The 144179-nt window shown below is 41.9% G+C and overlaps 3 protein-coding genes across 13 annotated transcripts in view; all 3 read right to left on the reverse strand.

Moving 5' to 3' along the window:
• Window positions 1–11973: 11973 nt before the first annotated feature.
• Window positions 11974–56241, reverse strand: itgb5 (integrin, beta 5). 2 transcript variants are annotated; one of them, XM_086144781.1, is made up of 16 exons: window positions 55753–56241; window positions 54796–54881; window positions 54394–54601; window positions 54058–54307; window positions 53080–53248; window positions 51856–52017; window positions 50786–50881; window positions 50601–50690; window positions 49276–49410; window positions 44606–44780; window positions 44073–44327; window positions 19979–20201; window positions 19164–19264; window positions 17181–17297; window positions 14691–14857; window positions 11974–14286 (listed from the first exon to the last, which is right to left on the reverse strand). In XM_086144781.1, the coding sequence occupies exons 1-16, from the start codon at window positions 55829–55831 to the stop codon at window positions 14191–14193; spliced, it is 2409 nt and encodes an 802-aa protein (XP_086000907.1). In that variant the 5' UTR covers window positions 55832–56241; the 3' UTR covers window positions 11974–14190. The 2 variants fall into 2 exon arrangements, with proteins under 2 accessions (XP_086000907.1, XP_086000906.1); XM_086144780.1 differs by having other exon boundaries at window positions 17181–17300.
• Window positions 56242–86778: 30537 nt separating this feature from the next.
• Window positions 86779–96151, reverse strand: etv5a (ETS variant transcription factor 5a). 3 transcript variants are annotated; one of them, XM_086144783.1, is made up of 13 exons: window positions 95988–96149; window positions 94538–94670; window positions 94253–94340; window positions 94113–94160; window positions 93582–93632; window positions 91731–91851; window positions 91351–91620; window positions 90929–91254; window positions 89309–89371; window positions 88904–88972; window positions 88514–88683; window positions 88318–88419; window positions 86779–88150 (listed from the first exon to the last, which is right to left on the reverse strand). In XM_086144783.1, the coding sequence occupies exons 1-13, from the start codon at window positions 96041–96043 to the stop codon at window positions 87920–87922; spliced, it is 1728 nt and encodes a 575-aa protein (XP_086000909.1). In that variant the 5' UTR covers window positions 96044–96149; the 3' UTR covers window positions 86779–87919. The 3 variants fall into 3 exon arrangements, with proteins under 3 accessions (XP_086000909.1, XP_086000908.1, XP_086000910.1); XM_086144782.1 differs by having other exon boundaries at window positions 87777–88150; window positions 88312–88419; window positions 95988–96150; XM_086144784.1 differs by lacking the exon at window positions 89309–89371 and having other exon boundaries at window positions 87777–88150; window positions 88312–88419; window positions 95988–96151.
• Window positions 96152–101495: 5344 nt separating this feature from the next.
• The window catches only part of dgkg (diacylglycerol kinase, gamma), a 112266-nt gene continuing 69582 nt past the window's right edge, over window positions 101496–144179 (reverse strand). For 5 of the 8 annotated variants that reach the window (XM_086144789.1, XM_086144787.1, XM_086144788.1 and 2 more), the window contains 5 exons: window positions 136192–136282; window positions 133264–133465; window positions 114114–114234; window positions 110733–110793; window positions 101496–108159 (listed from right to left, as the gene is read on the reverse strand). In XM_086144789.1, the coding sequence (XP_086000915.1) occupies window positions 108061–108159; window positions 110733–110793; window positions 114114–114234; window positions 133264–133465; window positions 136192–136282 (574 nt within the window). In that variant the 3' untranslated portion in view covers window positions 101496–108060. Of the gene's footprint in view, window positions 108160–110732; window positions 110794–111079; window positions 112737–114113; window positions 114235–116675; window positions 116760–133263; window positions 133466–136191; window positions 136283–144179 lie in introns of those variants that run through there. The other 3 variants (XR_015106009.1, XM_086144791.1, XM_086144792.1) reach the window with 3 other exon arrangements.

The raw sequence follows: 144179 nt of genomic DNA on the forward strand, positions 1-144179 counted from the left end.
GAATGTGATAAAGGTGAGTTTCTCCCTTCCAGAGCAAATCCTGATGATTTGTGAATGCACTGCTTAGTGCTTATGAGTGATGACACACAATGACCAAACTGTATAAGGCAGTGGGCTTCCTGTACCCTCAATTCTAGAACCATCTTTTACCGGACAGTTTCACTGAAAGCCACTTGAGTTTGATGAGCAACAGCTGTGGCCCCCATGTGGTCTCCTGCACTCCAAGAGTTAAGAATAAGTCAAAACTCTTTTCTTCCCAATTACAAATCTTTCAGTTTTGGCTCAAGTTCTGTCTTTCTTTGCAATATTATATTTCTTTTTATTATAGTTGCAGTAGCAGTCTGGTATGGTGTGGAGTTTTACAGAGTGGGGACAGTGAGCCTCAGTCTCCTGCTGAGATTGGGTGAAAATCGAAAGAAAGAAAGAAAGAAAGAAAGAAAGAAAGAAAGAAAGAAAGAAAGGAAGAAAGAATAGCACCTGGAGCCAAGTAAGCGCATAAAGAATATCCAACTTAAAACTAACTTCACCATATTACAGCATAAGCGTGGGGGGTTGAACGCAAGAATTTATTCAAAACTTAAAATCAGATTTAAAAAACAGGAAAAAAGATTGCACTTTGGATTCTATCACTCTGATTGTTGGTTGCATAACAGGCTCACAGGTTACTTCTATATCAGAAAAACAATTAATACGACAATTCAAATTAAGACCTTAATCACAGGCCAACAAAAGGTCAAACAAGCGATGTGCCCTGAAGTTCCTTGGCAGTGTGTACACATTGGCCTATAGTCTTCAAATGCTGATATCGACCATATTCACCTAAATTACTTTGTCAAAGCTTTTCCCTGCACCAGGCTGCTCTCAGGGATGGCCACAGTCAGAACAGCATGTTGGGCTCATGCTCAACTTGAATAAATTATTGAGGCATATTTTGTTTTTGACTGAATTCATTGCAGTAGTCAAAAGCACTGCTGGCCTTTCAGTCTACAACAAAATCCTGAATACAGGACAAGCTTGATTCACTGGACTTCCTGTCACTATATGCACTCTCCTTACTGTGGCACTAAGAAAACATTATCATATCTTACTTACCTTATCTGAACCTAAATTACCTCCGCAAGGATCTGCGTAAAAGACTAAACAACTGTGTTTCCTCTAGGGAAAACAAACTGTCATCCTCCTCTTTTTCTCTTGTTCCACCGGCCAAATATGCCAATTCCAATGATTTGACATGCATTGTGTGCATTTGAGAAATAGATTTTAAAATGCTCTTATTTCCTCATTTAGTTTCATCAAACTGGCCTGAAATAAATTCCAATACATTACCGAACCATTCCCAAGAGCAAGGTTTTTGAATGCTCCGCTACTGCTTATACATTGAGAGTTACAGCTGGCCAAGTACAAAATTTGAATACATGCCCCACCCTTGTAAAAAAGGTGAAACATCAGTTTGCAACATGGCTTGCTTTCTCAGAATCACAGATCAATGTTGGAGAGCAAACACAACAAACAGCTGCCAGGTATAATAGTCACAAATTGGTTCTAGGTCTGTCAGGAAATGAGTAAACATTCAGAATGTTGGTGTCTCCCTTTCAAACCCACACATGGAAAGTCCGGCTCAGAAGCGCAGAAGCATCATTTCCCACAAATGCAGGACAGAACTAAATCAGTAATACAGAGTGAGTCAGCTCATTATGAAACGTGTGAAAAATGCAATGTGAAGTGAAATGGATACAGAAAAATGTGAAATATAGGGGACATCACTAGGGCATTACATTTATATTTCTCTTCTATCTCTTCTTTCTAACTTACTTTGGGTTGTTAATGTTACCCAGTTCATGTTGACTGTGCCCAATAGAATGAAGAATAACTTCAACAAAATGTATTTCACACTAAATAAATGGTCATGAAAAAGTGTTGTAAGTAGGAAATGACAAACCTGATACCTTTGTTGCATTCAGGACATCTGCACATTACTAGGTATTTCCCCAAGAATAATAGTCAACGATTACAACACAGTGAAATGGCACCTTGGGCAAATGTTCCAACACTTCCAGGGCAATGGTAGGGTTTACTGTTCACACACTCCCATGGTGTGCTGTGTGTGTAACAGTTTCTGCACTCAGCCACACATGGACAGAGTAGGTGAGGAAGGACACATATCGAAAATAATAACGAATTTGTTACGAGATTTTCATGTTCTTATGATTTTGCCGATGTTGAATGAATATGTGTCAGACTGATGTAGGGGGTTGTGAGTGATTGCCTGCTCTCTGGTAATCTGTGGCACGCATGTGCTAATGTCTGCTGCCAGGTGAAGTCACCACTGCAGTCCAGAGATAAAATGACAATTGTTAAAGGAATTCTAACATCTACTCCTGTCAAGAATTCAGAAGTCATTTACATTGATTTCTCAATCTCCCTCCACTCACTGACTCCATGTCTTCCTTCATCCCCCACCCCCAAACTCTGGTCTCACCCTATTCCTCCTACTTGGCAGCTCCTCCAACATCCAATATACTCACTCCTTTTCAACTACTCTGATTTAACTCCAAAATGTCTACCCTTGGCTGTCCCTCTGATGGACTTGTGTGTAATCTAATATCCTGTCCATCCTTGCCACTTCTAAAGAAAATCTAAACATCTTCTCTGTTCCCTCTTCATCTCTGCCTCCTGTCTTTTGGTCAGAGCTGCATGTCACTTGCTTCTTCATCACCTTTGCACACTACTTATTACTCTAAACTTTAGATATAAATATTTGAAGTCCTGCACCTTCCTCAACTCCTCTCATTGCATCCTTTGGTCAAGTCAGATTTTATTTACAGTGTTACAGAGCTGCAGACACTCAGAAAATCTACATTTTTAACACTTATTGAAGATTCACCAAAAGCATTGCCTTGGGCAATACATGTTCAACTGTAGCTTGAGACTTTAAACACAAATGATAGTACATCCAAAACAGGGAATCCAATGAATCCCGGAAGTTGACACAGGAACCAAATCAGTCCTCTCATCAAGACCAGACAATACATGCCTGCTCTAAGAGGTTCTTTTAAAGGGAGGCAAACAGGTTAAATGAATGAGGGAAAGAGGACAAGTGTGGGCAATTAAACAAGGAGTCCTAATTGGCTCAAGACTGGGACTTTGGCTGTGACTGGTGAGTGGGTGTGGCGACAGTTACCTCATCACATTTTCCATGTAGAGCAGGTCTGAACCCCAGTCTTAAAATTATTTACAAAAACTGAAAATTCCCCCATGAGCAAGCACTTGGTCACAGTGGCAAGGGAAAACTGCCTCTTACTGAGCCAAAACCTATGACAGATCCTTCTGGCCTGCTTGTGGCCTGCTGCCTTGACCAGTTGGGGAAAAAAGAGAGAGAAGGGCAGAAATGTAGAAAAAGAGAAGGGCAGAGCTATACAGGTAGAGAGCGAGAGTGTGATAGAGACAGAGGGGAAAGGAGGGTTGGGAGGGACAGGCATAAATGATCTCTTACTACTAATAACAGTAGCACTGACATATGTAATAGCTGAAATGATCCAATAATAGCTTAGATATTCATAAAAGAAATAACAATGGAGGATGTCCGGCAAAACCATTGCAGTAGATCAATCCGCACCCCCTGGGAACTTGCGATTTGAGAGAGATTGGGGACTTGGGAAAAGACAAGAGGTAACTGTCGTGCACTGATGAAGGGACATGTTGTAAGTGCAGACAGGATAGGAAGAGATCCCATCCTGCCTGAACATAGACATGGTCACCACCCACCCTCCCTCCCACGGTCCACCGGAAGCTTCCACAGACAGCCCCCCTGACCCCTACTACATCCATGGGAACATGAACATACACACAACCACTACTCACCCTCCCACCGGCAGTCCCTTCCATCAGTATCCCCCCACATCACCACCTCCATCCCCCTGAACACTGACACAAAGACCCCCACCCTCTCTCCAACCTCGGACCCACCCTCTCCAACCAGCCAGGTGCAGAGGGTGCAAAGCCGGTGGGCTGGACAACATCAGCCTCAGGGTCCTCAAGGTGTGTGCTGGGCAGCTTGCTTGGGTCTTACAGCCCCTTTTCAACCTTTCCCAGAGGTTGCTGAAGGTGCCTTACCTCTAGAAGACCTCCTGCATTGTCTCCATACACAAGAAGGGACATCCAAGTACTCTCAAGGACTACAGGCCGGTGGCACTAACGTCTCGTCATGAAGTTGTTTGAGAGGCTTGTACTCCAGCATCTGAAAGACCGGTTATCTGCTTTCCTGGACCCTCTGCAGTTTGCGTACAGGCATCACAAAGGGGTGGAGGATGCAATCATCTTCCTCACTCATAGTCCCCTATCCCACCTTGAGGATCCATGAAGCACTGTGAGAGTCACCTTCTTTGAAGTCTCCAGTGCTTTCAACACAATCCAGCCCCACCCTCCTCTAGGACAAGCTGCTGAGTACGCAACTTCACCCTGACATCACTGCCTGGATCCTGGACTACCTCACAGGATAGCCGCAGCATATTAGGGTGTTTCTGAGGCTGTGGCATGCAGCACAGGAGTGCCCAAAGGTACTGTCCTGTCTCCATTCCTCTTCACCCTCTTCACCTCTGTGCCTCTGGTACAACTCCGGTTCTCCAATGACTCTTCCTTCATTGGATGCATCAACAATGACAATGAGGTGAAGTACAGAAGTCTGATCGTGAGTTGCGTTGAGTGGAGCAACCAGAACCACCTTCTACTCAACATCTCCATGTCAGGGTTCACACCTGATCCCCATTGTAATTGGCGCCAGCTGCAGCAGATGCCGCTAATTAAGATCCCTATAAAGGGCAGCGGCACGCTCCCCCTGGCGCCGGGGGATTGTGGTCCTCACAAACCACTGTGAAGCCCTGCCACGACCGGACCCCATTCCTGCCACTGTGAAGCCCTACCACGACCGGACCCCATTCCTGCCACTGTGGTCCTCACAAACCACTGTGAACCCCTGCCATGACTGGACCCCATTCCTGCCACTGTGGTCTTCACAAACCACTGTGAAGCCCTGCCACGACCGGACCCCATGCCTGCCACTGTGGTCCTCACAAACCACTGTGAAACCCTGCCACGACCGGACCCCATTCCTGCCACTGTGGTCCTCACAAACCACTGTGAAACCCTGCCACGACCGGACCCCATTCCTGCCACTGTGGTCTTCACAAACCACTGTGAAGCCTTGCCATGACCGGACCCCATTCCTTGCCACGACCGGACCCCAGGTGTGACCTCTGTTCCCTCCCTCGTCACAACCGGACCCTATCGGCCGGTGTGACCTCTGTTCCTGTCCCGTCTGCACCCCAGTCTGCAACCAGCCCAGCCTGCAACCCGTCCTGGTGAGACCCAGCCTCTGCAGTCCCGCCTGCAACCCGTCCCGGTGAGACCAGCCTCTGCAGTCCTGTCTGCAACCCGCCCTGCCCTGTCAACCCAATAAAAATGCTTTCAACCACCTATCTCTGCTCGGAAGTGTGGTTCCCTGCTCGAGTCCGCCCCAGCAATTCGTGACACTCCAAGATCAAGGAGGTCGTTGTGGACTTTCGTAAGAATTGGACGAGACAGGTACTGATCACCAGCCCCAAGAGGTGGAATTTTTTTGTACTCCTACAAGTACCTTGGGGCCCACAGTAACAATAAATTAGACTGCTCACAGAACACTGATGCACTATACAGGAAGGGTCAGAGCAGGATGTTCTTCCCAAGGAGACTGAGGTCGTTTAGCGGGCTCCTCAAGACCTTACCAGTCGATGGTAGCCAGCGCACTCTTTCGGTATAGTGTGCTGGTGGGGCAGTGCCAGGACTGGTGAAGTCAATAGGCTAAATAAGATCGCAAGGAAAGCCTGCTCAGTGGTGGGACTCAACCTGGACCATCTTCAATGGGTGGCAGTTGGGAGGGTAAAGGACAAACTGGGAGCTGGACAATCCTTCCCACCCCCTGCACAACAAGCTGTGACTGATATGCAGCTCCTTCAGCCAACGGTTCATCCCACCCCGGTGCAGAACCAGACGCTTCAGACACTGCTTTGTGCCATCAGACTGTACAACAGAAGTCTGGACGATTCACAACCCTGACCAGCCTGAGTGCGTCTGTGCTGCTTCCACAATTCCACAACCTCACTACCCTTCCCCATTCACTACCTCGCCGAGTCACTTAACTCTGCTGTCTCTCTTATCCTTGTTTGTCCCGCCCCGCACACACCCTACCTATTTTTGATTATTTTATTCATTACTATTTATTTTTGTCACTCTATTTATATTGTTTTTTTTAAGTTATGGTTGTGTATTTTTCACCCTCACTGTTCCTTGATGTCGCCCATTGTCATCCTGTATATTGTTGTTTGCTGTCTATTTGTTTTTTTTATTGTCTTGCTATCTTCTGTCTTTTGCCTTTTCTATTTATATTCATATTATTTCCTTTTTTTGACATAACTGTTATGCTGCTGTGACAAAGGAGTTTCCCCTATGGGGATTAATAAAATTTATCTTATCTTAATGCATCTGCTAAAATTATGCTCCATGGAGCTCGCTGTCTAACCACATCTGTGAGCCTTTCAATCACAAAAGCAAACAAGAAAGAGACTCCAGACATCCTCCACTCCAGAGAAGGTCACATTGATTTAGTAGAAACATACAATGTACCCCTCTATCAACATTCTCAAAGCAAACCTAGCATATTTTCATCCTTGTTGGTCTCAGCCCACTCGTATCCTGCCTATTTTTGTTCATTTATTTTATTCTTGTCACTGCTATTGTCACTGTGTTTATGTTGTTGTTCAGTTTTGGTTGTCTATTTTCACCCTTAATGTATTTTTTTTTTCATTCTGTTGTCCATACTTATCCTCGATGTTGTTGTTCTCTCTGCTGTCTATTTATTTGTGGATGTCTTTTGCTATTTTCTAATTGTCTTTCTATTTCTATTTATTGACACTATAACTATTACGTTGCTGTGACAAAACAATTTCCCCTATGGAGATCAATAAGGTTTATCTTATGTGTAGTGCTCCTCCTAGGCATGAAATCATACTGCTGCTCAGAAATTGTAGCCATTTTTTTTTCTACCGAGCTTCCTCTTCTCTTGCAGAGCTTCATTGCGTGGTTTGTCAGTTTTTGTACCCATGAACATCACCAAGGTTCTTGAAAATTGGCACTTGCCTGTTTTTCCTCCATTCCTCGGTATTATCTGGGATGGTGTCAAACATTCTGGCTACATACTCCCCCCCATTCTCTGGAGGAGACTTCCAAACCTCCACCAGTGTGTCATCTAAACTAAGACTCATCACATTCTTAATTCTCTTCAAAGCTGCTCTGACTTCAACCTCACTTATCTTTGGGACATCCTGATTTACTGGTCAAACTTCCTTATGTGAGAGCGCAAGGACCAGACATCCCCCTCCCTTTTTTTTATATTTAATTTATTTTATTTCCTGAGTTAGCAACTTGCTCCTTTCCTCTCACTCACTGTTCGTAAGTATGTAGTACCACATTCCACCACCGGATGGCGTGAAACCAACTGTGATTAGTTTGCCGAGACGCGGTCACAGCATTAGTTCAGTGCTGTGTCGGCGGCAAAGAGGTTGGACGCCAGTAATGTGGCTAATCTTATCGACAATAAATCTTGCCGACAATAAAACCCGCAAAACTTACACACTGAATCATCATCATTCACGTGTGCAACACTTACCCCATTTCTATTCCCATCTACTCACTGGCAATGCAGTTCGTGCCCTCCTCCAATGCTTCGAGCCATATTGCCTTTCCACCTGATTTCTTGAACACACAGTATACAGTACAGACTTTCCTATTTTCTTGCATGTCACGCTAGGGTTAGAGCACCTTGCATTGGTCTTCTCTTCAGCAGTGTGTAAATTGGTGTGCGTTTGAGCGGCTGGTCGACTGAAAGAGGTCTTGGTGATCGCAGTCCTCCGCCGTGCCTTCCCCGACCAACCTCCAGGGGGAATGCTACACTTAAAATGTTATTTCTGTGACGCTTTTGGGCGATAAACCGTATTAAGTGCAAAAAAATAAAATGCAACATGAGTTTGATTTTGGCAGCAGTTTCAGGCCTTCCATTTTTAGCTGTGGCTTTTATTAATGTCTATACAATTTAACATCTTAAATTGTTCACCCCTGAACATTGTAGCAAACCAGTTATAACGTCAAGGTGATTCTGCTAGCTTTACTCAGAGCTACATCATATAAACAATATTTAGTTAAAAAACCAAAATGTTATATAAAAGAAAATCTTCAAATCTTGAGATGTCAAACAATTGTGGTTAATAATATGTTGTAGCAGTCATATTGTCTAAATACTACATGATATTGTCTAAATGTGTGGCACATTTATGTGTTAAATTGTAAGCTCTCATCAGAATTTAGAAAACAAATTAATAGAAATGTGGAACAAAAGACAGCTGGAGTTTCCTTGTCTTAAAAAATTAGGTCACAGTTTTTAATTACATTTTATTGGTATTAAGTTCAAAAACATTCCTGTTGGTAGACTCAATCATTCATTTTCTCTGAAATCACTTCTGTGTTTATCCATGAACCACAGCAGCAGGTATCATTAGTTTAAGCCATGTGTCAACAGGATGATAGATCCAAGCTTTCAGTTCACTTTTCCTCTGGAACTGACAGGACAAGTTATTGTCACCATACTTGTAAGACAGATCCCCCTGAGGAAAATTATAAAGATACTTTATAGTCATTACAATAAATAATACTCAAAACTCAGCATGAGGTCAATTGCAATACACCCCAGTGTCACCTATATCCAGGATTGTGTCAAAGATTGTGTGTACCAGTCTCTCTCCCCTTTGACCTCCTCCTGTCTGGGATTGAAACCTCATTTTCCACCAAAACATAAAAAAAAAACTCATTCATACTCCAAAAGCCTTTGACCACACAAAAGATGGAAGTAACAATTGTTAATAATAGCAATTAAGAGATAGGGCCTTACTCAAATTATATATCCTAAAAAAAGAAAACTCACTCATTGTCATTGCATGTTCTCAACAAGCTCTAATTTGAAATATTTCCTGTGTGAGAATATGCCTAAACGTAGCCCCAAATTGTGCTGTGAAGATATTGCTAAATATCGTTTTTCTTTAATTTTTTGTAATAATAATCATTGTCAAGATGTCATTGCATTGAGTTTGACCACATTTAGATGAACATAACATGATTACATAATAATCATGAAAGATTGACACAGTCCTGTGACCCTGGGGAAAAAGCCTTTTTTGCCGTTCTAGAATTAAATGTAATTGCACATCCACTACAGTAGTAGACAGTGGCGCTCTCATTGTCAGAGTCTACGCAGGGCGTCTAAGCTCTATGGTGTCGTTTTTTTTTTTAAACCGAGCAGGCGATGTGAAGTGCAGTAAACAAACCCTCAAGAGACAACATGATTTTTTCTAACAGGGAGGAAAAGATAGGCGGAGAGAGACGAAGATAATGAGACAAAAGACAGTCACCCGAAAGCTAAGACGAGGAAATATGACGAAGCGTAAGTAGCGCTTGGCATCTCTGTGACTGCAGTGGGAGACGAGGAAAGACCGGTTTGCTTACTGTGTCTATTACGGACTAAAAGCAATGTTAATAAAGTTATTCTTTGTTGAAAGTTGAACTATATTTCTTTCTTTTTTTTCTTTAATGTTAATAATGATATAATTGTATGCAGAGATGTACTTTTAATAATTTTATAGACAAATTTATATTTATAGTCGCGGCAGAGAATGGGGCGCGCGAATTGTTTTCTTCTTGCTAGGGGGGTGTAACCGAAAATAATTGAGAAGCACTGGATTAACACAACAATAACCCATTTGGTCTCTCGACCGGGGATGATTTTAGATTCTTGCTAGACTTGCCAGTTTAAAAGCAACATTTACTTTAATGCATCTTAAAATAGATTGATGATCTGAAAGTGAAGTAAAGAAGGACTTGTCTTGTGAATAAGCCTTTCTCAGAGGGCTGTGATGCATGAGCTCAGCTGTTAGGCCTTGACCCACACAGACACATTCCCGGCAAAAAGTCATTATTAGTTTTTATTTCTGCTTTTTTGTTGCATAGAAAATAACAATCCCGATCTGCATTTTAATGCATTAATTCAAAAATGGCTATAGTCATATAGAGGACTCGCACTTCGAGTATTTAACATTTCTAAAATTGCATCTGATTGTACATCAACGGCTTTTGAACTGTAAGCAAAAATGCCCACTCAGCTCTTGACACATCAGGGTGCTGCCGCATATTCATCATTTTCACTTCCACCAACAATGCAAGTTCAATGAGAAAAAAGAAAAGAAGAAGAAAGAGAAAGGAATCAAAATTTCATTGGGAAAGAAAGCAAATGCCATGAAACTAAGAAAACCCACGACTGAAAATGTCATTGTGTCAGAAATGATTGTATGCTGTGGAAAAGCTTTTCTCAGAAGGGTGTGAAGAGTGACCTCAGCTGTCTGGCCTTCATATTCAGCACACACACACACACAATGAAAATAAGAAGGCAAGTGATCCATGCAGTTCATATTTGGTTAAAAACAAAAATGCTATATAAAATAAAATCTTAATCTTGTGTGAGCTTCAAATCTTGCGACTTCAAACAATTGTTGTTAATAATGCTTTATAACAGTAATATTGTCTAAACACTTCGTAATATTGTCTAAATGTGTGGATTATTTATGTGTGAAATTGTAAGCTCCCATCAGAATTTAGAAAATCAATTATTAGAAATGTGGAACAAAAGACACATGGAATTTCCCTGTCTTCAAAAATGAGGTCAGGGTTTTTAATCGCATTTTATTGGTATTAAGTTCAAAAACATTACTGTTGGTTGACTTCATCATTCATTGTCTCTGAAATCATTTCTGTGTTAATCCATGAATGACGGCAACAAGTATCATCAGCCAATCCATTAGTTAACTTGTGTGTCAACAGAATGATAGATCCAAGCTTTCAGTTCACTTTTCCTCTGGAACTGACAGGACAAAGTATTGTTACCATACTTGTAAGACAGATCACCCTGAGGAAAATTGTAAAGATAATTTATAGTCATTACAATGAAGTAATACTAAAAAATCAGAATTAGGTTAGTGAAAATATTTCCCAGTGTCACCTTTATCTATTCTTCTCATCCCTGGTTTTCAGTGTTCACACATCTTGAAATTAACATTTTTTGCAATGTGCACTTATTGCATTGTTATATTATGTGTCCCTCCTGAGACTTTTATATCTTTCAAATTTCTGTGGAAAGTAATAAAACTGTATCTTCATTTATGTGAATGCAAATGATATGATCTCTTTCTCTCTCTCTCTCTCTCTCTCTCTCTCTCTCTCTCTGTACATATATTCTCGAGCACACACACACACACACACACACACACACACACACACACACACACTTGAAATTATTGCCAAATTCAGACATGTCTGAATTTGAAAGTAGGTTGATGGTTACATAAATCTGCAAGGTCCCTGGTTGGATTCCTACAGGGGGGGCTTTTATGTGTGGCATCTCCATGTCCTCCCCCTTGTCTGCAGGTGCTCTACCCAGTCTAAAAATATATTGCGGATGTGCCTCTATATGTGTCCCTGTGATCGACTGGCAACCAGTCCTGAGTGAACCTGCCTCTTGCCTGATGATAGCTGGGAGAGGCCTTAGTCCCCCACCTCCCCCGAACCAGACTGCAAGAAAAGTGTGGATAATGAATGAAAGAATGATGGTTTGATATAATAATAGGGTTGTTTTGATGAAAGTTCATCAACATTGGAGAGGTCTAGCCTCTGAAGTGTATATTACAGCAGGCACACTAGAGCGGTCGTCCTAGGCGTGATCACATAGCTGTACCACTGTAAGCAGATGTTTCACGTTACTTTGAAGTCAGGATTTTTCTTGAATCTGCTTTAAAAATAGACATCAGATTGGGACAGAGGCCAAAACACGACATGCTCACTGGCTTTTCTGGCAGAAGCGCATTTTATTGTTTTTATTGCACGGGCAGTGTTGTTACACTGATGTTGTTGTGTAGTTGATGGTTGATGCATGGAAGGAGGCTATCCACAGGCCTGGCTGGAAATCTTTAATTTCACTTGCCATTGTCTGCACGCATATACACCCCCATATTATTTACAGAAGTTTTTCACTCAGCACACAATTTTTAGACACAACTTCAAGCCCCTAACCCTTTACAGACTCGGTAGATTGGAAACACCCAATATTTGCTCCCTGCTGTTTTTACTTCTCTGCTGAAGGAGAAATTTCCAGCAGAGACACTTTAAAATAGCACCCGGTCATAAGCTACTGCTAATTACTATATGAATTTAATAAAAAAAAACTGTGGTATCGTGTTAAGGCGGTTTCCACGACAGTGGATTTGGTGGGATCTGGTAAAGAATCCATTTCCGAGAGATTTAAGATGCATAGATTGGATATTCAGTTTTTGTTTAAATATTGACAGGAAAACACCAGATTTACATGAAGAAACTTTAGAGCCTGAAAAATCATTTAAATCTCAGTTCAGTTGCAAGAAGAGGATTCTTTCCTTGAGATCAACAGGAGTATCAGCTTACAGTTATTTGGAAGCAAATGAGGCACTGGATGTTCCCACCGGCATCGGCACTTTAGTCAACGACCGGGCGATTCATCTCTTTACAAAAGCTTTGCTGGAAGAGACTTTCTTTCCCCCATAATCATAATTAGGATGATTCACACCACAGTTGCATGTTTGTGTATTGTTCATCTTTTAAATAAGTTTTCATGACCAAGACGTTTTTTTTTTGACATCTGAAAGTTTACCAAAGGTCCTTTCACGGTTTCATTTGGCTTATGGAGGTGGGGTGGATACTTGCAGTCGAAGGAACCATGGCGGCAAAAATTAGCTAAAAAGCAAGAAGACAAGTTTTCGCCAAAACAAAAGGGGTGCCATTGTGCCGCAACTAGCAGAACACAGCAGTGAGTCTTAAGTTTCTTTTTTAACATGGAAATGATGGGAGGGATTTTATTTTCAGTCAGTCCAAATAGATAGGCCTCATTGCTATCAAACAGGGATGTAACTTTGCCATTTGGTAAAAATCATTTTTAGTCTCTGAAAAGGCCATAAACTGCAAATAAACAAGTTTAATAGAGCCCTAAAGGAGGTCTTTACACCTAGATATCAAATAAAGCACTTTATTATTGAATATCCAAATTGTTGCAGCCCAATATAGTCGCAATGGTGGCAGATATTCAAATGTTCAGTTAGACTTTTTAATAGTAAAGTACAGGTGACATTTTACCAAGGGTTCCCTCCACGTATCCAAATTGCAGCTATACTTAAAATTAAAAAAAAAATCAGTGGTTCTCGGGAAATCATAAAAGCAGAACTTTTCAACATTGTTGAAAATGCTGACGAAATGCCCAACGTTGCTCTGTTACACTGCCACCTGTAGACCTCGTGAGAGGGTAGAGTGGAGCATTTGAAGCATGCATGCACGCGCACACACGCACGCACGCGCACACAGGCACACACAAGCACAAGCACCCACACACACACACATACACACACACCTTAATCCTTACAAGACATGAATCTAAATATTCAATGTGCAAAATGAAGGTAAAGAGTCTATTGCTTAGTACATGTTAGTCTAAGGATGTCATCGTGGCCATGTGCTTTTTTTTTTTAATTATGTCGCTTTCAAACTAACTGAAGTTCACCGAATCTGATTTTATTCTGGGTCACACCCTGTTGTTGGATGCATAGTATATACAAAAAAAAATACAAAAATGGCACTGTGTGTATTTATAAAATAATACACCTGTAAGCCAATGCCTTGCTCTGTACAAAGAACGGTGGTTGTGTGTGGTTCAAAAATGTTTGCTTCGCTTGTTGGCCTGTGGATGCCCTGTTCTCTGTCTTGGGGAGGCGCAGCCTCACACTTGCTCCACCATTGATGGAACTGTGTGGACAAGGGAAGAGAAGTCATGTCTTTATACGCCTCCTCCCTTTCAAAGAATAAGAAGACCAGGAGGTCCTCCCTCCAACACAGTCTAGATCATTTCAGTGATGTTATGAGATGTGGGCCATCTGCTGCGGGTGGGTGGGTGGGGGGAGAGTTGAGTGTTCAGTCCACATTGGCCCTGTCCTCCAGGCATCCACTACTTAGACTGGTCTTGCAGCAGTACATGCTGGGGCATCAGTGGACCCCTCCGTTGTAGGACTTTCCGTACATGTTGAAATCTGTCTCGACGAAGTGTGTGGAGACAGGCTGCTTGTACAGAGGATTGGAGGCCTGTGACAAGAGGGAGGGGTGGGAGTGGGGTTAGGTTGTCTCGTGTTGATACAGTGTCCGCACGCGTCATCGATGATCACATACAGCCGTTATCTGATTAAAAAGGTCAAAGTCAGCCAAGGTCAAAGCTATATACGCTTTGGCCTGGGAGGCTCAGGACTGCCAGCCATCCCATGAACATCCTAGCAGATATAGCCCTGCAGCCCCATCACTCACACCATTACCTCCATTTACACGGTATTTGTGTGTGTGTGGAAGGGGGAGGGGGGGACCTTCAGACTTATTTCAGCAATGATTCTAATGTGTGATTTTCATGAAGAAGGTGGGTTTTCCTGTCAACAGTATTTCATACTATTATTGATGCTGCATCTATGTAATTCTGACCAAAAACATCCAATCCTTACCATCTCGTATCGTGCACGTGAGCGTGCTGTCTGGAACCGTGCAAACTCCCGTCGGTCATGGATAGTGATGACCAGCTTCCACACAGCAAGTAGTACCACCCCCACCAGCAAGATGCTGCCCACCACAGCCAGGAGCACCAACAGGACATCTGGCCCCCCGCCGCACTCTGACATATAAGGACAAATGAGGACACACCAGGGGACTCATGATCACCAACAAACAATATATTTGAAGAAAAAAAAAAACAAACAACAAAAAAATACCCCTTTGTTTCAGAAAAATTTGATTTGACCGCAAGTCTTGTTAAAAATCTCCAAAGATGCAGCTTCATTGCTTTATACTTAAAAACAGTTTTACACCCAAGTATCTGCAGTTTTCTCAAACACTGCTGGTCTGAGCTTTAAGTAAACATCAGATTTGCGTCCACTTTTTAATTTAAGGGTAGTCAATATTGAGGATACATGCCCTCACTTCTCCTTTCGGCTTTTCCCTTCAGGAGTTGCCACAACAAATCGACCTTATCTAACCCTATTCCCTGTATCCTCTTCTTTCACACAGACTACCTTAATATCCTCTCTCACTACATCCATAAATCTTCTCTTTGGTCTTCCTCAAGACCTCCTTCCTGCCAGCTCCAATTCCAGCATACGTCTACCAATATATTCACTATCCCTCCCCTGTAGATAACTGAACCATCTCAGCCTGGCTTCTCTGGCCTTCTGTCCAAAACATCTAATGTGCTATCCAGCTGATAGACTCATTCCTGATCCTATCCAACTCCCAAAGTGAACCTTAGCATCTTCATCTCCACGTCTTTTCGTCATTGGAACTGTTTCTAGGCCATACAGCCTCGCTGGTCTCACCTCTGTCTTGTACATCTTTCCTTTCATTCTGGCTGATAGTCTACTATTGCATAGCAACCCTGACATTTTTCTCCACCCATTCCAACCTTCTTGAACCCATCTCTTTACCTCTTTCTCACATTCTCCGCTGCTCTGGACTGTTGACCACAATTCCCCGAAGTCCTCAACTTCTTGATCTCCACTCCCTGTAGCCTCACATCATGCTCCATGGAGATTGCTGTCTAACTTCATCTGTCGGCCTGTCCCTCACCACTTCAAACAAGAAGGGGCTCAGAGCTGTTTCCTGATGGAGTCCCACCTCCACCTTGAACTTCTCTGTTACTCAAACAGCACAACACCATACATCCCACCTTCAATTTCCAGTTTCAGACTCATAAGTCTATCTGACATTCTTTTCACCTCCAGAACTTTCCTATCAAACTCCTTTTTCAAGATAACTCCTATTCCATTTCTCTTCCAGTCAGTACCATGATAGTACAACTTCTAGCCTTACTACCTTTGCACCTGGTCTCCTTGACACACATTTTATCCACTTTCCTTCTCTGCATCATGTCGACCAACTCTCTACCTTTTCCTGTCATAGCCCCAATATTCAAAGTCCCTACTCTCAATCCAGACTCTTGCCTTTCCTCTTCTCTCTCTGCATTCGAACACACGATCCTCCTCTCCTTCTTTGACCTACAGTAGCCCAGTTTCCATTGGTTCCCTGTAGGTCATCAGTACCAATGGTGGTCGTTGTTAACCCGGGCCTTGACCTATCCAGTATGATCTGGTTATTCGGTTTGATAGGTGTGGGACTGGCTCAAGGAGATACTGGTCCATGGCACGCTGATAGTTTAACTGCAATGAAGAAGACAAAAATAGCTACTCGTGGGCTAAACACTAGATAGCCACAGCTGCTGGGAGAAGGTAGTCAAATAACCCCACAGCAAATGCCACTTAGTCCAGAGCGACTTATATAGGTTTTTTTTCTCCATCATTATACCTTTTTTGGCTGGTGCGGCTTATACTCTGGCGCGACTTATAGTCCAAAAAGTATCGTTCTTCTTTTCTTACACTTTCAGCATCTTGAACTGGTTGCTGCAGCCGCAATGCCTTGACATATATGCTTGTGTGTACACACTAAAGGAAATTTGGGAAAAGTGAGTGTACTACTTGTAAGCATATGGGTAGTGGTTGCTGATTCAAAGGTTTCTTTGCAGCTCATAAAAGCAAATAAAAGGAAATAGTTTGTTCATTCATTACAACTTGGTATTTTGAGTCACATGTTTCAAATTATTTATAATTATTACAATTTGGGGGATTGTTTGTCTTTGCATGTATCTATCACACACTAGTGGAAGAGACCCTGTGAAATTCAAGAATAGACATCACAGAACGCCCCTAGAGGAGTCTCTGAAACAATAATAAAATGACATTCTCTTCAGCTTTAAAAGCTGATCCGAAATCATTCTTTAACTCCGAAGAGCAGAAACAGCATCCTGTTGAACAAATGTGGTGGTTGCTGACAGACCAGCCACAAATGTAAATAAAAGGGTGCTTGGTTTTAGCAGGTGCCCATCTTAAATCCCCTCTCAGTTAAAAAGGCGCACTCATGGAAAAGCAGCTGTTGCTATTTGCACTGACCTGGCTCTTTAAGGGCTGTGAGGATGGATTGTCCGCTGGCGTGCTCAGAATACGTGAACTTCATCACACAATCGTTGTCTGTCTTGTACACACAAAGCACAGCACCGGGATCCTCGGCTTCTGGACAAAAACAAACAATTTCAGTTGAGTTTGCCGTCTAGGGCTAACAATGTGAAATTAATTTCTTAAAAAGAGGAAATCTTAACGCATTTCATTACTGGACCCTAAGACAGCTGTGCTTTGAGCTGTATTTGGGAAGTAGTTTATACAGTATGTCATTACATCTTGTGTGGTTTTGAAAGAGCCCAAGATGAGGTAAGTTGCAACCGAGTTTGACCAGCCTGAGCGTATTTGCTGTTAAATCATAACTTGGCAATCTCACAGCTAAATAAATAAATAAAAATTGGAACAGTGAGGAAAACAAAGGCAGGCAATGCCCCTTATTACTGGGGGGTTGAGGTCCGACAGCCCGGCCCTCCCTGCAGTCGACCCTCCTTTTTCATGCACAAAAGATCAGGATTGTACATGTGGAGTCCATTAAAGCCAGTCAGATGGCTGAACTCGTGAGGAATGCTATGAATCACACAGATCTGGGCCCAAGTCAGGCTAGGCCAATATGAGATGATCCCAAAATAGGCTCTGCATGAAGCTGCCAGCCCATTCTTTCACCGCTGCGCAGCATCCCAGTGTGTCTGTAAATCAGTGTGCTTTCCCTGTTAGGCTTTTCAGGACATCAGGGCACAAAGACTATTTCTAATGAGAAAAGATGCGAGAAGCTTCAGCTCAACACCAAAGCAGGAGCTCTTAATTCTGAACTGACAGCACAACATGTATCTAAACTCTGAATTAAGATGTAAGAATGAGGACTTTCACATTGCTGGTAGACATTCATAACTGCCACAGCAGAACAATGGGGAGACAGAACAGAGAGAAAGGACATGACCCTGGGATAACAAATATGTATCTGCTTTGCTAAACACACCCTCTAGATTTGATGTGTTGAGCAGCATGGTTTAAAAGCTAGAACAAAAATAATTGATTATTAAAGATAGTGATTGTCTGATACTCAAGGTTGCATCGATAAAACTGCAGTAACCAAACAATGACAGATGACTGAAATGTGACAATTTCTCTCAAACTTTGGTGAAATCCAGGCACTTTAAAATCAAATGAAGAATACATTTAGTCTATTTGATTTCACCAAGAAATATTTAATGTCCCTAGACTCAATTTTTCTTATATTGAAAAATAATTTTCTTCTAAAATTTATGATGTAAAGTAAGAGTTTGGTTGACGAGTGAGGAACAGCCTTTCCTCCTGGTATTTGGTTTGGAGTGTTTGCGAAACTAATTAGTGATGTCTTCTATTTGTTGCTGAAATTCAAAGGGCAAGGTTCTTCCTCGGTTTTAGTCAGTTCACTGCAAAGTTTTATAAACAAAAATCAATAAGAAAATATCAAAAAAATGTTTAACTGATTTCATAAAAAAAGATGGCAAAAAATCAGGAGCTAATGGATAAAACGACAGAAAACCAGGATTTCTTTTTCAGTTTCCAAGTACGCCAGTCTCACTTTTCACTTAAAAAATCCCAAACTGAAATATGTACTGCTTTGAAATGTACTGCCTTTGAAATGTTTCCAGTGTCCTCTGATTAATATTTATATTTTATTAAAAAAAAAGAGTGAGTGAGAACGAACAGCTATTTTCTTTTTTAATTGATCTACCACTTTGAATCACATTGATAGTTAGTAAAGGAGTAAATAATCACTGAGAACTAGAATTACTCTCCTGGGTCGGATGTGCTAAAACTGTGTCTCATTGGTTTAAAACTTTTGATCATTTTAGCATGGTTTTACTTTAACAGCCAGGAATTGAATAATAACAGTGACAGAGGAGGAGGAAAAGGAGGTCAGGAGTCAAAATAAGTGACACTCAACATCAGCCAGTGACTGTCTGTGTATTTAAAGTACCCATATTTACTTACTGAGGGTCTCCACAGTGAGGATTTCATCCTTGCACAGACGCTGGCAGGTGCGGTTGTCTGCAAGCTGTCCTGAGTTGAAGAGCCGGCACTCTATACACTCCCTGTAGTAGAAGGGCAAGTTAAATGGAAAGAAAAAACATCACAATATAATTCTCAATTCTCAAATCTGATCTGGCACACTTGTGTTGGTTCATTTTTTTGTACATCTGCAACCATCTACAAACATATTTACACATGGAAAACCCTGGGTCCCACTTTGGAATTAATGTAAAATCATAAGCCAAGTTTTAAACTAAATAAACCTCTCTCTTGTCAGCTCTTCCTTCATTCTCATTGCTGCTTGCATGTTAAAATTAAGGGGCAGGGGAAAAGGGCAGCAAACACAGTTAAAAAGCCGAGATGACCCAAGCTCATGTCTGTTCAAGAGTGAAAGGTCATTCTATAGATAACTATCACCAAGCAAAAACCAGAGCCATGAGGCGATAAAAAGGCATGGCTGTTCGTCTGAGGCCCACACAGAAAGACCTCTGTCTAGCCCCGTAATGCACTTTTAACCCAGACCTCAAAGAGGTGAGCAAGTTCAAACAGCACCGGGACAGTTTAATTATCTGAAGTCAAAGAAAGCCTTGGCATTTGATGTCAAGACTTTGTTACCAAAGCTGAGATAAGCCCTGACATGGGGAAATGTTGAGGGTTTAGACTAAGACTTGATTTGCTGGACCTTTCTTAGATTGCTGTGGTATCTATCGCAACCTCCACTGGTCAGCTGAGGAAAAGGGTAAGCACCACTATAGGAAGAGACAAGGATTCTTCACCTTTTGGTCCCACAGGCGTCTGGGCAGGTGGGACATTTTTCACACGTGTCCCCAAAGGCTCCGGCCTCTGTGCACTGGCAGCGGCCGCACACGCAGACTCCTCGACCGCTACACATCCGTTCGTCATCCGAAATGCACAACGACGTCTCAGTCGAGCAGTTACAGTTGTCGCCAATGTAGCCAGCGTGGCACTTGCACTCCCCACAGTGACATTCTCCGTGACCTACAGGGTATGTGAGAAGAGAGGAGGTCGTCAGGGTACAAGGAATCTATAAAGGCTGACCCATAAATCGAAAAGCAAGGTCGATTTACTTTACAGGAAAAGGAGGAGGGGAAGTTAGGTGACAGGTGCAGAAGTATCAAAATAGATAAAATCGTGTGGATTCACTTTTGCAAAACAGCGATGAAAATGCACAGAAAAATGCACTGGGACCTCTAGCAAACACACAAGCGTTATTTATTCATCTCCAAACCATTAGCAATAAAACACTGCTATTAATGCCAATATTCCTCCTCACAGGAACCTGGCGGCACGGTCCTGCCTCCTTCCAGCCACAAGCACATTAATGAGCACCAATGCTGGCTGTCATTTTGAAATGGCCATGCTTCTATCTCAAACTGTCATTTGGTTGTAAGTACTAACTTGCTTGCCGTTTGAATATATCATGTAGAGTATTTTTCCAAATTCTGTCCTGTATATTTTTTGTAGCTGCAAGGGAAGTTCTCACTGACATTTAAGCAAAAGGTAATGTCATTCTGACTTTTAGGCAGTTAATTAGAAAACTGACAGTTTGCTGAAGAAAAAAAAAATATTATCAGTTGGTATTAAAATAATAAACATGTGCTGTTCTGCTGATAGACTCATTCCTGATCCTATCCATCCTGGTCACTCCCAAAGAGAACCTCAAAATCTCATCTCTGCAACCTCTAGCTCTGCCTCCTGTCTTTTGGTCACTGTAATTATTTCTACGCCATACAGCATTGCTGGTCTCACCACTGTCTTGTACATCTTTTCTTTCATTCTGAACAATAATCTTCTATCAAATTGTACACCTGACACTTTTCTCCACCCATTCCAACCTAGTTTTAACCCGTCTCTTTTTAACCAGTCTCTTCACCTCTTTTCCACACTCTCCATTGCTCTGGACTGTTTACCCAAAGTACCTGAAATCCTCCAACTTCTAGATCTCCACTCCCTCACCGTAACCTCACTGTTCCAACTGAGTTCCTCTCATTCACACACATATATTCTGTCTTGCTGCAACTAACTTTCATTCTTTCTCCTTTCCAGTGCATACCTCCAACTCTAGCGTTTCCCTTACCTGTTTTCTGCTATCACTAATGATCACAATTGTAATGTTTCTCAGTTCGAGAAATATACCGTGTGTACAAGAACGATCTGTGGGACGTTAGAACGGGTGTTTGATTTAATGGCAGAGCATATTCCAGAGTGAGAATAAGAAGAAGAAGCCCCCCAAAAATCGGTTGGAGGATACCGCTTATATAGTATACGTATCGTCAACATTAAAGGCTCAACATTAAAGGATCAACATTAAGGCATCAACATTAAGGCATCAATTCCTACGGAATATTACATCCCCCTTCTTTTAAAGGAAGCACTAGTCTCTGTGGTAAAGCTTACGGCGGAACAAAATAGAGTATAGTAAAAGTGGCTTGTATGCAACGTCAAACAATTTTCCAAATAGACTGAAAATGTAGGGTAAACATAGACAAAGGCTAGAGATCTAAAATACTCTAGGTTTGACCTCACGGCCAGAACGAGTATGGTAGCTAGTAGTTGGTGGTGACTTCGAGTTACAGTCAGTCCCTTCAGGTACATGCTGAACTTTAAAGTGGTCACCAGTGGGAACGGTTTCTTTAGAATCCATCAGGTGGCGACGATTTCTCCTATACTGAACTCCGTCTGGTGTTTGGATGTTGTATGATCTGGCACTGTCTGCTGTACTAACAACAACAGCTGGTTTCCAACGTCCATTGTCCCGAAAGCGAATCATTTGTCCTGGATGAAGAGCTGAGAGTGGCTTTGAGGATCTATCATAATATTTCTTTTGGTAGCTTTGGCGAGAGGCTCTGATGCTATGAGTAGCTTTGTGGCTTGCCACTTTTGGTTTTAGCTGGTGAGAGGTGCATGGCAGAATTGAGTTCAGGCGTCGGCTCATCAGCAGCTGGGCTGGTGATTTGAAATTGTCAATGGGTGTATTGCGGTACTCAAGTAGACTCAAATAGGGATCCTTGCGATCAACTTTGGCCTTTTCCATAAGCATCTTGGCGATGTGGACAGCTTTCTCTGCAAGACCATTGCTCTGTGGGTGGTGTGGACTTGAGGTTACGTGTTTGAACTCCCACGTATTTGCAAATGCCTCAAACTCCTTGCTTGTGTATTGTGGACCGTTGTCTGAGATCACAAGTTCAGGAATACCATGCCTTGTGAACGATGCTTTGAGTTTGTGTATGACTGTTGTCGAAGTGGTGTTGTGCAGTTTGTCCAACTCAAAATATCTGCTGTAGCAACAATATATTCCTACGGAATATTACAACAACGTCATCTGCAAACATCATGTCCATGGAGATTCCTGTCTAAACTCATCTGTCAGCCTGTCCATCACCACTTGTCAGGGTTCACAGCTGATCCCCGTTGTAATCTGCGCCAGCTGCAGCAGATGCCGCTAATCAAGATCCCTATGAAGGGCAGCGGCACACTCTGCCTGGTGCCAGGGGATTGTGGTCCTCATGGACTACTGTGGGGCCCTGCTACGACCCAGACCTCACCCCTGCCAACCCGGACCTCACCCCTGCTATGACCGGACCCAGTTGGCCGACGTGACCTCTGTTCCCTTCCCGAGTCACGGCCGGGCCCAGTTGGCCGACGTGACCTCTGTTCCCTTCCCGAGTCACGGCCGGGCCCAGTTGGCCGACGTGACCTCTGTTCCCTTCCCGAGTCACGGCCGGGCCCAGTTGGCCGACGTGACCTCTGTTCCCTTCCCGAGTCACGGCCGGGCCCAGACGGCCGGCGTGACCTCTGTTCCCTCCCCGAGTCACGGCCGGGCCCAGACGGCCGGCGTGACCTCTGTTCCCTCCCCGAGTCACGGCCGGGCCCAGACGGCCGGCGTGACCTCTGTTCCCTCCCCGAGTCACGGCCGGGCCCAGACGGCCGGCGTGACCTCTGTTCCCTCCCCGAGTCACGGCCGGGCCCAGACGGCCGGCGTGACCTCTGTTCCCTCCCCGAGTCACGGCCGGGCCCAGACGGCCGGCGTGACCTCTGTTCCCTCCCCGAGTCACGGCCGGGCCCAGACGGCCGGCGTGACCTCTGTTCCCTCCCCGAGTCACGGCCGGGCCCAGACGGCCGGCGTGACCTCTGTTCCCTCCCCGAGTCACGGCCGGGCCCAGATGGCCGGCGTGACCTCTGTTCCCTCCCCGAATCACGGCCGGGCCCAGACGGCCGGCGTGACCTCTGTTCCCTCCCGCAATCCGTACTGTTGAGGCCCAGCCTCTGCCGTCCGGTCTGCAACCCGTCCCGTCCGGTCTGCAACCCGTCCCGTCCGGTCTGCAACCCGTCCCGTCCGGTCTGCAACCCGTCCCGTCCAGTCTGCAACCCGTCCCGTCCAGTCTGCAACCAAATAAAAGCGCTTTCCACCCATCTCTGCCCCGAAGTGTGGTTCCCTGCTCGAGTCCGCCCCAGCACATCGTGACACCACTGCAATCAAGAAGGGGCTCAGAGCTGATCCCCGATGGAGTCCCACCTCCACTTGAACTTCTCTGTTAACCCTACAACCCACCACACCACTGTCTTAAAGCTAGGATACACATCCTGCACCAGTCTAACATACTTTTCTGCTAATCCAGATTTCCTCATACAATACCAGAGCTCCTCTCTTGGCACCCTGTCATATGCTTTATCTAGGTCTACAACAACACAATGCAGATCCCTCTGGCCTTCTCTGTACTTCTTTATTAGTATTTTCAAAGCAAATACTGCATCCGTAGTACTCTTGCTTGGCATGAAACCATATTGCTATTCACAAATGCTGACTTCTGCTTTCAGTCTAGTTTCCACTACTCTTTCCCATTACTTAATTATTATGGGACGGCTCAAACTTTAACCCTCTATAATTGTCGCAATTCCGCATATCCCCCTTAATTCTTAAAAATAGGCACCATGACATTTCGTCTCCATTCTTCAGGCATCTTCTCACTCTCTAAGATGCTGTCAGAAACTCTACCACACCATCTCCTAGACACTTCCGCACCTCCACAGCAGTGACGTGCAGTCTGTAGAGGCAGGGGAGGCCGGTCCATTACTTAATTATTATGGGACGGCTCAAACTTTAACCCTCTATAATTGTCGCAATTCCGCATATCCCCCTTAATTCTTAAAAATAGGCACCATGACATTTCGTCTCCATTCTTCAGGCATCTTCTCACTCTCTAAGATGCTGTCAGAAACTCTACCACACCATCTCCTAGACACTTCCGCACCTCCACAGCAGTGACGTGCAGTCTGTAGAGGCAGGGGAGGCCGGGCCTAACCTGTCATCATGGCAGCATAAAAATGGGTGCTATCACTCTTCGTCTCCATTTTTCAGGCATTTTCTCTTTCTCTAGGATCCTGTTGAATAATCGAGTAGGAAACTCTACCGCTACCTTTCATAGACACTTCCATGCCTCCACAGGTGTATTATCAGGACCAACGGCCTTTCCACTCTTCATCCTCTTCATTGCATTCCTCACTTAACCTTTACTAATCTCTGCTACTTTGAGGTCTACAATAGTCGCCTCTTCTATCCTTGCCTCTCTTTGATTTTCCACATTCATCAGCTCTTCAAAGTACTCTTTCCATCTTCCCATCACTCTTCTAGTATCTGTCAATACATTTCCCTCTCTATCCTTAACCCTCTCCAGGCAGATGTTGCAGATTTGCGACAGCTAAATGCTACTTAGCTAATTACGCCACAACTTAATTTGAGCCTGAGAGGTTTAATCACCCTGCTGTTGTCCATCCTTTTCATCATTATCTCTCTGTTTTGCCAACCTGTATGGATCGTTCTCTGAAGAGACAAGATTACAACGCATAGTTCAAACTAAAGGCGATCAGTCACGCAGTAGAACACAAGTATAGAGCAGCAGCAAGAGAATTCAGCATTAACAAATCAATGGTGCGGAAGTGGAGGAAGCAATAAGATGACCTGCGGCAAGTAAAGAAGACTAGACAGAGTTTCTGGAGGAAAACAAAGCGAGATGGCTACAGTAAAAGGACATTGGGTTATTGGAAAGAGAGCAGCAAGTAGAATACTCTACAGTCACTTTTCAAATGAAGGCAACAGCGCAAGCTAGCAAAATGAACATCAATGAATTTAGAGGCGGTCCTTCTTGGTGCTTTCATATTATGAAACGCTTTGAACTGTGACAAATGGAGTTGGAAATACGTTGTTTTCAATGAAGGCGGCACAAATACCGGCAAGAGCTACCGGTACGGACAGTTCCCTATTGTGAATGTACTAACGGGTTTAGGGAGTGAACGGAGTTGTCAGAAGGTTGGTTTGTATTCTATTAATAAAGTTTGACTGACTTATCTTACTGTTTTGTTGACATTCCCTTTAGCGCAGCTCCATTTAGTGGATGCATAATGCAACCCCAGCCACTACTGTAGCTTCTATTATATGCGCCTTATAATGTGGTGCGCCTTATATATGAATATTTTTTTAAAAATAGGCCATTCATTGAAGGTGCACTTAATAATCCGGTGCGCCTTATGGTGTGGAAAATACGGTACTCTCACACCTGTCTCCCTGGTAACACTAGCTGTTGTTGTCCAATCATCTGTAAGCTCTCCCTGACCACCCTGAGCCTTTCTCATCTCCTCCCTGAAAACTATACAACCCTCCTCCCTTTACAGCTTCCACCACTTTGTCCTCGACTCTGCCTTTGTCTTTTTGATTTTCATTGTCACCAGACTCATCCTACAAAACAGCAGTCTATGCCGGCTACACTCCACTCTCACCTACAGCTACTTTGCAGTCACTGATCTCTTTCTGGTTACCTCGCCTATACAAGATGCAGTCTACCTGCGTGATACTACATCTGCTCTTTTAAGTTACCCTATGTTCCTGTTTTTTCTGGAAAAAGGTGTTCACTTCAGCCATTTCCATCCTTTTTGCAAAATCTACCACCATCTGTCCCTCTGTGTTCTTATCCTGTATACCAAATCTGACCATCACTTCTTCATCCCCTCTATTGCCTGCACCACCTGTCCATTGAAGTCTGCACAAATTACTACTCTCTCATCTCTAGAGATATTCTGCATCACTTCATCTAACTCAATCCAGAACTTCTCCTTCTCATCAAACTCACATCCCACCTAAGGGGCATAGCCACTAACAACATTGAGCATCACACCTTCAATTTCCAGTTTCAGATTCATGAGTCTATCTGATATTCTTTTCACCTCCAGAACTTTCCTAACTAACTCCTTCTTCAAGATAACTCCTACTCCATTTCTCTTCTTGTCAGTACCATGATAGTACAACTTCAAGCCTGGTCCTAAGGTTCCAGCCTTACTACCTTTCCACCTGGTCTCCTGGACACACAGTATATCCACTTTCCTTCTCTGCATCATGTCGACCAACTCTCTACCTTTTCCTGTCATAGCCCCAATATTCAAAGTCCCTACTCTCAGTCCCAGACTCTTGCCTTTCCACTTCTGTCTCTGCATTCGAACACGCCTTCCTTCTCTTCTTCATTGACCTACAGTAGCCCAATTTCCAGTGGTACCCTGTAGGTCATCGGTACCAATGGTAGTCGTTGTAAACCCGGACCTCAACCAATCCGGGATGAGAATTATAGGTTTGATTCACATGTTTGCTTTGACAAACGTTTTACGCCGGATGCCCTTCCTGACGCAACCCTCAGCATATATCCAGGCTTAGCTCAGAAAGGCAGTAGACTGTGCCCCCCCGGCTGGCATGGGGAGACACTGGCCTGTGCTGCCCTGAGGCCAAATAATAAATAACCACATATTAACCATGAAACAGCTGCAATATTGCAATCACTAGCAGAGCTGTGTAAAACAACTGATCAAAAATGATTTGGATCATTGCAATGATTAAAAAGGGGACTCAGAAATCAATCTGTACAGCACGTCTCCTGTTCCAAGTTGTTTTGTTGCACCAAAAGTTTAGAGAAAGCTGCTCTTCATCAGGCTAAAGTGATAGCAAATGTATCTCACAGTCTCTGAAGTTCAACATTAAACCTTTTGATATGGCTCCGTATGGAGTGTTCCAGCTCCCTCTTCCTGAGGGAACATCTGATCTTCCTGCACAACAGCTGGAGCAGGTGCAACGGAGTTTCACAACTGTCACCTAGCAAAACTCAAACTGTTGGTTCTGCACCGTGCTCAAACAGTTATGTGCTCTGGAACAAATCAAATGGGAGCTCTGTCTCCGGGTACAAGTGTGTCACAATGAGTTTTGTTGAAACCTAGATTTGTCTTGGTCACTTTGCTCCCAAACTGCAGAGCATTAAATCCTGTAATAGAGATGGCCGTCAGCTGAAAATGCGGAAGGCATTACTGGGCAAGTGGATTATTTCAGTGGTTGTTCCCTAAATAAAGACCACATTTATTTTATGCAATTGTAGCTGAATAGGCAACAAACAGTACAATGTGAAAACACTGACAGTCATTACAATATGGAGCATTTAGAAAAAATTATGCTCTAACTTGCCTGACTAATGGGTGTGGCTGCTATTTTCCACACCCACAGAGCGAAGATAAGGATAATCCGTGAGGTGGCACAACCATCTAAGAGAATTCAAAACTGGATCTGAGCCGCTGCAAAAGGAAGCGTGTGGATTCATCATGAGTTAAGGGGCTGGCAAGTCCCTAATGAGAACCTCAGGGCAATGTAGGAATATTTACCGGGCACAGGTTGCTTGTGACATACACTAAATTATTTTTGACATTTTCTTGATGTTTTACATCACCACAAGCAACTACAGAGGGAAATGATTGGTTTTTTTTTCCCAATGATTCCTATTTTATTTCCTTTCCTTTATACACATTTCCCATGGAAACCTCCTTCAGAGCATCGAGGACTGGGAAGGAAATGGGTCACTGACAAAAGAAATCACTTGGCTGTCTGGGAGAGGTCGCTCTCTCTGTCCTAATTGCATTAACAGCAGTCGAGGATAGGAGGACTGCACAACTCCACAACTCCTCCGAACTCCTTAGACAAGAGTTCGGAACAAAACCAGCACGTGATTAGACCCAAATCCTGAAGAGAAAAACACACATCTCTTAAAAGTAGACAGAAGTACGAGATTTAATCACCCACTAAGTCAACAGTGTTGAGTAACATACTGTCCGGGCTCTGACACATCTAATGAACACTAATGCATTTGTTTTTTGATGAAAATTTCTCAGTCTATTTATTTAGATTTTTCAGTCTAGATTTTTATTTATTTGTGATTGTTACTGTGATTGTTTATCATTTTTAATTTTATTTTTGTTTTAAAATGAGCCTCCAAAACCTGTGTCTCTGGAAGCTGCCAGGACAGGATGCATGTGGTTGAGTCATAGTCCAAAGCCTGGGAATGTCTCCCGGAGTCACAGCTCCATGCCCGCGACACAGAGGGGAGCAGGTGTAGGGAATGTTCTAACCGGAATTAAAGGCTGATAAGAAGAAGTTCTAGTGCAGCTGCTCTTGTGTGGACCTACGGTTACGCACATTTGTCAAACTGCTGCAATCTCTGTTATTCCATGTGTAAAAATAAATTGTATATCTCTTCAAAAGCATTAAACAATCGTTCAAAATTTATAGTTCAGCATTTGGCTCTTCTGAATTGACTTATCTTTTTTATTGATTTTATTTGTCGGTTATAAAATTTATACAGTGATGTAACAGGTGATCACCTCTTAAGATGCTTGGTTCAATGAGAACTGCTATATCTTTTAATATGAACAGAGCTCTTCCACTTTCAGTTTTGATGGTGCACTGCAAAGTCTTACCTACTCCTTTATAACATTTCCATGACATTGCTGAAACCCCTTTTTAGTCAGAGTGCATTAGGGGGTGGGCGAAGTAAAAGTAAAAGACATAATCCATTGGGATAAGATTTTAAACACCCACATGAGGCAATCTTGCCTCAATTTCAATAATCAAACAAAAATATTATAAAATATGATCTATTTTACTGTAAAAAATGGCAGCATTGGAGAGTTCAGATACTGCTGAATATTTTTGACTGCAGGCCTGGGGGCACAAATGCAACAGGATGGAGTCAATGTTTAGAGATTTTGACAGAGAAAATGAGCAGCAGAGGGTGTTATTTTTAGAGGAGTTGCACAGTATCGTGCAATTATGCCGGGAAGCAAAACGGAGAACCTGAAGGAAAGTGCAGCTTATTCCAGTCTTTCCCTTGAAAACAAACAAGATGTTCTCACGGCAGATGACCTTTCCAACATCTGCATATCAACCAGCCACAACACGGTTGACAAGATGCATTCTCTCAACTGCACAAAATAACCTGACATTTTGACCTATATTCTCCACATTTAAGGAGATTCAGACAAAGAGCATGAAACCTATATATCAGCTGAGCATCATGTTTTGACCAGTAAATTGGAGACATTCTACCTACTGCTTCCTCATTTTAAACCTCATTTCAAAGGCCATTTGATGAAAATCAAGCAAACCTGCCAAATTCAAACACAAACCTCAACAACTACACCTGAAGCAATTACACAGAATCGTTTTAATGGTTTATCATAAAATGTAAGAACATTGTTTCTGTTCCCCAAGCAAACCCCAACATGAAAGGCAGTGTCCTATATGAAGCGAGATAATAGAGGAACTGTATAGCTAGAGGGTGAAATCGCTCCCCTTTGAAAGGGAGACTTCCTGCACTGGCGGTCAATGAGTGGCCTGTGTCCCAGTAGCTGTGGTGTGTTTGCTTATGGAAAGAAAACATGACCGCTGACTTCCTAAATTTCTGCCGTCTGAGGCATTGCCTCAATTTGGGCTCTTGGCAGAGCCTGATAAAGAGTTTCACTTCATATTTTAAATGCTGAAGAAGCAGTGCTTGCACTGCCTAGATAATTTATATGTTTGGAGAAAAAAAGGGAGCACAGGACAAATAAGTCTATATCTGAGGGGAATTTGAAATTCTATTACCTCCACCTTGTACTGGAAATCCTGTGTAGTGCCATGCATAAATGCAGTAAATTTATATGCCTAACCATAATAACAGCATACCCTTGAGACTAGTTGCTGTGTAAAGAGGGTGTGAATGTCAGATCACTGGTTTCACAAAGTGACTTATATTTTGAGAAAGTTTTGCAGGGATGACACTTTCCAGACACTCACCATTTGCAGCCACACGGGCACTGATGCAACACTTTATGGAGAAAAGTGATCAGATGACTCAGTGAGTAGACTCATGTATGCTGTGTTTTGAGTTTTGCCCTGAATAAGTTCACTTCATTTTGTGTAAAATAATACATTTATATACTATATAAATGTATTATTTTGGGATAGGAATATATATATGTATGAAATATTTTATTTACAAGAGTAAATATCTCTGAAATTTGGAATGAATTTTAAGTTTGATGAAACCTCTGACAGCCATAATTAAATACATTATTGACATATAATGGAACAGATTTATTGTTTCCTCGCTGCTCAGTTTGGAAAGGACTTTCTTTAGATATCTGAAAAAAATGGAACTAAAAAACGCACTGAATGTATATCTGAAAGTATATCCATCTTATTTTTTAATACTTTTTTGATGCTTTGATGTTAATGTAGATTAACAATGGGTTTGACGAGAAGACATGGTTAAGACAACATGCTGAAAGAAAAGAAGAGCATCAAAATATAAATAGTTTGAATAACCACTAGTATGCAGAAGACTGATTCTGAACATGAAAACAATGAAAACATGAAGCAGATGGTCGGCAGCAACTAAAGACCACCCTAACTACCATTCACACACTTGGATGCGGGAGATTGAAAGAAAGCTGCCTGAGCTAATGAGTCTTAATTTGGTGTAAACAACATGAAAGTGTGTCCTGCCTTTCACCAAAAGATTAGGCTGGTGATGGTGAAGTGATGGTGTGAGTTATTCTCTTGGCACACTTTAAGTACGAAATGAGCATTGTTTTAAATGCTATCGGAGTATGACAGCTGCAGCCTATGTCCATCCCTTCCCCATGCCCATTTCCTGATCAAAACATCTGAAGCTGTATTCTTTACCATGACAATGGGGTCACTGTGCTTGCATAGCCTCCAAAGTCACTTGGGAGATGGTATACTCATACAAGTAGCTTGGGGTCCACATTAACAATAGAATAGACTGGATAGGACAGAGCAGGAAATTCTTCCTGAGGAGACTGAGGTAGTTGGGTGTCTGTAGCAGGCTCCACAAGACCTTCTACCAGTCTATGGTAGCAACCTCGCTCTTCTTCATTATAGTGTGCTGGTGGGGCGGTCAACAGACTTAACAAGCTGGTGAGGAAAGCTCGCTCAGGGGTGGGACTAAACGTGGACGGTCTGGAAACGCTGGTTGAGGGGAGGGTGAAGGACAAACTTCGAGCAATCCTGGACAATCTTTCTCACCCCCTGCACAACAAGCTGTGGCTTATGGGCAGCTCATTCAGCCCGTGGACCATTCCACCCTGATACAGAACCAAACACTTCAGGTGCTCCTTTGTGCCCACGGCTATCAGAATGCACAACGGCAGTCTGGAGATCACAAAACTCTGACGGGCGGCAGTCACATCTGTACGATGAGCCACTACCTGCAACTGTCACTCACTCACTCACTCACTCACTCACTCACTCACTCACTCACTCACTCACTCACTCACTCACTCACTCACTCACTCACTCACTCACTCACTCACTCACTCACTCACTCACTCACTCACTCACTCACTCACTCTACCCCTGTCCTTGTGTAGCAGTTTATCTATTTTTATCCTTTTACTAATGCTGGATACCAACTTGCCAATTTGGACCAAAATCCAAGAGGAACATTACAACACTTTCTAGAATCCATACAACAAAAAAATTAAGGCAGTTGTATCAGGAAACAGGGGGGCGCCTGGGCGGCAATAGCAGAAGCACATCAAGTGGTTGGTTGGTGCATTTTTTAGCACTCAGCAGAGGCATACAAGGACACGCAAGTATTCTCAGGTGAGAATGCCAGCAATCCTGCCTTTGAGGTCAAATCTTCAAAATACATAACAAAAGTGGTCAGAAGCTTTCAAAACTAACAAAACATAGGTGATGCTTTCATGGCCTTAAGACTGCAAAAACGCACAGGAGACAAACAGTATGAGTAACCATACAAGAATTCAGCAAACAAGGGCTTTTAAGTAATTAAACAGCTGATGCAGCATTTTAGGATTGTTTTGAGATGTCACAGAGATGTCAGAGAGGAGGGGATCTGACCTCTCTGCTGGAAGAAGGGGGTTCTGTATGTCAAAAAGCAAGATCAAAATTCATAAAATGCTTCATTTTTAAAATATTATCAAAGTCTATGACATACTTAATCACTATAGAAACAGGATTACCAAAAGTAGCTGTTTAACATGAAGTTCAATAGAGGCCACTACCCGAATGTTAAACATTGTGACTCCAGCCTTTTTGGAGAAGTGATTACATCCTCCTTCAGGACTTAACTCGGGGAAACAACTGCTCTGATAATACCCTAAGACGACACAACAGGGGAACGTCTCCAAACAAACGAATAAATAAATGAACTGTTTGGGATTTACAAATCAGGAAAGAACACCCACAAAACTCCAAAGAGACAGAGAAGAAATGAATCACTTAATGAGAAATTTAAAAAAAGGACATTCAGCTAAAAGGCAAAAACAGTAATTAACTTGCAACATTTCAATTATAATGATGTGAGATTTATTTAGGCGTACAATGTGTTACTTATTCTGGAGCACGCCATCAGTCTATGCCAATGGCTAAACATAAGGGCGGCACCGAAAAGTGAAAAAAAAACACAGGTGTTTTTATTGTTAATTTGATGCAAAATGAAAGTCCAAAATTCAATTTCACAGCACAGTAACAGAAGAGCAGGTTGTTCAATGTTACAATATGCAATTTTGACGTTTCTTGACTGATAATAGAGCAACTTGGGGGGCAAAAACCTCTGAAACCATGACAGTCCAAAACCAACATGCCTCTGTGGGACTTCTTCCATCTCTTTTCTTTTGGCAGCAAGCAGAATTGGGTCTAGTTTTTACTCTTTGGCATTGATTTTATATGCGGACAGGGTGTGTAATAATGAGTCTTTTTAGAGGTTTGGTAATTCTTGGTTGATCAGTTAGAGCAGGGGTCGGCAACCTGCGGCTCCGGAGCAGCATGCGGCTCTTTCATCTTTACACTGCAGCTCCGAGTGGCTTGGAAAAATAAATGATAAATATTTAATTGAAGTGTATTTCATTTGAGTTAATTCCTTTTTTTAACCTTTAGTTCTAAGTTGGAAGATTATTGCGATCTTGAAATATTAAATAAAATTATATTTCTTATTTTTCGCCGCTCAAAATAACGTCATAATCACGGAAGCCGGTATACCCGCCAGCCGGTAAAGTCACGATTTGAAGATGCTGTGCGCAGAAGTTCAGGAGCAGAAGTCCCATAAACCAGGTAAAATAAATATTTCTGAAGATATTTTGCAAATATTCATTTTTTATTGTTTACTGACAGTGATTTTTCTACCGATTTATTTTTGAAATTCAGGTCAAGGCTCCGCTACACGCTCTGAAAGCCCAAAGCTCAAAATGAGTTCATTACATAAATACATTTTTTTCCGTAATACTTTGTGAAGTTAAAGAAGCAACACACTTCACACTTGTTTATAAAAAGTGTAAAGGTAATGAAAAGCAATATATACAGTGGTACCTTTATTTTAGACGTCAAAAAGTAATTGCGGCTCCCAGTGTTTTCTTTTCCGAGGAAACCGGGTCCAAATGGCTCTTTGGGTGTTAAGGGTTGCCGACCCCTGAGTTAGAGGGTCTGAAAGGCTGGGGCAATAACTTATTGTTTCTATTCAGCTTTGGCGAATGCTACTTTAATAGGGAGAACACAAAAACTTTGCATTTAGCAATTAAATATATTGGCAATCTAACTATCCTACACTGAGCCAATTTGTTTGATGCAAAGCAAGGTCAAGGCCGACCGACCGACCGACCGACCGACCGACCGACCGAGGTTTCAAAGTCATCACATAATGAAATACACAAAAACTAAAAAGATGCAGAGCAGGACCGTATTACATCCAATAAGGGAGAACCTGCATGCATCTTGCGAGTGACAGAACAGTTATTACAAACATATCATGTGATGTGTCCACATCTGCTTACGAAGCAATGAGCTGACAAAAAAATGTCTCTTAGGGCAACCTTAGAGTCACAGTGATCACATCTGTGACTTGTGACCATAGCCTCAACCAACTGTTGAGGGGAAGAAACTATTTGTTGTCTACCTTTTGTCTGCAGAGGGAAAATTCCAAGTACCTCTCTTGTTTTTTCCTGTTTAAATTACTACAATGATATGCAGGGAATTATACAACATGTGTGAAATGTGTCACCAGAAATGCCAGTCAAAGGAGCAAAGACATCATCTCTCTGTCGCAACAAAGCGATACATATATATATATATATATATATATATATATATATATACATATATATATATATATATATATATATATATATATATATATGTATATATTTTTAGATGAGAGATGAGAACAACTTTATTTATCCCGAAGGAAATTGTTGTGCCAGAGTTTCAAGCAAAAAACATAACAGTAATAGACAATAGTAGAAAGGAGGAAGAACAAGAAATACAATGAAATATAAATTGTAATATAAATTAAATATAAATTGTCCATATATATATTTGCTATACCAGTATATACTACGTCGATGAAATAACACCTCTATGCTTGTGCAGAGCGCTTGAGAGTACGTGCCTTGTTTTTAATTAGTAATGGTTGTTACCAGCATATACTAGTTTTGACCAGTATATATATTCATACTTGAATGCAACCACAGGGCGGCACTGGCCTATGTCTCTCCAAGCCTGCCTTGGGGGGGCATGGAGCAGTGTCTCCCTGTGCCAGTCCCAAGCCCGGATAAATGCAGAGGGTTGCGTCAGGAAGGGCATCCGGCGTAAAACTTTTGCCAAAACCAAACATGCGAGTCAACCAAAACTATACCATACCGAATCAGTCGCGGACCGGATTAACAACGACCGCCATTGGTACTGATGACCTACAGGGTACTAATGGAAATTGGGCTACTGTGGGTCGAAGAACAAGAACAAGAAGAAGAGGAGGAGTGCGTGCTTGGAAGCAGAGAGAGAGGAGGAAAGGAAAGAGCCTGGGACTGAGAGTAGGGACTTTGAAAATTGGGACTATGACAGGAAAAGGTAGAGAGTTGGTCGACATGATGCAGAGAAGGAAGGTGGATATACTGTGTGTCCAGGAGACCAGGTGGAAAGGTAGTAAGGCTAGAAGCTTAGGAGCAGGCTTTAAGTTGTACTATTATGGTACTGACAAGAAGAGAAATGGAGTAGGAGTTATCTTGAAGGAGGAGTTCCTAAGGAACGTCCTAGAGGTGAAAAGAATGTCAAATAGACTTATGAGTCTGAAACTGGAAATTGAAGGTGTGATGCTCAATGTTGTTAGCGGCTATGCCCCACAGGTGGGATGTGAATCTGAAGAGAAGGAGAAGTTCTGGAAGGAGTTAGATGAAGTGATGCAGAATATTCCCAGAAATGAGAGTGATAATTGGTGCAGAGTTCAATGGACATGTTGGTGAAGGCAATAGAGGGGATGAAGAAGTGATGGGCAGATTTGGTATCCAGGATAGGAATGCAGAGGGACAGATGGTGGTAGATTTTGCAAAAAGGATGGAAATGGCTGTAGTGTACACCTTTTTCCAGAAAAAAAAAGGAACATAGGGTAACTTAAAAGAGCGGAGGTAGGAGCATGCAGGTAGACTACATCTTGTATACACGAGGTAACCTGAAAGAGATCAGTAGTTGTAGGTGACAGTGTAGCCAGACAGCATAGGATGGTGGTTTGTAGGATGACACTGGTGACAAGGAAGATGAAGAGGACAAAGGCAGAGCAGAGGACAAAATGGTGGAAGCTGAAAAGGGAGGAATGTTGCATGGTTTTCAGGGAGGAGTTGAGAAAGGGTCTGGGTGGTCAGGGTGAGCTTCCAGATGATTGGACAACTACAGCTAGTGTTATCAGGGAGACAGGTAGAAGAGTACTTGGTGTGTCATCTGGAAGGAAAGTTGATAAGGAGACTTGGTGGTGGAATGAGGAAGTGCAGGAGTGTATACAGATAAAGCGGTTAGCAAAGAAGAAGTGGGATATTGAGAGGACTGAAGAGAACAGACAGGAGTTCAGGGAGATGCAGCGAATGGTAAAGATAGAGATAGCAAAGACAAAACAAAGGGCGTATGATGACTTGTATGCTCGGTTGGATAGTAAGGAGGGTGAGAATGATCTATACAGGTTGGCGAAACAGAGAGATAAAGATGGAAAGGATGTACAACAGGTCCGGGTGATTAAGTACAGAGAGGGAAATGTATTGACAGATGCTAGAAGAGTGATGGGAAGATGGAAAGAGTACTTCGAAGAGCTGATGAATGTGGAAAATGAAAGAGAGGCAAGGGTTGTAGAGGTGACCACAAAGTTGCAAAAATTAGTAAACGTGAAGTGAGGAAGGCATTGACGAGGATGAAGAGTGGAAAAGCAGTTGGTCCTGATGATATGCCTGTGGAGGTGTGGAAGTGTCTTGGAGAGGCAGCGGTAGATTTTCGGACTAGATTATTCAACAGGATCTTAGAGAGCGAGAAGATGCCTGAAGAATGGAGACAAAGTGTGATGGTGCCTATTTTTAAGAATAAAGGGGATGTGCAGAATTGTGGCAACTATAGAGGGATAAAGTTGATGAGCCATACAATGAAGTTATGGGAAAGAGTAGTGGAAACTAGACTGAGAGCAGAAGTCAGCATCTGTGAACAGCAGTATGGCTTTATGCCGAGAAAGAGTACTACAGATGCAGTATTTGCGTTGAGAATGCTAATAGAAAAGTACAGAGAAGGCCAGAGGGAGCTGCATTGTGTTTTTGTAGACCTAAAAAAGGCATATGACAGGGTGCCAAGAGAGGAGCTCTGGTATTGTATGAGGAAGTCTGGAGCGGCAGAGAAGTATGTTAGACTGGTGCACGACATGTATGCTAGCTGTGAGACACTGATACGGTGTGCTGTAGGGGTAACAGAAGTTCAAGGTGGAGGTGGGACTCCAGCAGGGATCAGCTCTGAGCCCCTTCTTGATCGCAATGGTGATGGACAGGCTGACAGATGAGGTTAGACAGGAATCCCCATGGACCATGATGTTTACGGATGACATTGTGATCTGTAGTGAGAGCAGACAACAGGTAGAGGAAAATCTAGAGAGGTGGAGGTATGCTCTGGAAAGGAGAGGAATGTAAGTTAGTCGCAGCAAGACAGAATATATGTGTGTGAATGAGGGGAACTCAGGTGGAACGGTGAGGCTACAGGGAGAGGAGATCAAGAAGCTGGAGGATTTCAGGTACTTAGGGTCAACAGTCCAGAGCAATGGAGAGTGTGGAAAAGAGGTGAGGAGACGGGTCCAAGCAGGTTGGAATGGTTGGAGAAAAGTGTCAGGGGTACTACGTGATAGAAGACTTTCAGCCAGAATAAAAGGAAAGGTGTACAAGACAGTGGTGAGACCAGCGATGATGTATGGACTAGAAACTGTTACAATGACCAAAAGACAGCAGACAGAACTAGAGGTTGCAGAGATGAAGATGTTGAGGTTCTCTTTGGGAGTGACCAGGATGGATAGGATCAGGAATGAGTCTATCAGCGGAACAGCACATGTTCGATGTTTTGGAGAGAAGGTCAGAGAAGCCAGGCTCAGATGGTTCGGTCATGTACAGAGAAGGGATAGTGAATATATTGGTAGACGGATGCTGGAATTGGAGCTGCCAGGCAAGAGGTCTCGAGGAAGACCAAAGAGAAGATTTATGGATGTAGTGAGAGAGGATATGAAGGTAGTTGGTGTGAGAGAGGAAGATACAGAGAATAGGGTTAGATGGAGAAAGTTGACTCGCTGTGGCGACCCCTGACGGGAAAAGCCGAAAGAAGAAGAAGAAGATATATATTCATACTTGATTTAAGAAGCAAATATCTCCTAGTTTGAAAATTCCATGGACCAACCAGGTATCACCTTCAGCAATAAAAACACAAATGGATGCTTCCTTTAAAACAAGTATCAACCTTTTCTGAGGACAGAAAATCAGGCTACGTTGCAATGTTAACTGAGTGTGAATCAGTTTTCCAAAGAACAAAAGCCTATTAGTCGCTGCATGATGAAATGGACAGGGTGTGGCTATTTAATTCCAGGGTTTCACCAAAAGTAGTGCAAAGGTTTACTGGTGGCAGTCAAGTTTGATCAAGCCTCAAAGAGATGCCTCAAAGATGAAGCCGGGCAAGGTTTTGTTTTACCTCGGGAGTTGGGGAAGTGCCAGGTGTCATTACGATTGCTTTGTTTCGGTTTACAATTATCCATAAAGTATTCACATTCTCCCATTGCAGATCTAAGTGTCAAAAGTTTTGCAAGATTTTACATGTTACGTGTAGAATTGTTCAGCAAGTGATGAAAAAAAGGTCCAGAGATGTGCCAATGCAAAGAACATACAGAAAATGAATACACACTCTGAAGAGAGCCAATCCTAAGACTTTTCAGGTTCTTAAAATACAGGGGTTGTGCATTTCCCATCTATGCCTTTTTATTTATGTTTCTTTTGTCAAAGAAAAAACAAGTCTCCAGTTCTGCAACAGATTTTTCAGCCAGACTTGGGCAAGGATCTAACTGGAAAAGGACAGGTCCAACATCATGTGTAAAGTACAATGGAGTGAAGTGACAAGGATCAAACAGAACAAAATGATAACAAACTAAAGCATGACAGGATATTGTTAATGGTTATGTCAGTGACCTACAATCTGAAAGAAGTAAGATCAAGTAATAGCAGCAACTTTACCCAAAATCATTTGACAAATAATTCTCAAAAAGTAGGACAGAGAAAACAGCTGACCATCAAAATTACCCAAAAACTTTTCAGTAAAATAGCTTTCGGTACAAAAAAATTGCTTTTGGGTAGCAAAAATAGCTTTTGGGTCCATAACTCTTGAATAATGAATTTTCTTGTTAAATTGACATTTACCCTATTTTTCTGATAAATGACATTTTAATCAACTCATTTTACTACTAAATCAAGTATCAATGAAGTATCAAATCAATGAAGTCACCCAATCAAGTTGGGTGACTTCATAGGACTGTCTTCAAAACTCTTTCAGCAGATGTAGAATTAGCCAGAATAGCAAATAACACCTCTATGCTTGTGCAGAACGCTTGTGCAGAACGCTTGAGAGAACGTGCCTTGTTTTTAATTAGTAATGGTTGTTAACAGCATTTACTAGTTTTGACAAGTCTCGGTGTGCAGCTGTCAGACAGATGGCTAAGAAAAGACTGAATGAGCAAATCTCATCTGTTCCATTGACCTCTATGCATCATGTGATCTACAACGAACACAGAATGTTTCAACAAATCCAGACTTATTTAAATCATAGTAAACATCTATAACAAAAACACTGCATTTCACTGAAAACAAGGAAAAGGGGTCTTATTTACTCAATACGATGACAGGAACCTTAATCAAATTGGAAAGTTTTCCTGTGAAACAGATGATATATGCTGCCTCAGCTTCCTCCACTTTACTTACTGCAAATGCTTTCAGTGCTGAGTTGTTTGCCGTACTGGACAATTGGGATCAATCATGGCATGTAGAGAAGCCAAAGAGAACATAATCGCAAAGAAGGGAATCTAATATTTGTAGTATTGGATATTCTGGAACAAATTTTCTGTTAGTGAAGCATAGTTCCACTGGTTCTATCCACAAACATTGATAAGCACACATGGTCATTTGTGTTGTAACAAAACACGCACATACTCTTCCATGGTGTGCACATAGACACACAGACGATGCAGCATTAGGTCAGCAGTGGTATTTACAGGGTAAAAGTAAAGAAATAAATCTGTGCTATTTCTGGCAGCTGGAATGTTGAAAGCTCGGACCATTATTTTGAACAAGCTGCCGAGTCAGCGGTGGAGAAGTGGGTCAGGGGGGCAGGAAGACTGGGATGGCAAAAACTTACACAGCTCTTGTTCAAAACAGATAGGATATTTCATGTAGAGCTGTCGAGTTAAATCCTTTTATTAAAGCTGACCAAAAGACACCCAATAAGGGATGCTCTAACAAATATTACAAAAATAGTCAACATAAGCCAGCTTCTAAGGAAAAAAAAAACAAACATCCAGACAATATACTTGTCATAAAAATTAGACTTTTAGTAAATTACTTCAGTATGTCCATGACGTGCAAAATAGAAAGGTCAGAAGAATCAGCCTTATTTTTAAGACACAGGAAAAAGAAATCTTAACAACAGAATGTTAGAATGGTAGATGGTCTAAGGCAAATGTTTCAAACTCAAGTCCTGCGGGCCAAATGAGGCCCGTCATGTCATTTTATGTGGCCCGTGAGAGTATCTTAAAGATCTGATTGTCTGAAAATAAATAAGTCAAACGCGTGCACTGACCATACACTACATTTCCCACAATTCATGCTGATCACGTTAACCGCTAAGTGATGGCATCCCGTGTGATTTTCAACAAGGCGAATGAGAAATACAAATGGCCCCTAGATGTCCAGGAAGAGAAAAGTTGATGCAGATGGAAAGCTATTTCAAGAAAGAATACATGTTTGTGCTTCAAAGAGAAAAGCCAGTATATCTTTTGTGTTATGAGGCAGAGTCAGTTGTCAAAGAGTACAATCTAGGTTGCATTTTAACACCAAACATAGAGATAAGTATGCAAAAGTTAGCCTCACAGAAAAACAACAGTGTCCAAAAGTTAAACGCCAATCTACTGTCGCAGCAGAGTGTGTTCATGAAAGCCGCATCGAAAAACACGGCAGCAGTGAAAGCTAGCTTTATTTTGGCTGAAGAAATCACCCGTGCTAAAAAGTCTTTTGCAGATGGTGCCTTTTTGAAGCAGTGCATGCCGAAGGTCTGTGAGCAGGTGTGTCCCAAGCAGATAAAGACTTTAAATATGTCAGTTTATCAAGAAACGCCATCAGGGACAGAGTTACCGAACTAGCAGGAAACCTGGCAACACAGTTGGTCGAGGAGACACGCAGCTACATAGCTTTTTCATTAGCTCTTGAAAGCATAGACAACACGGATACAGCGCAGCTATCCTTTTGGTATTTAAGTTGGACCTCTTGGTCACTGAACAGCTGTTGGATGTAGCTCCCATGCATGGTACCTCAACATGACATCTGTCACACTTGTACTTAGCAGCTGACGGTTGTTGGCTGTACTTATTTGGTAATTCTGCCCCTCTCAAGATATTATTAAATTATTTAGACTACAATGGTACTTGTATGTAGGAGATCCAACCTTTTTGAAAGAAGTATGAGAAATGATTGATTCATTTTTTTGGGCTATAAAGCTAAGCTAGCAGACTCACCTAATCCTGAGGAGCTGCTGAGACACGGGAGGAACTGAACTTGATGCTATTACTAGACAAAGCTTGCAATAGTGTCACGCTGATATTTTGCTAAGCTAGGCTAATTTTTTTCCCCATAATCCAAATTTTATGATGAGCTACAAAGTTGGTAAGCTATGCTGATCTATACATGATCTGACAGGGTTAAGAATGTAGAAAAGGACGTCCTGCTTCCCAAACTGATGAGAGAGAAAGCCAAGGAGATCTACATGGAAAGACCTGAATATAAGGCGAGACAGGAAGCAGGCCAAGGAGGGCTAGATAAGAAGCAATACCCAAAGATAATAATCTAAGATAATAGATACAATTTGAAGGTGATGTAAGAAAATCTAAGCAGTATTATTGTGTAATTTATATCATCTATGTTATTATTATTGATCATAGACATATCATAGATGTAGATTACAGACATAGATGATAGATCATGACAATTTGACCAACTGTCTACTTTTCCTCTCTCAAAATTCTTGAGTGTTGTCTCTCGCTCTCACTCATTCACTTTGTGTCACACAGACAGACAAATATGGACTTCATTGTCTGCCCCAAAGAGGTCTCTATGGACTGATAGACTCCTATCTGCAATCTGTTGATGACAAACTGCACTTGAGACACCATTCCAACACCATGTCAGCTGAACCTTGTCAAAACTGTGAAGTTTCAGCACTTGCAGCCTTGCCATTAACCGAGCTTGAGATGTCCCCGAATTACATGATGACAGTTTAATCGCCTTGTGCACAGCCTGATGGTGCGGGTGTGACCTGGGTAGGTTATGGTATTTAAGGGGATATGCCTTCCAAATTTCAACCTTCATGACAGGCAGCAATGCCTATGGGTTGTTATATCAATTAATGAGTACTAACGACTACCATTCAGCTGTGTGGCTCAGCAGAGTGTGTCCACACTAGATGGAGCCCGAAACTGTTAATAAGATGTATGTGCAAACTGGGAGGTTAGTAAAAACCTTAAGAGTATTTCCCATGATTCTCTAAAAAACAAAACAAACAAAAAAAAAAGCAACAACCACGCAGAGACAGAAGAGGTTTTACAACATGCTTCATGCAGGGGACTCCACGGTAATTATCTGGTCAATTCAGAGGGGGAAGAAAGAGCGGAGGAGGCGTTGTCTTTGGAATCATGAATAGTCATTATGGCTTCACACTGAATAACCACAGAAAAAGGTGGAGAGGGAAAAGTGCAGCGGAAGGTATAGCAGACTGTTAACATTTAATGGCTAATGGTGGATGACCACCACAAACAAATAGCTATTCTACATCTGCCTTGGACCAATGAAAGACTTGTGTTTCTGCTGGGTACAAATGAATAGAGGCATGCATTGTATGGGGGGGGGGGGGGGGGGGTTGTCACACTGAAGGCGGCCCCACTGGCACAGAGGGCTTTCTGTGGTTGCACAGGAACAGTCCTTGGCTCAGGGGTGAGTCTGTGGGCTGCCTTCCAGCCAGGAGGTCCCGCAGCAGAGCACAATCCTGGGGCCACAGTTGTGGGATGGCAGCAGCCCTTGGGCCCATTCGTTGGGTAGCCAAAAGCCAAACTTAACTTTAAATCTCAGATGCCTTGATGGGATTTGTTTGTTTATTAATTTGGGACACATCAGGTCCACTCCTGCCTAACACACTCACATCATATTACTTCCAGAAGCTTTATTTAAAGAATGCATTGCAAATATGCAAAGACAACAGGACTGTCACTGATTGTCATACAAAAGGCATGAGTTGCTCTCCTGGTGGTGGTGATGATTAGGCCAAAATTCGTTTCAGCCTTTACTCTATCGTTTTTTTGGTCTTCGAGGTAGAAAATAATTTAATTCCCATGTGTACTGTACATCTTTTAGATTGCTTTTCTCCCCTTTTCGTACAGAAAAACTCAAGCACACAACTAAAATTCTCTGAGAAACAAAAAGAAAACTATAAAATAAGTCTAAAAGCAACTAGCCCTAATATCCGTCTCAACCAGATGTCTTTTTTCTTATCACGCCATAGATTACCTCACCATAGTAGGTCCTCTGAGGCCAACGCTAGTTTAAATGCTTGCTGAAAATGTTAATTACTGCTACAGCTGCGCTTCAGAGCTTCCTCAGGGAAGAACTCCGGCAGCTCCGCAGGACACTTCTTCACTATACGGAGACGAGCTGTTACACTACAGCTCGTCATGGAATCGGCCAAATCGCAAATATAAATCCAGAGCAGGTACAGAGTTGTGAGACAATGTGCATTGTTTTTGAAGGGGATGGAACAACTCAAGCATCTGCAGTGATTTTGACTGACCAAAGTATTTTTATTAAACTCAACGTCTGGAAAGACAGTGTGTCATAACTAAGGCACAGGTAGCACAGATATGTAAAACAGACTATGGACAATGTTTTTACCTGAGCAGAGGATTCCTTTGTGTCTTGCACATGAGAAATCGTCGCACTCGCAGAATGTGCCGTAGATCTTTCCAAACTCTGACTCGTAGCACAGGCACTGGTTGCAGCTGCATTCGCCTCGCCCGCCGCAGATCTGCTTGCCTTCAGCTTCTCGGCAGGCACTGAGGTATAAGCTGGTTGCCTCACCCTCCTGGCACTCGCAGCGAGTGCCCAGGTAGCCTGGCTCGCACTGGCATATTCCACAGTTATATGTGCCTGTTAAGGTAAAAGTAAATGTTAGGTGCTCGATGCTACGTAGCTGTCTGGTACTGAAAACAGCTTCCAATATCAAATATTAGGAACACATGCATTAATAATCATCATCTCATCAGCAACCATCATGAGTCATAGCTGCGACATAATAAACAAAGCTGCCTGTGAAAAGTGCTAAACCTGGGGTCTAACATGAATGGAAGACCTTAGTTTGTGTAGATTACATGTAAATAAGAAGTATCATGGAAACAAAAGGTGAAAGTGGCTGTGAGCTGAGATACCGCTGGAGCTGCAAATGCTGCTGTTGGCCCGTGCTGTCTGAGAGCAGCCGCAGTCACACTGATAATCTACAGCAACCTCCAGAAGGTCCTTGAACCCCACAGGCTTGATGGTGAAGCTGTGGTCAGAGCCATGGGGAGGACAGCTCCTAGCTTCCACACTCACGTTGAACGAAACCTGCAACAAGAGAGAACAAGTGGCATGAATATTGAGAGAGTGATGAAAAGGAGACTCCTGCTTTTTGCAAGCTTGATGTCTCCCATAGTCAAAATATGGCATCTCTTATTACCACATTTCGGTGAGCCTAAGAAGTATGCAAACACAGCTTTACAGACTCTTGGTAGCTGCCAGCCTGGAGATGTACAGAACCCAGGGATATGTTTACACAGTTCCATCCCATGAGGACTGAGCAGTTTAGGCCTCGTGTTGTGGATTTAAGAAAAAGGGCACAACACGAGGCCTCCCCCCATCTGATTCCCTGAGGAAGGGAGACCCATGAAAAAGACATTCCCAGCCCCAACTGTTTGATGTGACAACCAGTGAGTTTTTTCATATGACCTTTGTTTCTTGCTGCAACTGCTGTCACAATCACCTGCTTATTACAGACCTGCAGGTTTTTTCTCTGATGCATTCATTTGACCCTAACCATCTTTTACCTGCATATTTAATTTAGGAATTATAAGCTTACAGAACCAGACAGGAAGACCCACTCCAGTGTAAATATGACAACCTTATAAAATTCATGGCATACTTGTAGCAGTTTTGTCTATGTTTATACACTCAAGTGACAAATCAAAGGTCAACAGTAAAATGACAGGACCTTCATACATCCATAGATCTAATGATCTTCAATGTGTCATTCATTTGATGATGTAAAAAACTGCAGTGTTCACCTAGACTGCCTTCAAGTGATCGCTCATGCAAAATATACAATTCACTTCATTAAATTAGTTAACCCCTTGTTATATATATATACACACACACACACACACACACACACACACACACACACACACACACACACACACACACACACACACACACACACACACACACACACACACACACACACACACACACACACACACACACACACACACACACACACCTTGCATGCACTTTTATGTAATATGTGGTGTGTAGACCACATGTTGTGCACAACAGAAAGAATATGGCTGCACCTTTCTCCAGAAAACCAATGTGCAACTCTGCAAAATTGTGTTTTAAATGGAGCTGCAAAAAAAAAAAGAAAAAAAAAACTAATGCAAAAAGTACCTCATTAGCCCTTCTCTGCAACATCTGTTATTCCTTGGCAGAAACACCTGCGAGTCTTGATTTTTTAATTTTTTTTCATTGTTACCACTCATCATTGACACGGAATGATGAACTGTCAGTATATAGCAGCTCAAGTGTCGTAGTGAAAGATAAGAAATTTTTTAGATTAAAGTGTTACGATTACACTCAGTTCATGACATCTTTTCCCCACTGTCAAATATTTCAAAACATGACAAGACTCAAGGCAGAACCATCACCCGCATTCTCCTCCCTTATAACCTTGTGGCATCCCAGGGCACAGTCTATCATAAAATCAGTCCGGCAAACAATTCCAGATGATTCCGAAAACAGGAAGTGGCTAAGTCACATGCGGCCGAATCAAGGGAATTTCTCTTCTCTCTCCCTTACATCCTTCAAGATTTACAAGTTAATGAGATATAATTCAATTTACTGTTAATGTGAGTCACAAGAAGACTAGCTGGTTGAATCATGGGGGTTGTAAAGACAACTAAGAGGCTGTGGAAAAGAAAGAGGGAGTAAAATGTAAGGAGGGAGTAGTAGATGACACAAGGGAGGTACATGGGACGTAACTCAGTGATAAAACACCTTAACAAAGTCTGACGTGTCTAATTCAGCAGACACGTGAGACATCAGGGTTTCATAGTAGGACTTGGTGGTTGGCGGGGGAGGAGTGGGCACAATTCATTATAATGCATGACTTGTTGACATTGCGCAGAAGAAATCTGAAACAGTACCCTCAGACCATATGATTTCTCATGGCATGTCGGGATTTTGCATTGAATGTGGCTCCTGCCCCACTGGTCCAACAGTCATTGTGATAATTTCAACAGCTTAGTTGTGGAAAACTGTGTCATTTCATGTGAAACAAAGTACAGTATTTAGATCAGTGGCAAATCAGGAGGCAGAGATCAGTTTCATAGAGAACCTGATATCAGCAAGGTTTAACAACAATCTCCAGAATCAATACAGAGTCTCCCTGGAAAAACATTACAATGGAGTGGATTTGGGGACAATCGTGTTTCTGTGCTCCCTAATTTCAATAAAATAAACCCCCATTAGAAATGCCAAGCATTACAAAGTAATCTAATTCAGATGCTTTTAATTTTCTGACAAAAATAAATAAGTAGTTAGGGACAAGTGTCATGGAAGCAGCGGCTCTGCTTCATTCATATGCATGGATCTGTTTAGTAGTCACTCCATTGTCTTGCGTGTCACAGTGAAAAGAAAACCCAGTTTAACACTCTGACCAGTCTTTTTCTCTTATGTCAGAGAAGTATTCTTCATGGCCTTCAGTTTCAGAGGCTTCCTCCAGCCCACTTTTTCTGTGAAGTAATTGACATGCACACAAGAACAGTGACTGACAGCAGGGCCACATCTTAAGTAAAGACAGGGGTGGTGAGGATGGGCTCTAGTCTTGGCAGCAAATGGACTCTGCTGCTATCCTCCATCTCCTTTCATTGGTGAGAATAAAAGACATGAGCAAAGCCTATCATCCGCTCTTTAGAATCCCACACCCCCTGAATTCATGGGTGCTATTCTGACCCAAAAACCCTCCCCTCTTCGAACGGACATTACCACCCTAATGCTGTCCCAAGAATACCGAGCATCTAAGCCATGAGCACACAGGATCACTGGGTAGGAATTCCAGACAGAAAAAAATCGTCTTTATTCTAGCAAATTGAGCTTTTCCTCCAGGTATCAAGAGAATTGAACACAGGAAACTGGTCTAACCAGTAGTCCTAACCAGTAATGAGGTCAGTCACCTGACCATTACATCTGTTTAGTGTGGCAAAATGAGCAAAGACTGACCCATAAAGATAAATCTGCTGTGCACAACAGGCACAGAATTCAATGTCCATCTGTTAGGCAACCAAAATGGTACCTACAGCTAAGGCAAGATCACATTGGCAGCTCAGACGGAAGCTGGGTGATGTGATCTGGCTTTTGGCATTAGCCATTTTTTTGGCGCTCAATATGATTGATCCTGAATAAACCTAGAGGCTGTCCTTGAGCATTTACATGGCAGAGATAGAGCGGTATATGTTGGGTATGGACAACACGCCTCTGTCAGTTGGCACAGGTCAAATTCACCAAGCTAAACAGCTTACAGTAATCTAACAAGTAGAAGAGAAATTAAGAAATGTAAATGGCTATAACCTAAATATTCTTTACCAGGTGAAGGATCAAATGATGGGACATGAACATTTCAGGCCAAAGTGGGCATGTTATTGCAGACAGACTCATCTGAACTATCATTTACTTAAAATTCAAGGTTCCAATTATTTGTTTTAAAAATGGAGTTACATTTTGTCAAATGTCACTGGACAGGCTCATCTTAAACACAAGACTGTTTGCTTAATGCCTAAAATCTTTGGCCTTCAGCCTTTTGTGCTGTTGATTCCTTCCAGCTGAGTGCTAAAAGACAACTTCTCCTTTTTAGACCAATCTGCGAAGACACTTGACAGATAACAAATTTAACACTTCCATATTCTTTTCTTTTTTTTTAACAAAAGAACTTAAATCAGTACATTTGTTTAAGAAGCTACACTGATCTACCCAAGATGGGAAAAGAATGAGCACACGGTTTTGTTAAGCTTGCATAAAGTCAATTTAGTCAGCCACCAGGGAAATTTTACCTCACAGGAATTACTACGATAAAGTGTAGTATACTGCAAAGCGTTCCTTCTTTATGTGATTTAATCAGACAGGAACTCTTTTTGAGAGTAGGAAAAATCACAGTCTTTAAAACTGTGTTGAAATGTAAGTCAGCGCCATCCTGGAGATGCTGACATGACTTGAAATCTCAACTAAACTGCTTCGGACTTTAGAATTGCTCTGATTATACAGTCTATAAATTTATAGCAGCCCTAGGGACTGTGTTTGGGTTCTAACAGCATCAGTGAGCTGAATGGACTCTTTCAGGCACAGGGGATAAGTGTTTCTACAAAGGCTATTTCAACAGCAGACGTCGTCTTGTCAGAGGAGGAAAAGTACAGGTGCCGATGCTATTATTTAACATGGCACCATGCCATTAAATGTCCTCGTAAACCCTCATAAGATAACGGACCTTGGGTTTCATTCATCTCTTAAAGGCAGCAGTCATTTTTTTTTTATTCCACAGATGCTTTTCCCGCTTCAACCACTGAAAATATTGGCCATAAAAGATGCCATTCTTTCCAGAATATTCAATTTGATCCAAGATGATAGCAATTTCTAGTAGTTTGTCTATGTTACATCTTTGCCAAACCTGCAACCAAATTTGTTCTCTTTGTTGACATTTTATCCAAATTTCAATTTAGTTAAATTGAGATGCATAAGCTGGTGTCAATACTGTATATTCAGGAGGAAAGTAAAGTAGTTTCATGCAATTACTCACGGTGTCACCTATTTTTAAGTCAGCGCACTTTCTAAGTCCTGGCAGAGGCTGTCCATCCTGGCAAGTAGCAGTGAAAGACAGGCTGATGTCTTCTGGAAGTTCCGATACTGTCAGCTCTACTTTCGAGCGGATGTTCTGAAAAGAACGATGAAGGGATACACAAATTTTGGCGGTTATTGTTTGCCGATTGGCTGTAGACGTTTAACATTGTAAATAGGCCAAGTTATGGCGTTGTTTGAGTGCTCTGAAAGTACTGTCACAGAACTGCAATACTGATATCTGCATCCCTGGTGCGTTTATGATTTTCTTTCTTTGTTCTGAAACATTTACCAAAAGCAATGCAAGGGACATGAAATTAACCCTAAGTAAACTTCACCAAATGACAGGGAGGCCCAGGAAGTGAATGCCAAATGCAGGCAAAAATTTGTCTGTTACACAATACAACTGGCTAACATTGAGGCAAAGCCTCTCTACGTATCTGTCTCAGCGTGGTGAATAGAACATGGCAGCTGCAATGTTAATAAGGCCATTACACAGGTTTCTGGTGCATTGAATAAACGGTCAGACTCCTGACTGATGAGACATACTACAGACATTTGACACTTTTATTCTCACAACAAGAAAATCTTGAATCGAAGATCCTCCCACCCCCTGCAGTGTATCATGAATGAAATAAAGATGTTACAAGCATCATCAAACTTTCATACAACAAATTCTAACAGAGTTCTGTTGCAATGAAGATTCTGAATGGTGCATCCTTGACAAACAGCAAGGTACCTTCGAAGCAGGGTATATGCTGCAACATTCCCAGACAATCCTGGGAATGCTACTGGAATTCAGTATCTTAAAGCCATTGGATAAACCAATTTTTCAGTCATCTTTAAAAAAAAAAAAAAAAAAAAAAAAAAAACAGTTGTTAATGGACTATAATATGCTTGCCCCATTGCCATTTTAGAAACACCACATAACAAAAGCATAGACATACATTTACTGTTTTATGTAGCAGCTTTCAACTGATTGCAAGAACACAAAAAAAAAATACAACACATTCTACACGTTACTCTCCGAGGACAATCAAAAAGACAACAAAGACAGCTGTAAAAACCATATCAGGACTGTTATGAGAAATCCAGCTTTTGTGCAACCAGCCAGATCAGCTGCAGGCAAATTAACTGGGTCAGAGATGTGAGAGAATGCACAAATTTGAAGCCCTCCAATAATCTTATCTATATTCTCAAAAATCTCAGTCACGGCTTCTGCTGTCTCGCCGCCGAACAGGAAACCCTGCGCAGACAGTAACCTCAACCTAAGTCTTCTCTACTTACATTGTAGGCTGTGATGATGAGCTGGATTACGTTCTTGGAGTCCTGGTCCAGGATTTCAACAGTAGTTCCAGGGATGAGCACGGTGAAATTCTTTCAAAAGGTGAAATTGAGAAAGTTCTGTCAAGATTAACAGGAGCTTGAAAGCAACGTGATTGCAAAGATACATTATGGCGACATTCAGATACCTTATAAATAACGTACAACCGTTTTGTCACGGCAAAGATGAGAAAAATGTTATTTTCTGCCAGTTTCTCCCCTAGGAGTGCCAGCGAGGGATAGTCCTGCCGGAGAAAAGAAGACACGAGGCATCATTTGTACTTTTGTCCATGCATAGTGTGTCATCAGTTTCCACTTGGGAAGTTTGGCTAACGGATGTCAATGCTCATTTGTTTACATTGCTCTGCTGGCCTTTGACACCATAGTCAAAGGCTTATGTGCATTCTTCTTTTGGATGAGATCTTAATCACATTTCACCAGCAAGAGATAATTCCAGATTGCAATATGTTTTTTTTTACCTAAATTATACAACTTAAAAGATTATGGTATAAGGCTTGTTGTATTTGCATATATTTTGTACTGCATATCCCACAAACAAATCAATCCAATTGAATGTTAAATACATTGTAGTGACATGAAGGGAAGGCCGATAATATTATTTTGATTGGCCTTCAAAAATATTCCAGTTTTAAATAATGACTAGCCATACCAAAGACTGTTGAAGCGAGGAAGTAGATTAAAGCAGGGAAAAATAGAAAAAAAAAATTGAAAATTAAATTCAGAGAAGCAGCCTCATTAATTGGGAGCACATGATAGAGATCATTTTTATAACTTAATAATTTGTGGATGACCCTCTTATGGTCGACTGCATCCTTTAAAAATTATCTACTTGCTCCCCAATCAGTACTAAATCTCATATCAGACTTCGATATCAAAAGTGTAAAAGTGCTGGTGGTCGTTTGTAATTACGGATTGTCTCCTTACAGAGAATTTTTTTATCCGGCATGTGGCGCTTACATTTCTAGAATCCAATCATTCAGTCCTGAACTAGAGCCAAGTGAGGCAGGAACTCCTCCTAATCTACGATAAATAAATGTGCTTTCTAGAGTAGGGTTAGTTAGGGTTAGTACCTCACCAATTGAATAAGGACCCTAAACATTAAGATACATTCCAAGTTTTATCCTACTTCAAAAATACTACAGCAATGTGGAAATTTGCAACAACTTCATATCAGATAACTTTGAGGATTTCCCCTTACCATCTGGGTGGAGGCACTGTACTCGTTCTTGTCATCGAGGTGGCACATTCCATCATGGGGATATACCAGGCCTCCCAGTCGGCCGTCCAGGGCGAGGTGAGGGACGTCATCCGTGGCGAACACCAGGAGGTGGTAAGCCTCCTTCCTCCAACCAATTTCCCTCTGTCCACAGGGCAATGCCAGTCAGAATACATGAACCCCACCAACCCTTTAGTGTTAATTTTCTTTTAAACTAGAGGATGAGACAACCCACCAGTGTAGTGGTTGGTCTCTATTATTGCGTCCTTGAGTTTTAGAGTATTACTTTAAATACCATGTATTATTATTATTATGATTATGGGAACCCCCCCCATGGTAAGACTCTTAAACCCACCCAAAGCTTCAGTTTAGCAAGAGTCAGTAATTTCGTCAGCAGGTACACTAAAAATTTTATCGAAGTGCAGCAACATCTCTTGGATTTTGCAGTTGCTGCAAGAATCAAGGCAGAGAGCCTGACTGAAATAAATGCAATGACTTCCAATCACAACATGAGGCTGAGTGATATCAGATAGCACTTTTTGTTTACCGCAGTTTGTTTTAAAGTTTGACACTTCAGAACTGAAGAAGCCCCTAAAATCAGAGTTAAAATGCCTTCAGGGGAATAAATTAAAGTTCATATGCCACAAGAAGAAGATATTGACATGAATTAACCATGACCTTGATGACTGAGAACTCACACAAACATACATCTCTTCCTCTCCCATCATATTTGAAGACACAACTGAACTACAAATCTCTCTGAGATTCAAAACCCATTCACAACTAGTGGTTAACCACACTTAAAAACGAATAAACCCAGGAAGACCAAGACCAGTGTGGCAAAGAGATATGAGGCCCCACTCAAACCAGTGAGTGTCTGAAATAGGGGGGCTTGAGTAAATTACAAGGCAGGAGCCTTGTAATCTTTCCCTGAGAAAAGAAACCATTGAATTGGCAGGGGCAAAGAGGGCTGTGGCAGCTGAACGAGATTGTGCTCCCTGTCTTCCTCCACTCGAGGCTTTTAATCAATGAGCAAATAGACCAAACCCGTCATGGGGACGTCACTGCTTTTTCACCGCACCTTCCCACTCCAGCCAAATGTTACCAGTCACAAGCTGCGCTCAGATCAGAAGTCACTGAAATTACTCTCCTGCTATCAGGGGTCACAATTAAATGAAAAACTGTGATGGGTACAGGACTCCTCACCTTACACACCGCGGCCTGCAGAATGGCATCAAACCCGCCCTCTGGTGCATCCCGGTTACGAGATACCATTTGCTTCTGCACTTCCTCATTGAAGCGGTCCACTTTGTCCGTCAATGAGAGGATGTGCCGGAAACCGAAGGTGGGGACACAGTTGGGGAAGAGTTTGTATCTGTGTGGCATGACAACAATAAGTAAACATTAAGAGATTTCCAGAGGGTGGTGTGCTAGGAAAAATGCTTGGCCTTGCCCTCCTCTGTAGATTCTGTTTATATAACACCATGAGTTAGATAAACAGTCCAACAGTATCAGTGCATGTTGCATCACTATCTCTCATCTTTGTTAAAAGTGGTGAGAAGTGTTCTTTTGGGGTCAAAATGTTGCCATGTAACACTTTATTCTCACTGTGCTTACTTTTGTGTGACAAACACACTAGCAGACAAGCCCCCAAGCCTGTAACCTACATGGGAAGTGATGCGCACTGACGGCCAGTGGGCGGATGCAATGCAGTCCCACCTTCGGGGCAAACACTTGGCAGCTTTTTACCCCTTATGTATTCTGCTCTCTTTCAGTATGTCTGCATAAAATGACTATGAGACGGGGGATGAGGGGTGAGGCAATGTGACAATAGTTTCTTCCAATGGCTTCATCAATGATGATTAAAAACTATATATAACTATATATAACTCCAAGTGCAACATTTCTTATTTTGTTTAATGTATTCTATGACAATAGAATAAGTGGGTTTCTGCTACATTCGTAGTTCAGGACCGTAATTTACCACAAACATATTACTGTGAAGATGGAGCAGTCTTTAAGGTTAATCTAAAAGTCTCGGGGTAATAGTTCGACAAAAGGGCTGCATCTGAGCCAAGCTCAAACCTAAATTCATATCAATATATCCTTTCAATGTTCCAATCAAATGTCTAATCTTCAAGACAATCCCAGTTTTAGCATGAAAATGCTGTTTCCTCTACCCACCCACTGCAAGGATTCTCCTGATACTTGGGTGCAGTGTAGGAGAAGGGGGATATGTTTTTGTCCACAAAGGAACCAAAACCCAGCCTGAAGTTGCTGGTGAGCTTGCCCATTTCTTGGGCAAGCTTTGTGCCAAGATTACGAATGGTGACCAGATCATCTTTCATGGAAAGGGAGAGGTCCATCAGATAGTACAGATCCACGGGGTAGTCCTCCACAGGCCGCACTTGCAATCCAAACCAGGTCTGATCACCTGGGCGGGCAGTGAGAAAAGGCAGATTAGCTGGTTTAATCACTCACTTGTACCATTGAGGTAGAAGGCTTAATCAACTCATATACCTGGTCGCAGGCTGACGGAGAGCTTTTGAGGCATTATTTGGATGACATCATACTGGGTGGGGCCGGATCCTTTTGAACTGAGGGGCCTGTTCTCCATTAAAGATATTCTGCTGGTAGGGAATTCAATGAATGGCTTCTCACAGCCCCGCCGCTGCAGGTTCTGACTGAAGTCACATCGTGATGTCAGAGTCCGGCCCCTCCCAAAATCCTGCCAACAAACACCTTCTTTAATGGTGGACCAATATGGCTAAAGGTGGAGCCACACAGATTCTTTCATTATAACGGTAAAGGAATCAACATTTGATTTTTACATTCACACGCAGACACACACACTAGAACTCCATGAGTCACTGCACCAGTCATTTATAATCGACTATAGTAACTTTTAAACAAAGCAGATACCTGTTGCGCACACCAAGCACACCTTGGGTGAATCAGGAGGCATTCTTCACAGGAGGTAGCGCTTCCACTCATGCACATGTTGAGACCTGAGAGGAGGGTGGGAAGAGGTCGTACACACTGAGGGATAACTACACCAATAATAAGTGTATTTCTAAAGGCTTAAGGAGATCTGATGAAAATGAAGACACAAGACATGAGATTTGTACAAGACTGCTGTGCGCTTTTTAAAATCTTATTTTTTTCATTTTTTATTTTTATAAAAACCTGTACATCCTCCAAGCTGGGAGCGCTCATTGGAGAACTTCACTGTGTCTACACAATGACATTTAAAAATCTTGATTCTTGATTCTGTCTCCAAGGTGCTGAGCCATCTCTCTCAGAGAGGTGTTGGTTTGTTTTTGTTATTTTTCTTCCCCTGACAGTACCACACTGGACATTTCCGTTTCTTCATAGATATGAATACTTCACACTGATAGACATGGATTTAAAAAACAGTCAAACACTGCTACATGTCACAACCTGACCAAAAATATTCCCTGAGGTGAACCACCTGTGCCAGTAGATGTTTCCATGTACCTGGTAATTCAATACAGTCTGTGTGTGTGTGTGTGTGTGTGTGTGTGTGTGTGTGTGTGTGTGTGTGTGTATCATCCTATGGCAAGATATTTTCCAACATTTCGTTGCAAGTGACCTCAACATTAATTTCCCGGTGCATGTAAGCACATGTGATGATCCCACAATTACTATCACACACACACACACACACACACACAAACACACACACACACACACACACACACACACACACACACACACACACACACACACACACACACACACACACCGTCCAGATAGGAACCACCGTACGTCTGGTGTGTTCTCTGCAAACACCCGAACAAAGGCTGGAAAGAAGATTATTTCTGTTTTTGCAGGCCAGGCAGAAAGTCTTTGTCCTACCTGCGGCAGTGTGCAGGAATGCTTGCAGAAGTATGCAGCCCATAGCCGCTTGCCACATCCACATCCTCGGGCTGCACATGTTGTCAGTCTGCGTGTTTAAACCACTGGTGTGGAAGAACAGATCGGATCTTAATTCCCGGCGGCTCTGCGTCCACGTTACAAACGATCCTCGGGCTCAGTCCGTCCGATCGGTGCCGAACAAAACAGTTTAAGTGCGTTGCTCCATTCTAGTCCCGGCGAACCGCCCACACAGTGACGGCTGCGTGGAAGAATCTTGAGAGGCTCTCCATTGAGAAGCGGCGCGGGAAGCGAGGGATCCACGGGGTCTAACCGACCCGCTTTCTGAGCTCCGCTCGACGGCTTCACCCATGGCTGACAGCCGATCCTCCCTCCGTCCACACCATGGTTAGGGTAAGGTTTGGCTTGGGGAGTCAGTTGCACTGACACGAGCGGAAATCAACAAGGTAGATAAGTCTAGAACGGCGGATGTTTTTCACTCTCCCGGTCTGAGTCCCCGCCCCATGCAGATTAACCCCTTCCCGGATCCTGTCTGGCCCTGTTATGAAACTCCACGTCCGCGGCTCGCATCCGGCCGGGGCTGGACTGTCTTTGGCCCGAATGATCATATCTAGTTGCTATTATAATTATATAATTTATACTTTATTAATCTCTTGTGAAGAAATTTATTCTCTGCATTTAAATCATCAATGGATGAACCATGAGCAGTTTGCTGCTGGGGAGCAGTTAGGGCAGACCTGGGCATTTTACGGTCCGCAGGCCACATCCTGCCCATTTTCCTTTTTTATCCGGCCCGCCAAACTATTTTCTTTGAATATTTTAACAAGTATTTTCAATCAATATTGAATTTAGATATGAAAGTTCACTTTTGAAAGTTTAATTTTGTGCAGATGATTCCATACAGAATAATGTTAGTACATTTATATGATTATTAATGATTTTAAAGTTGAGATTAAATGCCAAAAAAAATTAAATTGAAATTTTCATTTTGTATAATTTAAATGATACCTAGTTAGCCCGTGCATGAAAATTAAATATGTAATGTGGCCCGCTGGCCAAAATAATTGCCCAGCCCTGAGTTAGGGGTTAGAGTCTTGCTCAACAACACTTTGACACACCAGGAGGCGGCGTGAATCGAACTAGGAATGCTCGGTTCCAAAGACAGTCATACCGCCCCCAATTAGAGCTGTCCCGTCGGTATATTATTCACACCACCATAGTACTTGTTCTTCCTCTCCTTCAGGGCTGCTCCCTTCAGGGGTCACCACAATAACTCATCCTCCTCTATCTAACCCAGGGGTTGGCAACCCATGCTTCTTTGATTCCTCTGATGCAGCTGCCTGTGGCCTCTGAAAATAATTAACAAGTATTTATTTAAAATGTATTTTATTTTGGTTTGCTTGTTTTAAAATGAGATTTTAGATTTTAAAATTATGATGATCTTGGAACATCTAAATCTTCTTCTTCTTCTTCTTCTTCTTCTTCTTCTTCTTCTTCTCCTTCTTCTTTCGGCTTTTTCCTTCAGGGGTCGCCACAGCGAATCAACTTTATCCATCTAACTCTATTCTCCGTATCCTCCTCTTTCACACCTACTACCTTCATATCCTCCCTCACTACGTCCATAAATCTTCTCTTTGGTCTTGCTTCTCTGACCTTCTCTCCAAAACATCTAACATGTGCTGTACCTCTGATAGACTCATTCCTGATCCTATCCATCCTGGTCACTCCCAAAGAAAACCTCAACATCTTTTCCACACTCTCCGTTACTCTGGACTGTTGACCCCAAGTACCTGAAATCCTCCAACTTCTTGATCTCCACTCCCTGTGGCCTCACCGTTCCACCCGAGTTCCTCTCATTCACACACATATATTCTGTCTTGCTGCGACTAACTTTCATTCCTCTCCTTTCCAGAGCATACCTCCACCTCTCTAGATTTTCCTCTACCTGTTGTCTGCTCTCACTACAGATCACAATGTCATCCGCAAACATCATGGTCCATGGGGATTCCTGTCTAACCTCATCTGTCAGCCTATCCATCACCATTGCAAACAAGAAGGGGCTCAGAGCTGATCCCTGATGGAGTCCCACCTCCACCTTGAACTTCTCTGTTACCCCTACAGCACACCGTACCACTGTCTCACAGCTAGCATACATGTCCTGCACCAGTTTAACATACTTCTCGGCCACTCCAGACTTCCTCATACAATACCAAAGCTCCTCTCCTGGCACCCTGTCATACGCTTTTTCTAGGTTACAAAAACACAATGCGGCTCCCTCTGGCCTTCTCTGTACTTCTCTATTAGCATTCTCAAAGCAAATACTGCATCTGTAGTACTCTTTCTAGGCATGAAGCCATAATGCTGTTCACAAATGCGGACTTCTGCTCTCAGTCTAGTTTCAACTACTCTTTCCCATAATTTCATTGTATGGCTCATCAATTTTATCCTTCTATAGTTGCCGCAATTTTGCACGTCCCCCTTATTCTTGAAAATAGGCACCATCACACTTCACTTCCATTCTTCAGGCATCTTATCACTCTCTAAGATCCTGTTGAATAATCTAATAAAAAACTCTACCGCTGCCTCTCCTAGACACTTCCACACCTCCACAGGAATATCATCAGGACCAACTGCTTTTCCACTCTTCATCCTCTTCAATGCCTTCCTCACTTCACTTTTACTAATTTGTGCTACTTTGTGGTCTACAACAGTCACCTCTTCTACCCTTGCCTCTCTTTCATTTTCCACATTCATCAGCTCTTCGAAGTACTCTTTCCATCTTCCCATCACTCTTCTAGCATCTGTCAATACATTTCCCTCTCCGTCCTTAATCACCCGGACCTGTTGTACATCCTTTCCATCTTTATCTCTCTGTTTCGCCAACCTGTATAGATCATTCTCACCCTCCTTACTATCCAACCGAGCATACAAGTCATCGTACGCCCTTTGTCTTGCCTTTGCTACCTCTATCCTTACCTTTCGCCGCATCTCCCTGAACTCCTGTCTGTTCTCTTCAGTCCTCTCAGTATCCCACTTGTTCTTTGCTAACTGCTTTCTCTGTATATACTCCTGCACTTCCTCATTCCACGACCAAGTCTCCTTATCTACTTTCTTTCCAGATGACACACCAAGTACTCGTCTACCTGTCTCCCTGATAACACTAGCTGTAGTTGTCCAATCATCTGGAAGCTCACCCTGACCACCCAGACCCTTTCTCAATTCCTCCCTGAAAACCATGCAACACTCCTCCCTTTTCAGCTTCCACCACTTTGTCCTCTGCGCTGCCTTTGTCCTCTTCATCTTCCTTGTCACCAGAGTCATCCTACAAACCACCATCCTATGCTGTCTGGCAACATGCTCACCTACTACTACATCTACTACACCTACACTCTCAACTACTTTGCAGTCACTGATCTCTTTCAGGTTACCTTGTCAATACAAGATGTAGTCTACCTGCGTGCTCCTACCTCCACTCTTATAAGTTACCCTATGTTCCTGTTTTTTATGGACATAGGTGTTCACTACAGCCATTTCCATTCTTTTTGCAAAATCTACCACCATCTGTCCCTCTGCATTCCTATCCTGTATACCAAATCTGCCCATCACTTCTTCATCCCCTCTATTGCCTTCACCAACATGTCCATTGAAGTCTGCACCAATTATCACTCTCTCATTTCTGAGAATATTCTGCATCACTTCATCTAACTCCTTCCAGAACTTCTCCTTCTCTTCAAATTTACGTCCAACCTGCGGGGCATAGCCACTAACAACATTGAGCATCACACCTTCAATTTCCAGTTTCAGACTCATAACTCTATCCAACATTCTTTTCATCTCTAGGACGTTCCTAACAAACTCCTCCTTCAAGATAACTCCTGCTCCATTTCTCTTCTTGTCAGTACCATAATAGTACAACTTAAAGCTTGCTCCCAAGCTTCTAGCCTTTCACCAACTCTACCTTTTCCTGTCATAGTCCCAATATTCAAAGTCCCTACTCTCAGTCCCAGGCTCTTTCCTTTCCTCGGCCCTCCTCCTCTTCTTCTTGTTTTTGTTCTTCGAGCCACAGTAGCCCAATTTCCATTAGTACCCTGTAGGTCATCAGTACCAATGGCGGTCGTTGTTAACCCGGTCCACGACCGATCCGGTATGATATGGTTAAGGTTGTGTGTTAAAATATTTTTGTCATTTTTAATAAAGTAAAAGGAGTAAAGGCATGACAGCACACAGAGAGAGGATGGTATTTTTGGTTTGGTGCCAGTGGATAATTTAAGTTTGGCTTTTTTTCATAAATACATGGAGGACTGAAATAGACATTTAGTATTTTGCTTCAAAGTACCCTTCAACCCAGCATATTTTTTTCGGTGTTCAAAATGTTTTGTTGCATGCAGAGATGTAATTTGGTTTTCTCTGCCGTTTTTAATGGATTTTTAAAAATGCAACGCATGGTTTGTTTACACATAGCATAAAGGCATAAAAAAATTATATTCTATGCCATATGTCGTTTTAAATTTCAAAAAGGGTTGTGTGGCTCCCGCTGTTTTCTTTCTGGGGAAAAGGGTCCAAATGGCACTTTGAGGGATAAAGGTTGCCAACAGCTGATCTCGCCCCATCCTGTGTACCATCTTCATGCACACCAACTAACTTCATGTTCTCTTTCTCTACATCCATAAAACTTTTTGGTCTTCCTCTTGTCCTCCATGTTGGCAGTTGCAACCTCAGCATCCTTCTACTAATATATTGACTATCCCTCCCCTGTCCATGAACAAACCATCTCAGTCTAGCCTCTGACATGTCTGACATGTGTTGTCCCTTTAATTGATTCATTCCTCTCTATCCACTTCACTCAAAGAGTTATCAAAGAGAACCTCAACAACTTAATCTCTGCTATCTCAAGCTCTGCTTCCTGTATTTTCCCCAGTGGCAGAGATTCCACAGTCTTGTACACCTTTCCTTTCATTCTGGCTGAGACTCTTTTATCACCCCTGATGCTTTTCTCCATCTTCACCTCTTTTCCGCACTTCCCATAGCTCTGTACTGTTGATCCCAAGTATTTCATCCTCAAGCTTCTTTATCTGTTCAGCACCACAATAGTACTACAATTTCCACAACGCATTGCACTGGCACATCAATCACGGGCACGCAAGCACAAGTTCATCAGCTATCAAACGGAGCTGCTCACCTGTGCCAACTTCCAACTGCTGTACTCCCCTTTCCCCAAGAATGAATGGTGCACTTGGAGAACAGGAGTTTTCAAAGCGTGTGTGTCCGGGGATGTAAATTGCAAAGCTGTGTGTCTTCTGCTTCACAGACAGCAAGCTGAGATTCAATGCATTTTCACTTGTTTAGTGCAGTCATTTTTTTCTCGCTACAGCAGGTTGCTTTATTTTTTCTTGAAAGAATGTTTTGGGCTGTTTACCTGTAGAAAAATGTTTAAGTCAAATTTTTCTGGGAAAGATGCAGATAGGGCCACAAGAAGAACTTAAAAATGTTTTAATGTAATTTATTTGATGATTCATGTTGTTTTATTGGCAGTAATTTACAGGCTTTGTTAGTTCCATGTTCAATATGTACTAAAAGGTCATTTCAATAAGTCTTCACCAAACATTGAACCAGTACCGCCCTTGACTTGTACCAGTATTTCATTTTGGCAGGCACTTGTATCCAGAGTTACATCTACATCAGTGACGTGCAGTCATTAGGGGCAGGGGAGGCTGGGCCCCACCTGTCATCACGGAAAGAAAAAAATGCAAAATGAAAAAAATAAATTAAATGGTTATATTTATTCAGTGATTTGACTATAAAGTTATTTTCTACTTAACTTCACCATTTTCAGTTTTTTTTTTCAAAATCACCAGAAAAAAATCTCATTTAACGTACAAATAAGAAGAAGAGACATGCAGTGACACGGGAACCAGCTGAGCCCACTCTGGATTGCGTAATGATTCTGCTAACTGTGCTGCCATGCTATGCACCAAACCATATTACTGTCTCTGTTGATGTCACTATTAAAAAAACACTTTTGCTATGTGCATTAAATTTCCATAGTTAAGCTGATGTGTATAATGTTTTTTTGTCAACATCTGTAACGTGTTTCTTGTAATCATAAAACAACTGCAAAGAGACATTAGGTGAGGCACGCAGTGACGGTGCCTCATGGTAGGGGGCACTGCTGATCCCAGGGATCCTTCTTATTACTGGATACAGAATAATAGAATTAGTAATAGCAAGCTACAGTAAACAGTATATAGGAGCAATAAGGAAGACTGTAAAAGTAACTCAAATTAAACTGAGTCATATCAAAACATTTGGAGTGACATGATGACAGACCTATAGATGCCATCAGATGAACCTAGGGGCCCCTTTTTTTGAACCACTTTATTCTTGATAAAAGTGTAATATTTTCTGGCGTATTAAATTGATGGCATTGCAACTATACTAAATGTAACTAAACTATACCAAACTAATATGCCTCATTAGATGTAACATTAATTCAGAGCTGCAATTAATTCGTTTTTTCATCTGAGTGGAGGGCCAATAAATGGAACTATTGAAAGAGTCTGAAAAATTGACAACTGTTAATCTGAGAGGTTAGCGGTGCGAGTTCTGCCAGTGAGGCCTCACGCTCAATGATGTTAGGGCTTGACTGCAGCAACCAGACAGGATTAAAAAATGGCTGTGCCTATTGAGGCCTTTCCAGTTCCTTTATTGCATCACTGGCTTGTTGGTCACTTGCCATCATTGTAGCAACACTAGATGACAAGGTCAGTGACAGAAAAGCACTGGTGCTACAACCACAAATCGATAACTTTGGGGAAAAAAATAATGCTGTTACATCAAGATATACATATCCAGTGGTTATTGAGTTTTATAGATTGATACAGATCACTTTAAAGGATATATGTACTTTGACAGAATGATTCTAGAACTAAATGTACAAGATTAGATGACAACAATAGACACAAGTGACTTTCCCAGTTAACAGAGTAGGGGTTTACTCCAAGCTGTGGTTTGAAGTTCAAATGCTTACTTTGTGGCATGGTATTTCTCAAACCCCATCGTTGCATTACTCTGATGTAACAAAAGCCTCCACTGCCCTCTGGTGGGTTTTGATGAGACACATGTGATGTAAATGGGCAACAACCTCCAAAAAGATATCATTTTTTTCCAACTCCGCATATAAATGAGTGTCCAAAATTGTTTGTACTGTGTTGCAGTTCTGAAAAGCAGAAAAATGTTTACTCACATCAGTTACATTTCTTGATGGGTTGAAAACACAGATCTCTGAGCTTGTCGTCTACTCACTCAGCAATTCTGTGGTTACCAGCACTTATAAAGTAAAGATTTAATTAGGAAGATATTGGCTTGTGTAAAATAACAGCATCCATCTGAGGTTACATTTAATATAGAGATATTTCTTATATTTAGCCTGCTCTCCTGTCACCACTGCCTTTACAGGATCAAATTCTTCACCTGCATCGTACCATTCTTCGACTAAGCTTGCTGTGTATCCTGCAAAAAACACTGGAAGAAATAATTTCATATGTTTCAACTTATCAGGATATCATTCTAAATAAGGAAAGCTTCTATGTCTGTATAGCATTTTAGAGCAGCACAAGAAAGATTACACCTCAGTCTTTTTGCCTACCTGGCAATGCTTATGGTCACAAGACCATCTGTTATCCAAAAAGGATTCTCAGGTTGCAATCATTCTCGAGAGCTGCACAACATCCAACGAGCTGTTAAAATGCTAAATCAGCTTTTAACGTACCAAGGGTTTAACATATCAAGAGGGCACATTTTCCACAACATTGTCCATGTTCTATAGAAAGGAAAGATTATCTTAAAATCTAAAACATTTCAATACTTTAAACCAGCTTAGGTACAGTGACATTATAGGAATGTAACCTGCCGGTGTCGGGGTTCAAAAGCCGACATCAACACTATAAGGAAGTCAGGAGACAAGTCAAGTCTGATCAGCTCGCGAAGCGAGTCAGATGGAGCACCACCGTAGAAGTCTCCTGACAGCTCTGACCTCCCCTCGACAGCATGAGCTTTTATTTGCAACGGGTGTTGTTACATTTGCGTAAGCAAGATAATAGTTAACGGGTAGACGCATGTGGGGTGTCGCTTCTCACAGGATAATCAAGTTTTTAGTACAGCCAGCACTTTTCACAGGATTGTTTGCATCAGAGGACGTGGGTAAAGGTTGCGTAGCAGAAGTATAACAGCTTGTATAGCTCGCAAAACAGAATATGGTTCTCACACATGATAATATAACACAGACAGTTTTGCCACACAAGGTAAATTAATCTAACAGCCGGTGTGATTAATATTTTTAGTAGCCACAGACAAAGACCGAAGGTGTGTCAGAGGACCATCTTCCAGGATCTTCTTCTTCTTCTTTCGGCTTTTCCCGTTAGGGGTCGCCACAGCGAGTCAACTTTCTCCATCTAACCCTATTTTCTGTATCTTCCTCTCTCACACCAACTACCTTCATATCCTCTCTGACTACATCCATAAATCTTCTCTTTGGTCTTCCTCGAGACCTCTTGCCAGGCAGCTCCAATTCCAGCATCCGTCTACCAATATATTCACTATCTCTTCTCTGTACATGACCGAACCGTCTCAGTCTGGCTTCTCTGACCTTCTCTCCAAAACATCGGACATGTGCCGTCCCTCTGATAGACTAATTCCTGATCCTATCCATCCTGGTCACTCCCAAAGAGAACCTCAAAATCTTCATCTCTGCAACCTCTAGTTCTGCCTGCTGTCTTTTGGTCATTGTCACAATTTCTAGTCCAAACATCATCGCTGGTCTCACCACTGTCTTGTACACCTTTCCTTTTATTCTGGCCGATAGTCTTCTATCACATAGTACCCCTGACACTTTTCTCCACCCATTCCAACCTGCTTGGACCCGTCTCTTCACCTCTTTTCCGCACTCTCCGTTGCTCTGGACTGTTGACCCTAAGTACCTGAAATCCTCCAGCTTCTTGATCTCCACTCCCTGTAGCCTCACCGTTCCACCCGAGTTCTTCTCATTCACACACATATATTCTGTCTTGCTGCGACTAACTTTCATTCCTCTCCTTTCCAGAGCATACCTCCACCTCTCTAGATTTTCCTCTACCTGTTGTCTGCTCTCACTACAGATCACAATGTCATCCGCAAACATCATGGTCCATGGGGATTCCTGTCTAACCTCATCTGTCAGCCTATCCATCACCATTGCAAACAAGAAGGGGCTCAGAGCTGATCCCTGATGGAGTCCCACCTCCACCTTGAACTTCTCTGTTACCCCTACAGCACACCGTACCACTGTCTCACAGCTAGCATACATGTCCTGCACCAGTCTAACATACTTCTCTGCCCCTCCAGACTTCCTCATACAATACCAGAGCTCCTCTCTTGGCACCCTGTCATATGCTTTTTCTAGGTCTACAAAAACACAATGCAACTCCCTCTGGCCTTCTCTGTACTTTTCTATTAGCATTCTCAACGCAAATACTGCATCTGTAGTACTCTTCCTTGGCATGAAGCCATACTGCTGTTCACAAATGCTGACTTCTGCTCTCAGTCTAGTTTCCACTACTCTTTCCCATATCTTCATTGTATGGCTCATCAACTTTATCCCTCTATAGTTGCCACAATTCTGCACATCCCCTTTATTCTTGAAAATAGGCACCATCACACTTTGTCTCCATTCTTCAGGCATCTTCTCGCTCTCTAAGATCCTGTTGAATAATCTAGTCCGAAAATCTACCGCTGCCTCTCCTAGACACTTCCACACCTCCACAGGAATATCATCAGGACCAACTGCTTTTCCACTCTTCATCCTCTTCAATGCCTTCCTCACTTCACTTTTACTAATTTTTGCAACTTTGTGGTCTACGATAATCACCTCTTCTACCCTTGCCTCTCTTTCATTTTCCACATTCATCAGTTCTCCAAAGTACTCTTTCCATCTTCCCATCACTCTTCTAGCATCCGTCAATACATTTCCCTCTCTGTCCTTTATCACCCGGACCTGTTGTACATCCTTTCCATCTTTATCTCTCTGTTTCGCCAACCTGTATAGATCATTCTCACCCTCCTTACTATCCAACCGAGCATACAAGTCATCATACGCCCTTTGTCTTGCCTTTGCTACCTCTATCTTTACCTTTCGCCGCACCTCCCTGAACTCCTGTCTGTTCTCTTCAGTCCTCTCAGTATCCCACTTCTTTTTCGCTAACTGCTTTCTCTGTATACACTCCTGCACTTCCTCATTCCACGACCAAGTCTCCTTATCTACTTTCCTTCCAGATGACACCCCAAGTACTCGTCTACCTGTCTCCCTGATAACACTAGCTGTAGTTGTCCAATCATCTGGAAGCTCACCCTGACCACCCAGACCCTTTCTCAATTCCTCCCTGAAAACCATGCAACACTCCTCCCTTTTCAGCTTCCACCATTTTGTCCTCTGCTCTGCCTTTGTCCTCTTCATCTTCCTTGTCACCAGAGTCGTCCTACAAACCACCATCCTATGCTGTCTGGCTACACTCTCACCTACAACTACTTTGCAGTCACTGATCTCTTTCAGGTTACCTCGTCAATACAAGATGTAGTCTACCTGCGTGCTCCTACCTCCGCTCTTATAAGTTACCCTATGTTCCTGTTTTTTTCTGGAAAAAGGTGTTCACTACAGCCATTTCCATCCTTTTTGCAAAATCTACCACCATCTGTCCCTCTGCATTCCTATCCTGGATACCAAATCTGCCCATCACTTCTTCATCCCCTCTATTGCCTTCACCGACATGTCCATTGAAGTCTGCACCAATGACCACTCTCTCATTTCTGGGAATATTCTGCATCACTTCATCTAACTCATTCCAGAACTTCTCCTTCTCTTCAGATTCACATCCCACCTGCGGGGCATAGCCGCTCCAGTTTCAGACTCATAAGTCTATCTGACATTCTTTTCATCTCTAGGACGTTCCTAACAAACTCCTCCTTCAAGATAACTCCTACTCCATTTCTCTTCTTGTCAGTACCATAATAGTACAACTTAAAGCCTGCTCCTAAGCTTCTAGCCTTACTACCTTTCCACCTGGTCTCCTGGACACACAGTATATCCACCTTCCTTCTCTGCATCATGTCCACCAACTCTCTACCTTTTCCTGTCATAGTCCCAACATTCAAAGTCCCTACTCTCAGTCCCAGGCTCTTTCCTTTCCTCTTCTCTCTCTGCTTCCGAACACGCACTCCTCTTCTTCTTGTTCTTGTTCTTCGACCCACAGTAGCCCAATTTCCATTAGTACCCTGTAGGTCATCAGTACCAATGGCGGTCGTTGTTAACCCGGTCCGTGACCGATCCGGTATGGTATAGTTTTGGTTGTCTCGCATATTTGGTTTTGGCAAAAGTTTTACGCCGGATGCCCTTCCTGACGCAACCCTCTGCATTTATCCGGGCTTGGGACCGGCACAGGGAGACACTGCTCCGTGTCCCCCCAAGGCAGGCTTGGAGAGACACGGGCCAGTGCCGCCCTGAGGCTGCATTAGAGGACCATCTTCCAGGATACTGTTCCTCATATAACGTAATTGGAGTCAGATTCCAGGTTTTGGAGAATGTCGATGTTTGCTGGCGAATCCTTTATCCTTTAATGAGAAAGAAGAATGGTATTAATTACTGGACCGTCTTTGACATCTTTTGATCGTCTAGAATGCTTCAACACGAGGATTCAAACTGTCATGTGCATAGAAAGGAAACACATTTCCCTGTTTGAGATGCTTACACTGCCAGCCGGGATTGACCCATGCCAATCCACCCATTTAGAAAGCTCGAAGAAACAGGTGTCACAAGGCCATATAAATAGGCATGCAGCCAATAATTCTCATTCAAATCTACAATTTAGTCTTCAGTCAACACAATTAGTCCCTGGCTCACCTAAAAGCCTGCCACGGTTCGAATGTGTACAAATATGATGTTTTGCCAGAGACTTGTGCATTTACAGGAAATTTCATAAAATACTGATTAATTTATCATTGTTCCGTCCCTCAGAATTGTAGTTAAGACTCCATCAGTACTATCTGCACATGTTGTACTGTAGGTCTAGGACATACAATTCTGCATGCTGATCCCGCTGGACACCATCACGGTGCTGTCCAAATTTGTATTCTGCTCTGAAATCCGATTAAACAAATTCATTATTAAATAATTCATCATTTGTCATACAATACGAAAAAAAAATGGAATGCTATCTTGATTTAATTGTTACCCTTTTACTTTCTCTCCTTGGGTTCCCTTTTCTGAAGCCATGCTGAGTTATTTAAAGTCCTAAAATGTTGCCAGCAATATAGAGCTTTTACAAGAATAAAAAATATCGTTACTACTCTGAGAATTCTGCCTTACCTTGATGATATAGTCCAGATCAGAAGTGTGTGGGCCTCGGGAATGATTTGCTTGTCAGCTGTTGCTAGATTGTCAGTTTGTGCGGAAGCTGACATGCAGTCAGCCAGCTCAGTGTCAGCCATCATGTCGGGTAGGAACACCGATGTTGATGTGGCATAGTTTTCTGTGGTGCGCAACTTCCTCATATTTTCATTTACATTCAGGGTTTTACTGCTGGGTGTAGGTGCGTTACTATAAATGGCTGCTCAACCTGTTGCCAAATGATATTGTTTAGCTGGACAGATGATGCTCTCGTCAACCTGTATAATGCGAAAGAGACTACTTTTAATGACGCCACAGCCCAAGATAGCTATGTCATCATTCACAGTAAACTCACAACACTGGCACTTGTTTGAATTGTTGTGCTCTGCTGGGCTTCTAGTTGTGGTTAAATGATCTTTACTTTTGTTGAATGAAAGCGGGTTGCCCTGTTCTTGCTTCAATAATATTCCTGTTTTTTGTGCAATTTGCTTCAATACTTCAAAGCTGTAATGTTCACAAAAGGGCAAAGCTTTAACTGGCCACCATTGAGAACTGGAATGAAAAGCAAAGTTGTTTATATCAATATTAACTCATTTTAGAAACAGTAAAACAAAGAATGACATTGCATTGAATGACAAATGGATCAAGCTTAACTGTTAATCCGAATATTGATCTGTGATCAAGTTTGCATTATGAAGTAAATTAAATACTTTAACATTCTTTAATGGTAACTGAACCAATATTAAAGAGATTTTTTTAATAAACAGTGTTTGTCCATAAGTTTTTGTTCATATGACTTTTCAGACATTAATAATTTCACAGATCTACATAAATACCTCTATTAGAAATGTAAAACTTTGTTCAGTTGTTCAATGGTATCCACAGCATACTATTGTAAGAGCATTCGGTTATCTGTATTGCAGTCTCCATCTCTTTGGCTTAACAATGGTGCGCATCTCAATTCACATTTAATGATACAAGGCATCTTAATACATATTAAATCACCAACAGTTTGGTTCATACTCCGCTCAGCCACACAGCATTTTGATAAAAAGCAACAGTGTCTGTATATTTATTCCATTTATTATTCTCATGGTACAAATACATAAATAGTGCTACTAATGTATCTGGCTAATGCAATTCATTGAAATGGTGTTATATTTTATCTGTAGCATTTTATTCGGGGTGAGCCTTAGTTTACAAAGGGCTCCCTTTGTTGGGATGGGAGGTTATGTGTCTCTGTGCAGCTCCTTTCACCTCAGTTCTTCACCAGTGAGCCTGATTTAGCGGGAGAATGGATTTCATCTGGGGTGCAGTCCAGCCCTTCAGTACCAGACCATTAAACTACAGCAGCTCGCCCTACATGGATACATTGTCATGATTCTGGTCAGCCATGCTTGGTGGATATTCAGCTCCTCGGTAATATCCGTTATCTCTTTTGTTCCTGATACTAGGAGATCTATGTCTCACCGGAATACTTGCAAGTTCCTTTTTCCAGAGTTTGATGGCTCAGCTTTTCTTATTCCCAAGTCCAGAGACCGATGCCTTGTCCTTCCTTGCAAGTTCCCAAGACTCAACCTGGATCCAGCACAGCTCTCCATTCATCCCCTTTGTAAATTAACCCCCTAATGCATTCCCTCATCTGAATGTCTTTGCACTTGGCAGAATGCTCTGGCCATTCTGACCTAGTAGACACTCAGGAGAGCCCTATCTGATCAGAGTTCTCGAATCCACTCTCATGCTGCTTTTCATAGGTCTCTGAGCAACAGGATACCACTAGCCAGCATTTGGATCTGCTCACTCAGTTGCTACTTTTTTAAATCTTATCCATCTCCTTCTCCTACAGAGGTCCCCACTGCTCCCCAGTCTCCAAGGCCCTCTCCACCTCCTGAGATGTTAGCTCATCCATTCTGGAAGAATTCTCAGGAGAGGTAAGCTGTTGTGGGGATTTTCTCTTAAGTGCACCCTGGCCTTCAATTGTTCACCATATTGCTTCCCCCATGATGATGCCGAGATTTCATCTGTCCTTGGACTGCTCTCTGGCAAAGTCCTGGGCCGAGGCCTGATTCTGGGATCCTTCCAGGTCCTGCTGTCCAACATTGAAACCATACCCCTGTCCACCCCACTGAATGGTAGAGCCATTTTGTTGTGTCTTTCGTTGTCTTCCACACACCGCACTCATCCATTGTCCTTGGATTTGACTGGGTCCAATGCCACAATTGCCACTAACTGGTCAGAACCCAGGATTGAATCCTGGTCCTAACTGCCTCTCTCATTGCCTACAGAGTGCCGTCCCTCCAAGTCTGTCTCCTGCTCGCCCCAAGGGTACCCAGTTGATTTGTCCCTCATCCCTGAAGAATACTATCAGTTCAGTAAAGTCTTTAGTAAACACAAGGCCCTTTCTCTACTGTCCCCTTGTCCCTATGATTGCTCAATTGTCTCCCGGGGCACCAGTACCCTCCAGTCGGCTCTAGTTCCCATCCTGAAAGGGATGCCACAGTGTAGTATATCCACGAGTCACTCTCGGTAGGGATGATTCGCTTTTCATCATCTCCCTTGGGGGCAGGCTTTTTCGTGAGCAAGGATGGCTCACTTCGACCTTGTGTCGATTAGAAGACTGAACATCACCGTCAAGAATGAATATTTTCTACCTCTTCTTTCTCCAGCCTAAGACCACCTTCTCATGGTCATCTCAAAGCCAACTCAGCCTTCCTGGACCTGAAGAGGCAGTTCTCCCAAGGGCCTGTCCTCATCCAGCCCGACCCCCACAAACATTTGTTATTGAGGTTGATGTCTCTGAAACGGGGGCCGGCAAAATCCTATCATAATGGATGGACTCTGATTGGGAAACTTCACCCTTGTGCCTTTTTTTGCCCATAGGGTCTCTCCTGCCATAGGGAATTATGATGTGGAAGATCGAGAAATCCTCGCCATCAAACTTCCTTTGGAGGGGTGGCGGCATTGGTTGGAGAGTGCTGAACATTCTTTGCTAGTCTGGACAGATCATAAGAACCAATCTTAGTTACAGTGAGCCAAATGTCTCTGTGTGGAGCATCTAGGATTGCTCAGTTTTCCTCTGGGATCAAAAAAGTATATCTGATTGGTAGTGTAAGACATTTAACTATTAACTATACTTAACTATAATTATAACTATAATCAATTATTTACGGTTAGAATGTGTTTATAATGCATTTTGTCACTGAGCCACGATGAACTGTTCAGTGAATGCACGGGTTTTAGAGTTTGACTGCGCAAAGGCAATGCTTGTGGAGTAATATTTTCAAGATACTTTTTACTCTTGAAGCTAAAGTTGACACATTTGACACTTTGACACATTTTTCAGGAAAGCCTCTAAAAAATAAATAAATAAATAATATTGTAAATGTGCAGTGGGCAGGTGATTACTTGTGTTATTTGAAATAAGGAACAGCTGTCAAGTAATTTAGGAAGGTAGCCCTGCCCTTCTCTGCGATGTCTCTACTGGCCGGCCCCGACCAGTGGTCCCTGAGGTTTGGCGACGTTGAGTTTTTGATTCTGTGCACTCGCTCTCACACCTGGGAGTCCCTGCATCGGTGAAACTTCTGTGCGCCAAGTTTGTGTGGCCCGGCATTCAGGATGTGAAGGAGTGGGCTGCCGCGTGGCATGCCAACATGCCAAGGTTCATCGGCACGTAAGAGCACTCCTTGCACCGTTCCCGATTCCGGCCAGGCATTTTGACCATGTCCATGTTGACCTAGTGGGCCCTCTACCTCCTTCGCAGGGTTTTACCCACCTACTCACCATCGTGGATAGGACTACCAGGTGGCCCCGTTGTCCTCCACGGCTGCTGCGGACATGGCTCAAGCAATTCTGTCTTCTTGGGTTGCCCATTTTGGTACCCCATCAGATATTACTTTGGACAGGGGTCCGCAGTTCGTGTCGTTGCTCTGGTCGGCGTTGGCTGGGTCTTTGGGGACGACGTTCCGGGTGCTTGAGGCAGGCACCAAGATTTTTGTTTTCGACATGGGCAGGCGTAGGGAGCACGCCACGTTAGATCGGTTGAAAGCGGCAAACAGGGTGGCAGGTGAAGATGTGTCCCCTTTCCAGGTACCCCCGCCGGGGCCGCCCCCCGTCCAAGCCTGCGGCAACGCCCCTGCAAACCCAGTGTCCGGCGCCTGTTGTCGTGCCCGAGGGATGTCGGAGCCGTTTCGGCAGACTCATCAGGACTACCGTGTGGCGCTAGTTGTGTTTCCTGATTCCCTTCTGGGTGTTCGGGGGGGGGGCTGTGTGGCGGACACAAAGGGGCGTGGTGTCTCACCCCATGGGACGAACGGTCGGGGCGCGTGGTTAAGCCAGTTATATTTAGATGATCCTGGATGTTCAAGTTCCAGTTGTATTTTGTTGGTGTTTCAAATTAAACACCAACACCTCCTCTACACCTCTACAGCTCCGCCCTTATTTCATTGTTGAAACACCACAGAGTATACATTATTATTTACAGTACATTATTATTTTAAATATTTCTTAAAGTAAATGCTATCCCGAAACATCTTGGGTAACGTTTAAGATTTGCATACAGTCCATTATTCGTGAACTTTCTGATTGAGGGAGATTAGAAAAAGAAAATAGGGAAGCATTTGTCCTCTATATACTGAAATGTAGTGACCGGCACATGTGGTCTCGTGTTAACGACATACTGGTCCTGGCTTCAGGCTGTCCACCATGTGTGACTCTGCCCAGCATCTTGTCATGGGAGTCAGTATTTGAACCATGGCTGAACTGTTGCTGCTTAGCTGGCTTCTCTGCTTTCAGCTGAGTCGGAAAAGAGAACTTAGATCGCTCATGTTTTTTAAAAACAAAAATACAACCATACCTAATTAAATAGAATGAAAATCTAAAAATACCCAGATTGTTCAGCTAGTATACAGAAACACCAATGGTAACTCAGCTTCTTGTGACCTTTGACGAGGCCTTGGTTATTATCTGAAAGGTTCTTTTCTTGGCAGCTTGGAAACTGTCTTGAAAATGGAAAATGTCTTGATTAATGGAGTAGATGTGTCCATGTGGCTGTGTGTTTGACATGTCATGACTGCTAGAACCCAGCAGAGCTAATTGCTTTGGAATGCATAATTCAAATCAAAGATGTTTGCTGACGTCACTAGTTTCAACAATTAATATATTGGTTCACTAGTTGTCAGACTATGATTGTAACTGTGCCTGATTAAGATATTATTCAAGGATTCAAGGGTTTTTACTGTCATTCCACTCTGAGAAAATGGATCAAAATTTGTTGCAAGAGGCCCGGTAGCAGCAATGTACTTCAGTGTACAATCATCCAGTTTGACTTTTAATTTGCAGCGAACAACTGCTCTTGTTTTCTTTATTCCAATTATTTTGGCCATGGAAAGGTAGTGAACAATGAGGTTATATTTGAGCTTACACTATCAAATGCTGTTTACCATAATGAACGTAACTCAAATAAAGTTCTTGGATTTGTTGTTATATAATGTTATATAATGGAGTACAAAAAATAAAGGATCAGTTATTAGATTATGCAGTGTTGAAACTGAACAGAGAGAAAGTAGATTATTCCCAGTTATTTTGATCAACTTTCAGCATGAGGATGATTCACTCACTTGAATTGTTTTTATGGATAAACAAAACAAGGTCAACGATGCTGAATGATTTAGAGACAGTGGCTTTAAAAACAAAATAGGAGGCAAAGCTGAAATACCAGGGATTAAAGTGTTCAGGTTCCCCTCTCGGAGTGGCAAGGAAGGATTGGATCAGGAATGTGTCCATCAGAGGTACAGCACATGTTACATGTGCTGTACCTTGGAGAGGAGGTTAGAGGGTCAGGGGTAGATGGTCTGGACATGAACAAAGGGTAAAATAGTGACTATCTTGGAAGAAGGATGCTGAGGTTGGAACTGCCAGGCAGGAGGCCTTGAAGAAGACCAAAGAGGAGATTTATGATGGAGTGACAGAGGAATGAAGTTAGTTGGCGTGAGAAGCATGAGAAGAGGATAGGGATTGGGACAGATTGCAGATGACAGATTGCTCGGTGCGGTAATCCCTAAATTTTGTAGCCAAAAGGAAGAGAAGAAGACGTTGCATACTTAACCAACAAAAGACACTATTCTCCAGTAAGTACATGAAAGATGTTCAACTGAAACTTTGGATGAAGGGTGCCAGCTATAACCAGTGTGTTTTCCTTACAGCAGAATTAGGTGATTCAATGCAGACTCAGGGCGGCACTGGCCGGTGTCTCCCCAAGCCAGCCTCGGGGGACACAGAGTAGTGTCTCCCAGAGCCGGCCCAAAGCCCGGATAAATGCAGAGGGTTATGTCAGGAAGGGCATCTGGTGTAAAAGTTTTGCCAAAGCCAGACATGCGAATCGACAATAATAACCAGGTAATACCAGATCGGTCGAGGCCCGGGTTAACAACGACCGCCATTGGTACCGATGACCTGCAGGGTATCAATGGAAACTGGGCTACTGTACGTCAAAGGAAGAAAGCAGGAAGGCGTGTTCAAATGCAGAGACAGAAGTGGAAAGCCAAGAGTCTGGGACTGAGGATTGGGAATGGGGACTGCGACTGAATATTGGGGCTATGACAGGAAAAGGTAGAGAGTTGGTCGACATATTGTGTGTCCACGAGACCAGATGGAGAGGTAGTAAGGCTAGAAGCTTAGGAACAGGCTTTAAGTTGTACTATCATGGTACTGACAAGAAGAGAAATGGAGTAGAAGGTATCTTGAAGAAGGACTTTGTAAGGAATGCTTTGGAGTTGAAAAGAATGTCAGATAGAGTTATGGGTCTGAAATTGGTAATAAAAGGTGTGACGCTCAATGTTGTTAGTGGCTATGCCCCACAGGTGAAATGTGAGTTTGAAGAGAAGGAGAAGTTCTGGAATGAGTTAGATGATGTGATGCAGAATATCCCCAGAGATGAGAAAGTAGTAATTGGTGTAGACTTCAATTGACAGGCGGTGAAGGCAATAGAGGGGATGAAGAAGTGATGGGCAGATTTGGTATACAGGATAGGAATGCAGAGGGAGAGATGGTGGTAGATTTTGCAAAAAGGAATGAAATGGCTGAAGTGAACACTTTTTTTTTCTAGAAAAAACAGGTAAATAAGTTAACTTATAAGAGCTGAGGTAGGAGCATGCAGGTATATTACATCTCTTATAGACAAGGTAACCTGAAAGAGATCAGTGACTACAAAGTGGTTTTAGGTGAGAGTGTAGCCAGACAGCATAGGCTGGTGTTTTGTAGGATGACTCTGGTGAAAAGGAAGCTCAAGAGGACAAAGGCAGAGCAGATGACAAAGTGGTGGAAGCTGAAAAGGGAGGAGGGTTGTATGGTTTTCAGGGAGGAGTTCAGAAAGGTTCTGAGTGGTCAGGGAGAGCTTCCTGATGACTGGACAAAAACAGTTAATGTTGTTAGTTGGAAGTCTGGTGTCTAGTGTTGTTATGAGGAAGTCTGGAGTGGCAGAGAAGTATGTTAGACTGGTGCAGGACATGTATGCTAGCTGTGACACAGTGCTGCAGTGGGCTGTAAGGGCAACAGAGAAGTTCAAGGTGGAGGTGGGACTTCATCAGGGATCAGAACTGAGCCCCTTATTTTTTGCAGTAGTGATGGACAGGCTGACCGATAAGGTTAGACAGGAATCCCCATGGGCCATGATGTTTGCAGATGACATTGTGATCTGTAGTGAGGGCAGAGAACAGGTTGAGGGAAATCTATAGAGGTGGAGATATAAGCTGGAAAGGAGAGGAATTTAGGTTAAGTCGTAGCAAGACGTGTGTGAATAAGAGGAACTTAGGTGGAACGGTGAGGCTACAGGGAGTGGAGATCAAGAAGCTGGAGGATTTCAGGTACTTGGGGTCAACAGTCAAGAGCAATTGAGAGTGTGGAAAAGAGGTGAAGAGATGGGTCCAAGCAGGTTGGAATGGGTGGAGAAAAGTGTCAGGGGTACTATGTGATAGAGGACTATCAGCCAGAATGAAAGGAAAGGTGTACAAGACAGTGGTGAGACCAGCGATGCTGCATGGCCTAGACACAGTTACAATGATTAAAAGACAGGAGGCAGAGCTAAAGATCATGGATATGAAGATGTTGAGGTTCTCTTTGGGAGTGACCAGGATGGATAGGATGAGGAATGAGTCTATCTGAGGAACAGCACATGTTAGATATTCTGGAGAGAATGTCAGAGAAGCCAGACTGAGACGGTTCTGTCATGTACAGAGAAGGGATGGTGAATGTATTGGTAGATAGATGCTGGAATTGTAGCTGCCAGGGAGGAGGTCTCAAGGAAGACCAAAGAGAAGATTTATGGACGTAGTGAGAGACAATATGAAGGTAGTTGGTGTGAGAGAGGATACAGAGAATAGGGTTAGATGGAGAAAGTTGATTTGCTGTGGCGACCCCTGAAGGGAGAAGCCAAAGGAAGAAGACATTCTTTTTACTGTTACACAACTATAAATTTAAAAGGAAGTGAACAATATATGATTGTTATGAAATGAAATTAAGTACCATGGAATGCAGTCGGTCTTCAATTAACTTGCTGTTCAAAATAAAAAGTGCAAAATATGGCAGCCTCAATCTGTGCACCATCTCTCTTTCTCTCTCTCTCTCTCTCTCTCTCTCTCTCTCTCTCTCGCTCTCTCTCTCGCTCTCTCACACGCACACACACACACACACACACACACACACACACACACACACATTTATATCTGAGAAGCACTCCAAACTCAATTGAACTCCTTTTAGCAAAGGTTCAACTATATACTTGTGAACTTAACCCAGGAAATTCTAGATATGACGTAATGCTTTCCAATTAGTTGCTTCATGAAGACGCCTCAGGGGTTTCAATAGATTCCAAGAAAGTATTTTATTCCTTGTGTAGGTTTAACATGAACTAAAATATTCATCAAACTCTTCCAAACAAAATGGTAAACGAAACTCAGTGTTTACCTAAACTTTCCAAAACATAAATCACTCAATTGAAAAACCATTTGCCTGGTGGTGTCTCCAAACATTTCCAACTCCTGATCACAGTTCTTTGTCTCATGCAAAAGCTGGCCAAATTGGCACAGGTGAGCCACAAAGTTACAAAAGTCTGCCACCAGGTGTCATTACCATAAAACAACTAAATGATGTCTCCTACACCTCACCCCCCTTATTGCTACCAGATAAGGTACAATAACAAAATAACAGTAAATTGGAATCGTACAATTTCTCTCGTAAATTACAATTAAAAATCAGAAAGACATTGAACATCAAAGTAGTACATTCAGTGATTTTCCCTTTTTGTCCCCCTATTTTTACATTAATTACAATTTAATTCAAAGTGCATGAGGTTCCTTTTGACAATCTGTTGCACTGCTCATACAAGAGTCTATTTTGCCCATGTGTGTATGCAGTGAATGTGTATGTGTACGCATGTGTATATGCTGCAGGCGTACACAACAGGCTGGCCTTTAAGCAACAAAAGGTGGTTTGGGGTGAGAGGTTCAAGATCAGTTGTGTTGTCTGATACTTTGGTAAGTGGGTGGCTATTGAGAATGGATTCTACCTCACGGATGAAAGTATGCAAGGATTCATCATCCAATGTCTGTTCTCTGGTTATGGACATGAGTATTTGTTTAACCAGCTTTATAATCCTCTCCGATATTCCTTCAGAGTGCGAAGCAGCCGGTGGGATGTAAGAGCAATTTAATTCCTTTCTGTTGCAGGACAGCTTGCAGTTTGAGTTTGAGGTTTTTTTTTTCCATTCATTAGCCCCTTATCAGCTCATGTTAAATTTGGTGCCATTGTCAGATCTTGTTTGTTTCACTTGACACCGCCTGCTAATAAATCTGAGAATTTCATTAATACATGAATTTGTGACCAGAGAATTAGCAATTTCTAAATGTACTGCTGTCAGACATGTAAAACAATTATCTTTTGTCATCACTGCAATCCCTATTCACTGTGACTGGATCAAAGAAATTCGCTCAAACAGTTATTTTTTCCCAATCTCATCGGGCTGTATAGATCACAAACGGCGAGAGATGAATTTAAATCTCTTGGACAGCTTCTCAACTTTTTGGCCTAGTAGGATCTCATTCAAACTGTTCCTGAGGCAAAAAAGTTGCTGCGGCTGGTGGTCACTGTTAAGGTTAAGTTAACCCAGCTACGACAGCATCAGTGGAGCGGTCATTCTCAGCAGTGAAAAGACTCAAAACATATAGTCGGAACAGAACTGATTGAGGACGACTGTCTTTACTTGCAGTGATTTCCAGAAGAAAGATAAGGAAGGCTTTTCCAGGCAAGTTATCGATGCTTTTCTTCAGAAGGAGCAGCGCGTGGACTTCATTTATAAGTAAAGGTAATGTTTTTTTAATGTGTTTTTTTTATGCTACAGTTTGTATAATGTAAAGAATGCTGATATGATATTTTAATCAAAACATGTTAACTTCTGCCAATAAAATGGTGAATAAGCTACTCTGTAAATCTGCTGTAAATCTACACTGATGTTTGTAAATCTGACTGTGATGACGTCAGTGCCTCACCAGCCATGAACCTCAACGGACGTCACTGCTCCACAGGTATATCATCAGGACCAGCTGCCTTTCCACTCTTCATCCCCTTCAATGCCTTCCTCACTTCACTTTTACTAATCTCAGCTACTTCGTTGTCTACCCTTGCCTCTCTTCCATTATCCAGATTCATCAGTACCCTTTCCAGCCTCCCATTTTGCCTTTGCTACTTCTATCTTTACCTTACATTGTATCTCCCTGTACTCCTGTCTGTTCTCTTCAGTCCTCTCAGTGTCCCATTTCTTTGCTAACCAATTTTTCTCTATATACTCCTGCACTTCGTCATTCCACCACCAAGTCTCCTTATCTCCTTTCCTTCCAGATGATAAACAAAGTACTCTCCTACCTGTCTCTCTGATAACACTAACGGTTGTTGTCCAATCATCTGGAAGCTCACCCTGACCACCCAGACCCTTTCTCAATTCCTCCCTGAAAACCATGCAACACTCCTCCCTTTTCAGCTTCCACCACTTTGTCCTCTGCTCTGCCTTTGTCCTCTTCATCTTCCTTGTCACCAGAGTCATCCTACAAACCACCATCCTATGCTGTCTGGCTACACTCTCACCTACAACTACTTTGCAGTCACTGATCTCTTTCAGGTTACCTCGTCTATACAAGATGTAGTCTACCTGCGTGCTCCTACCTCAGCTCTTATAAGTTACCCTATGTTCCTGTTTTTTCTGGAAAAAGGTTTACACTACAGCCATTTCATTCCTTTTTACAAAATCTACCACCATCTGTCCCTCTGCATTCCTATCCTGTATACCAAATCTGCCCATCACTTTTCCATCCCCTCTGCCTTCCCCAACATGTCCATTGAAGTCTGCACCAATTGCCACTGTCTAATTTCTGGGAATATTCTGCATCACTTCATCTAACTCATTCCAGAACTTCTCCTTCTCTTCAAATTCACATCCCACCTGCGGGGCATAGCCACTAACAACATTGAGCATCACACCTTCAATTTCCAGTTTCAGACTCATAACTCTATCTGACATTCTTTTCACCTTTAGGACGTTCCTAACAAACTCCTCCTTTAAGATAACTCCTACTCCATTTCTCTTCTTGTCAGTACCATGATAGTACAACTTAAAGCCTGCTCCCAAGCTTCTGGCCTTACAACCTTCCACCTGGTCTCCTGGACACAGAGTATATCCACGTTCCTTCTCTGCATCATGTCGACCAACTCTACCTTTTCCTGTCATAGTCCCGATATTCAAAGTTCCTACTCTCAGTCCCAGGCTCTTTCCTTTTCCCCTCTCTCTCTGCTTCCAAACACGCACTACTCCTCTTCTTCTTGTTCTTGTTCTTGTTCTTGTTCTTCGAGCCACAGTAGCCCAATTTCCATTAGTACCCTATAGGTCATCAGTACCAATGGCAGTTGTTGTTAACCCAGTCCACGACCGATCGGGTATGATATGGTTATGGTTGACTCGCATGTTTGGTTTTGGCAAAAGTTTTACGCCGGATGCCCTTCCTGACGCAACTTTCTGCATTTATCTGGGCTTGGGACAGGCACAGGGAGACACTGCTCCGTGCCCCCCCAAGGCAGGCTTAGGGAGACATGGGCCTGTACCGCCCTGGGGCTTCATTTCTTTTCACCTCCAGAACATTCCTAAAAAAAACCTTCTTCAAGATAACTCCTACTCAGTTTCTCTTCTTGTCCGTGCCATGATAGTACAACTCAAAGCCTGCTCCAAAGCTTTGAGCCTTTCTACCTCTCCACCTGGTCTCCTGGACACTGCATCATGTTGACCAACTCTCTACCTTTTCCTTTCATAATCCCGATAATCAAAGTCCCTACCCGCAGTCTCAGACTCTTGCCTTTTCCCCTTCTCCACGCCTTCCTCCTCTCCTTCTTTGGCCTACAGTAGCCCAGTTTCCATTGGTTCTCTGTAGGTCATCTGTACCAATGGCGGATGTTGTTAACCCAGACCTCGACCGATCTGGTCTTGTTATTATGGTTGATTTGCATGTTTGGGTTTGGCAAAAGTTATGCCAGATGCCCATCCTGACGCAACCTTCTACATTTATTTGGGCTTGAGACTGGCTCAGGGAGACACTGAGAGACACACCGAATAAACTTTCTCATCTCCTGGTCGCTTCATTGTAACTTTTGTCTGTTCAAAGATCCGTATTAATGAAAAGGTCATCATGAGTGGAGCTGCAGCTTGATACAGCAACTCCACCATCCACTAGAGAACATTAGCAGGAAATCTAAGCACAAATATCCAGTTCATAACTCATAAGCTACTTTCATGTTAATACCTGTTTTTTTTTCAGGTATTTTTTAAGGGTTAAAAATTAAATTGAAACTCCAATAGCTTTTACCCTGCACATCCTTGCACCGGCATTCTAAATTTCTGTGTTAGTTATGTGTTAGTAAATTTTATGAAAACTAGACTGGTATTGAAAACTATACTGGTATTGATGTATTACTCACCGCCCCTTTGGTGGAGTTGTAAGTGTGCATGAGCTCAAAGTGCTTTTTGTGAACATTAGTTCAACAAAACTTAATTTGGCTCAAAGAAATGCATGTAACTTATCAATGGTGGTGCAACAAATCAGTGAGTAAAGCTTTATAACACCAAATGTAAATTATATGTATATAAAATTATTTTTCAGCCTACACTGACAGACAGTAAAGGAGTGTAAGAACAGGCTGCAATGATTTGGTTTATTGTTCATAAAATGTGTAATAACATGGAACTAAATGTTTTATAAGAGACAGAAGCATCTCACATTCTGTTTTATTACATGTTCTTTGTTATATCATGTCCCTTAATGCATTTAGAATAACTTGTTCTAGTAAGAAGGGTATTCGTCCAATAGATGGCAGCAATATTTCGCCTGACAGAAACGACAATTCAAGTATGTGGGTGTTTGCGCAGTTTCCTTTTTTTGTGTCAATAAAAGTTATGTAATGCAGTTTTAGAACCCTAAATTCACAATGATATTTTGGATTTTGTAAATCCAAGAGTTGCACAAAGCACATGAAAGATTTGTGCTGCTATCTTTCTTGCAGCATGACCTATATTTTTCTGTCGGCAGGAAAGAGCTGGTTACCCTCCAGAACTACAGTGGGAGGCTGAGTGTGAGTGTGAGTGTGTGTGTGTGTGTGTGTGTGTGTGTGTGTGTGTGTGTGTGTGTGTGTGTGTGTGTGTGTGTGTGTGTGTGTGTGTTTGTCTGTGCGCAGGAGCATGTATCAACACAACTGTACGTCTGTGTGTTGAAAGTGAGGGTCTGCTATGATCTGAAGATTCAGTGGTGAAACCACATTATGCTTGAGCTGCCGTCTATTCTGCCTGGTTCCATGTATCACTTGCTTAATAATAGTGTACACATTGATTTATTCTGATGTTTATGTTGCAGCCTAAATTGATGCATATGTTTGAAGCACTAAATCATTTGTCCAACATATTTACATTTTATCCATATACCTTATTAACCTTTGACGGGTCAACCATTGCTAGGCTGCTCTGTAACTAAAGGATAGTTTCGAGAGAATTGTCCAATGGATCAGGGGCACTATGCTGAGGTCATGGCTGCATCTTAAAGTTGAATATGATTTACATAATTCTAGAGAATTTTTGGTGGTTCCTTGATTTGAAATATGAATAATTCCCTCCTGAAGAAATTACAGGAAACTTTGAGACTTGTAAGATTATACTTGCAAAAAGAAAATATCCCGTTTAAATTCTCCAGTTAACTTAATCATTTCGAAAGAAACATGTATAATTGAAATGAACAAGAAATTTGGAGCAGAAAATGAGTACAGAATAACTTAAATCTTAACTAAAATCTTAAAGAAGGGAATAACTTCTGAAAACCAACAGGAAATAACTGTTCACAGTGTAAAGCAATTAGGCCTCAAGGCAAAGCTGGTAATTTGCAGGCTCATTTTTTATTTCATCACAAAATAAAGAATAGCAAAACTATTGCATTTTTTGAATCAAGCAAAGTTTGATAGATTCATGCCTAGAAAGAGTACTACAGATCCAATATTTGCTTTGAGAATGCTAATAGAGAAGTACAGAGAAGGCCAGAGGAAGCCGCATTGTGTTTTTGTAGCCCTAGAAAAAGCATATGACGGGGTGGCAAGAGAGGAACTCTGGTATTGTATGAGGAAATTTGGAGTGGCAGAGTAGTCTGTTAGACTGGTGCAGGACATGTATGCAAGCTGTGAGACAGTGATGCAGTGGGCTTTAGGGGTGACAGAGAAGTTCAAGGTGGACGTGGGACTTCGTCAGGGATCAGCTCTGCAAACATCATGGTCTCCATGGGATGTTTGCAGATGACATTGTGATCTGTAGTGAGAGCAGAGAACAGGTTCAGGAAAATCTAGAGAGGTGGAGGTATACGCTGGAAAGGAGAGGAATGAAGATTAGTCGTAGCAAGACAGAGTATATATGTGTGAATAAGAGGAACTTTGGTGGAACGGTGAGGCTAGAGGGAGTGGAGATCAAGAAGTTGGAGGATTTCAGGTACTTGGGCTCAGCAGTCCAGAGCAACAGAGAGTGTGGAAAAGAGGTGAAGCAGGTCGGTTCAAGCAGGTTGGAATGGGTGGAGAAAAGTGTCAGGGTATTACATTATAGAAGACTATCAGCCAGAATGAAAGGAAAGGTGTACAAGACAGTGGTGAGACCAGCGATGCTTTATGGACTAGAGACAGTTACAATAACAAAAAGACAGGAAACAGAGCTAAAGATTGCAGATATCATGTTAAGGTTCTCTTTAGGAGTGACCAGGATGGATAGGATCAGGAATGAGTCTATCAGAAGAACAGCACATGATAGATGTTTTGGAGAGAAGGTCAGAGACACCAGACTGAGATAGTAATGTACAGAGGAGGGATAGTGAATATGTTGGTACACCGATGCTGGAATTAGAGTTCCCGGGCAGAAGGTCTCGAGGAAGACCAAGGACAAGATTTATGGACATAGTGTGAGAGGATATGAAGGTAGTTGGTGTGAGAGAGGAGGATACAGAGGATTCGATGGAGAAGGTCAATTTGCTGTGGCAACCCCTGAAGGAAAAAGCTGAAAGGAGAAAAATAAGAAGATTTTAACACTGACAGATATAATTTCCTACTGCATTTTTCACATTTTTCACAGTATTTAAAGGCACAAAATGCAAATGTTTGACAAAAGAAACGTTTGAAATTGCTCTCTAAAGCTGCCGAAAATATATATGAACATTCTCTCTTTATTATCTGTCCTGATACTTGGTAAATCAAGGCGTGAATGAAAAGAGGTTGGGTTGTATCATTTAGAGGGGCTAGAAAACCATATAATTTTAAAGGGTGTAGCTGTTACAAGTAAATATTTACTACTGTGTTCATGTCCTTTCCCATGAGTGAACCTTCACATTATTCAAAGGCACTCTGCACTCTCAGTAGTGGAAAGTTGCCTGCCAGGCTTTTTCTGAAGACAGAGCTTGGCTTTTACACTCTGCGGTTTGATAAGTGTCCAAGTCAACACCAAGCAAGTGCTGGTGGCCATCACAACAATGCCGAGTCTCAGTCTTCACTCCGTTATCAGACACCATCATCTTATTTATTTCAGTCCAACACACTTTGAACACTAAATTATAATTCAGCTCAAAAAAAGGAGAGTGAGAAGAAAGCCTGTGCCTTAGGGAAACATTTTGCATGTTGAATAATTATAATTGGTCTTCTTAGAATTAAGCTAGTTTTCTTAGACTGAAAACAATATTACAAATTAGATACAAAATGATCATTATTTTCTTTTATAATCCCAGATCAGTTAGTTCACACATAAAAAGAAAATTTGCATCATTGCATCTCAATAGAAAAGCCTGAAACTCTGCATGGACACGCAATGCATGCACAAACAGTGCACGAGCAGCATGTGTGTATATATTTATGTTGAGAGAGACAAAGCAAAAGAGACAGAGAGTGTAATAAAACACCTTAAAAGTTCTACAAAATGAGTACATACACAGAAAGACAATGCAAACAGCCATTGCATTGTGTTGTAAAATTTAGCTGGAATGTTTTTCTAATCCATCTTACGAAGGGAAATTATTATTAAACACTTATTACGTGCAAAGCAAACATGAATTGAATGAGAAATTGTTTATATTTGTGTTTTACATGTATTCATTATTCATTATTATTTTCATGTATTCACATTATTAATGTGAGAGATTGCATCCAACTGCTAAATTCCACAATCAAGTAATTGTGAAAAATATAGGCATATCATTCTTAAATCTTAATCATATAACCCTTACCTGTGTGTATCATATCAACATAAGAAATATCTCCATTTTATTAAATGTAGAGAACGTCCAACCTCATAAACAATTTTGTGATATTAAGGTGCTAGAAACAATTACTTAATAATTAAATTAATTTACACACACACATATTGAAAGCTGCTTTATATGCTCAATGTTGATTAAATTTGTCACTGTCGTCAGTTCAAATCTACTCAGTTCTGCAGTTCACTGCAAATTACCAAACTTCAAATTTAGCCCTGGCTGGATTTATTTTTACACCTGATACTGTGCATCAATCTAAAAATGGGCAGGTTATTGTTCTCACTGTATGCTGCCGCACAAAATACCAGTGATAAAATACCATAATCAATACAAAATAGCAGTGATTATAATTCTATCATAACTCCATTACACCTGGAGGAATATGAGCAGGAGACTTGAAAATAGCTCGGAGTTATTTGCAATTAATAATCTGGGTTGTTTTGTAGTATTTACTGTTCTTATTCGTAGCCAGTTGTGATAATTCACCTTCGTTCCCTGTTAAGAAAAAAAAAAAGCACTTTGAAGCCAGTGTCAGATCGTGGTGTGAAATTGTGAATGATCAATTGATGGCCATGTGCATACTCAACAAATAAAATTAAGATCACAGGTTTTCTCAGAGTGAGGTGGCTCAAACAGTCCATGATAGGCTCCATGAGAGTACATTTAAAATACTTTACACATTAAAAAAATACTCGGTTACTACATTGGATTGGCTTAAATGTTCACATTACCTCTTTTCTCAATTCTTTTTTTTTGTTCGATAAAATGCCAGAAAACCCCCCAGCGAGTACACATGTTTTGCATCATGCAACTGTACATGTATGTAATAAAATTAGTCAATTGTGGTTAGTTTCTTTGAATTTTTCGGACTAATACATAGATCAAATATTGCCTTTGTTCATGGTAATTACATAAACTCATTCTCAAAGCACTTACTTTCATGGGGCTTGAGCACTAACCTCAGTCTTGTATAATCATTCACCTAAATTTGTATCTGAAAGAGTCAGCAGAAGCATGTGACTCCTAAATCAGCCAGGTCAAGCTGTGTGCAAGGGGAGAGAAGAAAATGAAGGAACACACAAGCACTGCAGGCAGTGAAGCATAGAGGACTGTTTATTGTACCCAGTACAGATTATCATAAACTCAGCAGTGTAAGAAACACATGGTAAGAGGACTGAAGCCTATACAAGTGCAGACAACTTTAGTGGCTAGTGTGGATCCTGTGATCAAATGTGTGGCCTTTGCTTGAACTTTGGCCTTCAAACACATGGTTAGCAACCAACATAATAACATCTTCTCATCCAACCAACCCATAGGGAGGCCTGGTCAAGAAACAGTCTGCAGAAGTAACATTGGAAGGACTGAGATTGTTGTTTCATGTAATTTATTACTATTGTTATTATAATTATTATCATTAATATTATTACCGTCATCATTATTATTAGTATTAATTAATTATTTTTTAAAGGGACAGGACTATTGGAGCCCGAACTATACAGCTTATATAGTATAATCAAAACAAATGCAGCCTTATAGCAAAAATATATACTTTATATAAGTTTTCATTGCCCCCATCTGAAAACACAGACAATGAACACAAAAAAGTTGCAGAGAATATCATAAATATCTTCTTTGTCAAAAGACATTAAAGCGATATGGTAGTGAACACTGTTTTGAAAGAGTATATCATGCAAACAGAAGCAGAGGTCTCATTTTGACAACTGATTTGTTGAGGTGTTCAACATGATTTTTTTTTTTTTTTGCATGCAATGCCCTGATGCTCCTGCCATACTAGTGCACCAAGGGAACCTGTTCACTGCTGTGGAAACATTAAGCACCCAGACCCTTACACAAATTGAGTGATACATCTGTCTCTGGGGGAACATGTACTTGCATAAGCATCCCTTTTAAAATGGAGAAAGAAGACTGGAGTGCTAATCATTTCCAAATTTGACCAACAAAGGACCTGGCATTGATTAACAGACACACACTGTTTAGACTGTGGTCTCCTACCAGGGGCCCAGCCTCTATAGAGAAGCAGATATAACCTTTGACTTGGGCAGTACAACAAAAGAGCACATCTTTTACACAACAGCAGCCAAACCAACTAGCCTGAATACAGCGATATCCTAGAATTCCAAGAACTCTGAGTCTCTAAAATGTCAAAACTGGGACAGTCGGTATATTAATAAAAAACATATTGGAGTCATTATCTACAGCAAACAAACTGATCTCTGGGTTAAGAATTAGTTGCAAGTGTTTATTCTGTTGATCCATTTTTGCAATTTAAAGCCCTTTCATGGATCTTTGAGTTAAAATGTGACATGACAATGTGGGTAGGGGGGTGGGGGGAAGGCAACTATAGAATAGTGCTGCATTTAGATTGGGTTTTAAATCATTTCCCTCTGTTGGTAATTTGATTGTTTTTATGAAAAGAAGATTGTCACAGAATCATAACCGCAAACTTGTACAAAGAAAGGGATGGTCTGTGGGTTCACCAAAGGTTGGTCTGAGGCCTTTCCTTTTTTGGTCTTCAGATCGGTAGCCGCCCCGTGCCTTGCTTCACGCAGCTTGTAAGGTGGGCGGAGCTACAGAGTCCCTGGTTTCACAACCTGCTCCCTTTTGTCACTCACCCTGTGGTGGAGTAGAAAAGCTGCCACAGCGTTTTCCCCCCTCATCCTTTCTCAGCTTGGGAACTTTCAGGGTTTTAGAGTGTTTTTACTGAGAGTCTGCAAGGTGAGGGAGCCAATAAGTCACAGAGATTAAGGTCCCCCCCTCCCCCCAGGCTGCTCAGGAGTTCTGCCTCTGACTTTTACCAGCGGGCATCAAGCAACTTTGGGAGTGTTTGCATGTACATGTGTGTTGCGTGTCAGGACCCCACAACATGTTAGTAGCTACAGCCTCCTGGGAAGGGCAAGCCTGCAATACAATGCTCTTCGGCCTCCAGCATATAGGGGGTATTTTCCTCATAGTGGGTGAGGGGCACTGTGTCATCATCCAGGCTGGGCAGACTGTCCAGATCGGTCTTTAGATTTGGCCTGTGGTTGTCGGGAAAGGCCATCGAGAACAGAGCCTCTGGGTCACAAACAAACTTGTACACATACCTCTCACCAGCCACCTGCGTAGTTTTGAACAAAAAGAAGATTTCACATCAGGATTTGGCAGTGGTGACCATGAACTTCTACAAAAAAAAAAAATGGTCATCTAGTCCTTAATTTAAGGAGATTACAGCCAATTACAAGGGAAAGAGGGTCAAAGAAAAGAAAAGGATGAACGTGCCTTTACCTTCTGCATGATACCCTTCTCATAGTAGTAACGCAGTGAGCGGCTCAGCTTGTCATAGTTCATCGCCGGTCTGTTTTTCTGGATGCCCCAGCGGCGAGCCACCTTAGGCCAAGCAAGACACACAGAAGAGGCAAACCAGGGATTACACAATATGTTTTAGACAAACTCTAAAGTACACATTGCAATTAGGACAAACCTCTTCAGGCTCAATGAGTTTGAACTCCATGCCGCGCCCAGTCCAGGCGATGAAGTGACCATTGGCCGGATCGTCCAGCAGGGTGACCAAGAACTGCCAAAGCTGCAGGGAGCCACGGCGCTGGTAGGATGGCCCATCACGGTAGATAGACGGTTCCTGTTTCACTTTGCCTGCAAGTGGGGAAAATAGGATGCGGTAGGATAGAATGAGGCAGAAATGACATTTAAGAAAAACAATGGAGAGAAAAAAAAAGAAGCATTTATTAACCCTATACTTGCCATGCTGAAACATTACTGCCACATGGTAACCGTAAAGTAGACTTGCTGTTCACAGGTCTAACACAATAACGTTTTAAATTATATCTTTTTTCCAATTCTTTCTTTGTCTCACCTTCTAATCTTTCCGGAACAACGCAAGTATCATCAAAGTACAGATGAGGATCTCTGTCAAAGGAAATGTCTGAAATTGAAAAGGAGAGCCAGAGGCACATTTAATCAGACAAAGAATTACATTTTGACCTTGGGAAACAGGCTGCTGCTAATGACCAGTACTTCCAATGGCATTAAAGGTAACAGCAAAGAAACTTGACATGCAATGGTTATATTGTGCCGAGCATCTGCAAATAACTGCATACAGAACAGATGCACAGCCTTTGCAGACACATCATTTTTGTTTCACTTGAGCTATTAGATGTTGCTGACCACCGCTCAGTGCTCAGGGTGTAACACTTCACGAATGAAAAGTTCCAAACATCCAACGATTGAAAGAAAGAAGCACAAAACAAACTAAACATACTTTCATGGTTATTTTGGTAGAAGCTCCCTGCTCTCCCAAATGTTGATTGACAGTTAGGCACTTCTGTAAACAAAGAAGATAGGCGTACAAATTTAGACCAGAGACGTATACGAACCTCACTGACATATCAAATGTGCAGCACATCAAAATCCACCACCCAGCTGACAGATATATTTGAGCCCGTGCCACTGTATGAAAATACAGTTTTAAGATGAAGAAAAAAAAAAGGTTTGTGTTATTCATGCTTTATTTATGAATCTTAGGCCAACTGCTATGCATCATGACAAATTAAGAATCCCCCGCACCCTGAGGAAATTAAGGAAAAATCCCACGTTAAGTGGGTTCAGACATGTTTTGGAGAGAACTCTTAAAATTGATCCATAATCTCCCACAACTTTACATTGCTCGTAATCATGCAGACCATCTCTCTGCATTCCCACTACACTCCCTTACTCAGGGTTTCCTGATTGACTAAAAGCCAGATACAGCGGACAGTACGCCCCGCATCCCTCACATGTTCACCAAGCCTTTAAATAGGATTAGCACCATGGTTTCTGTATTAAATCTCAATGACAATCAAGTTACACCCATCCTCTCCCGGAGGGGTCAAGGCCTGTCTTCCGTTCAGAGTGTCTGCAGCACATACCAACCCCACCAACCCCCATCATGTCTACTGATAAGTCATCAAGAGATCTGTCTTGTGCAAGCAAGTCTCTGTCCCTTCTTGTCTTCGCTCAAGGGAAGTGGTAATCATTATTGTCAGGTCTTACCCATCTGAACAGAAAGCAAAGGGAATAGAACTCATTGTCTGTGAACAACTAATACTGGGGGGGAAAGTATCTGTACATCCTCCATCCGTCTACAGATGATCAGCCTCTGTGACGTAGGTATTTAAGGGCCATAAGCACCTTAGAGGATTTAACATTACATCACTGCCCAGCCACCCGGTCACCCACCAAGCAGTAAGGGAATGGAGTACATAACAGAGTCCCTGGATAAAAAAACAAAAAAAAGAGTATGATCATCTACGAAGGTGGGGCAAACCGCTGGACCTGTGGGCAAACAGTCCCCCTAACTTGTTGGATTCATACCATGGGAGTAAACAATATTCCTGATGGGCTTTTTTTTAGAAGTAAGTGAGGAAGCTCAAAATCAGCACAGAATTCTGCCTGTTCACATCAACCAAACTGACAATATCCAGGCTGCATGATGAACTGGCTGTGCCGCAGACCATAAAGTCCTGCTAGAGCTCTCCGCTCACTCTATTCCGAGTCAAAATCTCCGCACCTGCCTGGGTGACCTATTTACTTTTTGTCCTTGGAGGCTTAAGCTGAGCTAAAAGACCCATTTTTACTTTACTGGTGTGACTTGGGAGGCATGATGCAGATTAAGAAGGGTGGTACAGTGTGTGAAAGGAGTATCTGTGCACCCAGGCAACTATTGCATGTTAAATCTTACAATCATGTGTCAGTGGCCAGAACAAATATGGCCAGACACATTCCTCACTGACTGGCAGTTCCACTTGCACATGGTTCTGGACAATTACTTTCACTCGGCCAGCAAGACACTTCTTTGCTTAATTGAGAAGTCAACTCATCTTCAAACAGCTTCAGAACTCACCAGAGTCAAAACAGAAATCACGAGGCTCCTGTTTGATGACCATTTGGGGGAAAGCAGCCTGACGCAGGGGGCACAGCGATGGAACCGGGGAACTTAGGGTGGGAACGCCCTGCTCGGTGTATCGAGGGTCAATGAGCTCTTGCTTGAAGCCTTGAGGAGGCATGGCAACCAGGGGTTCTGACATTTGCCGATGGTACAGCGGCCGGCCTTCGCGTGAGAGAGTGTTGTTGCTGCTGCTGCTTGGGAGCTGTGCCAAGAACTGGGGGCGTGCTTGACTCTCCGACGGAGGAAAAGGCAGGGATGGCTCTGACATCTGCCTCTGGAACCTAAAGGAAATATGTAAGAGATCAATTACATTTCTTTTCAATGTCTTGAGACAACAAATTACTGACCTGAATTAACTATGGAACATATTGGCTAACCTGTGCTCAGGGGTATAGTTGCTGGCATCCTGGCTGATCAGTGTGCAGGGGACAGCAAACGGTGGGCTATGTTGGTTGGAAGGGCCTGAACTCGTTGGCTGTTGTACATGGACTGGATGCAACCCTGGATTTGAAGCAGTGGCATTGGGGTGTGGGGTCTGATCACTCAGGGGGTGTGTTCCTGTTGTGTTTGGGGGGCCACATGGAGAGACTGGTGTAGAGGGGGGAGTTAATGGCTTCAGCCCAGGTGTAGGCTTCCTGTCACAGGCACTGTGGACGATGAAAGTGGTAGAAGCAACAATGAAGGTAATGTCAGCTCCAAGATCCTGCCCTTGTTTTCTTGTTGTGGATTTCCAAAAATAAACTCAGCCATTTGATACCTGTAGCTATAAAGGCACTTCTCCCCGTAGGGCATAGGACTCCTGTCCTGGTGACAGGGAGAAAGCTCTTTGGAAGTAAGCTCTCGTTTGATCTTGGCTGGTGGTGGGCCATGAAACATCACTAGAAAGAAGGAGACACACAAAGAATAAGGACAACTGAGTACATTAGATAAAGACCAAATAACACCTGGGTAATTGAAGCCATAACGAGAACTGAAACATTTATCTTAACCAAATTTAGACATCAAGGGTAAATGGATGCTTGGACAATGTCTGAATTCCCTCGGCTGACAGAGCCACTTAGCAGTTATTTATCCTCCCCCTTAATGACAGTTGACTGTGCACTCTGCAAACAACAATATATCCACTGCTGCTACTGTAGTTACTATGATACTAACTGCACTATACACACAGAAGCTATCAAACGTCTCGTCTGATTCCCATTAGGGTAGGGCAATACCAATACCCATGAATCAGTGTGGCTGCAGCCTAATGGTGTTAAATGATTTTCTTCTGCCATGCTGTAACCATTAGACACTAGCTGCTACTTTCTGCATATCAGCTGCAGTTTCCGGGGCGCCACATAATAGCTAGGCAGAAACTAGATATCAGTGCACAGAGGAGAGAGAGCCCAATAAATCATAGAGGGTTTCTGATGGACCTAAGCAGGGCTACCAATTGGGATTTATACATATATAGATATAGAGATATAGATAGAGATATAGATAGATAGATAGATAGATAGATAGATAGATAGATAGATAGATAGATAGATAGATAGATAGATAGATAGATAGATAGATAGATAGATAGATAGATAGATAGATAGATAGATAGATAGATAGATAGAATTATGGAAAGATGTCAAGCCCAGACAACCTATGTTAGGTGTGCTCCATCACATAATCTCGCTTTAGAGTGCCTATCATAAAAACCTAGCCTTGATAAAAAAGAAAAAAAAAGGCAGAAAGAAAGACTGCTGCCTGGCAACAGCAGCGACTGTCAAATTCATTTCCCTGGCTCACAGGCGAGCGGGCAAACATGGACACGCATTTCTCTCTTGAACATAAAAACAACACAACTTTTATGTACTGGCCGCTGACTGACTTCATCTTTATCACATACTTCAAAGGTTTGCTGTCTTGCGTTAACCAAGATTTTAAAATGGAGCCTGGACAAAGACTGACAGTAACAACACCCTGTCTCAACCTACACATCAGATGAAAACATTTTGAGAGCTCATAAAATGCTCCATTAGGCGTAATTAAAATACATCATTCATCTGCAGCCGAAAGGCAATATGAACAGGCAAATGTTAGGAAGTCTGGACCCTGTTGAGAATGTGGTGGATACTTTTTCCCCCCTCCAAAAAATTTGAGGACTTTTAACAGGCAGCTCTGAAGCTGCCCTATCCACTGGAATCTGTCCCACTCCTGCAGCAGGGCCTGAGTGCGGGAAAGTGTGAAATCAGATTAGGAGCCTGGCTCATGTGATGCCCCATGCCAATCGGCTGATTAAACTCAAAATGGTGGCAAGGGGGAGAGAGAAGAGAGCACTCATCCACTGAGCTGTGTTTCGAAGACATAGCGCAGCTTTTGTTTCTGTGAGGAGATGAAGACGTTTTAATAAATAACCTAGAATTCATGTAAGGGACGGCACTTCATTGCTTCCTCAAACCAAAAACAATGTTGGAGAAAACTGATGGAGCGGCTGCAAAAACATGCCTGAGATGTAGCCCAAATTGCCAATTTTATAAGACAGAGAGGGGTAAAAAAAAAGCACCCATTATTATGGATGTATTTGCAGATGATCATCCAAACTAACAGCAAGAAAAGATGAATCGTTACTCACAGCTATCTGACAGGAAATCTGGGACAAACTGCTCATCATCAGGCACCTGGACTGTGAAGATAAAGGGGAAAAAATCTGTTTGAAGCCTCCAAACAGTCTTTACTTAGCACAAATGTTCAGACAAGAAGGTGGGGCAATGGAATGTAGAGTAGCTGATTGATTGATTATAAATAGTTTCAAGCATTAGCATGCTTCAAAAGAGTTACAATACGATCTTGCACAGAAAATTAGGAGGCTGTGAAAAACAAGATGGGGAAAAAAACTGTCTCACTCAGCACATCCTAAAATGGAGGACTTTATTCTGCATTCTGTAATTGTCCCAGATTTGAAACATTTCACAGTCCCAGGTTGATCTTCAATCTCAACATTTGCCAAATTGACCACCTGCTTACCATTTCCAAATCCAGCAGGCTCAGAGAAAAGGACAATTGTTTTCACAAGAAAATTATCTCCGAGATCACAATCTAACAATTCAAGGACTCTCGGTTCTTTCATACAAATACAGAATAATACAATGTAAATAGGACTGACCTTCTGCAATCCAGATCTCTTGCAGCTGACTGAGGTCTTGGAAAAGTTCTGGGGAAGAAAAAGAAGCTTTATATAAAACTTGAAATACAGTTATTAACCCCAACTCTTCATGGAAACTTGAGCCCGAGCAGATTATTTACCTTCTGTATCCTGGGCGAGTTCTGTGTCAACAAATTTTCTTTTCCTGTCATTAAGAGGCCTGTTGTGAGATTGTTCCTCTACATGAGACTGAGGGACATAAAAAAGATGACGAAATGTCCACTTATCACAGGTCCACTTATCAACACCAGAAGTTACTTCTCTCCCAGTTGAGAGTGAAGCTGATAAATAAGATATACAAATAAATCAACGTTGACCAAAGGGAAGTCCACCTATGCTGTTGAGCTCTGGATGTGATGCGTCAGGGATGAGATATGTCCACTTACGCTGGGTGGGACCATAAATGGGACTTGCTGGTCATAGAATCCGTCCATGTTATCTGTGTGATTGGGGGCTCTGATCATAGGGATGGGGGGTATTCGCTGGAAAGCCACAGAGGCCAGGTTGCTTTGTGGGTCACTGGAAAACAGAAGAGGAGGGACACAGCTAAGTTATGCATTGGGGAAAAAAACAACATTCAAATGGCACAGCAATAACGTTGGCTGAGATCACAACAGTACTGAAATCTGATTTCCAATGATCAAGGCTGTCAGTGTTTACACAAATGCAAAAACCACCTTCACCATCGTATTCCCATGCCGCACCAAGGCCATGATCCTCTCTCAGCCTTTCATTGCAATGACAGACAGCCCCTGAGCCCAACCATACAGACATAAGGGGAAATGTCATCCTGGCACATATGTACAGTGTATGTTATATAAGCCACATTCCCTGGCCATCTGTGGATAATTCCTCTTGCAGATTTTGAGTTCAAACCAACAAAAGAGACCTGGACTCACATACACCCCACCCCCCCACCCCCCACACACACACACTGAACTGCACTTAGTACATAAGTACACCTTGTTGGCCAAGTGCAAGTAACTGCACACCTGTAACAAACAACACATAGCTATGACTGCCTTCCTATGTCATATAATCGACTTGACTCACTCCCCCTCCCTCGTTAATGGGTGACGAATAAAGAGTGGCTGAAGGCAATTATTAGAGCAACAACATTGGCACTGACTGTTCCTGTGGCGCCATGTTCATAAATCAGTCAGGAGGGGGTTACTGCTTGACCCCCACACCCCCCTTTTAATGAGAGAACAATGGCAATGTTTGCAGTTCAACTATAAAATAATAGAATAAATAAAACGCATGGTATTTGATATTTACCGCGACTATAAGAAGAAAAAAAATCCATAAAATAAATCCGATAGAAACAAAAAACAATTATGAAGTGGTTCAGGAACGCAGCGGCAGGCTCGCAAAGTTGGAAATTGAAGCCACATATTATTACATGTTATCACAACTTGGGCATACACTTCAGCCGAACCCGTATGTGTGTGTGTGTGTGTGCTTGGAGGGGTGTCACCCTACACCCCTTACAGCCTCCTCCTCTCCTCCAACCCGCCCCTCCCCCACCAATCCCTCCCTTCCTCACCTTGTTTTTCTCAATGAAGTGAAACTCGATCCGTCGTACAAATACGAAGGGAAAGAACGGGGGGAGGGCAACGGGTCATCCATTCAATAAAAAAACAATCCTGCAGATTTACCAAAGCAAATATCCACGCATACAAAACACGCGGCTCGATTAAATGTACCAAAGTTGCAGATTCGGGCCAAGTGGGGAAAAGTAAGCATGTTTGGGACCTGCGGCACTGCGAGGCTTCGTCCAAAAGACGAACACCCTCCGGAGATGCGAGGCTCCCCGCAGTTGAGAGAAAGACTCACCTCGTCCGCGTCGATGTTAGTCCTGTTTCACTGAGGGGTGCGTTTGAAATGTCCATAGACAAAAGAGGAATAAGTGAATCACCACGGCCGCAGTCTCACGGTAGTCTCTGCGCTGGTGAACCGTTGCGACTGCATGGACTCACAAAACTTGACTGAGCTTTGCAATAATGGCCCACTCGCTTTTTCCCTGGGCACTAGCGGTACGCGGAGACACGCAGTGATTGGCTGCAGGGCTCTGTCAGTCAACGCAAACAGCCAATGGAAACCCAAAAATAAATTAATTATGCATGAGGTCCTGTTTCCGCCAATTGCAGTGCTGGCCTATTTTTATGAATGGCTGGATTTCATTCACATTTTTCCTCGACCATCAACAACGAGATGCTCCTGTTAAAGGGCCAGTAATAGACATTTGAGCATAGGAGGCGTTTTAGACTGTCACAGCGACACAATTTCAGTCATTTTTAATTGTGATGAATATATGTTTAACCAGATAGGTTTTAAAATGATTTAAACTTCCCTTTACTATAGTCATGTATTTGCGTTCACAGATGGATGAAAGTGAATGATCATTTTAATAAGGAAGTAAATAACCGGGTTCCATTGATTGCACTCCAAACCAAATGATGATACAAACTGCAGTTGTTCCCAATTACACACACACACACACACACACACACACACACACACACACACACACACACACACACACATATATATATGTGTGTGTGTGTGTGTGTGTGTGTGTATATATATGTATATTACATAATGATTATATAATGATGTTCAACAGACAAATAGAATAGATTATATAACATGTAAACAATAAGACTACCAGGCTCACAGCTGTCCATGAGCAGTATTAGACAATGATATGTGGTTTTATGGTTTCCCTGAATGAATGATGTATTTTTACAAAAAATCAGGACAAAAAATATCGTGTAGTATAATAAATATGCCTGGCATTCTGTTAGTTTTGAGGTATGCTCTAATGACCTAATATGTTCAGTCCATCTGAAATACAATTACTACTATTGACCATGAACCCAATGGCTGAGAACCTTCATAGATACATTCAAAGTATACCATCTTTCAAATGTTAGTGTGGTAATCTTCACTCAGTGTAGTATCTAAACATAAAGAACTGTTTTTCAATTCAGTTACTTGAATCTGATGCCAGAAAAATGCTGGTCTGTTCATTTGCATAAAATTGACCAATGAAAATTAGTTTCTGAGCCCAAACAGATGCCAAGGAATCCCCTTTGAAATTCTAAAAACATCACTTAGGGTTTACAGCAAAATCTGGGAGTGAGTATTAGAACCATAATCTCCTAAAATCCCTGCCACCATGGCAGAGATTATATGAATGCAGCAGGGACAGTAATAGTAAGAACAAAAACACAGGCCTCTCACAGGTGAGACAGGGTTACCAGTGTTGTATATCCCTGAGGTCAAAGGCCAAAGACAAATGGCTTGTCTTTCACAATATTAAGAGGTGGTATTGGGAATTGGTAGCTGAGAGAGTTTAAAAATACCAGCTGTGAAATTCAATTGTCAGCGTGTGTGAAGCATTAAATAGCAGAGGACACATTTCAACCCAACAGCCTGCAGGTTCACCAGTGTACCTTTGTTGGTGCGGATGATGTGGGTGGGCACTTGGAGGCGTGTGGAGAGTGAGCATATTGTGCTGCTGTGCTTACTCTTTCCTTAAATAAATATGCCATATGCACAGGGGACATGCTTCTTGTGTACATTCCCCTCACCACGGATGATTGCAGCGTCAGAGTGGGTGTTGTGAAGACAGGCCAACAGTTAAAGCCCCAGTTTCCTGTTGCTTTTAAGACAACTACTCTGGGTTAGTGTGACACTGACATAATCGCCAGGTCAGCAAAGCCTGGGCACGATGTGGGCTAATCCTGATTTTTTCCAAGCAAGGTTACTAAAACGCTACACCTGCAGCATGGGGACCATGATTCCTCCTGTTAGTGCAAGTATTGTATTTGATATCCCAGAAAAGGATAAGTTCAAAACTGCAAAGACCTCACTTGATATGTGACTAATTTCTCACCAGCTTTGGTGTGTGTACGATTTGAAATTCTAGGAAGTGAAGATCTCAAAGGAGAACCAGAAAATGTTGAGACACAAACATAATAATTCCTCAGGGCATCTTCCCTTTTGTCCTTTGAACTGAAGAGTAAATGTGACCTTGGTTTAATTTGTATTAATGTGAGGTATTCAAACCCAAAAGGTTATTAAAAAGACAAGGTATTAAAAAATAAAATTTAGATTTTGCCACTTCATTTTGCGGCAAAGGTCTGAATGTATTCTCCTTTTTTTTTTTTTTTTTCATTTATACCATGTGGCAGTCACGTCTCAATGACTGACATTTTCATGACTATATATCAAAATTCCACACAATGGTTGTTCACTTTTTGGTATAGCCTGGGTTTCTGATGAATCTGAATGGAAGCAAAGGTAAAATGTAAAGGGAGAGTTAGTTGTTTTACAAGTTGAGTGAATGTGCTTTAATTGAGAGAGCTGCAGCAGGCAAACCATCTGAACAGTCCCCATTTCAAAAGGTGATATGTGATCAGATCTGAGCAATAGATTGGGGGGTGTTACACCGTGTGCCATCACATAGATCTCTGAATGTTATGGTAGCGGTTGTAATTCCTACAGTGGATGGAGAACAGGTAGGTGAGACCATTAGACATGAGTTTTGATGGTCCAACCCAGCTTGCAAATGTCTGTCAAAAGGCTCAATTCATTTCAAATAGTTGAAATAGGAAAGAGCAGCCTTTGGGCGCAGAATGCTCTCCCAGTGAGAGGACAAGATGTGACTTGCCTGCTATTAATAGCACTTTGGGAGATAATTCCTGCCTTGTTATCTTAGCAGCCATACCCAAGAAGTCTTGCCAAAGGCTGACTCTTCTAAGGCTCAGTTGTATAACCATGCTTTCTTTTATTATCTCTCATGTCTCTGTCCCATTCTTAATTCAATGCCTGCCTTTTTTTGACATGTTCTCTTTTTCCTCCTGATCTCCATTCTCCGTTTGCTTTCACTGCCTCATTTCGAAACTCGCAGAAAAGGACACAATCCTAAAGGCAGAAACAAAGTCTTTTTATGCTATGCTATAATTACTCTGTAATTATCCCATCTATCTATCTATCTATCTATCTATCTATCTATCTATCTATCTATCTATCTATCTATCTATCTATCTATCTATCTATCTATCTATCTGTCTGTCTGTCTGTCTGTCTGTCTGTCTGTCTGTCTGTCTGTCTGTCTGTCTGTCTATCTATCTATCTATCTATCTATCTATCTATCTATCTATCTATCTATCTATCTATCTATCTATCTATCTATCCGTCTGTTTGTCTCTGTCTGTTGGTCTGTCTATGTGTACTCATGCTATCATTTTTCATAAACTGACATACTTCAAATTGAAGTGAAGTGATGAACCTGACAGTTGAATTTATTCCAAAAAGAAAAGTCCTACATTTTTCAGATGATTGTTTCCAAATGTATTAAATCTGACATTCTGAGAAATGTTGCGTGAATGGGATAACAGCAGCATGATTTTCCTCTGATCCCCTGACCTGGATATGATTTACCCTATAATTTTTTTAGAAGTTTGTGTGGAAGATTGTCACTCCCCATAATTGATCTATTAGTTTCAGAAGAAGGAGAGAGGGTATTGTTGTTTCCAGAGCAAAACTGGCTCTTATCTCAATGACAGCTCAGATTTTGAAAATATGTGAACAGTTTGTTGAACAACTGGATTCTACAGATTTATAGGAAAATCTCAATCCCATGCAGTTTGGGTGACAGTACTAACCCATCTAACGCAACCTTGTCCACCTAATGGGATTCTTTTCAAATCCTCTGATTACCTGGTTTCAGTGCGCATATCGATTACAACAACTGATTGTCAAGGCCTTTCATTTTTTAAGTCCACAATACCATGTCTAGATATTGCGCTTACTAGGGATTTTTTTCTCCATGCAAATATCCAACACGTGACATAACTACGTACTAAAACACACCCCTTTGTGGATTTCAATTATCTGAGTGGCTCAAACAAGGGGGCCCCAACCACTTTGCTTGTTTCAACTCTGAATAAACTTTTTCCATTTTGGGTTTGGAAGAAAATGCTGAACAATGTTTAAGTGTAAAGTCTTACAGTTGAACATCATAATGAACACATCAGCCTTGTTGACCCTCTCCATCAATGTGAACATATTCAATCTTTGACAAAGTTGGCGCTCTTCACGGACTGTCAGGTGGACCATATGTTGGCATCTGCCAACAGGAATATTTTAATCTGCATACCCATAGACACTTGGCATCCATGACCTAGATGTTTTTTTTTCATCGACAAGGGCAGCATGTGCCCAGTTCTGGACTATCATCTCTCTGTTTGGTGCAAATCCTTACTTTCTGACAGAAGTCAAGACCGATTCAATCAAGATTACAGATTTATATTTGGTCAGAGATACTGAGAGTACTTAAGGCTTTTAATACTCTTCCATTGGACATAGAGATGCACTCAACTTTATCTCAGGTTTGCCATAAAAGTGGTGATATCCAACTTCAGCAACTTTTTGTCCCCCATCAGGGACAAACAGGTGTGACCATTCCAAGGGGCAGGGGCAAGACAGAGACAGGAGAGCACAAACACACAATATGTGCAAAATCCTCATCGGCTGAAGACGATTCCCCTAGTCAAGAAACTGAGACCATCCGCAGTGGTCACCAGTTGATCTCAGGGCCACACACAGAGTCACTCTCATTCACATGTCTGGGAGTTTTATAGTCTATTATCCTACTGCAAGGTTTCGGACAGTTGGGAGGAGAACAAAGGAAAATACACTTAGAACATACAAACTCCACACAGACAGAGCCCAGTTACAACCAGAGTATCTGGAAGTGTGTGGTGGCAGCGCTAACCATTTCACCACATATTACGCCTTTTTATGCTTTGTCAACAAGTTTTGTCATTGTGACAGCAAAATAATTTTGTGTCAATACACATTAACATGTTAGAGAAGGCAGTATATTGATTGAGGGAAAAGGAACATCTTTATTCGATGTGTTATGTTGTTTGTCAAAAATGTGTTCAACTAGGGCCACTCTACAATAGGGAGATGGTTCGCATTAGCCTGGTAGCAACCATTTCTCTCTCTGAGTCAAATCGAGAAATGCAGCCCTCTTGAAATCAATTCGTGGTTGTTCACACTAGCTCTTCTCACAGCTCGCCTCCGTCTGATTCAGTGTGTTCCATGCCATCATTGTCTCAAAGGTATTAGTGTTACTTAAAATGACACTTAAAAATAGCAAAATCGTATTACATTCACTGTCATAAGATACATGGCATCAAAATAATAAATAAATAAACAAAAAAATAAATACATTTTGAATTGGATTCCATTGGGAGTCCAGTGTGGTGATGGTAAAATCAGTTGCTATTTGTAAACGCGATTCAGGAAGAAGGGACTAAACTCACAGTCATTCTTTTCTGTTTATTTGTCAAATGTTTTTTCCAAAATGCCAACAGCCAGTAAGTAGTGAGGGTGACAGACAGACGCAGGGCAGACTGATTGTATTGATTCCTCAGCCTCTTTTATCTAATCACATCCAGAACAGTGTGGGGGATGGTCTGCCCTTGACCCAACCAACTGTCCCTGAGGGCGAACAGAGGGATTGTAACACAGATAGAGTTTATTAATTGGATTATTTAATTAACAGATTTTACATGCTGTAGCATTTTTGCCTTTGTGGTACCCACCCCCCGAAGCAGTGTATCAAATGCAAGGTTGCATTTAATCTGTGATCTGACGGTACACATGTCAAGCACTGCCACTCTGCCAAGGCTCTGGAAAAAGATGTCAGTCTTATGTTTTTATAAACCCCGTCCCCCACAAAAAGGTTTTTAAAATAATCTCTCAAGGTTGAAAACAGCACAGCGCTTCTCACTGTTAATAGATATTTCCCCTGTTCCTTTATTTTATTGACAAATTCTTTTTTTTTTTTACAGTGTTTTCTATGTGTTCACATTAAACAATATAAAGTCACTGGTTTATTTGTTGGTTGATTAAAACAGAAATTAAAAAAGAGGACCTTGGACTCTTCTTTTTGAAGATGCTTTTTCTTCTCTTATCAGTGCCGCTGTTCTTTGCAATGTGCTTAACGCAGCACAATGCTTTTACCTTTACCACTTTTAGAAAACCTCACTCAGTCCATATTTAACCCCCCAAATTTGAAGGTTGAGTACAAAGTTGGGATGTCCACTCATTTTCAGAGAAATGAAGACATGCCAACAGCTTTAGTGTGTAGAGCGTGAAGCCCTGTTTCACTTTCACTTTGAAAAGTAAGGTACAAACCTGTTCAGACTGAACTGTAATGTGTGATAAGTAACTATTTGTGAGAAACCTAAATTGGCAAACTATTCTTTTAAATGAATACAGATTATAGTTTTATTATGTATTATATTATATAACATAGGATCACAATTTACATTTTCAATTTCTTTGGATCTCAAGAAGAAAATGGTAAATGAAGAATCATACATAACATGAATTACTTAAATGTGGTCAAAAAAAGCAGGGATACGTTTCTCATAATGAGGTGTATAGTCAGTAGAACAGACAATGACTCATTTGGTGAGGTTGGATGTATATATTTCCTAAGCCCAGCCTGTGTTTTTTGTTGCCATGTTTCTTTTCTAATAACTTATAATTCTTATCTTACATTTCTTCCTATAAGGTGCTGTCACACCATGCGCCAGTCCTGTGTACATTGTACATTTGGTGATTAACGAGATTCTGCTTCTGTCTCTGCTTCTCATTCTAGACTCTCCCTTTCACTCTTCTGCAGTAGTGAGAGACACAACAGTTGCCACTTTTGTGTTAAATGAATCGAATGTAGTTAAATGTGAGGATCAGTACAATAATGGAACCCCGAACTGAACTTAACTAGGCAAGTGAAACTATATTATGGCTGGGCAACACGCTAGTGGTCCTCCACGGCATTTACTATGAATGTACCATTAAGAGTTAGTGGAAGAACAAAATAGAAAATACATTCTGCATATTATAACAGTTCACAGTTGTAAATCACAAGAATAGACCCTCTCAGAAGCTATCCTGTTCAAATATAGCAAGTGTACCTAGGGTCTTTTGTTTCAATAAATGTGGGCACTGAACTTGCTATTTTGGGTAAATCCCATTTCTGCCAGAAATACCAGATGTGTTTTTATCCATATCTGAAAATGCACTTCAAAATACTACTTCTGTTTGTGTCATGTTTTCTTTAACTACAGTTGCAACTCTTATGGACCCTTCATTTGCTTTAACAGCAAAATAATAAAGAAAAAGGCCAGTTACTCTCATTCATGGTAAGAGTAGCATTACTTATAGCCTTGACTTTGACACTTTATAGTTTTATTTGTATTTCTTACTCTCCCCCCTTTTTTTTACTGTTGATACAATTTCCTACTATCATCTATTATTGTTATGTTTTACTTGAAACTCTGGCACAACAATGTCCTTCGGGATAAATAAAGTTGCTCTTATTCTTATTCTTATTCTTATTATAGTCCTGCACTATATTTGTAAGTTGTTGTGATCCTGTTCTGCTGAATTTTCAGCAACCCAGAGGGCAGTAGGTAATTCTAGACAGGGTCTCCATCTGCCTTACACATGTTGATACTACTTGTTGAGTGTTTTTCCTAACACTCTCCTAGTTAGACCGAACAAGCTGTGTGTGTGTGTGTGTGTGTGTGTGTGTGTGTGTGTGTGTGTGTGTGTGTGTGTGTGTGTGTGTGTGTGTGTGTGTGTGTGTGTGTGTGTTTGTGTGGCTGAGGTGGTATGGTGGTGGTGGTGGGAGCAATCAAAGACCACCAAAACACTGTTTTTGCAGTACTTGTCACTATATCTTTCAGCCAAACTAAGGCACAAATAAAGATGACCAAAATGCCTCCACATTTTGCTACTAAACGTTACCTCTGCGATGGCCAATGAACTGCTAACTCCTCAAAGGTGGGATCAGATAGACAGCCCCTGACCCCCCAGGTCACAACATATTGATGAAATTATCATACTTCAACCAGGTCATACAGTCTTCATGATGCCAGTGGGCCCTTTTCAAAGCAAAATCTTGTATTACAAATATTCAATTTCCCTTTTGGACATCTGTTATCCAGTTTTTTGGGGGGGATGTAAATTATGGTCCATCAATGTGTTTAATGTACTTTTAATAAAATAGAATCACTTGACAGGGCCAGTCATTGCCGGGAAATGGGCTTCTTTTTCCCTTTTCTTTTTTCACTCTTTTATGTTTGTTTTTTTCTTGAACATGATTTTATATGAATCAGTCTCACCCATTTTATTAACTGCTTATGTTATTTTGCTAGAAATCTCAGCAGCATGGTTGTCACTTGTTGACTATAATTGAACTATGATTGACTATGATTTTTTAAATATAATGTTGATTTTTATGTGTTTTTTTTTTCCTTTAGGTAATTATCAAATTCTTATAATAGCGCAATTTCCTCTGCACCAATAAGTATTATCTTATTTTATCATCAAAATGCTGCTTATTTTTCTGATTTGAGAACAAATCTATGTGACAGGTCTTTGTTTTTGCAGTGAAATTTGACTTCTGATTCAAACTTTCCTGTTTGTTCACTATTTTTTTAGAAGGCGGGGGTTCATGTGTGCTGATTTAGAATAACATTTTCAAACAAATATATACATTTGCTAATACAGGTCTCGAAAAGTGTTATTTAATCATATGTAATGTTATTGTAAACATGCACACTGTTCACATTGAGTTCACTTGGCAACTGGGCTCCAATGGAGAAACAGTGATACAGGGGGGGAATGTGTCGTAAAAATACAGTTTAGCATGATGTATTTACATGACTTTGATTTGGAGCATTTTTTTGTTTTCATAACATGAACGAATGAAACTGACAAACCAAGCCTCCTAGATTGATGCCTATAGAGAATTTTCTCCAAAGGTGGGATAAATATAAAATAAATTATGACAGTAGACATTGTTCTCATGGGGCCTGGGTGCAAGAGCCATGACTCATTGTGTTTTAAAGGGAACTGGGGTACAAAAGCATCAAAGCTTTCCCCGTATAATGGAGCTCAGTTAGTAATAACAGGGCACTGCACCAGCCGCTCAACTGACTTGTCATAGTGTTTAAGTTAGTTTTCCCCATACGTCTAACTGACATTTTGTTCAGATCCAATGTGTTTTGTCTCTTCAATTTTACCTATTCAGTTTTCTGTCAGTGTTATATTGGTAGACGGATGCTGGAATTGGAGCTGCCAGGCAAGAGGTCTTGAGGAAGACCAAAGAGAAGATTTATGGACATAGTGAGAGATGATATGAACGTAGTTGGTGTGAGAGAGGAGGATACAGAGAATAGGGTTAGATGGAGAAAGTTGATTCGCTATGGCGACCCCTGAAGGGAAAAGCCAAAAGAAGAAGAAGAAGAAATTTTCTGCCAGTGTGCCAATAACCTTTGCCTCACTGCTCTCCCTTTGAGATATGGTTGTGGAAAATATCTTCACACACTTCACTTTAGCGAGATATGTCCAAAGTTTAGTCTTAACCATACTACAGAAACACAGCAAATGGAAATACGTTTGCAACATAGACTTTAATTTTATATTTATTCTTGGCTAGTGTATCATTTTCACAAATGATATTCCCCTTTGCACTACACATTACTGCAGCAACTAAAACCCATCTTGTGTTGATGTGACTAAATCAATTTTGGATGAAAGCTGAGTAATTTTAGTGCACCAACGAGCCTCGTGAGAAACCATAACATCTGATTCTGATTATCTGTTGTATTTGCCACTTTCTGATTACTGTCAACTGTACTTTGCATTTGGTGCTAATTAGGAACAGTTGGAATCTAAAACAAATTGCAAGTCAGTATTATAACTCAGAATTTAAACACGGCTGATTCTGGCCAAATTCTATCCTTTTCATTTTTTATATCGTCCACCATTTTTTTGCCATTTTTTTTTATTTAGAAAAGAGATTAAAAAACAATGACTCAGCACTTTTGTCTGTACTTAAAGACAATAAAGAAATTAAAAAAAACCCGAACTGACATCCTGTTTCATTTGCTTGGGAGCAATATATATGCCGTAGGACTACTTTCCACAGTGATAATCCCCTTGCCGTTGTCACATGACACCACCCACTGTCAAAGACCATGTATTGCTGACCTTGACTTAAGATCATTTGATGATATTCCGTCATTTTTGATACAGTTTCTCCTGTTTCCCAAGATTCCTGTTTCCTCCAATGAGTCAAAATGAGGCCCAGCAGAGGAGAGAATATATGTGAATCTCAAATCATCTGAATTGGACTGAAGTGGAAAACTGCCCCTTCACAGATACTGGAGGAGTCCTGCTAGGTGAAGAATACAAGAATACTGATCTGAGCCCCTCCATTTAAGAATCCAATATCGACGATTGTAACATACAGTATTAAACACATTTTTATGTACAGTTGATATGAGCAATGACTACTTCAAACATATACACTTATGTCTGCACATATAGAATACAATAATTTGCTGTATTTGGTGGATGTTATTACAAATACATTCTTCAAACAAGAAGCTCACTCAAAGTGTCTGAGCAATTTTGTTTCACCCTATTTTGCACCTCATCATCTTTTGTTAAAAGAAATAGATCCTTATGTCATCTTTTCTTAACACTTCGGCTGTAGATTGAAGTAATTGTGACTGCAGTGAACTCATCAGGTATCTCGCAGCAGCTTCAAAATTTGCACTCCTACAGGACATTAGACATTGTGAGTTGATGTTTGACACATGCAATAGGCGTAGGGTTTCACAGGATGAGAAATAGACCTTCCCTGAAATAGATGGATAAATTTAGTACCCCTGCCAATTCTTTGGTAAATCAAAACCCAAGAGGCCCTACTGTTATTCCCTGGGGGGGAATGTATCATCATTGACCTGTGAGAAGTGTCCTTTGGCATATGCACAGGAGCTGAATCTGATTTGATTTGTGTGGTATGTGCATAATCGTAAACCATTGGGATAAAGTACGTTACTTTACAGTCTTTACCACTTCTACTTTCAGACAAGTCTCTGCCCCGGTGATATTGTGATAACTGGCAACACTTCCACTACCTGAACTCTATGGCTGTATCAGGCTTCAGATATTGTTTTGAAGGGTTTGTTTGTGGGCCGGTTATGCTAAGAGGCTAAGATCCCTGCATGTTTGCCCCCATTCCGATCCACTGTTCTGCCTCACTGCTACCCTCAAACAAAATTATTCAATAATGGATTAACCTTTTCCACTCTTCTCCTCAGCTCTACTGTGTTGTTGTCTGTATGGATGCCCTGGAGCAATTGGTCCTACAAGCAATCACTGTTACATTATTCATATACATGTGTTTCATCCATGAGGTGAATCCTACCATTCTTTCTCACCTGCTTTGTGAGCAATGTTCCAGCTATTTCAAGTTAACTTTCTTAATCTTTCTTGCTGCTTCTCAAAAATGTATCTTTTTCTTGTGTCATGGTATAATCATAAACAAGTTTTGGTCCTCCCTACCACTCGCTTTCATTCCCGGGCTGTACATGTATTTCAGTGACCCAAGATGTGTTTGGCAGGCAGTGCATCACAAATGGCTGAGTATTTTGGGCTGAAGTGATTCGAATGTTGTGAAGTGAAACCATGGCTGCAGACATGATTGTTGCACAGGACAAGGTAGGTACTTTTTACTGAGAATTACTTTTTGGTGCCATCCCTGCAGATTCCCAAGGAAATGAATTGTCTTCAGGCATCCAAACACTGGGAATATTCCACGCCATGTTTTTTACGCATTCTGTGATGTGATCTTTGAAATGAACACTTACTCTCAAAGCCCGATCTGGGAACAGTGTACCGGTGGACAGTTTTGCCCATTTAGTGTTTGTGTGTGTGTGTGTGTGTGTGTGTGTGTGTGTGAGTGTGTGTGTGCACATGTTGTGCAACTTATTAAACTTTTTGCTGCGTGCATTCACATGTCCTAGTCCCGGCTCCTGTTGTATTTCTTTAAAAAAAAGAATGGGGTCTTCTGAGGGGGACCCAGTAACATAGGGACCTGGTTCTTGTGTGTGATCCGGATCTGTAAGAATCAGGGAGTAAATGTCAGGATATTTGTTTTGAAATGCATCATATTTCTCTTTATGTCTCTCTTTTTTTTAATTTTCTATTTTGACACATTTAGCTGGTGACAATCATGACACTTGGTGTTTCATAATTCATTGCTACTGAATTGCAAATAATTCATATAATTGAGTAACCAGTTCCGATTTTTCTTCTCCCCAAGGGGGTCAACTATCACAATGTGAAAATGACCAAAATTCTGTAAAAACAGCAGTAAAAACAAAACAATAGCAAAGAATTGCATTGTATCAGTGTAGATCCAGTTCTATATATTGATCCAGTGACCTGAATAAGGAAACCCTTTTCCAGTTCTTGTCTGTTTTCTTTGATCAACCATATTTACAGGAAATTAATTCATCTTCCCCATTCCAGAAGAGTAGTCCTGGCCTACACAGGAACTCATTGCAAGTAGCCAAGTCCTAAGGCATCTATTCACATTTCGAAGGGAGCAACCTTAATTAACATGTAGTTACACTGCATGTATGCTGATGCTACTGCAATTTGTTTGACAATGAGTATTGAACGCTATGATATTTATACTTATTCATTTTTAGGCTAAACCTGAAAAATAGACTCCTCTTTTTACATTGATTTCATTATTTTCAGTTGGGCACCTCTTAATGATGCTATTGATCCAGTCACCAGCCAATTTCCCTTTAATTGGTTTACATACTTCAACAGATCCTTTGCAAAGTTGTACTGAAATACCCAAACTGAATAAAAACTAGGAAGCACTGATCCCATATCAACCTAAAATTAGTATCATAGCAAAGTGGCTATTTTGCTAAGTGTATTCCTGCATGTGAATTCTCAAATTTCACTTTACAGTTGTAAAATTCAAGTTACTTTCTGCTTGTTTTCACATGTTTTCATGTGTTTTCACATTAATTATCAGAAATACTGGAGAGGCATGAGCTGCCCAGTGTACCATCATCCAATGTCACGCACTGCACAATGCTGCAGCCTGGGGTACAACCATAAAAGGCCAAATTGATAATCACTGTCTTTATCATTCAATGGTCAGTGGGTCTGCCTTGCAGAGTGGTGTATTGCAGTTCAGGGCCAAAACAATTTAGTTAAAAACAAGATTTGCCAGACAACGACAGATGATATAGGCCAACTTCTCAAGCTTCGAGCAGAGAGCCTGCAGAGAGCAAATGGTATAGTTAAACCTTTTGTACGTACAAGGTTAAGAGACTAATTCTGAAATTGGGCTGGATTATAGCACATTTTAAGAAATGATCCCAGTATTGGCCAATAATTGGATTGGTACTCATTTTGATTTACAGTGCTATGATAATTCTCATGGATGGCCACTGGTGAGAAGCATCTTCTGTGTCCTGATCAATAACCACAGCCCTGGTATAATCATTATCATATGAAAAAATGTAGGTTAGCCCTTGCATTTAACTACTAATGTGGACACAAGTGCAATGAGATGGTCCCTCAGGTAGACTTTTACCTTTTGTTTCTGTGTGATTCCCTCATTCTTGAGGACACAATCCAAGTTGTGGGGGAAAATTAGTTCAAAGTCTTTTAAAGCCAATCATCATTTTGGGTGGCATGCTCACAGTTAAACCTCCCTGTGCTGGGAATTTTTTTTTTCCAAAATTCCACCATTTCCATAAGTTGTAATGATATACTTTAACAAGCACATCAGAGTAAGGTACTGGGACCATGACAATTGAATCTATAAGTCAGACTAAAACATTGACCTCTTTCCCCCAGAGCATTAGCAATAACAGAGACAGAGATCAGTTTGATTCTCCTACTTCTTAAGTGCAGCATGGAGTGTTTCTCCGATTAGCATCAGTCCTGACGAAAGGGTAGAATTATGGCTCATGTAAATTCTTGCAATGATGCAAGCTATTTGCGTTGTTTGAAGCTCAGTGATAGAGTGCATGCTTCACATGTATAAGGTCCTGGGTTCAATCCCTGGCATCTCTACTGTCAGTCGCTTTGGTTAAAACCGTCAGCCAAATGACTGACTGACTAATGTTTAATGAGCCTTTATTTTGAGATAGATTACCTTTCTGGATGTTATCTGATTATCAGGCCTGCATTTCAGCTGCACTAGTGAAATCCTTAAACAATGTCTACTTGGTGGAGAATGTATATTTACTTAAAAGCAGCTGATCTTTTGTTATTAGTGATATTTTCTGTCTGAATGCCTATTGAAATGGTACTTCTCCAAGATAATTAGCAAACCAACAAATCAACTGACAAAAATTGTTCAACAAACACTTAAAATCTCCCGACACCTAGTTCAACCTAATTTTCTCCAGGTCTCACAGCTAGCCAGTTCACAGTGCAGCTTCTTTTCATTGTTACACCTTCATGAAGACATTGTGTTATGGCTGCACTTTAACAAAGTATCTCATGGCCAACCAGTGAGTGCAGGTTTTCCTCTATCTTTTCTAGATGTTTCTTAACTGGATATTACATAAAATAATATAGAATGTATTCTGTAGATGTACACTACATGGTATAAATTGTATTTGGTAATTTTTTTTTTTAAACTGTTACTCTCACCATGCAGGGGGGCTGCATCCAGGGCTCGCCATCAATCTGCATGGGCAGCCGTCGTGATGTCCTGCGAAAATGGGGCACGGGGATGGACAAGTTGTAAGGGTGGGGCGGAAAGAGAGAAAATTGATTGGGGTGGTAAAGCTCAGATCACACACACCTCTGAGGCACGAGAGGCCTGTTGACACTATTCCTGCACAAACAGTGCACCCTTTGTTCCCATGAGAGCCAGACAGGCCCTGACTCTTTAAACTCACAGACCCGCTGTACAGACACACACACTCCCCACACACTCAAAGTTGGCTTTAGACTTTCATGCATACCTCCCTTGTCAAGAATCACAGTATGGGAGAATGGCTGCAATGAATGCTCTTTTAATTCTAGCCTAGGAAAATATTACAGGCTGGAGAAATGTCACGTCTTTGGTACAGTAACTGGCAAGCTCTGATAAATATGCAGAGCCTTGTAAGAGTCAAAAAAATCACCTTTCATAGCGGTGTCAGCAAAGCAGTTGGCAACGTGCTTGGAAACGCAAGATAGACTGCAGTTCAAATTTGTTTAAGTTCTGGGTAAATCCTCTTGTCTTTACACTCAAGCTCCAAATCAAACTCAAGTCAACAGAGTTGTGACTCTTAAAATAATCCTATCACTTTCTTTATAAATGTAACAGTTTCAATATTGGAATGTCAACAGAGTTACACAGTGTTTCAAATTGTCAAAAAAAACATCATGCCGACTTTTTTGAAGAGTTTTTATTTAGCATTCATTGCCACGTCATACCAACCCAATTTCTTAGGTATGAGCTTTATGTAACACATACATGCAAAAAAAACGCCATGCCACGAAAGTGGTTAGGGAATGATGGAAAAAGTTGTTCTCCATCTGTGATTTTCTAACTGTGTTTTTCATATCTTGCAGTTCTGTTTTGTCAATCACAGTGTCCATGTTGTGTTGTAAGTGTTGATTCTAATTTTATGGAAGCATGTTCTCGTTTATTTTCCGGGAAGCTGCTGAGATGGATCTTTTTCTTTGGTCACTGACTGCACATGTCAAGAAAAGAAGACCCTTAATTTTGAATCTATAAATCTATTTTTGTTAGGTTGATGCTCTTTTTTAAAGGCATCACTCTTCAACAGTTTTCAAGTTATGGGACTCGAAACCAATATGGTCAACAACAGCAGTGACAACCAAAAAGTATACAAGCAAAAATGTCCTAATGAATTTAAGTTGTTGCGTTGATTTTTTTAAATTCTCATTGGGGATGCAGATTTATTATCAAAGCATTGTTTAGTCACTGTGATGCAAGTACAAGGCAAATGCATTTACAATTTAGCAATCTCAGATGTGTCACTGATACTCCTTTATCCAAGATGATACCTGCGACACTTACACAAATTGATTCACTTTTTTGTGCATGTGACAGTTTTAGTCAGGTCAAATTCTTAACAGACACAGCATTAGCATTTTCATTATTTAGGTCATACTGAATTAGCATGCACCCATATACCCACAACTAAAGATAACAATAGTTATAGCTCTGTGCTGCAACTCTTTGCTAAAAAAAGACCAATAATAGGTTTGTTAGCCTCAAGCTGATGGAATTCACATATTTTTGATAAAGCTGAACATAATGGAAAACCATATCAGACCTCTGCTCCACCGCCTGTTCATTTCTCATACAGTGACCGCATCTCCATGTGGAGACCATGTCTCTTGCAGCTCACTTTTTAAAACATTGTAAATCTATAATTCATCATGTGTAGCCATGCTATTGTTTGGCTGCTTCTGGGAATTTAACCTTCAAATATTGCAAAACACTCAAAAGCAACGCATATTTAATAGAGATAGAGATGGATGTGGTCCATGCTACCATTCCAGCTTCCAGTTGGTTGATCAGACAGAGGAGAGACAGAGGGGGGATGGAAGGTCGTCACATGATAATGAAGAATCCCAGCTGGACATCAATTCAGTGCCAGAAAATGTTGGGCTCGATAGCTGACAGAGGCTAACCTGAAGTTGAAAACCAAGATAGAAAGTGTCTGATGTCCTGGAAAACTCACCGACATTAACACTAGAATCTGCTCGGACAATTACTTCGAGTGTCTGATGGAGGTTCTCAGTCATTCGGGTCATGGTGGACTCTTGTTGAAATCTTCTTTTAGTGGTATCTGAACTTGAGTTTCTTCACTTGAAGACATTTCCCTTATCCAAGATGCTTCTTCAGTTCTAATGACCTGTGGGGAGTTTCTGAGTATAATTGCCAGGGTAAGCTATGGTGGCTTGTAATGTAAATGTACTAGTTTAGTAGAAGTTTGGCAGAAACTGAGTCTAAGGGGGATGTTATGGTAATGGGGTGTTGTTCGTTGGAGCAAAACACCAACTTTTATGGGATTGCCTGTATTGGAATGCAAAAAGGTAAAAGTAAACAAAGGAGTGAAACCTGATAGATCACATGAACTGAGACTCATGTGAAAGTTACCGGGAGCTGGTTCTGGTGGTGAATCTCTCCTGGCTGTTTGGAGGGTGCAGATGGACATTGAGGCACAGCAGAGTTGGAAAGCCCTGAGATCCTGTGGCTACCCTAATTGTGACTTTGCCAAATCAGAAACCACCAGATGCAGGAACATAGAACAGGAGGAAGATAACATATGGAAAACCATTATCATACCATATGTTGCTGGTGTTTTGGTGAAATTGCGGAGGGTGTCCAACAAACACGATATACCGGTACATTTCACATCCAACATCACCCTGAGACAAAAGCTGGTGCAACCCAAGGACAAAACAGCCAGGCATAAGATAGAGAATGTGGTGTATGCTGTCACTGGCACTGAGGATTGTGACGATGTCTACATTAGAGGGTCCAAACAACCTCTGCACAAACAGATGGGCCAACACATGAGAGCCACCACTTCAGGACAGGACTCCGTGGTCCACCTACACCTGAAGGACAAGGGTCATTAATTTGAAGATAGAAATGTCCGCATTCTAGCCAGAGAAGACAGATGGTTCGAGAGAGTACTCAATGAAGCCATCTCTGAACATGTGTGTGTGTGTGTGGGGGGGGGGGGGGGGGGCAAACACAACCTTTCACAAATTATAGTCAGATTCAGAGACTCCCCACAAGTCATTAGAAGTGAAGAAGCCTCTTGGATGAGGGGTGAAATGTCTTCAAATGAAGAAATTTGAGTCCAGTTGCCACAACAAGAAGATTTTGAGAAGAATTACTTTTAGTCATACACAGATTACCCCTTACAAACTATCACTATCCATTTATATTAATTACTCTTTGGGTTCCCTTTTGGGAGAGAAATACTGAATAGGTAGCTCAGAGGATGAGGAGGAGAGGAGGTTAAATGTGGTGGTGGAAATGGAGGGATCTCTGACCTGATTGTGACGTTGACACATTGAGCCAGTCTCCTCCCCGCACTCTTCAGTCCTGTGTAGATCTGCCCCATTTCCATTGCCCCCTCCAGGCCAACCACCTCCAGCAATTGGTCGCTGAAGTCTGGATTGAAAGGTGGCAGACAAAAAGTGTAAGAAATAAAAAGCTCCTCCTTTCACTGTTGTGTCAGGAGACCTTTTCCCACAGCATTTCTAAAGTGAGGATAGTAAACCTCAATTTTTATTCTTTTTTCAGCACGAGAGTGACTGAAGCTTATGCGAAACATTTTTGGGCTTCTGTTGTGTTATATAAACATTTTCCATCTCCAACTTCTTTCTCCTTTCTAACTAATGTATGTCCAACAATTTTCAGCCTTGTGTTGAATCATCTTATTTTTGCCTACATTTAGCGGGCCCAATTGGGCTGTACCAAATAGTCCAATAAATGTCCCTTTTCTAGGATATACAAAATTCTTAAACAACACATTTTGTAAATCCAGATGTTTCGACTTCTTCGATGGGCCCATCGTCTTAATAACACAACATTAATACCGATTTATCATGTTCTATATACCATACATATTCTTCCACACCTCAAAGCTTCCAACTGAATTCTGCTCAATCTCAAACAGTGGGTACACTTACAGAGGGGGAAATGATGGTCATGTTTGGTTTATGATTGGAATGAGAACTGATCCAAAAGTATTTTTGTGGTCGCTACATGGTACTGAATATCATATTCCTTTGTGTGATGCTTGTGTACATTTTTGTGCCTCCTGTGGTGAAATCCCCGCCCCCCAGGAAGCACAACAGGGCAGTTACGCAAGTTAAACCCAAGAATGTTTTGTTTTACAGCTACATTGGCTGCTACAGCCCTTCGAGAAGTGAATTGTTGAAAAGCACTCGTGGGATGCCGGTCTTCACCTTTCAGTAACACAACACGGAGTCACGCCCACTACACAAACATTTGTATCTCTCACAAATACATCTGAAATCCCAGTCTGATGAAATTTAAAAAAGGGGGGATTGAATGTATAAAAGTGGAATGCCTCACACTGGTAAACACTGGTAATAATGCTTCTTTGCATGATCATTCAGATTAACTGAAACTCCTAGATGACTCAGTATGATAGTAACAATTTGCTGCCCAAACAACTTCACAGGATTTTTTGTAAATACTTTGTGAATTGAATATCTTACACAGAATTCTGAGAAAAAAACGATTCTCTTCACAGCCACCATGATAATTTGTGGACTGTTAAAGCAGTGTAAAGTCTTCGAAGCAACGCCCTGCATCTGTGTTGAACTTGACTATACTAATGAAATGACAGCTCAGACAGATGGATTTGTGCAAGTGAACCCATCCCACTCCTTTTTTGTCACACTGTAAAATACCTCTTTGTGATGCCAGAGAACAGAGGGGAATAAAAATGGACAGAATGTAGATAAATACAGGGACAATGAATCCACTTGATTCAATCTGGTCGAGTTGGCTTGGATTCAGGAGGAAACAAAGAACAGTTTAGAGAGACAGAGCCGGTCACCCGAGGATCTCGGCCCCCCGGACAAGCTACGACTAGCACCGCAGCCTGTTGTGACCAGAGCCAGAGGCTGCAGGTCTGTCTGCTCTGCTTGTTGCTCTGTAAACAATTCCAATTATTACTTATCTTGTCAGGACTCTGTTCTAACCCTCTTGCCTTTCTTTCCTTAAAATCAGCAAACGGTAGAAATGAGGCTGGGTTTGTTTTTTAGGCTAACTGATGATGTGTCACTTACAGTTTTGTTTCTAATCACATTACACATTCTACCACTTAGTGTCAGGCTGGTGGTTTTTCTGGCTGAAAGAATCTGCCTGCTGCTTGCTGACTGCACTTTTGCCAGACCGAAGCAGCAAAGTAACTGTCTGGAAAACCAAAGAAAGAAGCTGAAACACTCTCAACATTTAAAATTAAGGTTTTGAAAGACAGGGCGGAAACATAAGAGGTTATAGTTATTTACAGATTCAGATCTCTGGATCTTATCACTGTCCCAACCAGCACCTACGTGTCTGTCCACATTCTTCACCGCTCTGCTGTGTCAAGCACAAGAAATGACAGCTGTTATCTGAGGCCCCAGATTCACCATTGGAAAATGTCTGCAGAGCTTTCCAGGAATTACACATAATAGGATTGGGCATACATCAAGGGGAAACTGGACAGTTAGAGACTAATGGATCAGAGCAGGGATAATAACACAATAGATAAACATGACAGATGGGAATTTGTCCATGTAAGGGCTGACGCGGACTGTCATTCCCTCCAGCTGACTTGTAAAAAACTGCTTCTGCTGCCGGTGGCAGAAATTTTCATTGAGGACCAATACAGTCTATTTTAGTTTTTTTACGGATGTTGCTATTCATAAGCGCTTTTCCTGTTGCACTATTTAATAAAAAAATCCCACTCCACAGCACGCCCATGCATACTGTACATCTCTACTTCCTTTGAAGCCCAAAAATGGGCATGTTGTCCTACTCGTGTCCCAGTGTGAGAATATGATGGCAGAAGAGCCCACTGTGCTGGTTCTCACCTCACTGATGATTTCCCACCTCAACAGATCTTTGCGCTTTTGACTCTCAATCAAACGGCACAGCTACTTCTCGGCGAGGTAGAGCTATGAATAGAAAAGAACAGCCTCTTACATAATATGGCCGGGGTGCATTCTGGGATGGGATGGCGTTGCTTTGCCAAGCAGCGGGCAGTGAGAATCATTACTGTTCAGCAATATTTTTTGCAAACAGACGCACGCACGCACGCACGCACGCACACACACACACACACACACACACACACACATCTTTGAGGACATATTGAGGTCAGTTATGGAATGACATTGGTTTGAATTGTTTGATTTAAGGGGTTTCAAGAGTATCGACCGAACATTCACGTAAAGAGCCTCCACATTACACTTTGATATTAATAGAATGATTTATCTGTGAACTGGTTAAGTTCTTGGAATAAGCTTTTCTGCTAATAAGACAACCTAATACTGTTGCTTGTGTTGTGCACCAGGTTGCGGTTTTAGGTGATAATTTTATAAGCAAGCGCACTTGTATATCCCACATGCCCTTCTGCCTGTTTTTGTCTCTGCAGTCAGAGTCATGGCAGATGGTCAAGAGGAGCTACAGACATCTCAGCAGAGGTAAAGGAAGGGGTAGAGCACTTGGCCTTTTGACAAAGAACACTATGTTACGATGATTTTTGTACAAAAATATACCACACACCATGTCACATGCCTTTGCAGAGTCGCTAGGGACCAGATGGTGTTGGTATTCCTTTTTTTCTTAACTTTTTTTCTTCAAAACCTGATTTCATGGGATTTTTCCGGAGAATGTAGAAATGGCCATGAAAAATGATATAGGCCACCTTCTCCGTTCTCATATTAAAAAGCACTTGGCTTCTTTCAGAATCAGAAGGCTCATCATTCATTAACTTGGGAGGTCATCTACTTTCCCACCATCCACTGCCACTGAAATCTTCATGTAGCAAGTATTTGTAGCCACCCGACAGTGGGGGGAAGGATCGAAGTAATTATAGTTTTCTGTTTTTGTCGTGTGAGAAGAAAACAATATGTGGTGACTGGATGTGATTGGCCTGAAATAGCTTCACTCATTGTGTGTCACGGCTCGAGTGCAGTGAGAGGGAAAGGAAGGAAGCAGGAGAGCGGGTGGGGAGCACAGGGCGGAAGGGACAAGCTTTAGGTGTGATCCCTTCGCAAAGAGAGATGGTGACATGCTGGTCCCAAGAGAAAAAAAGAATAAATACATATGTATGAGTCATGAGGAGCAACTTACAATGCACCCCCCTAGAGTATGCCAGAGTGGCATAGCATTATGAAAGATATGGTCTGTCAACAGACCCAATGAACAATTCAATATAGAGTATTCACGTGGGGATTTATTAATTCCGTTCATCTGGTTTTCATGACAAAACATAGAATTTCAAACTCAAACTCAGGGACAAGGAAAAAATATACCTACAAAGGTGTAGTCCTTTCATTATAGGTATTTGTTTTCCCTGCAGTGCCTATGATACACAAAAACTGAAAAATCCTGGAGAGTTTTCTTTACTTTTGTAGAGCAGCTTGGGTTTTCAGCATATTTGAAAATAACGCACGTTTTATTTAATCTGAATGAGAATGCAATGTTTTGTTGGTTTTTTTTTGTAATATCGAAGTATTTTATTCGCACAAAGCTTTAACAGCACACTTTTGATTTTTTGGTCCCAAATCAGTAAAAATACACACACTCTGCTGAGCCTTGAATAGCGCTGAGTCACGTAACAAAGAGCTGCTGTGTATTTAGGAATGTGCTAAAGTAACGAAGGATCATAACATTTTCAAAGTGACACAAAGAGTCACAGAGAGAAGGCTTTGGATATTTGCCCAGCCTTACCAGCAAATATGTTAAAGAATATAAATTCCTCATGTCATCAACATGCCCAAGCCTATATCTCTACTGGACACACTTTGAATCGCAATGATTCTGTGCCCAACTTTATCTTCTGTTCTGCTTTGAAATAAGCAGAAATGGGACCTTTTATAATTTCCCACAACATTTTTCAATGTTTTAGATACAGACAGACATGACAGTTAATCTGAAATCCAGCTGGACATGTAATGCAATCTAATATTTCAGTTCAGCAATTTACAGATTCCATGTATTCCCACATTTGAATAGATGGTATCATTGGCTCAATTCCCTTCCTTTTGTATGCTCCAATGTGCAGCAAGGAGCTGAGAAAATGTGACCTCGGTGCACATACAGGGCAGGGAGAGATGGTGCACTGATAAAAGCTGAGGAGGGGCACGATGATGGGATGGCCTTCGTATGTAAATCCTCTTCCTGTCATCATTCCCCACCCACTCTGTGCTCGCTAGACTGTTATCAATCTTCTACCAACTGACAGGAATTGACTTTCAGTCCCATTTGACTTAGTCGGGTTGTCTTTTTCTCTCTACCACATTAGGATACCTGAATATAATTGTCTGTTGTGCATGTGTGTGTGTGTGTGTGTGTGTGTGTGTGTGTGTGTGTGTGTGTGTGTGTGTGTGTGTGTGTGTGTGTGTGTGTGTGTGCATGATTGCACAAGGGGAGGGAGTGGTCACAGCAGGCTGGAGGCTCTGCTGTCTTGTCATCAAACCTTGGATAGATAATAGAAAATAATCCAGTGAAGGCGATGTCGTAACTTTTTAATTGAAATCTATTCAGCTACTCAGTGTCATAGAACTAGTGGCCATCTGGGTTAAATTTTCATCATTGTGGGCCCACAAAGAGGAACACTGGAAAAGTTCATGATTGTGCCCTTGGTTACCTCAGTGGCATTACAATCCTAATCAACTTCTTCTAGGATATGATGTTTTGGATCCATTTACCAATGATACAACTCCAACTCCTTTGGACACCTATAACATCACCATCATTGCTGTCTCTTTACGTATCCGTAGCATCAACATCACCATTAAAGGATGACTCCAGATTAACCGAAAAAGTTTTTTTTTCCTGTTCATCCAAAAGACTACCTACAAACAACACACAGCACTTATCCCACATGTGTGATGTTACGAACATAGCAAAGCTAACATCCAGCAAACTAGCAGTTGAGTTAGGCTCAAGAAATTTAGATATTTCCTTGTTGTTGTGCAATAGAAAAACACTGAGCTCACTGCAAGGCTTGTCCCCTGTCTGTGGTTGATGTAAAAAAAAATTGATAAGCACCGTGAGTCCATCTCAAACTCCACTATTGAAAAGGAAGAATCAATGATTCTGGAACTGCTGTCTCTTAATTTTTCACACAAAAAGTAAACATTATGCCCTGGTTTGACTTCTACTGATAATATGTGGTATTGCTTCATGACGGCCATCAGCAAGAATCCTTTTGGTTTTACTCAGATCCCTACCCTTTAAATAGTTTGCTTGAAAAAAGTCTTTGTCTGTGTTCGGTGCAATAAAATCCGAGTATAAGCAGAAGCTTTACTCAAGCATTCAATTTGCATGAAGGCACATTCACGGCAAATTTAGTCAGTTTGCAGTAGCTCAGCAGGTCATTTGTTTTGACTTCAATGATATAAATGAACTTAATGTTATTACAGATTATACCTGGATGTCTCAGCTGTCAGTTTGGACCCTGCCATACAAAAACCAGAGCAGAAAAACAACACTGAGATCAGAAGTGCCCCTAGCTTCTTTCAGTGACTAATGGTTACCCTGGCCGATTGCATTATCTGTAGAAAATGGATTTAAAAGCTTTAGTTTATTGTGCCAGGGAAAGCAAATGCCATAAACAATTAGTTGAATGATAAACATCCAGGCATTTATACTAACCGAGGCACGCAACAAAACACACACACACACACACACACACAATACAAATGTCCATCCATATATGAAACCAGAGAGCTCAGTGGTGAATCCTGTTTCTAAATATCATTAGCAGGAGAATTAAATTTAATAAGAGTTCACTCCTGGGGGACAAACTCCCAGGCAAAAGATTCCAACACAGGCTTACCAATAAACAAATGAATAAATAAATTGGCTTCCTGTTCTTTGTCACATTGTGGAATGGGAAACATGGGGGAAAATATTACCCCATAAATATTCAACATGGTGGACAAAAATGTTGTCACAATAATAGATAATAGCTCAACTCTACGCCCATTGTCCCTGCAGTGTGTGTGTGTGTGCGTGTGTGTGAGTGTGTTTGTGTGTCTGTGCTGGACAGGATAAACTTCACTCCCTTGAACTGTCTTTTCCTCCTTTTTTTCTTCTCTGTTTTTCTTTGGATCAAACATTATAGACTTTTTTGGAGTTCACAGTTAATTCTTTTGTTTATGGGCTCTGACTAATTTGAGGAGTTTAAAAAGAATGTACAAACGGAAAATCCCCACAATGGAAATGTTTAAAGCAGGATTTGATTTACATTTTTCTTAACAGTTAAATAATCAACACATTGTCTTCAAGCCTTTATATACAATGGAAGACTCCTGTTATCAATTACGTTGACGTTTAAATAATTATAGCTTATGGCAATCTCTACTTTAATAACTTTCTTTGGACTGTTTTTTGGATTCAGGTCAAGTTATTTAAGATGGAAGACTTAACACAAGTGATTCAAAATGTATACTCGCTCAAATGTGCTCTCTCATTATGCTCTCTGTAAATACCGTAATATTACTTGTCTATATAATGCTCCGATGTACAACGGCAGTCTGGACAGCACACAACAACTGCCATTCGGGGTCGCATCTGTACTCCTGGCCACTACCTGCAACTGTCACTCACTCACATAGCTGTACTCCTGTCCTGGTATAACAGTTTGTTATCCATTTTTTATCCTCCTACTGTTTTTGTCACTGTCATTTTTAATGTCTCTACTTGTTGTTATTGTTATTGTGTTTAATGTCCTTTGTTATCTGTCCTCTGCCCTGTGGTGTTGTGACACACAAATTTCCCATATGAGAATCAAAGTATTATCTTATCTTATCTTACCAGCTGAACCCCAGCCCCTGATGTGATTTAATTATAAAACACCTTACAATGACCTCTGTTTCACCTCAAAAAGTGTGTGTGCATTCACAGACCTTTGAAACACATCAATTCAGCTCAGAATCATGGCTGCCTAATATTACATTTGAATCCTTGAACACTTTTTTCAATCCATCCCTCTTTGCTGAAGATTGCTGGTGTTACAGCGGAATCGAATACAAATGCCATAGCACATGCAATATACATTTACATACATTTTCACCCCTGAGCATTGTCTTTTACTGAACAGTACCATCTCAGCTCAGTTCTACAAAGACATGGGCAATCTGAGGTGATCGCTTCCCAGACAACTTATATTGAAAAGTGGCTGCAAAAACATTTTCAAACTGAATGTGAGTAATTTGTGTCAGTGTCTGATGTTTATTTCAATTTTTTGTTTGTTTTTAATGTACAGCTCTCAAATCATCTTGTTTTTTTTTATTTTGTATATTTTTTCTTCTCCTTTCTCTCTGTTATATCATAACCTTGAAATCTCCATGGAAACAAGGTGAGAGAAATGCAGTTGTGTTTTAATGGTATAAAGTGAGATGAAAGGAGCAATTTGATGAAAGCCGTTTATCTAATTCACATTAAATATAAATAAATAATATCAATAGAAATTCACCTGGTAAAGGAAAATTGGTAACTATATGTCATTCAACATTATTTGGAGTTTTGTTCATTGCAGGGGGGAAATCAGTTAAATATGCAAATAATACACAATAATGGCAGAGAAAGATTAATTTAGCAGGCACAAAATGCTAGAGGCATTAGGGCTCTCTGGATCACTTAATAAATAACTCTCTGAAAGAGAACCATTTAGAGGGATGAAAAAGTCTAGCCTGATTAATTCAAAATTTCCAGGCATGTAATTATACTTCATTTTATGAGGGGTTTCTCATGGTGGTGTGATGATGTAGAAAATTTGTATCAGTGGGTAACCTAGTACCAATGAACATTTGTCTTGCACAGCTCAGTAATGTAAGGGGCAGATTTGGCACAGTACCCCACAGCAAAAAAGGATCCTATTTTTGTATGGCCTATTTTGCCCTGCAGCGGCATTAGTTCTTGACTGTTACACCATCTTCCTCTCCCAACAAAAACAGGCAGGAGGTTAAATGAATGCATGCGATAACAATGAATGTCAATGACAGAGTGAACGTTTATCTGTCTCTCTATGTGACTCGGTGATTGGCAGGTTCATGTTTCAACTTGCGTCTTGGCAAATAAAAGCAGGATAAGCAGTTTGGATAACGTATATATTAATGAATTTATGTAATGATTTTGAACACATTCACTGCACTAACAGGAAATTTTGAAAAAAAGTCAAAACAATGTATTATATTTACCAGGTACTAATAGATGCTGACCTGTACATTATAACAGTGAGCAAACACCAGAACAGACTAGACAAAATGTCCAACTTTTGTGTAAATTGTACTAGCCAGTTAGCATGAGGACTTTTTCAAGTCAATTATTGCTGTTAAGAAAAGTTCTGGTAAGTTTCCCCCCTTGTGTTGCTCTGTGTTCCTTATCTGTGTGTTTCCCATGTTTAGCCATTTCACCTCTCATTCAGCCACATCTGATCCAGTCTTCTTTTAAACCATCAGAAGAACCCTGCTCCTTTGCTCACTGGTCAACAGATTGTTCTCTCAACCCAAGGGGAGGATATTCTCTAAAATTAGAAAACATAACAGCTTCTCTTCCCATGTTCATTTCCATGTTCCACCCTTTTGCAAACTTACCTGAACCCTGATCCTATTGATGATGCCACTTAGCTTGTTCATTCAGCCCCTCATTTCCCATATCAACCACCACCACAGACAACAGGTCCCTACATTTTATCCTTAATATAACTTGTCAATATCTTAGTTTGCATCCTGAAATGAAAAATATTTTGCACAGTTATCTCTATACATTAGAAAGAGGTGCAGGTTGCTGATCAACCAAAAATGTGCTCACTATCTGAGATTCGGGTGTGATGCTTTTTCATATAAGCACTGACGAAAAGCCAAATGAAATATTACAGGTTCTAGACAGTGCCATCCCTCACTCCGTTTTCAGAAAAATTCTGGACCAGCAGTTTTAAATGAGTACCTGTCAGTATATAATGGACATGTTTGTCTTAACTGTGATTGGAAGTTGGAGGTCAAATCGCTGGTCTTAAAGAGACGTTTGGTTGTTGTCATTGTCCTTAAGTACTAAATCTATTCATATATCCTGTTCCCATGGATAAGATGACAGAATATACTAAATATTGAGAGGATTTTGAAGGATGCATTTAAGCCTTAAGCCCAATAGATGTCCTCTCTCCAACACAGATCGAGACAAGTGGAAAGTAGCCAAAGCAGGTGCTGCTTCAATTATAATATTCAATTTTTAGGCTTTTACGGTTCTGGGTCACTGCTTTACCTGGAATTGAGCAGGAACAGTTATTTGTATTACAGGCTTGTGTGGCATGGCTGTGGCCAACCAAAGCTGCTTCTTCTTCTTCTTGGATTGCCACAGCAAATTAAATTTCTCCATCAAACCCTATTCTCTGTAACCTTCTCTCTCAAACCAACTACCTTCATATCTTATCTCACTACGTCCATAAATCTTCTCTTTGGTCTTCCCCGAGATCTCTTGCCTGGTAGCTCCAATTCCAGCATCTGTCTCTGTGCATGACCAAACCATCTCAGTCTGGCTTCTCTGACTTTCTCTCCAAAACATCTAACATTTGCTGTTCCTCTGATAGACTCATTCCTGATCCTATCCATCTTCATCACTCCAAAAGAGAGCCTCGACATCGTCATCTCTGCGACCTCTAGCTCTGCCTCCCGTCTTTTGGTCACTGTAACTGTTTCTAGTCCAGAGAAAATCACTGGTCTCACCACTGTCTTGTACATCTGTGCTTTCATTCTGTCCGTCTTCTATCACATAGTACCCCTGACCTTCTTTCATTCCCCTCCTTTCCAGAGCATACCTCCACCTCTCTAGATTTTCCTCAACCTGTTCTCTGCTCTCACTACAGATCATAATGCCATCTGCAAACATCATGGTCCATGGAGATTCCTGTCTAACCTCATCTGTCATCTGTCTTTCACCACAGCAAACAAGAAGGGGCTCAGAGCTGATCCCTAATGGATTCCCAACTCCACTTTGAACTTCTGTTACCCCTACAGCAAGCCACACCACTGTCTCTCAGCTAGCAGACATGTCCTGCACCAGTCTAATACACTTCTCTACCACTCCAGATTTCCTCATACAATACCAGTGTTCCGCTCTTGGCACCCTGTCAACTTTTTTAGGTCTACAAAAACACAATGCAGCTCCCTCTGGCCTTCTCTGTACTTTTCTATTAGCATTCTCATCACAAATACTGAATCTAGTACTTTTGCATGAAGCCATACTGATGTTCACAAATACTGACTGCTGCTCAGTCTATTTTCCCCTATTCTTTCTCATTATTTCATTGTATGGCTCATCAACTTTATCCCTCTATAGTTGCCGCAATTCTGCATAACCCCCCTATTTTTAAAAATAAACACCATCACACTTCATCTCCATTCTTCAGGCATCTTATCACTCTCTAAGATCCGGTTGAATAACCAAATCAGAAACTCTACTGCTGCCTCTCCTAGACACTTCCACAGGTTTATCATCAGGACCAACTGCCTTTCCAATCCTCATCCTCTTCAGTGCCTTACTGACTTCACTTTTACTCATCCCTGCTACTTTGTGGTCTACAATAGCTACCTCATCTACCCTTGCCTCGCTGTCATTTTCCACACTAATCAGCTCTTCAAAGTACTCTTTCCAGCTTCCCATCACTCTTCTACCATCCATCAATATATTTCCCTCTCTATCCTTAATCACCCGGACCTGTTGTCATCCTTCCCATCGTTATGTCTCTGTTTCGCCAATCTGTATGGATCATTCTCTTCCTCCTTACTGTCAAACCGAGCACATAGGTCATCTACCGCTCATTGTTTTTCCTTTGCTACCTCTATCTTAACCTTACGTTGTAGCTCCCTGTACTCCTGTCTGTTCTCTTCAGTCCTCTTGGTGTTCCACTTCTTTGCTAACTATTTTCTCTGTATATCGTCCTGCTCTTCCTCATTCTACCACAAAGTCTCTTTATCTACTCTCCTTCCAGATGACTCACCAAGTGCTCTCCTACCTGTCTCCTTGGTAACACTAGCTGTTGTCCAATCATCTGGAAGCTCACCCTGACCACCCAGAGCCTTTCTCAAGTCCTCCCTGAAAACCAGACAACACTCCTCCCTTGTCAGCTTCCACCACTTTGTCCTCTGCTCTGCATTTGTCCTTTTGATGTTTCTTGTCAGCAGAGTCATCCTACAAACCAGCATCCTATGCCGTCTGGCTACACTGTCACCTACAACTTCTTTGCAGTCACTGAGCTCTTTCAGGTTACTTATGTCAGGGTATCACACCTGATCCCAATTTGTAATCGGCGCCAGGGGATTGTGGCTCTCAGACCACTGCGGAGCATTGCCACGACCGGACCCCAATCTTGCCACGACCGGACCCCAATCTTGCCATGACTGGACCCCAACCCCGTTACGACCGGACCCAGTCAGCCGGTGTAACCTCTGACCCCTACCCCGTTACGACCAGACCCAGTCGGCCGGTGTAACCTCTGACCCCTACCTCATTACGACCGGACCCAGTCGGCCGGTGTAACCTCTGACCCCTACCACGTTACGACCGGACCCAGTCGGCTGGTGTAACCTGTTGACCCCTACCCCGTTACGACCGGACCCAGTCGGCTGGTGTAACATCTGACCCTGTCCAAGACCCCGTCCTGCCTGCAACCCATCCTGCCTGCAACCCGTCCTGTCTGCCACCCTGCCTGGGGCCCGTCCTGCCTGCCACCCGTCCTGCCTGCAACCCGTCCTGCCTGCCACCCTGCCTGGGGCCCGTCCCGCCTGCCACCCGTCCCGCCTGCAACCCACCCTGTCTGCAACCCGTCCTGGCGAGACCCAGCCCTGTGCAACTCTGTCTCGGGGCCAGGGGCTTACCAGTGGCACCCTACCTGCCGTTTCAACGCAATAAAGCGCGTTTGATCCAGATTCCTGCTCTGAGGTGTGGTTCCCTGCCCAAGTCCGTCCCCGCGCCTCGTGACAACTTAGTCTATACAAGAAGTTCCCTGTAGGTCATCGGTACCAATGGCTGTTGACCGATCCAGTATGATCTGGTTATTATGGTTGATTCGCAAGCTATGTTTTGATTTAAGTTTTACACCAGATGCCCTTCCTGTAGTAACCCTCTGCATTTATCTGGGCTTGGGACTGGCTCAGGGAGACACTGGCCGGTGTCTCCCCGAGCCAGCCTTGGGGGGGCACGGGAAAGGGAAGGGCGTCAGGAAGGGCATCCGGTGTAAAACTTTTGCCAAAACCAAACTTGCGAAAACTTTTGCCAAAACCATAATACCAGCTCATACCAGCTCGGTCAAGGCCTGAGTCAACAACAACCGCCCTTCGTACCAATGACCTACAGGGAACCAATGGAAACTGGGCTACTATAGGTCAAAGAAGGTAAGGAGGATGGTGTGTTCGGAAGCAGAGAGAGAGGAGGAATGGCAAGAGTCTGGGACTGAGAGTAGGAACTTTGAATAATGGGATTATGACAGGAAAAGTTGGTCGACATGATGCAGAGAAGGAAGGTGGATATACTGTGTGTCCAGGAGACCACGTGGAAAGGTAGTAAAGCTAGAAGCTTAGGAGCAGGCTCTAAGTTCTGCTATCATGGTACTGATAAAAGAAATGGAGTAGGAGTAATCTTGAAGGAGGAGTTTGTTGGGAACGTTCTGGAGGTGAAAAAAAATGTCAGATAGACTTATGAGTCTGCAACTGGAACTTGAAGGTGTGATGCTCAATGTGTTTAGTGGCTATGCCCCACAGGTGGGATGTGAATGAGAGGAGGGGAAGTTCTAAAATGAGTTAGGTGAAGTGATGCAGAATATCCCTACAGATGAGAGAGTAGTAATTGGTGCAGACTTCAATGGAAATGTTAGTGAAGGCAATAGAGGGGGTGAAGAAGGGACGGGCAGATTTGGTATACAGGATAGGAATGCAGAGAGCCAGATGGTGGTGGATTTTGCAAAAAGGATGGAAATGGCTGCGGAGAACACTTTTCCAGAAAAAACAGGTACATAGGGTAACTTATGAGAGGTAGGAGGTAGGAGCACGCAGGTAGACTACATCTTGTATAGACTTCATCTTGTATGCCCCTTGCCCCCCTGATGCTGGCTCGGGGAGACACTGGCCAGTGCCGCCAACAGCTATTGCTCATTAAACAGATGTTTTATCGTCACAGGGGTGTTTCCCTGACTAAAACTCTACAATATCCTCCATAACACCTCCCTTACATCCTACCGCAATAGATATTCTTCTCTGATGGACTAACAATGAGCTAACCAAAACAAAGACTTCACTAGCCACCCAAGCTAACGCAACCACCGACTAATGCGACTCGCATTATCAGCTCAACCCGTATACTATGGAATATGCAGCAATTTCCCGGCCCCATCTACCCTATCCTGCCTGGATCTCCGGTACCCACCTGGATCTCTGCTACCGCTCCACCGTAATATGTCAAGTGAACAGAAGATTGCATACTCCAGGAAATGGCTGCTAGAGCTGTTCCACCATTCTAACAACGCTGCAGTTCTCGAGCTCCTGGAAGAGATTCTATGCACCCCACGGCAGGATTCACCAACTTCCCATTCCTACTACCCATTCCCACTACCCACTACCCACCTCCCTGAGGGGGGGGGGGGGTAGTGGCCTAAAGAAACATATATTCTACAGAAACATGGTTAAACAGTAAGGACAATATTGAGGCTGTATTGAACAGTAGAGTACAGATACAGTATTGAACCTAGTAAAGTTTGCTGACGACATTGTCCTCCTGTCCCTATTGTCTGCTCCTTCACTCCACCATGCTTCAGCCCTCCAGACTTTGCACTCTGGTGCCAAGCCTCCTGCCTGAAGCTGAATACGAGCAATACTAAGGAAATACTCATCATGTTCTCCAGTAGGCAGAGGCATCTGGCAGAGGCAATCACAACCACCATACGAGGGGAGCCAGTAGAAATGGTGAAGGAGTATAGATATTAGATATCGGGACACTGCCCTTGACAAACTCCTGAAGTTCTCCTCCAACACTGAGGGGATCATCAGGAAATGTGGGATGCTGCGTCCTGATCTTCACTGAGACTTGGCTCTCGTACAAAGTTACGTAGTCCACCGTTCAGCTGAAGACCCTCTCCATACACCAAAGGGACCGGACCGCAGCCTCCAGTAAGGGTAGAGGGGGAGGTATGTGTGTGATCGTGAACAACCCATAGTGTGGTGACTTGTTGACTGTAAGCAAGCTGTGTTCGCCAGATGTGGAGTTTTTTGCTGCTTAAATGGCATCCCAATTATCTGCAGTGGGAATTCACTGCCCTGTTTTTAGCTGCTGTTTACATCCCATTGCGGGCTTACTCCACAGCAGCGCTGGGCAAGCTAAGTGAAGTCATCAGTGCATTGCAGACAATGCACCCTGATGCCATTATGATCACAACTGGTGACTTCAACCAGTGCAGCTTACGTACTACCAATATGTGGAGGCAAAAAAACCCTGGACCACATATACAGTAACATCCGTGGCATGCATAGGGCCTCACCCCATGGCCACTTTGGACAGTCAGATGAAATCTCTTTTTCTGTTACCCGCGTACAGACAGAGACTAAAACAGACAAATGCTGTCCCAGAGAAATCCTGCAGGACTGTTTCGCCACAACCGACTCGGATGTGTTCAAAGCCGCAGCCACTCAGGAGGACTCTTCTGTCAGTGTACAAGTGTACACTGAGTATGTGACTGGGTACATCAGCGCATGTGTTGACATCGTGCCCATCATATGAATCAGGTAATTCCCCAACCAGAAGCCTTGACTGAACAGTCAGGTACGCCACATGCTGCATGCCTGCTCTCATGTGTTTAGGTCTGGCAATGAGACAGAGTACAGAGCTGCTAAGTACTGACTGAAAAAGGCCATCAGAACAGCCATGAGGCGGTACAGAGAGGAGCTGGATGGCTTCTATTCCACTGCTGGCCCTGAGCAGATGTGGCAAGGCCTGCAGCACATCACAGACTACAAGTCCACCACAAGCATCGGCATCTCCACAGACGGCCTGCCGGACAACCTCAACATCCTCTACAGCCGCTTTGAAAACCCCAACCACAACACAGAGGTGAATCACATACACACAATTAGACCTGCGACCACCCTCTCACTTCTCCCTCCCAGCAGTATCATCAGACCAGGTACGCTGAGCACTGAGAAGGATCAAGTCCCACAAGGCAGCCGGCCCGGACAACATCCCAGGGTGGGCCCTCAGAGCTTGTGCCAATGAGCTGGCTGATGTTCTCACCGCCATCTTCAATGTCTCCCTCAGCCAGACTACTTTCCCCACCTGCTTCAAGAACACAGCCATTGTCTCCCTCCCCAATAGGAGCCCACCCACCTGCCTGAATGACTACAGGCCAGTAGCACTCACTCTGATCATCATGAAGTGCTTTGAGAGAGCGATCCTAGCCTACATTCAGAACGACATCCTGGAAACTCTAGACCCTCTGCAATATGCATACCGGCCCAACAGGCCCACCTCAGACACAATAGCCGCGACCCTTCACTATCCCTCTCCCACCTAGAAAACAAAGACCTCTACATCAGGATAATCCTTATGGACTACAGCCTCACATTCAACACAGTCATACCCCTCAAACTGACACACAAATTATCCACCCTTGGTCTGCACCCCACCCTCTGTGACTGGCTTCTGGACTTCCTGACAGGCAGACCCAGTCTGTCAGGATGGGAAACAGAACCTCAGCCAGTATCATCATGAACACGGGCACTCCTCAGGGATGTGTCTTTCGCCCCATCCTCTACACCCTGTTCAACCACGACTGTGTCGCCTCCCATGAGGACAACATCATCCTAAAATTCACAGACGACACCACAGTGGTAGGACACATCACCCGCACAGATGAAACGGCCTACAGGATGGAGGTGGCCAGCCTGGTGAAGTGGTGTGAGGACAACAACCTCACCCTCAACACGGACAAGACCAAGGAGATGATAGTGGACATGAGGAAGGAAAGGAAACCTCATTAGCCACTTTTCCTCCAACATCTTGAGGTTTACAGGGTGACTAGTTTCAAATATCTGAGTGTTCACATAACCGAGGACTTCACCTGGTCTCTCGACACCACACAGACAGCCAGGAGGGCTCAACAGTGGCTGTACTTTCTGAGCAGGCTGAGGAGGTTTGGCATGTCACCCTCGATTCTCAGTAACTTCTACAGCTGCATTGTTGAGAGCATCCTGACCAGCTGCATCACTGTGTGGTACGGCAGCACCACTGCTCTGGACCGGAGACACTTGCAGTGAGTGGTAAAGACAGCAGAGACGATCACAAGAACCCCATTGTCTTTTCTGCAGAGCATCTGCCACCACAGAGTCCACAGAATAGCTGCCTCCATCACCAAGGACCATGCCCAACCCCAACATGGACTGTACACACTCCTTCCCTCCGGAGAGGGGTACAGGAGTGAAATGTAGAAAGACACGATTAACTCTTGAATCTTGAATCATCTTACACTCTGCCTTCAAGTGGCTACCCTCAAGTTGCAGACTCCCTTGCCCCGCCTGCAAAACCCAGAGAAGGGTAACCTTTGTTCCCAGAGTTGTCTAACTCCTCAATTCCCAGCAACTCTGCAAACCCCTCATCAGCCCCCACCTCCCGGAGTGTCAAGCCGCTAAAGATATATTCATTATAGAAATGCAGAGCGCGGCTTACTTACACAGTCTCTTACAATGGTACAATTTGCACAGTATGTATTATACCTATATTATATAGATATTCACCCATTCATTTAATGATGTTCATAAGTTGATGCTGCTACCCCTTGAGGCCCCCAATTGCCCCTGGGGACAAATAAAGATTCTGGTTATGATTCTAACAGAGACATGCGGCTTGAATTTGAAAAAAACCTTGCTTTATATTTAACCCTCATATTATGTTAAGGGTCAATTTGACCCATTTCACCCATTGACCCAATGGGTCAAATTGACCCTTAACATAATATGAGGGTTAAGGTGTTTTGGATAAAAACAGCTTCCCCAAGATTTTTTTCAATGTTTTATTCTATCCAACTTTCTCCTAGCTGCTGTTATGAGAATGTCTTTCCAACAGACCCCGTATGTCTCGAATGAATGCTCGAGGCTCTTACAGTTCCCTTCATTGAACAAGTGTTGATCTTTGGCAGATGGGGGGAAAGAGCGGTGGTCAATTGTGTTTCTGTCACCTTACTGTTTACTTAAGATCTTAAGATCAATGGAATGAATCTCATTAATGTATTCTCTCTTACTGAGAATGAATTACACTTCTGCCTAAGTTGCTGCTGTTTGTCTGTTGATTAAAACACTTTAAAGACACTTTAAACCATTTATTTAGAATTTAGAACCAGTATAGTAGTATAGTATAGTACATATTATAGTATAGTATTATAAACCATGTATTTAGAATTTAATATTGTCATTAACAGGGAGGAGAAGTCATAGTGATAAGACCAATTTGGCTCCCTTCTGATGTAAAAAAAAACAGAACAACATTTGAGAGGAACACAAATGGGGAAAAATTAACCATTTGTTGAAACAACTGGAAAAACATTTCAAGGGGCTTGACTGTATATCAGCTCTAGACTTAGTTGTATTGACAGTACAATATCCAAAACATATTTAACAAACAGAAGAGCAAAACTCAGAGTCAGCAGTTGGTCAGCCATGAAACATTGAGAAAGTATTTTACTCAATCAGATATCTCAGTCCTTTTCTCTCCTTCCTGGTTCATATTGTGATACTTTAGAATGACAGTGGAGTTCCTGCCCTGTTACGCCCCTTACAATTATACTCCACACTCCATGAATCAGCTTGGCAGCATGGGAGGATTCTGTATACTGTATGTATACAAGAGCAGGCCATTTTTGAACATTTTGAACATTGAACATTTTTGGGACTAGCGCAGCGGTTAGTGCTTGTGCTTCACAGCTAGAAGGTCCCGGGTTCGATTCCCGGGCCTGATGGGGCCTTTCTGTGTGGAGTTTGCATGGTATCCCCTTGTCTGTGTAGGTTTCCTCCGGGTACTCTGGTTTCCCCTACCACTAAAAACATGTACAGGGTGAATGAGAGTGTGTTTGTGAGTGCAACTGTGAGACAACGGATGCAAATTAGCCCATGGCTACAACCCGGAGTGGTTTGTTTACATCCTTGTCTCATGTGTGTTCATTAACATGCACTGTCCCAACCAAATAAATAGATTTAGATAGTTGGAGGTTTGAATGGCAACATTAATGATGAACAGGTCAGTGTTTCAAGGTGTTGGCTGGCCTGAGGGCAGATGGCAAAATGAAAATTTCTGGCATAAAAAAGCCTGAGTTTTGGGCATATCAAATATCCAGAGGTCAGAAGAAAAGTAAAAGAGGTGAAAAGAGCATCAGAAGCTCTTTCTGTGACTATTTAGATTGTCCATTTGACTTACCCTGTATACAGAACTCAAGGTCTTTTGGGTCTGTGACAGTACTGGCTGGCATCCGGTCAGGGACCTTCTTGCTCATGCGGCTGTAATTCCTTCTCTTCTTAGTCTTGCCCCAGAGGTTTGATCCACCATGCATACTGGGAATGTTGAGTACAGCAATACCCTCCAAGGAGGTGCTACTGAGATCCAAGATGATCCCATCACACTAAAGGTAAAAGAAGAGAGGGAACAAATTGGCAACACTTTATGGATTAACATATTCAAGCCCCTTCAAGGTGTGCGTCAGAGACCTGGTGTTCAATCTTAGCTGGGCTTTATGTCTAAAGGCATATGTCTGAGAAGGTCAAATTTAAAATCAAATCTTCTTTGATCATTTCTCTTCAACGTTATACAGTATTCACAAGAAGCGGCTTTAATGTGAGTGTCATGTATAGACACAAACAAAGACTCCAGCAAAATAGCGAAGCGGAAGTCAAGAAACTCTGGATATCAGGCACAGTTATGGTACAGGAGACACTTAAGTCTATTTAGCGGTTTACAGGTCACCTCCTGGCTACTGCAAGCTCAACCTACTTCTGCTGTGAGTGAAATGTCAAAAAGACCAATAGCAATCCAAGATAATGTCTAACTTTCTGCTTACAGACTGGTGTGTTAAAGGGGTTGATACTGATACAGGAAATACCAGTCAGTAAAATAGACTATTCAAATTTTAACTTTTTATTAGGTCATTTAGACTCATTTGCTTGAATGAGTATGTCAGTATTTTGTTCACACTGGGAATAAGGTAAGGTATTTAAAGGTAATGATTATTGATCCCATATTGTCAACTGAATTCCTTTTGATGATGTTCAAAAGAAGTAAGAATTATTATACATCTGCACCTTTTTTGATAAGCCTGGGGGGATGACATCAAAGAGACATTTCCTTCTAGGTCTTCAACCTGACACATTCTAATATGTGGGTAACATGGTCTAGCTTGAAAAAGGCACCTGTCAGTCAGCAGGATTTATATTGCTTAAATAGTCTTGTTTGAGGTGATAGCCAGAATCTTGCATGTTTGAATGAGCTGATAAGATATAGTAGAGCTTACTGAACTGGCACTATTGGGGCTTTGTAATCTGGTTGGACTATCTGCCAAATCATTAGTTTCCACTCTTTGGCCTTCAACTGGAGCCATGCAATTTAAAAGAGCCTTCCTTCACCTCAGGTGTGGAGGTTTGAGTCAATATCCGACTCTCTGAAGGCTAAGGACGTAAGTAAGAACAGTTTCAGTGGCAACGCACTCGCCATTGTTATTTGGGTATGGGTTCAAGGACGAATTGTTGTATCAGACAATGACTCGCATGTCTACGTGAAATGACGTGATTACCCTCAGGATCTTGCTGGAGGCAGGGTGTGAAGAGGCTTTTTGTGCTGTAAAGAGCTTTAATCAGGTCATGAGGGCGATGTACAGTGGTCACCTCTCGTCACAGTGCTTCCCCCGCTCCTGCTTTAAGCTTGATTTATACTACCGTTTCGGTTTAATTTGGACTTTGCGTTTCACGTTGTAGCCAAGATTTTTGGGCCAAAATCAAAAACCAATATGTTTTAAAATTTAATACAATAATGGTGGATGAGACAAAGTGAACTTCAAATGGATTTATTCAGAAACTTATACCAGGAGACCTAGATGACCAAATTTTCAGAACTTGTAATAATGCAAAATGTGACACAGACATCGGTCATTGGAGCCAAAAACAAGTTTCCCCATACACTTAGACCAAGATAGAAGAATATATGATTCACTTGATCTGATAACATTTGATAATCTATAAGAGCCTAAAAATGTTATTATGGTGTTTCCCATCAAGTGGCTAAGGGCCAAACCAATGTTAGCATTGAAAGTCTCTAGTATTCTGCTCTTCTGGCCCACAGTGGGGATGACTTATCCAAGACATTTAATGATTTTTCCTTCACATGTCTAGTATATGTACGTGGAAATTTATGCATGTGAAATTAGGCTGCATTGACTGATTTCACAGGAAGACACGTGTAGCTCAGTGGTAGAGCTCATGCTTCGCATGCGTGAGGTGCTGGGTTCAATCTCTGGCATCTCAACTGTAAGTCGCTTTAGATAAAAGCGTCTGCCAAATGGCTGTATTCTATTCAAAGTCAGAGCCACAGAGAGGGAGAGTTTGTGTGGAAATCAGAATGCTGACACATACATCATTTGATTGACCAGATATTGCAGTATTAAGTGATTGTCTGTGTCACAATGACACTTTATTACATTTCAAGCTGTACAGTAACCTGCAGCATATAAGCCTAACGTAGAAGTATACAAAAAATTATGTCCAAGAGGGATGTTTATACTCATAGACTATGTTGTGTTTCAGGATTTACCAGTTTTGTGAATCACTGCAGCCTGTACTCAAGGTTTATGCCATGTCTCTTTGCTGTATCTCATCAATTCTGCTTTTAGGAATAAGCATTTCACTACAACACTGTCAATTATAGTGCTGGTCTAGTACTGGTCTAGATACAAATACGGATCGAGTATCACCATTTTATTAAACTCAATAACTTATTTCTGCACTATCTCTCCTTTTACTCTACTTCTATTTATTCTTTTTTTCCTCCCACTCACAGCTCTCTTAATCCCCAAGGACAAATTTGACCATGCATACGGACCCATCCTTCATCCACTCGCATGCAGTTTTGGGGCATTTGGCTACAAAAGGGGTGTCAGGCCACAGCTGAACCTCCAGATCCAACATTGACACAAGAGCACAGAATAGTTTTATTACAATCTTATTATTAAAGTTATAGGCCACTCAGTAATCTGACTGAAATCAGGCCTATCTTAAGTAAATTATACATAAAACAAAGTTGTGGGTGACAATTTCACCCATATCACTTCAATATACACTACTGAATGTGACCATGGCTGACCTCGACCTCTATGCATTCGTTGAGTTTCTTGCAGGTAGCTGATATGGTCTCAGTCGTGCCGAATTCAAAGTACCAGAGCTTGTTCTTCATTCTGAGGAAAAACAAACAAACAAAAAACAGAGATTCACATGACTTTAACTAACACGTTATAAGTTCCCTCTTAGAAATGCATTGTCTGTCTGCCTGTCATTGTTAAGTTTTCTGGTGCAAGTGAAACACATACTGTCCGATGGTTGGAGTAGATCTTTAAAAAGTGACATCTTGGCAGAAAACTAAGGGTCATGTGACCAAAGAGATCAACACTACGCCAATGCAATTAATGTAGAGTAACCGGTGTAGGCAAATGTACTGGGTACTGATGTTAACCCAGTCAGTGTTTTAAACATCCATTCTGCTCTTGTCCTCTCTAACAGCAAAACACTGCATGCGTTATCGCTTTGAGAGAGCTCACGCCACAAGTTAAAACATCAACTGCCCCGTCTGCTGGGACACACTGTAAGACATTGCCGTGGACATTTGAAGGGATCCGGGTAAATATTAGGGGAAATACTATGATGATACTGGCTGAGGTTCTGTTTCCCATCCTGACAGACTGGGTCTGCCTGTCAGGAAGTCCAGCTTCACATTAAATACCACACAAGTCTGTCATAAAAACAACTATCTTCAGCCCTGAAGGCAGGCCATTTTTAGAGGTGACCTGGTGGATGTTTTTTGTTTTTGTCCGACTTTAATTTGTAAACAGGTGGGGGATACTGGATACAGGTCTCATATTAACTAAATCTAAGACTTTTATCAAAAAAGTGTACAGAGACCATATTGTAATCCTATTGAAACCTGGGAGGGTAAATGTGGCCCAAGTTTAGGGGTATTTGATGTCTCCTTTGAAAGAAATGTGGAAATAATATCCTGGCAGGTTAACCTCACCAACAAGAGCATCCAGTGTCCACTGCTGGCCATTTGCTGACAACAGAACCAGCGTATTGCCATAGATGTGTGACCCAGTTCAAGGCAATGGTACCAACACTTCCAATTTGCCTATTAGACATACAGTTGTACGTCAAAAAGGATTGAATGTCAAGTGCTCGTCGAGTGTTCGAGATAAACTGGCAATCTGGAAGAAGAGGTCATTGAACGATATCCGTCATGTTGTTTAAAGACCACACGAAAAAGATGCAAAACCCTGCATCAGTTTCATACAGACAATAGATGGCTTGCATGTGGACACACTGCTGATACTGAAAACACAGCTATTGACAAAATATTTCAGGGCAATGCGGGTATATCAGAGCCAAGGTTATGCATTATCATGATAAAGAGGAGATGAGAGATTGATAGATTGTGTTGAGAGGAGTGTGGTCGGGAGTGTGACCCTTTACAGTATTTCCAGATATTATACTGGGGCAGACACTAGGGGCAGTGCCTCTCATACCTAAAGGACTGTGAGCTGGGGGCATGGTTTACTTCTTGGGCGTTTCTGGGAAAAGATATTGCAAGTTAGTTTGGTAAAGTTCTTGAGGAATAATGTTTGAACTTGTCTTCGTCTCCATTATCTCTCCTTATCCTGCCACAACACTTTCTCATCCTTAAAGACGGGAGGCAATTTAATACACTATGTATAGAGCAGACCTGAGAGTATTAGAGTTATTAGCTGCTAGACGTATTTACTGACATGTTTTTGTACCTTCTAATTATTTTCCTGCCCCCCAGTTTTTTTATTTTTTTATTTGCCTTAACACCTCACTAGAAAGCGCTGCCTCAGTCAAATCAGGGGATTATGGCCATATTTGAGATCACGATTAGGAACAGTGGTGATTCTCGAAAAGGCAGGCTGCCTAACCTCATTATGCCTCTGCCACTTGAGACAGCCTGTAAAAAAAATGCAATTACCTCCCATTTTGCCTCTCTTATGGCCAGAGGCTCAACAGCCAAAGGTACTATTTTCATAGGCTTTACTTCCATTGCTTTGTTTGTTTTTTGTTTTTGTTTTTATTTTAATTTATCCACATTACAACGGATAAAATTATTTAAAAGTTATTTAACAGTCATATTGTGATTCGGTGGATATTTCTTGTTCAGATGATGCATAACTCTGAGGCTTGTAGGAGTGAGGAGAGGGTTATGGATTAAGGGGAGTTAACAACTAATGAAGTTCACCGCTTATGGTTTATCGCTTTAAAAATTAACAATTCAAAGACCAAGGAAAAAATGTGAGGGAGACTGATAAATAGTAAAGGGAATGATAATGAGGATGGTAAATCCATGTTGTTATAAAAACATGGCTCAGGAGTTTCAGATAAGCTTAAGGGCTTCAATCTTTGGAGCTGCCAACGCTGCCCTCTGTGCCCCTCCCACCTGGATACCCTTCCCCACAGATAAGCATCTAGACTAATCCCCAATATGAGGTGTGAACCTTTGACCTCCTTGCCCCCACCCACTCCTCACCCCCACCCTGCCTGCTGTAATTCTTTCATATCAGCTACTAGGGTTTTTCTATTGTGTCTGTTTTGTGGCTCCATGTCTTTCTACCATTATAACCCATGTGGCCTGTTGATACGTTTGTGTCTATTTTTGACTGTTTTTGAGTGTGTGTGTGTGTGTGTGTGTGTATGTGTGTGTGTGTGTGTGTGTGTGTGTGTGTGTGTGTGTGTATGTGTGTGTGTGTGTGTAATGTGTATATAATTTTTATTGCATATTTTCGGCTGTGGGTTTAGCTTCTGAATCAATTTATCTATTTTTTTTCCACTTGCATAAGCTTGCAGAATGTGCCACAACTCCTGACTTATCCAACTTTTTTATTCATTACAACGTCAAGAGTTGTTAAACTCAAAGCTCACAAAATGTTTTGGCAAGTGTAGCTTCCAAACAATGTGTAATCGCAAATAAAAGATTCTCCAAAAATAGTACTTCATGAGTAATTAACTTCTGGACAGTTGTACCAACAAAACACTCCGGGCAGAATAATAGGGAACAAAGGGAGGGTTGTTTTCACTGTTGTGTAACAGCCTTTGAAAAAAGATAGTGGTCGGTCACTGTGTGTGCAGGAAGTCATGATTTCGATATAACTTTTTTTGGAAATACAATGTTTTGTCGTGAATTAATAGGTAATTTTCATCTCCCCTATTTAAATTTACTAAACCCCCTAAATTTAGGGAAGTAGGACAGAGGCTAGCAGGGCTTGATATCTGACACTTTCCAGTCCAAAAATGTTCTAACATTCAATGACCCTTTCTTTCGGCGGCGTAGAAAGACAAGTAATAGCGACTTTATCTACAAACAAGAAGCAAGTAAGCATGCATAAGATTTTTAAAGAACAGGTAGTGCAGAAGCCTATTGTCTTTGGCAAATTAATTAGTTCATAGACCAGGATGCAAAGGTAGATCAAGTGTGAGATGTAAACATAGTGATCATGTGCAACAAGTGACATCACAATTAAATGTCCATTAGAAGCAACTTGTGCTTTCCTGGGCTCTCCTGAGGTGTCATTCTCGGATGGACCATGTTTTACAGCAAAACCTTACTTCACCACTTATCTTACTCTGAATGGGGCTGAAAAAATGAGAATAACATTACTGACATGAAGAACCTTTTATTTAAAAGCCCTATAAGTTATAATTCCCATTTTCAACTGATATGGTCTCTGCCAATCGGCTATTAGAAATTATGAAAGATTACAGACTGTAATTATTGTAAAAAGTGTTTAATTTGTCTATGTTCTGTTTAAGACATAGTTCCCAGAAACCTATTGTCGGTGCTTAAAAGTGACCTAGATATTCAGGATTAGTATTTTTCATCATTTCTGATGAAAAACCCACTTCACTTCATTTTTCCTTGTTATCAGCTGGGCTGTTGGTGATGTGAGGTATTTGTGCCCCAAAGGTATTGTTCCCCAAAGTAGTTCTTCCTAAGTAGCAGTGATTTTGATTCAAATGTGTAATAACATGAACTTGTGTTGTAAAGTGTTTATAATCTTAACAAAAAAATCTGCTACAGAATGATCTTGTATCGTTTCTACACTGATTGGTGTCATTTGATTTTATTACCACTTGCAGGTACAGAAAGCCTCTATATATGAGGATGAAAAGTCAGTATTGAATTGTAGAGGACTTGAAATGTAATACCCTCCTGTGAGGACTCTTGGTCACAAAAGGGTTGGTTAATCAGACATAACAGCTGACGCTTATTCTTCTCCCTGCACATGTAAAGTCTATTGATACTTAATTTGCACTCAAATTGCTCTAATTCTTGCACCCGCACTTTTTGAGTTGCTTACCAAGCTGCACTGAAACATCTTATTAGTTGGTGTCTTTGGTAGTTGTGTGAGAGAGGAGGGATACAGAGTATAGGGTTAGATGGAGATGGTTGATTCCCTGTGGTGCCCCCTGAGGGGAAAAGCTGAAAGGACAGGAAGAAGTCTTAAATTGTTTAGTAATCTTATTGTTAATGCTACTTGATAATGTATCAAATTTGACCAGGTTGATTAGACAAGTGTGTGTAGGATTAGTGGGATAGATAAAAAAATCAATTAATGCTTTTAATTGTGCAGCTTATCTTCGCATGGAAATTCTTCTTCTTCTTCTGCTTCTTCTTCTTCTTCTTCTTCTTCTTCTTCTTCTTCTTCTTCTTCTTCTTCTTCTTCTTCTTCTTCTTCTTCTTCTTCTTCTTTTCCTTTCGGCTTTTCCCTTCAGGGGTCGCCACAGCAAATCAACCTTCTCCATTTAACCCTATTCTCTGTATCCTTGTCTCACACACCAACTTTCAGTCCTTTCCTTTCCAGCGCATACCCCCCACCTTTCTAGATTTCCCTCAACCTGTTCCCTGCTCTCACTACAGATCGCAAACATCATAGTCCATGGAGATTCCTGTCTAACCTCATCTGTCAGCCTGTCCATCACCACTGCAAACAAGAAGGGGCTCAGAGCTGAACCATGATGGAGTCTAACCTCCACCTTGAACTTTACTGTTACCCCTACAGAAACACTGTACCACTGTCTCACAGCTGGCATACATGTCTTTCACCAGTCTAACATACTTCTCTGCCACTCCAGATTTCCTCATACAATACCAGAGCTCATCTCTTGGCACCCTGTCATATGTTTTTTCTAGGTCTACAAAAACACAATGCAGCTCCACCTTGTGTTCTCTATATTTCTCTATTAGCATTCTCAAAGCAAATACCCCATCTGTACTATTCTTTCTTGGCATGAAGCCAGACTGCTGTTCACAAATTCTGCCTTTTGCTCTCAGTTTAGTTTCCACTACTCTTTCCCATAACTTCATTGTATGGCTCATCAACGTTTTCCCTCTATAGTTGTTGCAATTCTGCACATCCCCCTTATCCACAGGTATATCATCAGGACCAACTGCCTTTCCCCTCCTCATCCTCTTCAATGCCTTCTTCACTTCACTTTTACTAATCTCTGCTACTTTGTGGTCTACAATAGTCCCCTCTTCTACCCTAGCCTCTTTTTCATTTTCCACATTCATCAGCTCTTCAAAGTACTCTTTCCACCTTCCCATTACTCGTCTAGCATCTGTCAAAACATTTCCCTCTCTACCCTTAATCACCCAGACCTGTTGTCCATCCTTCCCATCTTTATCTCTCTGTTTTGCCAACCCGTGGCAAAACAGTGGTACTGATCATTCTCTACCTCCTTACTGTCCAACCGAGCATACAAATCATCATACACCCTTTGTTTTGCCTTAGCTATCTCTATCTATACCTTACGTTGTATCTCCCTGTGCATCTGTCCGTTCTCTTCAGTCATCTCAGTATCCTACTTCTTCTTTGCTAACCGCTCTCTCCATAATCACTCCTGCTCTTCCTCATTCCACCAACAAATCTCCTTATCTACTTTCCTTCCAGATGACACACCAAGTACTCTTCTACCTGTCTCCCTGATGACACTAGCTGTTGTTGTCCAATCATCTAGAACCTCTCCCTGACCACCCAGAGCCTTTCTCAACTCCTCCCTAAAAGCCATACATCACTCCTCCCTTTTCAGCTTCCACCACTTTGTCCTCTGCTCTGCCTTTGTCCTTTTGATCATTCTTGTTAGCAGAGCCATCCTTCAACCCAGCATCCTATCCTGTCTGGTTACATTTCACCTACAACTACTTTGCAGTCACTGATCTCTTTAAGGTTACCTTGTCTATTTAAGATGCAGTCTACCAGTGACGTGCAGTCAGTAGAGGCAGGGGAGGCCGGGCCTCACCTGTCATCACGGAAAGAAAAAAATGCAAAATGAAAAAATAAATTAAATGGTTATATTTATTCCGTGATTTGTACTCTAAAGCTATTTTCCACGTAGCTTCACCATTTTGAGTTATTTTTTTTCAAAATCGCTAAAAAAAAATCACATTTACCGCTCGCATGTGAAGAAGAGATGCGCGGTGACGCAGCAACCAGCTGAGCCCACTATGGATTGCGCAATGATTCTGCTAACTGTGCTAGTCTGGTATGCATTGAGACCATATTGCTGTCTCTGTGGACGTCACTATTAAAAAAAAAACACTTTTAATATATGAACGCAATTTCCATAATTTAGCTGATGATTATGTTTTTCGTCAACATCTGTAACGTGTTTCTCGTGTTTCTAGTAATCATAAAACAACCGAGAAGAGGCTTTAAGTGAGGCACGCAGTGACGGTGCCTCATGGTGGGGGGCACCGTTGATCCCAGGGATCCTTCTTTCTACTCAGCAACAGAATAATAGAATTAGCAATAGCAAGCCACAGTAAACAGTTAGCAAGTCAAGTGCAGCAATCCAGCTATTTTTTGCCAATCTCATCGGGCTGTATAGCTCACAAATGGTGAGGGATGAATGTAAATCTCCTGGGCAGCTTCTCAACTTTTTGGCTCAGAAGGATCTCATTCAAACTTTTCCGAGGCTACAAAGTTGCTCCGACCGGTTGTCACCATTCCGGCTACAGCAACATCGGCGGAGCGCTCAGTCTCGGCACCGAAAAGACTCAAAACATACAGTCGGAAAAGGACAGATCAAGGACGACTGTCGTCACTGACAGTGATTGGCATTGAGACAGAGAGACTTTTAAAACTGAAGAAAGAAATGGAAGACTTCCACTAGCAAGTTGTCAATGCTTCAGAATGAGCGGTGCATGGACTTCATGTGTAAGTAAAGGTAAGAGATAATAAGGTTTTTCATATGTGCTTTTTTCTGTGCTACAGTTTGTATATGTAAAGAATGCTGATATATTTTAAACAAAACACATCAACTGCTGCCAATAAAATGGTGAATAAGCTACTCTGTAGGGTTCATATGTTTGTAAATCTGACTGTGATGACATCAGTGCCTCACCAGCCATGAACCTCACTGCACGTCACTGCAGTCTACCTACGTGCTCCTACCCCTGCTCTTATAAATTACCCTATGTTCCTGTCTTTTCTGGAAAAAGTGTTCATTACAACCATTTCCATCCTTTTAGCAAAATCTACCACCATCTGCCCATCACTTCTTCATCCCCTCTATTGCCTGCACCAACATGCCCATTGAATTACCTCTCTCTCATCTCTGGAGATATTCTGCATCACTTCATCTATCTCATTCCAGAACTGTGAGGCATAGCCTCGAACAACATTGAGCATGACACCTTCAATTTCCAATTTCAGACTCATAAGTCTATCTGACATTCTTTTCACCTCCAGAACATTCCTATGAAACTCCTCCATCAAGACAACTCCTACTCCATTTCTCTTCTTGTCAGTACCATGGTAGTACAACTTAAAGCCTGCTCCTAAGCTTCTGGCCTCACTACCTTTCCACCTGGTCTCCTGGTTACACAGTATATGCACCTTCCTTCTCTGTATCATGTTGACCAACTCTCCACCTTTCCCTGTCATAGTCCTTATATTCAAAGTCCCTACTTTTTCTTGCCTTTCCTCTTCTCTCTCTGCTTCCGAACATGCTTTCCTCCTCTCCTTTGACCTTCAGTAACACATTTTCCATTGGTTCCCTGGAGGTCATCGGTAC

Source organism: Fistularia commersonii, chromosome 4 (genome assembly GCF_037954325.1).
Source record: "Fistularia commersonii isolate RoL2024-O1a breed Wild chromosome 4, RoL_Fcom_v1.0, whole genome shotgun sequence".
NCBI lineage: Eukaryota > Metazoa > Chordata > Actinopteri > Syngnathiformes > Fistulariidae > Fistularia > Fistularia commersonii.

Coding starts and splice junctions, on each gene's coding strand:
- etv5a (XM_086144782.1), bottom strand. CDS start 96,043: ATGGACATTTCAAACGCACCCCTCAGTGAAACAGGACTAACATCGACG. Junction 94,671..95,987: donor CTAACATCGACGCGGACGAG/GTGAGTCTTTCT, acceptor TCTGTTTTCCAG/TGACCCACAAAGCAACCTGG. Junction 88,973..89,308: donor CTACCAAAATAACCATGAAA/GTATGTTTAGTT, acceptor TTTCAATTTCAG/ACATTTCCTTTGACAGAGAT.
- itgb5 (XM_086144780.1), bottom strand. CDS start 55,831: ATGTGCAGCCCGAGGATGTGGATGTGGCAAGCGGCTATGGGCTGCATA. Junction 54,602..54,795: donor GTGCTTGGTGTGCGCAACAG/GTATCTGCTTTG, acceptor GTTTGTTGGCAG/GATTTTGGGAGGGGCCGGAC. Junction 44,328..44,605: donor CAGCATTTGCAGCTCCAGCG/GTATCTCAGCTC, acceptor TTACCTTAACAG/GCACATATAACTGTGGAATA.